Genomic DNA, 144,179 nt, shown 5'->3' on the forward strand with positions numbered 1-144,179 from the left:
ACGACGTAGGGAGGAAGGCAGATCCTTGACGTACACGGCAAGACCTTGTACCGTAGTTAGGCGACCTGTAATCCGGCTAGGACTCTCCATGTAAACCCTAGATCCGTGCGCCTTTATAAGCCGGATCCTGGGAGCCTTAGAGGCACGTTGACAACCACAACTCATTGTAACAACGCGAAAGCGCCCAGATAATTCCAGACAAGCGGCGGTAGGCCTCGTCATCGTGCGGGTGTTCCGAAGCCGGGTAACTCGCGTACCACCGTCCCGTGTGCACTCCGCCCTATGGCCCCTACTTCTTCTCCCCTCGTGAGGATCCCTCCTCCGAGGTACCGTCGATTAGGCAACGACAGTTGGCGCCCGCCGTGGGGCCTGTGGCGTCTGGAGGCCGGAACCGGGAGGGTTCCGCCATGGGAAGCTACGACGACACCATCGCTGTGGGGCGCGTCCTCTACGCCGGAAATCCGCCGATCGTCCCTCCGGATGAGTGTTGGATTCCGGCTAGGGCAAACCCCGTCAAGCTCTCCATCGTCCCAATTGGCGGCATACACATCTTCATCGGGGAAACCGTCGATTCCGACGGAAACGCACTGGTAAGTAATGTAGCTACGACCGCCGCCGAGCAGGACGTAGCTGCAAAGATCCGATCCGTGTCGCTGGAGCTTTCCACGGAAGAATCCGCCTTAGACCTGGAAATTTCAAATTCTGGTTTTGGTAGCCGGATCCGCACCTACGTTTTTGGTAGTCGGATCCGCACCTATGTTTTTGGTTGCCGGATCCGCGCTTACGTTTTTGGTAGTCGGATCCGCACCTATATTTTTGGTTGCCAGATCCGCGCCTACGTTTTTGGTAGTCGGATCTGCACCTATATTTTGGTAGCCGGATCCATACCTATTTTTGGTAGTCGGATCCGCACCTATATTTTTGTAGCCGGGTCCATACCAAAATTTTGGTAGGTGGATCCGCACCTAATTTTTTGAAGGTCGGATCCACACCTAAATTTTGGTAGGTGGATCCGCACCGACAGGACCACTGCGACAATCAATCTCGCACCGGCTCGGCGGAACGCCGAAGAAAAACCGCCACGACCGACGTTGACTCCGCTCCAAACAGCTAAGTCCCTATTTATATTTAATATTTTAAAATTTTATGATCATGAGATTAAGATTGGTTCACTCATATCCTGAGTCTTTTACCGCTGGTCATATCTTTCCCACGATTTGCCTCGCGCTCGTGAAAAACTTTGTACTGTTTTTGCCGCTTAAGGCTCCGAGTCTGTTGCAAAATTTCCGCCTTCGGGCGTTAGCTTGAGTTTTCGGCCTACACGTTTCCTGTTGTTTATATGTGGATTCCTTAGTAGTGACATTTCGGTACTTAAAACCGGCCTCTGTTTACGAGGTTCTTGATTGTTTCGCTATTAAGCGCTATCGCCTCGACGGATGTTCCGTGTTCAAAGTTTGTCGTCTCGCGAAAAGTCAAGCATATAAACCGGAAGAACGGATAAACCGAGCACTTGCTTAAAACATATAAATTACATTAACTGTTCAAGATAGTCGAGTTTTTTCCGCCTTGACAGTTTTATGTTGTTCAACTGCTGCATAGTTTCAGCTTTAAAACATTTGTTCAAAGGCCGTTTTGTTCCGCCTTACATTTGTTCGTTGAACATGATCAAAGAAACGATTTAATACAAATATGTTTTTATGTTTATGTATCGGGTACATGACACTTGGACGTACAACGAGTCCCCGAGGTTAGGCGGATCCATGGCGTGCACAATTGGAAAAGCAACTTGAGTCTTGATTCCGCTATGCTTAGCCGGAACCAACCCTCGGGGGCTGCGATTTGATCTTAGGTGAAAAGTGTGTTTTCTTTCGGGTATCGATCTTTGGAAATTTCCGCCTAGATGCTTGGGATTTGCGCTATTCCTAAGTCACATAAAAAGATAAAGCTACTCTAAGAGCTCCAAGCCGGATTTTCAAGTAAATTCACCTTGGCGCTCGGGGGCTACATCGATGAAGTTCTCTTTGGAGCAACTAACCAAAAAATTTCCACCTTGACGCTTGGGGGCTAAGTTTCTGAGCATCGAGTCTCCTTGGAGCAAGCCGACTCAACGCTCGGGGGCTACATACATATGGCTATGTCAAGAAAATTTTCAAAGATGGCGAAAACCTGGCCAATTAGTCGGATCCGCACCTTATTTTTTGGTAGCCGGATCCGCACCTTAATTTTTGGTAGCCGGATCCGCACCTCATTTTTTGGTAGCCGGATCCGCACCTCATTTTTTGGTAGTCGGATCCGCACCTATATTTTGGGTAGTCGGATCCACACCTATATTTTGGCTAGTCAGATCCGAACCTACATTTGGCTAGTCGGATCCATACCGAAGATTACGTTGGATGGTGTCTCCGAAGAATCGACCATTGGATCATGAAGTTTCCGACCAATACTTGGTTGGAGATACGAAGTTTGGAGTCCTTCAAGATTCTCTATTATTCGTTCCGGCCAAAGGATGAAGATACATGCGCAAGCTGAGTCTGGATGGAAGAACGGTGAATCTTGGAGAACTCCGGGAGCTCTTGTTGTGGATATACTTCATAGGTATACCATCGACATGGTCCGATTCCGGCAAGCCCGGGTGGCCCACGAGATGGTGGTGATGGCTTATGGCCCACCGGGCAGCCCGATTCTCGTTGATCCTAAAGGATGAAGTCCGGCCCGGGATAGGAAGCCGGATCCCAACCGACCATCGGAGGAAGTCGGATCCGTGAAGGTCCATGTGGAACCCGGATCCATGGAGGCCCGGGAGTAACCCGGATCCATGGAGGCCCGGGAGTAACCCGGATCCATGGAGGCCCGGGAGTAACCCGGATCCATGGAGGCCCGGGAGTAACCCGGATCCATGGAGGCCCGGGAGTAACCGGATCCATGGAGGCCCATGTGGAACCCGGATCCGGTACGACGTAGGGAGGAAGGCGGATCCTTGACGTACACGGCAAGACCTTGTACCGTAGTTAGGCGACACGTAATCCGGCTAGGACTCTCCATGTAAACCCTAGATCCGTGCGCCTTTATAAGCCGGATCCCGGGAGCCTTAGAGGCACGTTGACAACCACAACTCATTGTAACAACGCGAAAGCGCCCGGATAATTCCGGACAAGCGGCGGTAGGCCACTGTCATCGTGCGGGTGTTCCGAAGCTGGGTAACTCGCGTACCACCGTCCCGTGTGCACTCCGCCCTATGGCCCCTACTTCTTCTCCCCCTCGTGAGGATCCCTCCTCCGAGGTACCGTCGATTAGGCAACGACAATTAGGTACATGCTTATATGTATAAATGTATCATATAAACGGTAGCAGTATCATATACGAGATCCGATATTGGTACCACAGCTAAATGAAATATCAGGGTAACCTAGCGCATGTTTTTGTTTTCTTTAGTCGTCTATGTGCTTTGTAAATAAAGAGTGGTCAGATCAGAAATTTGGTCTTCATGTCTTTTTTGTTTGAAGGTTGGTAATACATAGACTTATTAGTAACATTTTCATCTCTAAACACGAAAAAATCCCAAAAAAAGCTTAGTCATGGTTGGCTCCTGAGCTATCTTCCAAATAGGAACAGCAAACACTATCTAGTGTGCGGCTGTGCGCTGATGCACAACACAGATGTGCTGATACCAAATCTTCCCAAAACAAGGATTCAGCAATATGCTAGCATACATATACTTAAAATATACTAATATATCTGACCACGGAGAGAGACTGAGCATATAAGGCTGCATCCATGCTGCAAGGAGAGAAGATGAGGGAGGAAGGAGCGTGGCAACGAGGTATCCAATTACTGGCAGTGAAGCTAGGGGTGCCATGTTTGTGTTGGACGTGCAAGATCAGGAGCTGTCTGTTCTGTAGGAATTACATGTGCAAGCAAGGGAGCAATATGACTGGTCTATGTCAGATAATGGAATGGTTACTGTCTTGTATTGGCAGGGATGTATTAATATCCTAAAATGAAATCATTCCCATACTTGCCTATACATATCATAAAGGTTATCAGTATCAACTAAGAGATCCAATATTGGTACAGCAACTAAATGAAATATCAGGGTAACCTAGTGCATGTTTTCTTCAATTGATTATGTGCTTTGGAAAAAATAAGTAATTGATTTTTTTTCTTTTGTTTAAAGGCCCTCTATAACAGTCATTTGTTTATGTGTTAGCATACATTGGTCTTTGAAATGAATCAGGGTGAAATAAGGTCATGTCAACTGGCAATCATTTTGCAATTTTACTTATTTTGAAGAGAGAATGGCTTTGATACTGCCAAATGGAAAAGTCACTCTCTACTGCATTGTTTCTACACAATTATGTAGGGCCTCTGTGGAATGCTTGTTCTAAAAACACAGGAACAGTAAACAGACATGAATAAAAGAATACACAATTTTTTGAATCCAATAGAAAACAAAAACACAAGAATTTGCACATATGGCTCTTTCGATGCTATGCGGACATTATGCAGGAATTCAAAGTGAGTGAGAAGGTACAAACAGGACACAAAATAAAATTTCTATGAGGTCTAAGCTCTTGCTAGTAATCCTATGGAATTTGAGTGGCAAAGCACTGCAAAGAGTTGAGTCACTTCACATGTTGGTATTTCAGTCACATGGAAATTTATACACTCCAAAGAGCCTATAGGAAATTTATATGGATTGGAATCTTAGAGAAAATCCTATGGAAATCCTCCAATCCGAAGGGCCTTAATAAGATAAAATGGCAACAAGATGTACAGATTGCAATTCACTTCACATGTTGGTATTTCAGCCACATCAAAGTTGAGTCACTTCTTAAATCAAGTTTTCATCAGCATGAACATTGGACAAACGAAAACTAGATTGAATCGATAACAAACACTTAAGCCATAAGGTGAGCAATCATATTCACCAAAATAGATATGCTGAGACGGAAACATACCCTTCGAAAAGAATATCGTTGACGAGGAAAACAATGTGCAGCTGCCTCTCCGAATCCTCCAAAGCAAACACCCTCTCCCTAATCGCTTCGGCCAGAGCCGGCGCAAACGGCGCCCTCTGCATAAACCACGTCTTGGCCCCCTTTATCGACTCCTTGGTGCCATTAAGACTGGCAAGCACATCGTGCAGCTCGGCGGCAACATCCGCCGGGAGGGGCCCGGAGAGACCCTTGAACAACGGTTGCGCCGCGGCCGCGGCTTCATACTCCCCGTGCCCGTGAGCGCCAAAGTGCTGGTGCTGGTCGTAGAACGGCGGGTACATCGGCGGCGGGCCGTGCATCATCGGACCCATGGGCGGCGGCATCATGTGCGGGTACGGCGGGGGCCGGCCCGCGGCCCAGAGCATGTACCGGTAGTAGGCGTGGCCGTCCCCGCCGAAGACGAAGGCGTAGTCCGGGTTGTCGTGCTGCTTGTCGCGGATCACGATCTCGAACTCGGGCCCGTTCTTGGCGATGTACTCGACGAGCTTGTCGATGCGCTTCTGGAGGTCCGGGTCGGCGGGCGGAGGGGCGGGCGCGGGGTCGAACTGCGGCTGGTGCATGTAGGCGGGGTGGGAGGGCGCCGGCATGGCGTGGGGCGGCGGCGGGTAGGGGGAGGGCTGCTGGAGGTGCGGGTAGAGCTGCTGGGGCGGCATGGCGCGCGGGTACTGCGGGTACTGGGGGAGTGGGGCGCCGTAGGGCGGCGGCCCGCCGGCGTGCGGGTGGTGCGGGTACTGCGGCTGCGCCTGGGGGTGGAAGCCGTACTGCGGCGGCGGCGGCTGCTGCGATTGCGCCTGAGCTTGCGCGTACGCCATGGCTGCCGCCGCGTAGTCCTGGGCTTGCCGGTCCATGAGTTGAGACGGCGGGATTGGCGAGGAGAGGGGTACTGGGGTAGGGTTGGGCTGGCGGCGCCGGTGAAGACGGCGGCGGAGGAGGGGGAAGAGGCTTCTACCCCTCTCTTGTCTTCTCTTTGGGCGAATATTACAGAAACAACCCTAGGAATTGAAAAAGACCCCCGAGAACTTCTAGATTTCTGTATTTTTCATAACATTTAGAATTTTAGGAATATTAGTTTTCTACAAACGGTCAGGATTTTTTATAGATAAACCACAATATATTAAGCAAACAAACCACCTCATTAAAAATCTTCCAGTTCTCTTAGATACCTCGGTAAGAAAAAGAATGTATCAGAAACTTGCTGCTCCTAGTTCACAAAGAGGTTTACATCAGAAGCTAACAAGGGCCAGACAATCATCCCCAACAGCATTAGCAGCTAGGCAATCCGCTACGAAATTATTTTCCCTAGGACTATGACTGAAAATTACATGGGCAAAACCCCGCGCTAAAAACGCACACTCCCTCATAGACCGATGCAGCTGAACCAACCGAATTGCCCGCCTCTTTTGTAATCTCGATAACTTCCATGCAATCACTATTCACATCCACATGTGTGCATCCAACCTGACCTGCTAGAAGAAGACCATTACGAAGAGCTATTGCCTCCGCCATTACCGCATCCCCAACATGTTGGATTTTACAGCAACAAACGATCAGGATTTCTTTAGCATAACATGGATTATAAAACTAATTATGAACAAGAAAGATGTGCGGTTGTAGCTAGAGATGCTAGGAGATCTCAACCATCTGTTTTGGATGGACGATCCTCCAGATTTTATCCGTACTCTTTTGTTACACGATGTAACCTTGGAATGCAATAAATAAGGTGTGTTTGAGTTGTAAAAAAAAAAAAGGTGGATTCCCGCAAGATATAACTCCACAAATGTTGTATTGTAAAAGATTTCACTATGTGTCTCATATTGTTTGAAATAAAAACACAAGTTCTTAGACGAATGAAGACAAGGTAGAGAGGGAGACACACATGAAAAACAGGATATATACCGTCCAATTCAACCCCTGTCTATGATCCAGATAGTTTTTTAGTGAAAAAGTTCCTAGGAGTAAATTCGTGAGGGCTTGTGCGCAACACACGAGCATATGGTACGGTTCAACTATTTTCAACTTACAAGTTTCTCCAAAAACGATTTAAATAGAGATCTCATTTAAATATATCTACTTACAGAATCAACGGTGAAGAAAGGGGCCCAAGGAATTGCAACCCATCTATTTAAGGTTTGTGTCTTTGAACACTATTGTCTAACTTGTTTAATGAAAGTACATGATGTCCATGATTGTGTACAAATTATTAGGTATTATTTTATTTCATGTTTCCCCTTTTTACGTATTTGTGTCATTTCATACTCTTTTGCCATAAATAGGAGCAAGAATACCTTCTCTAACATCGAAAACTGGTGTCATGGCTTTTTTCCATCCATGATGCCACAAGGGTGATTCTTTCCATGAGGTGAACGTCTTGCTAGAAATCATACAATTCAAAGAGCTTTCATAGGATTTATTTTTTCAAATGGATCAAATTCCTACAAAACTCATGCAAATTTTCAATACACGAAAAAGCCCTTGTTGCATGTTTCCTTCGCCATGCCACCTCTGCCAGACCACCACTGCAGCGTCATCCTCCTGATCTTTTCCTTAAGCGCATCACCCACGAAACCTAACAGCAGCAATACTAAGGATCATGCAGTGTTCTGGCCATACAATCGCTAACTATGATCAAGAAGTTCATAAAAAAAGGTATAGACAACACGTGGCAACCACAAAAGGTATCGATTATGCAATAGTATGATTTAGAGTGCAATCACATGGTAAAAATGTTAAGCCCAATTGTTATGTTCCTAATTTACCAATAAAGTAGGATTCAGATTCTGATGGCCTACTATACAAGTTCAGTAATAAAGAGGCCTAAATGTGTAACCCGCAAACTCGGGGAACAAACTGGCAGACATCCCAAATTTAGTGACATATGGTGCAACTTCACCTACATAGGCACAAACAAGCCTTTAAATAGCAGGCAGCAGTGTAACACGAGGGCTGTCAAAACCTCAACCGATACTAGGAAGGCCTGTCATACACAAGCTCATGTAGTAACTTCAAGAGCTCTGCGATATTAAGACAAAAACTTCACATGAGCACAATCTGTTTCGCAATACTCCACGTCTTCACATAAGTTACTGCTGCAGAAGTTACCAGGGTGCTGAACTTCTACTGCCCGATGTATAAAGAACTGGAGACGATATAACAAGCCCTGGTTTCAAAAGCACCATGTTTTCCTCCATTTCAAGTTACACTTTGCTGTTGAAATCTGTCAACCACCACGGGAATCTACACGTCGACGTGATCCTCCTCCCCATTGCCATTGTACTGCAAGCAAAAACAAAGGGGAAAGAAATGTCAGCACAGCAATCAAGATATTGCAGACAACACAGTACTATGGGGAAGTAGCAAAACCCTTGTGATGCATTCACATATACACATACCAAATTTGGAGAGGGAATGTTGACAGAAAAAGAAAATTTACTAACAAAACTTTGACATTTGGGAATAACTGTAAATACATTCAGCTCATGTGAACTCCTTTGATATTAGAAAAACTTGAATGGCAAAGGACGCAAATGATACAAATAATGATCATAAACTGCAAGAAACAGCTGGCAACAAGAGGGGAGAATATTGCAAAAAAAAAAACCTTGCATATTATCAGGAGCTAAATTATAGCAAAATGCAAGTGCATAGGATTTCAGAGGACATGCCGAACTTAGGCTGATGGGAAAACAGATCAAGATTATAAGACTAACTGCTATAGTACACCAGCCATTGGAAACTAAGGGGTCACTTATATAGATAATAAAGCGTGTTATTGCTTGGAAAATGAACGTGTCATCTTGTAAGCCTTTTGATATCATTGGTGGCGGTGTCATATACAAAATTTTAGTCCAACCCACTGTACCGAAATAGACATCTATTTGTGCACATTAATGTGATCCATCCTGAAAAATTCAATAAGATAATCTACATCGTGAACTAGATCAGTGGCAAGTTATTAGCTCAGACCCTATGTCGATATGCAGATGGTTAACTATAAGCCTAACTAAATGAAATACATCTTGATGAGCTATCAACTAGGCCTGAAGACAAATGGAAACAATAGCTCATTTCATAATCAAGAGTGGCCACTGGAATGAACAAAATTGCAGTAAATGAGAAACAAAGTGCATAAACATAATAGTATAATAAGATAATGGGGCATCAAATGATTATTTCAGCCTAACTTAAACTCATATATGATTAAGAAACAATATGCTGCAAACATTATCTGCTGCGGAAAATGTATCTCACCCTGTCTGTAAAATCATTGTGAGAAGAAATGACATTTCTTTCGTCATTATTGTCACCTTCCCCCAATTTCTTCATAGATAATGATTTTGGTGTATCAGTTCCATTGCTGTTTTTGAAAGACTCTAGAGCATCTTCTGGTATATATTTCCCTGACATATGGATCATATCATCACCATTAACTCTCCTTTTCTTCCCTGAAAAGGTAAACACCACTTAGACATGAAAAACAACATTTACCCCCAGGAAATGCATACATATTCAAGGCAACATATTTTGAAGTACAAATAGGTTCAATATCTAATAAAAATCAATCGAGAATGCCATTTAATTTGACTAACTTGTGGGAACATAAGGAGCTTCAACCATGAACAATGTCATTACAAACTCACAAGACGTGAATCTATACCTAATAATAAAGGAGCTAAGGTTTCCTTGGTTTGGTCCGTTTTGGTTCAACATATTACGCCTTCGTCCGACCGTCTTTACGTCTTCGTCGTAGCACGGCAAAGCTATCCTGACTTCGGAATTTCGGATGCAATCGCGTGCACGTTACGAACTCTACTTGCGCTGCTTTTATCCAATATATACATGAACTACCCTACAATAAAGATTACGATAGGAGTTCCCCGTTCAGCTCTGCTCGTTTGGCAAATTGAAGGCATCCACTGAAACCACAGATCGATTGCAGCTCGACATCGCAGCCAACGGCAACGTCTACCTCCTCTGGCCAGTGGAACAGGACCGCGCGCTGCGTTCAAGAATCCCGACCCCCGAGCCCCAGGCTCTCTCCTACTGTGACAGGAGCTACAACCCCCCGCCTCTGGGTCGTCCTTCTGCTCGTGCTGACCATGTGCGGCGGGGTGGCCGCCGCCATGGGAGGGAAGGGCCGACGGAGCTTGGCGACGGCCTGACGTCGAGCTTGGCCACGGGAGAAGGTGTGTGGCGGCGCATGCGAGACATAGGTGTAGCAGGTCGGAGCAGAGGATGCCACAGTCCATGGAGGTCGAGGTCGACGAGCGGCGTTGGGTGCGACCGACTAGAACGAAGAGAAGAAGGGAGGTCGACGAGCAACGTTGGCCGGGACCGGCTGGAACGATGAGAGGAAGGGCCCCAGCTCCGGGTGGTGCACACGTGGGAGGACTCGTTGGGTATAGCCAGCACCACAAGAAAGGAAAGCGGCACTATGAGCCCAACCTTGAAAGGAATCAGTGCGGCGAGCCGTTTGCCGTGGGAAGCATCCGACCAGTCCGGCGAGCTCGGCGTCATCCTGCCAACACGCCTATGCGTGCAACGAGCAGAGGAAGGAGTGCCGGAGTGGGTTCAAACTTGAAAGCTCTGGGGAGGCGCTGCCTGCGCGCGGCACGGCCCGCTTTGGGGGTGCGAGGATGGACAGGGCAGGCAGGTAAACACATGTGCGTCGAGGTGTGTTGCATCAAGAAACGAGGCATGGTGGTTTCAACCGTGGAATCAACAAACACCCGCACCGCTGATTGGTTTGTAGAAGATATGCATGGTTGCCTAAGTAACCTCTGTATGTTGTATGTGCCATCATCTAATTGAACGCAATGGATTGGGGGTTCTGCTCACAGCCATGGATTAAAGGAACCTCTGCCTCCCACGATCCTGCACGACCGCTCTGTTCCGACTCCGATACAAACACTGATGCAGCCCATGGGTGCACGTATATGAAGAGGACTCGAGCTTCGTCAAGATGGAAATCGAATCGAAACTTAGCTCAATTGGCATCCAATATCGTCGCCCCGCCCGTGCTAAAAGTAGGCCTTGAGTCCCATCTCAATTGGCATGCAATCTCGCCGTGTGCTTCCTGTGCTCGACATTGCCGCTTGTCTCGCTTGCCGATTTCGCCGGAACCGTCTAAAGCATCTAATCTCGTCGTCACACCTGTGCTAATACATTGGCCGCCGTCTCCCCTGCCGATTTAGCCTAAACTTCGTTCGCACATGCTCCACCAAAGGTACACATACACTAACCAGTATTATGTTATTCAAGAGAAGCTTTGTTTAATTAAGTATGATAGATAAATAGGATGAAAGATATTCTCTTTCTTTACCGATGTATGTCATCGTGGTTCGCCTGCTACAAAAGAATATAAGGAGAAGGCTGGTTGGATGTAAAAATGACTAATTGAGAAAATAAAATAAGTCAACGCGTTGTTTCTTCATTACCTTTTTTATGCATTCGTTTCTCCACATGTTTCAATATAAAGTAGAAAAAGTAGAAGTTGTGTTGGATTCATCTTAATTGATATTAACATGTTTCATACTTACATTATACAAACTCTTATGCAGGCAAGGCATTTGGATCGCAATATCAAATCATGGATGCTAAAGAAGAGAGAAGGAAAAGAGATAGAGAGCGGTATGCGCGGATGACGAATGAAGAAAAGCAGGAAAAACTAAAAAAACGTTGTGAAGCCTATCATCAAAAGAAAACAAAAGAGCCAGATCAAAGAACAAAAAGATGCACTGAAGAAGAAAAGGAGAAAATGCTAGAAAAGCGTCGCGAAGCCTATCAACAAAATAAAACAAAAGAGCCAGAGAAAAGGATAAAAAGATGTGCACAAGATAGACAGAGATATGCAAATATGCACCCGGACAAAAATAAAGCTAGAATAGAACAAGTCACAGCTAATCGTGAATTGAAGCGCATCACACCATGCAAAGAATCAATTGCTATGATGAACCCGGCATATATCCCAACAGAACAAGAAGTTTTGCTAGAAAAACAGCGCGAAGCTTATCATCAAAAGAAAATAAAAGAGTAGGAGCAAAGAAGAAAAACATGTGCAGAAGATAGGCAAAGATATACAAATATGCTCTTAGGAAAAAACAAAACTAGAATAGAACAAGTCACATCATCTAACTCAGAATTGAAGCGGACCTTACCATGGGAAGAATCATTTGCGATGGTGAACTCGACATATATCACAAGTGAACGGGAAGTTGGTACGTCTACAATAAATGTGAGACGAAAAAAATCTGTACTAGCGTGTGAAACACAAACGTTGCTACATCGTCAAAATGAAGTATTCCTGACAAAGCAGAGGAATACAGTTTCAAAATTGTTAATATTTGATATCAATTGGAAGATCTAGAAAAATCGTTAGCATGCTTAGATTTTGTGATCACATGAAGATGGGAACAATCTGGGAAATTTCCGGAAGCACCTATGAAGTCGTTTTCTTTTGTAGATTGTCATGATTTATTCATCATTGCATTATTTCTCAATACAATATGTTCACATTGTTATCATTGACACGTTTCAATAATTGAGATTTGACATGCATATGTGTAGGAAAAAAGGACGAATAAAAAAACTTATCATTTTTCGCGGTATGACGACGCGACAAGAAATCGATTCTAATTTTTGGCCGACTTCTTGGTTCTTTTATGAAAAAACTAAATTTCATTATCGAAGATATCTATGGCCCGATAATTATTTAATAAAAATTAACCCGTAGCAACGCACGGGCAAATTTCCTATCATTCCTATACCAATAACGAGTTTGACAACTTAAGATAGGTAGACTAATGCTGTTATACCAAATTAAAAGTTGATGTCACAGAAATTTCCGTCGAGGTGTTACCTGATTTATCTTCTTCGCTCGCTGAAAGTGCAGTCGACCTTTTCCCAGCTGTTAAACCATGCTTCTGTCGCTGATCATATGGGCTCATTTCATAATCATAATATGGGTCATCATTACCAGCATTCACACTGTAACCTTGCTCTTTGGTACCAGACTTCAAGGAATCAGAAGCAAGTGAATCAGCCAATCTCTCGAAACGTCCTTGCGACCTGCAGACAACCAACGTATTGAACGCTATGAAAATCATGTGTCTAAAAAAAGTGCAATTATGTGGTGATCCAAACAAAATAGAAGTTAATAGTTCATAACTTCATATATAAAAACATGCCTTTTTAAATCCTCCTGTGCTTTCACGTAACGCCCATGTGCTTTGATGAGTTTCTTTATTTTGGAGGCCATCCTACACCAAAGAGCAGTACTATCAAGAACTACCTCGAGATCTTCTCTTGTACTGAAGAGCCCACATACTAAACTTTGGATTAAACAGAAGTATGCTCAGATATTGTAGAAATGAAGAACCTTTCGCAATCTTGTTTCTCTTTATTCAACTGCAATTCAAGATCATCTACTTTGGTAGAAAGTATGCCTGCTTCGTCCATCTTCTGGTCCAATATCATCTGTGGAACACAGAACTATTAAACTGTGCGATATGTAGATATAGAAAAACATCTACACCCCAAAGCACAAAATACTAGACGCAAAATATAAAGTGGCAATTCAGAGAAGTTTCAAAAAGGATTTTGCTGTCCACTTATGGTGGGCCAACTGGTCATGTCAATTCAAACAGAGAATGTCCCCATGCCAATATTTTACCAATTATGAACGATTACTCATCAATATTCTGCATCATAATCTAGAGAGAAAAACATTCACAGTACCTTCGGCATGATTGTACAATTATATTTAGTGGAGTGAACCTCGTGCAAACTTAAAAGTTCTAAAATTCTTCATTTTTAAAGTTGCCATAAGGCAGAAACACAATAATAAAATGTTGGAATTATCTATAATAATATATGCAGCTAAACTGCTAAACATAACTTAATAACTGATCTGTGTGTGCCGCTACATGCATATTTACAGCTCCATGACTGACAAGTGAATGCATGCATACCGAGAGCCCGAGATATTGATAACTGACCTGCACTTTAGATTTATCTTCATGTAATGCTTTCATATCCAGTGCAATTTGTTTCAGCTGCAGAGCATACATGATTATGAAAAAGGTCAAGGAATATGGAGACAGCTCCACCTATATGCTAGTTATGGATTGTAGAGTTCAAACCTGTGCTTCAATATCATCTTTCTCATTACCGCTGGAGTGTCTGTCATCTTTTTTTCTATCTTCATTATCAGAGGAGTTCAAACTGCCTGCTGAATCAGATTTTTCATCATCAACTTTCTTCTTATTATGCCTTCTCTCACTGAAAGATCCACATAATCACATGAAAATGTAAGTACAAAAACTACCAAATTGCAAGAATGACATGTGCTTCTATTACATGTTTAATATAAGATAGAACTTAGTCACAAGGTCATATACTATACTACCTCCGTTCCAATGAATAAGGCTTTTTTTGAAAAGTTAAACTGCGTAAACTTTCAAAAAGTTTTTAGAAAAATCATTAACATATACTCCGTCCGTCCTCAAATAAGTGGAGGTCTAGCCTCAAACTTTATCCATAAAAGAGTGCACTTCTACCTTCCCAATGCACTTTAAAATAGCTAAAATTACTTCTCTCTCATCGCACGGAAATCAAACCCAATAATTTTAGCACATGTTATCTTTATTTTCTACATGCTCTTAGCTTATTAGTGGTGAAAAAATTAAAGAGGAGAGAGATGTTGGTTTGCATCTTCCCAAAGCAATTTTCTCTCCACTTGCTAATGTCTTGAAAAACCCGCACGTCCACTTATTTGTGGTCATGAAATAAGTCACTAGATACATCATGAAATATAGTTTGGTCAAAGTTACTAAGCTTGACTTTCCAGAAAAAACATAAGCCTTATTCACTGAAACGGAGGGAGTAGACTGTATAACAATAAATGATAAAAATTAGGCACTACATACATAGGCACAATTTCTGTCAGTTACAAAGATTTTCTCAAAACATATCTAGGATAAAACGAGTGTACAACAATGACTGTATACTCGAGTGAAACACACATAGAGATCCTTCCAACATACCTCTTCCTGATGGGAGATCTTGAGTGGCTGGATCCTGCAAGATTTGAATAGGTACAGCTATGGATTAAATTCTAATTTCCTTTAAAAAAATACATCAAACTTCTTTCAGACAGAAAAAATATGGGAAGCCTGCGCGAGCACACACACAGACGAAAAGAGAGATTACCCCTGTCTCGAGAACTTGGCCTCTGGTCACAAAATAGATTGCCCCTGGTACCTCTGTCAGCGGAATACCTCCGATGGGGTGGGCTTCTTCTCTCAGGCCTTCCTCTAAATTCTCTATGATCAGGTCTCCCTACATGTTAGGAAAGTAGTAGCTTACATAATAATACAAAGGAGAGGAGCACTACACAACTACAAAACAGATTGATGGAACTACATAGAGACAAGGCAGCACACAAAACATTTAAGCTTATGACAACCTTTAGCCATATGGTTATCCAATTAGCATCAGCAATAATGTAAAGAAGCATTAAACAACAAAACTAGATAGAGCTAATGAGACAAGTCAACACACAAAACATTTAAGCTTACCAAAAACTTGAGCCATATGATTATTCAATTAGCAATAAGTAGCAGAGTCCAGGAAAACCTCATATTCCATAAAACAGAAGTGCCAATAAGACTAATGCAAGAGGGATACCAATATATGATTACACATTATGATGCACCACTTAAAACAGATCCAGCACTTTAGTCATCTGAAGTGACATTGATGATTACTCCAAATTTCAATATCATGAAGAAAGATCTTCCACAAGTGCAGTACCACCAAGGAAATCTAACTTCACTTGTCCAGATATTTCCATATTCATTTCAATTATTCTTGTTCAGTGATAACACTTGTACTGGCAGGCAAGGTTAAGGCTGAAGAAGAGAACTTGAAGCAGCATATTCAAAGAGCACTTAGTTGTGAAAGCTGAAAATATGGTTTTAGCACATTGAGCATATCATGCATCTGACTGAGAAGAGGAACCAACTGATAGCCCTGGATAAGATGTCTGATCGCTGGCTGAAATGGCAGGCAATGTAAATAGCATGACCCATCCTCTGGAAGTATTCAATTCTAACAAAGCTGCTCAGGAGAGGGCTAATTTGAACAGAATCAGCAGAATAATCAGCAGGGTTGCCGCGCTGTTCTGCAAGAAGCTCTGGCTTCAGTTCAAGAACTATATCAAAGGGATAGAAGATCGTATAATGATACAACAAGAAATGACAGTGTAATCTGTGATGTCTGCATATGGATAAAAAATAATTCAGTACCCAGTTCTCATAGTATAACTTGACAGTTCGTAATGCAGACTGCAGAGTTTCTTCAGCCACACTGCCACAGCAAGTAATCAGAAATAGGACAAGGATACCCATCTGTATAACCTCCAAGGGTGTTCTTGTCAGTTGGTAAAATGGTGTTATGCTCCCAATTATCTGCCCTCACTGCTAGCTACCACCACAGAAATTCCAGTGCTTTTTGTGGGAAGCATGCCGTTCATATGGCATCGATCTCTCTTGCTCCTTGCTGGGTAACCAGAACCTTACACTGCCGGCCATGTTCCCCACAAACGATGGCAATGATGAAAGCCAATAATCAGAAAAGACGTGAATCTCCTGATAAGAACACTCTTCCTCTGTTGGATCCTTGGTGCTATGCAGGATTGAAACCATCGACATAACCTAATTCGGCCTAGAGATTCTCAGAGCACCATCCTTGTGTACTAACAGCAGATCACTCCCACTTCCATGTACCACACGTACCTTCAACAGCATCAAACCTCGTACCCTCACACGCAGACGAAACCTTCGGTACAATTCGGACACAACACAGCCGCAGAGAAGACAATAAGCCGTCGCAAAATCCCTAACCTGCCGCAAACATAAAAGAAGCAGGGGAGGTGGGGGAAGGGGGGAGATGCTTATTGCGTATACCAGGTAAAGGGCGCGGCGGGAAGGAGGAACCGGGGGGCGGGCTGCGGAGCTCGCCGGGGCCGTGAGCGAAGCCGCAGGAGGGGCCACGGGGGCAGGATCCGCGCCTCCACAGCACGCACAGCTTCGTCTTGAAGGCGGGGCCGCGGCGCGGCGGAGGATCCGCCATTTCTCTCATCTCGCGAGCGCGGCGGCGGTGCGTGGACGGCGACGGCGAGGCGGGCGGCGCCGAGGGGGAATGGAGGAAGGAAGGAGACGAGGGCACGAGTGGCGGCGGCGGACGGATCGACGAACCTTAGAGCCCGGCCCGTCCTGTCTGCGAAACGGCGCGGGCCTGGCTAGGCCCAATGGGCCGGTGCAACATGCGTGCCATTTCTCTGCCCGCGCCAAACTGAAGAAACTCTCGAAAAAGTAACTGAAGAAACTGAACACATAAAAAACCAAAGAAACTCAACATCCATAAAAAAATTCAATAAAAAACTGTGTTAATATCGTGCAGATATCAATTACACTTAGAATCTGCAACGATATCATACTTTGCTAGTAATGTACTAATATGGATGCACACCGCTAACAAAAAAGAAGAAGAAACTAAAAAAGAATCCCACTATAGTGTCCAGTTCAATCACCCCAAGTGTAAGTTCTTCAAAAGTAACAAATCTAAAACATAAACAATATCGTTGCTCGATCAAAGATCTTAGATTTCATCGTGGAAACAGTCATCACTCTCAAACCCATGCCTTTAATAAGGCAATTGTCATGCACAACCAATTAAGATCAGAACTTAGATTTTCACTCAAAAAATAGGACATTGAACTTCTCCAATAATGATGCCCACACACTAGCATCCTGCTTCTATGAAACCCAAAACATCAAGCAAGTTCATCACCGACGCAAAGCCTCGAACCACCAGCACTAGTCCTTAAAACTCGGTTTCTATGCCATTCGTCGCCTCTCACTTCACCATCGAATCAAAATACATGTCCCATGATGGCAACAGAACCGCGCCGCTCCCAAACAGTAAAAAAGCGTCAGAACACATGATCAAATTCCATCAGATCCAGCAATCTCCAGGCATGAGTTGCCCAAGAAAGTTCGCCATGGAGCCATCAGAAACCGCCCAAGGGAGTTCGCCATGGAGCCTTCCGAAACTCGACACTCAAGGAGAACAAATATCTATACCACCATATAATGCACAAGTTTTAACCACTATGAGCCGTCGATTTGTTTCACATGGAAAATCTTAACCACTCATCAATTACCTAGCTACTTGATCAAACGGCTGATGTTCTTTGGATTCGCCATCTACCAATGCGCGCCAAAACGAGGCCACAGCCACGATCTTTCTAGAGCTTTCACGTCCAAACACAGCTGCCTCACGGTAAACTGATTGGAATTTTTTGCTATTTGGATTCTTCTGTGGCTGCTGTGGGAGTAAGACCTCAAGAGTATGGATATAGAAGATTTGACCATGGCGTAACTTTAAAAAATTGTGGCCATGCTATTGGACATGCATAAACTTAGAGGAAGGGGCACTTATTGTCCGTTGCATTGCATGCAAGAGATAAACTAAGGAAACACCTCACTGTAAACAAAATTGTTGTACATAGATCATTCCTACTCCAGCATGTGGCCCAGCTCTTCTTCGCCACCAGTTCGTGCCTAGGCGAGACTCTCCATGGCCGGAATTAGGCCGGATTCCAACGAGTCTATGGGCAGAAGATGTTGGCGCGAGCTGAAATGTCTGTCCCGCTAAAATGCAAGGAGTACAGTTCGCGTTCGGTTTAGCCACGAAGACTAAGTATGTAAAGGTAGGAGGAGGATTTTCTCCGTGCCCTATAAAAAAATTTGATGGATCACGCTTGTTTATGAGATCTGATCTGCGCTGATTTTGCGAAGGAAACTGAGAACTAGTGGTACTTTACAATTTTTATTTTTTCGATAAAGACTTTACAATTTTAATGTGTCTACGGGATCTGCTAGAGATGGTCTCAGCTCGTCAGTTCATTTCCTGCTGTTCAGTCGTGGTGATGTAGCTAGTGTACATGTGTGTGCTTGTCTGTAACCTGCCCACGCTTGGCATTTAGGACCAATGGGGTTATTTCTGTCACCCATTATTTCGTATATCAATGAATGCAGCTCTGCTTGTAAAAAAAAATGTTCAATTGGACCATAGATATTTTTTTCTCGAAATCAACTGGAACGTAGACGGTGGATCTAAGGATAATAGGAGGTTTCTGATCAAAAGTTCAGAAGGCAATTTTTGTCTCATATATAGGTAACTGAGTTTGACACAGAACCACTTCCGCAGAATATTATGACCACTAAATATCATGCAAAACAGAAGAGAGTACAATTGGCCTTGTTGGAAGGCTCTGTTAAAAGCTCATCATCTGTATTTTGTTGGTACGAAAGTCGTTGCAGCTGATGGATGTATTGCCCATTTTTTGTAGGACTCCTGGGTTTGGGATCACACATATATGCTTGTTCCCGTCAGTTTTATGATGATTGTAATGAGAAGAGCTTCCTCGTCAGTTCTGTAAGGCTTTGTAATTGACACTTCTATTAGAAGGTGTTAACCGGTCTTTGGCAGAACCCACTGTATAATATACACTTTGAGGTTATTATCTCGAGCTACAGGATCCTGACAGTTAGATACTTGTATAAACCATCTATCGCACAACACCCGTCTGATTGGTGGATGTGGATATATAATACATCTTCCGTCCACAAAAAGATGTCGGGGATTTGTCTAAATTTTGATGTATCTATACACTAAGGAGTGTCTTGATATATTTAAATCTAGAAAAACTTTCAATATCTTTTTATGGACAAAGGTGGTATCTTCCAACCTCCCCTCATGGCTCGCACCCAACTGAGACTTGAACCCGATACCATGTTAGATACATATGTTTTAATTCATGGAAAAAAAAATAGCGCGCTATTTGGACGCTATACCGTCGCTATAGCATATTTGGAAGATGAGCGCTACGCTATGCATAATTTGCTCGCTATGGCGCCAATCTCGCTATTAGCGGCGCTAAGCGCGCTATTTCTTGTAAAGTTATAGCGTTATAGCGCGTTAAAAAAGTTATGGAACTAGTGGCATCCCACGAGCCCCATATTCCAACCTAACTCAACTCAACCCCAGGTCGGTAACCAACTAGTCGTCACTTTTGAACCCCCACGCGCCGCGGAGGTGGCGGCTACAGAAGCAATGCCACTCTCCTCCAGCTCCGCCCGGCCACCTCTGCATGACATGTCCCGACAAGAATCAACAGGAGGATACACGCCTCGACCAGAGCTCGATCTAACGCCGGTCTTCGCTGTCAGGTCACCACCTCTTGCGCATCACACGACAGTTATATCTAGTTCCATCCTCGCATGTTCTCTTCCAACTTAGCCAGTACCAGAGGTACTTCAGTAGTGGTATCCATAGGCCGTAGATGCCATGGTTTAGCTCTATAGTTCTTATTTCAGTTCGGCTCTGTACTTCTTAGTTAAGTTCAGTTATATAGTTCTTGTCTTCTATGAGAGGAAGGAAAAAAGTGTTGATATAATCCAGTTAAGATTGTTTAATGTATTACTCTGGACAATTTTTTAGCTGATGAAATCCTTGATATACATGTTGTACCTGTCAATTTTCTATTTTTGCGAAACGCTATTTTGAAAAATAGCGTGCTAATAGCACGTTATAACTTGCATAGCGTTTAGAAAAAGACCACGCTATTTTATTTAGCGCGCTATTTTTTCCTTGGTTTTAAACAGTAGGCACAAAGTGCCCAGCTTTAAATTAATAAAGCCCATATGGCTAGATTTGTTACAAGATGTAGAGGAGCAGCTTACAAGCAACATAGACAACAGCAAACAAAGGAGAAACACAAGAAAAACAGCTGGAGTTCTCGATGCCCTTCAAACGAGGGCGAAGCACCAGGGGCGTCGAAGGGAGGTCTCGAAGAAGAAGCGTCGTCAATAGAGTGGCCGTCCTTGCCTGCACCAGGAGAAGCAAGCCATCGCCTGAGCGTTCTCTTCCATGACCGGAGAGGGACCCCTTCCCCCTCGCCCCGGCTCAAAGGGCGCCGCACCGCCGTCATTGGAAAAGCTCACCCTGAGCAGAGAACTGTCCAGGAACCAGACTGTCAGATGGACACGAAAGAGACGAGCTACACATTGCACCGAGCTCGCCTTGAGATGCCTTGCTGCCCGCCATGGATCCACTCATGCTGAACCGAAGCCGCGGGTCTGATCGTTGATGAAGAAGTTGTCTGTAGGATAACGTTGCATAGAAAACAAAAATTTTCCTACCGCGAACACGCAATCCAAGCCAAGATGCAATCTAGAAGACGGTAGCAACGAGGGGGTATCGAGTCTCACCCTTGAAGAGATTCCAAAGCCTACAAGATGAGGCTCTTGTTGCTGCGGTAGACGATCACTTGCCGCTTGCAAAGCGCGTAGAAGATCTTGATCACGATCGGTTCCGGCGCCACGAACGGGCAGCACCTCCGTACTCGGTCACACGTTCGGTTGTTGATGAAGACGACGTCCACCTCCCCGTTCCAGCGGGCAGCGGAAGTAGTAGCTCCTCTTGAATCCGACAGCACGACGGCGTGGTGTCGGTGGTGGTGGAGAAGTCCGGCGGAGCTTCGCTAAAGCTACGCGGGAGTTATGGAGGAGAGGGGGCGGCTAGGGTTTGGGAGGGGGTGGCCGGCCACTCAAGGGGGGCGGCCAGCTTGTGGTCTTGGGGTGGCCGGCCCCCTCCCCTTGGCCCCTCATTATATAGGTGGATCCCCAAGTGTTGGTGTCCAAGTCTTCGAATAAGACCCGAACCAAAAACCTTCCATGAGAGAGGAAACCTAGCCCAACTAGGACTCCCACCAAAAGGTGGGATTTCCACCTCCCATGTGGGGGTGGCCGGCCCCCTAAGGGGAGTCCACTTGGGACTCCTCCCCACCTAGGGTTGGCCGGCCATGGAGGTGGAGTCCCATGTGGACTCCACCTTCCTTGGTGGTTTCTTTCGGACTTTTCTAGAACCTTCTAGAACCTTCCATAGAACCTTCCGCGACATTTTATTTCACATAAAATGACATCCTATATATGAATCTTATTCTCCGGACCATTCCGGAACTCCTCGTGATGTCCGGGATCTCATCCGGGACTCCGAACAAATATTCGAACTCCATTCCATATTCAAGTACTACCATTTCAACATCCAACTTTAAGTGTGTCACCATACGGTTCGTGAACTATGCGGACATGGTTGAGTACTCACTCCGACCAATAACCAATAGCGGGATCTGGAGATCCATAATGGCTCCCACATATTCAACGATGACATTAGTGATCGAATGAACCATTCACATACATTACTAATTCCCTTTGTCTCGCGATATTTTACTTGTCCGAGGTTTGATCTTCGGTATCACTCTATACCTTGTTCAACCTCGTCTCCTGACAAGTACTCTTTACTCGTATCGTGGTATGTGGTCTCTTATGAACTTATTCATATGCTTGCAAGACATAAGACGACATTCCACCGAGAGGGCCCGGAGTATATCTATCCGTCATCGGGATGGACAAATCCCACTCGTTGATCCATATGCTTCAACTCATACTTTCCGAGATACTTAATCCCACTTTTATAGCCACCCATTTACGCAGAGTGGTGTTTGGTGTAATCAAAGTATCTTTCCGGTATAAGTGATTTATATGATCTCATGGTCATAAGGACTAGGTAACTATGTATCGAAAGCTTATAGCAAATAACTTAATGACGAGATCTTATGCTACGCTTAAATGGGTGTGTCCATTACATCATTCATATAATGATATAACCTTGTTATTAATAACATCCAATGTTCATGATTATGAAACTAATCATCCATTAATCAACAAGCTAGTTTAAGAGGCATACTAGGGACTTCTTGTTTGTCTACATATCACACATGTACTAATGTTTCGGTTAATACAATTCTAGCATGATATATAAACATTTATCATAAACATAAAGATATAAATAATAACCACTTTATTATTGCCTCTAGGGCATATCTCCTTCAGTCTCCCACTTGCACTAGAGTCAATAATCTAGATTACATCGTAATATACCTAACACCCATGACATTCTGGTGTTGGTCATGTTTTGCCCTAGGGAGAGCTTTAGTCAACGGATCTGCTACATTCAGATCAGTGTGTACTTTGCAAATCTTTACTTCTCCATCTTTGATGTACTCGCGAATCGAGTGGTAACGCAGCTTGATATGCTTCAGCCTCTTGTGTGACCTTGGCTCTTGTGCATTGGCGATGGCACCCATGTTATCACAATAAATGATTAATGGGTCCAATGCACTAGGAACCACACCGAGCTCTACAATGAACCTTTTCATCCATACCGCTTCGATGAAGCCTCGAAGCCGCTATGTACTCGATTCCGTTGAAGACTTCGCCACCGTGCACCGCTTCGAGCTTGCCCAGCTTACTCGCAACGACCATTCAATATAAACACGTACCCGCATTGTGACTTAGAGTCATCGGGATCGAGTGTTCCAACTTGCATCGGTGTAACTTGTTACAACGAGCTCTTGGTCACCTCCATAACAAAGAAACATATCCTTAGTTCTTTTCAAGTACTTCGGGATATTCTTGACCGCTGTCCAGTGTTCCATTCCCGGATCACTTTGATATCTGCTAGTCAAACTAACGACATGTGCTATATCCGGTCTAGTACATAGCATGGCATACATGATAGATCCTATCTGCCGAGGCATAGGGGATTTTACTCATCCTTTCTCTTTCTTCTCGCCGTAGCCGGTCCTTGAGTCTTACTCAAGACTTTGCCTGGTAACATAGGTAAGAACCCTTTCTTACTTTCGTCCATTCTAAACTTCTTTAGAATCTTGTACGGATATGTACTCTGTGATAGCCCTATTAGGCGTCTTGATCTATCTCTATAAATCTTGATGCCTAATATATACGATGCTTCACCAAGGTCTTTCATTGAAAAACTATTATTCAAATAACCTTTAACATCTGCTTAATAGTTCTATATCATTCCCGATCAATAATATGTCATCTACATATAATATCGGAATGCTACGAAGCTCCCACTCACTTTCTTGTAAATACATGCCTCTCCATGACACTGTATAAACCCGAAGTCTTTGATCACCTTATCAAAACGTCGGTTCCAACTTCTTGATGCTTGCTTCAGTCCATAGATTGAACGCTGAAGTTTGCATACTTTGTTAGCAGTTTTAGGATCGACAAAACCTTTGGGTTGTACCATATACAACTCTTCCTCAATGTCTCCATTAAGGAACGCCGTTTTGACATCCATCTGCCAAATCTCATAATCGAAAAATGCAGCTATTGCTAACAAAATCCTCACAGATTTTAGCTTCGCTACAGGTGAGAAAGTCTCATCGTAGTCAACTCCTTGAATTTGTCGGAAACCCTTTGCGACAAGTCGAGCTTTATAGACGAGTGATATTACCATCGGCATCTGTTTTTCTCTTGAAGATCCATTTATTCTCAACGGCCTTTCGGCTATCAGGTAAGTCTACCAAAGTCCATACTTTGTTATCATACATGGATCCCATTTCGGATTTCATGGCTTCTTGCCATTTGTTGGAATCTGGGCTCATCATCGCTTCTTCATATGTCGCAGGGTCCTCATCATTGTTATCTACAATCATGACATTTAGACAAGGATCATACCAATCAGGAGTGGCACGTTCCCTTGTCGATCTGCGAGGTTCAATAGTTTCCTCGTTCGAAGTTTCATGATCATTATCATTAGCTTCCTCTCGTTGCCGGTGTAGGCGGTACAGGTACAACTTCCGATCTGCGCTATTCGATCAACGAGTATAGATTCATCAATCTCATCGAGTTCTACTTTTCTTCCGAGTCACTTCTTTAGTGAGAAATTCTTTCTCAAGAAAGGTTCCGTTCTTAGCAACAAAGATTTTGCCTTCGGATCTGTGATAGAAAGTGTACCCTATAGTTTCCTTAGGGTATCCTATGAAGACGCATTTCTCCGCTTTGGGTTCTAGCTTGTCCGGTTGTAACTTCTTTACATAGGCTTCGCAACCCCAAACTTTCGGGAACGACGACTTAGGTTTCTTATTAAACCATAATTCATACGGTGTCGTTTCTACGGATTTTGATGGTGCTCTATTTAAAGTGAATGCGGCTGTCTCTAATGCATAACTCCAAAATGATAACGGCAAATCAGTAAGAGACATCATAGAACGAACCATATCTAAGAGAGTTCGATTACGACGTTCGGACACACCATTACGTTGAGGTGTTCCCGGCGGTGTCAATTGTGAAAGTATTCCGCATTTCTTTAAATGCATGCCAAACTCATAACTCGAGATATTCACCTCCACGATCGGATCGTAGAAACTTAATCTTCTTGTTACGTTGATTTTCTACTTCACTTTGAAATTCCTTAAACTTCTCGAAAGTTTCGGATTTATGTTTCATGAAATAGATATACCCATATCTACTCAGATCATCTGTGAAGGTTAGAACATAACGATAACCACCGCGCGACGCTACACTCATTGGTCCGCACACATCGGTATGTATGATTTCCAATAAGTCAGTAGCTCGATCCATCATACCAGAAAATGGAGTCTTTGTCATTTTTCCCATTAGACATGCTTCGCATCTATCAAGTGACTCAAAGTCAAGTGATTCAAGTAATCCATCAGTATGGAGTTTCTTCATGCGTTTCACTCCAATATGACCAAGACGACGATTGCCACATATAAGTAGAATTATCATTCAATTTAATTCGCTTAGCATCAATGTTATGTATATGCGTATCACTACTATCGAGATCTAACAGAAATAAGCCATTCTTTTGTGGTGCTCGACCATAAAAGATATTATTCATAAAAATAGAACAACCATTATTCTCAGACTTGAATGAATAACCATCTTGCATTAAACAAGATCCAGATATAATGTTCATGCTCAACGCAGGTACATAATAACAATTATTTAGGCTTAAAACTAATCCCGAAGGTAGATGTAGAGGAAGTGTGCCGATTGCGATCACATTGACCTTGGATCCGTTTCCAACGCGCATCGTCACTTCATCTTTCAGCAGTTGTCGTTTATTCTTTAGTTCCTGTTTCGAGTTACAAATATGAGCAACCGAACCAGTATCAAATACCCAGGTACTAGAACGAGAACCGGTGAAATGAACATCTATAACATGTATATCAGATATACCTTCTTTCTTCTTCTTGACAAGGCCGCTCTTCAGATCAGCCAGATACTTGGAGCAATTACGCTTTCGGTGTCCCTTCTCCTTGCAGTAATAGCACTCAGCATCAGGCTTAGGGCCGTTCTTAGGTTTCATAGGAGGCGTGGCAGCTTTCTTGCCACCCTTCTTGAATTTTCCCTTAGACTTGCCCTGTTTCTTGAAACTGGTGGTCTTGTTGACCATCAACACTTGGTGCTCTTTCTTGATCTCAATCTCAGCAGCTTTTAGCATGCCAAAGAGTTCAGGTAACTCATTGTTCATGTTCTGCATATTGTAGTTCATCACAAAGTTCTTGTAACTTGGTGGCAGTGATTGAAGGACACGATTAATCCCCGATCCGTTAGGAATCACTATTCCCAAGTCACCGAGTTTCTTCGCATGCCCGATCATGGCGAGCATGTGCTCACTAACGGAGCTGCCTTCTTCCATCATACAGTCTGAAGAAATGTTTCGATGCTTCATAGCATTCCACGGCCGCATGAGTCTCGAATATAGCTTTCAGCTCATTCATCAACTCATGAGGATCATGGTGCTCAAAACGTTTTTGAAGATCGGATTCCGGATCGCACAGGATGGCACACTGAACTTGAGAGTACCGAGTTTTCCGAGTTGCGTAAACAGCTTTTACTTCATCGGTTTCATCTTCTGCAGGAGGGTCACCTAGCGGTGCATCAAGTACAAATTGCAGATTTCCGCCAGAGAGGAAGATCCTCACATGACGGAACCGATCGGTGAAGTTGCTACCGTTGCTCTTAAGTTTCTCTTTCTCTAGGAACCGATTAAAATTGATTGGGGACGCCATCTCTACAACATATATTTGCAATAGTTTAGACTAAGTTTATGACAAATTGAGTTCAAATTTTAATTCAACATAATTAAAAACCTAAGTGAACTCCCACTCAAAACAATATCCCTCGCATTGTCTTAGTGATCACACGAACCAAATCCACCGCACCTAAACCCGATCATCACGAGAAAAGGTGTGATTTCAATGGTGAACACTCAAAGTGTTCATCATATCAACTATATGATTCATGCTCTACCTTTCGGTATCACGTGTTCCGAGACCATGTCTATACATGCTAGGCTCGTCAAGGCCACCTTAGTATCCGCATGTGCAAAACTGTCTTGCACCCGTTGTATGTACTTATTGAATCTATCACACCCGATCATCACGAGATGCTTCGAAACGACAAGACTTGGTAACGGTGCTACTAAGGATGAACACTTTATTATCTTGAGATTTTAGTGAGGGATCATCTTATAATGCTACCGTCGCGATCTAAGCAAAATAAGATGCATAAAAGGATTAACATCACATGCAGTTCATATGTGATATGATATGGCCCTTTTGTCTTTGCGCCTTTGATCTTCATCTCCAAAGCACGAACATGATCTCCATCATCTTTGGGCATGATCTCCATCATCGTCGGCGTAGCGTCAAGGTCAATGGCGCCGTCTTCATGATTGTCCTCCATGTAGCAACTATTACAACTACTTTGAAATACTACTCAACATGAAATTTAAAGACAACCATAAGGCTCCTGCCGGTTGCCACAATACAATAATGATCATCTCATACATATTCATCATCATATTATGGCCATATCACATCACCAAACCCCTGCAAAAACAAGTTAGACGTCTCTAATTTGGTTTGCATATTTTACGTGGTTTAGGGTTTTCGAGAGAGATCTAATCTACCTACGAACATGAACCACAACGTTGATACTAATGTTTTCGATAGAAGAGTAAATTGAATCTTTACTATAGTAGGAGAGACGAGACACCCGCAAAGCCTCTTATGCAATACAAGTTGCATGTCGAACGAGGAACAAGTCTCATGAACGCGGTCATGTAAAGTTAGTCCGAGCCGCTTCATCCCACTATGCCACAAAGATACAAAGTACTCAAACTAAAGATAACAAGAGCATCAACGCCCACAAACCATTGTGTTCTACTCGTGCAACCATCTATGCATAGACACGGCTCGATACCACTCGTAGGATAACGTTGCATAGAAAACAAAAAATTTCCTACCGCGAACACGCAATCCAAGCCAAGATGCAATCTAGAAGACGGTAGCAACGAGGGGTATCGAGTCTCACCCTTGAAGAGATTCCAAAGCCTACAAGATGAGGCTCTTGTTGCTGCGGTAGACGATCACTTGCCGCTTGCAAAAGCGCGTAGAAGATCTTGATCACGATCGGTTCCGGCGCCACGAACGGGCAGCACCTCCGTACTCGGTCACACGTTCGGTTGTTGATGAAGACGACGTCCACCTCCCCGTTCCGGCGGGCAGCGGAAGTAGTATCTCCTCTTGAATCCGACGGCACGACGGCGTGGTGTCGGTGGTGGTGGAGAAGTCCGGCGGAGCTTCGCTAAAGCTACGCGGGAGTTATGGAGGAGAGGGGGCGGCTAGGGTTTGGGAGGGGGTGGCCGGCCACTCAAGGGGGCGGCCAGCTTGTGGTCTTGGGGTGGCCGGCCCCTCCCCTTGGCCCCTCATTATATAGGTGGATCCCCAAGTGTTGGTGTCCAAGTCTTCGAATAAGACCCGAACCAAAAACCTTCCATGAGAGGGAAACCTAGCCCAACTAGGGCTCCCACCAAAAGGTGGGATTTCCACCTCCCATGTGGGGGGTGGCCGGCCCCTAAGGGGGAGTCCACTTGGGACTCCTCCCCACCTAGGGTTGGCCGGCCATGGAGGTGGAGTCCCATGTGGACTCCACCTTCCTTGGTGGTTTCTTCCGGACTTTTCTAGAACCTTCTAGAACCTTCCATAGAACCTTCCGCGACATTTTATTTCACATAAAATGACATCATATATATGAATCTTATTCTCCGGACCATTCCGGAACTCCTCGTGATGTCCGGGATCTCATCCGCGACTCCGAACAAATATTCGAACTCCATTCCATATTCAAGTACTACCATTTCAACATCCAACTTTAAGTGTGTCACCCTACGGTTCGTGAACTATGCGGACATGGTTGAGTACTCACTCCGACCAATAACCAATAGCGGGATCTGGAGATCCATAATGGCTCCCACATATTCAACGATGACATTAGTGATCGAATGAACCATTCACATACATTACTAATTCCCTTTGTCTCGCGATATTTTACTTGTCCGAGGTTTGATCTTCGGTATCACTCTATACCTTGTTCAACCTCGTCTCCTGACAAGTACTCTTTACTCGTATCGTGGTATGTGGTCTCTTATGAACTTATTCATATGCTTGCAAGACATAAGACGACATTCCACCGAGAGGGCCCAGAGTATATATATCCGTCATCGGGATGGACAAATCCCACTGTTGATCCATATGCTTCAACTCATACTTTCCAGATACTTAATCCCACTTTTATAGCCACCCATTTACGCAGTGGTATTTGGTGTAATCAAAGTATCTTTCCGGTATAAGTGATTTATATGATCTCATGGTCATAAGGACTAGGTAACTATGTATCGAAAGCTTATAGCAAATAACTTAATGACGAGATCTTATGCTACGCTTAAATGGGTGTGTCCATTACATCATTCATATAATGATATAACCTTGTTATTAATAACATCCAATGTTCATGATTATGAAACTAATCATCCATTAATCAACAAGCTAGTTTAAGAGGCATACTAGGGACTTCTTGTTTGTCTACATATCACACATGTACTAATGTTTCGGTTAATACAATTCTAGCATGATATATAAACATTTATCATAAACATAAAGATATAAATAATAACCACTTTATTATTGCCTCTAGGGCATATCTCCTTCAGTTGCAGAGGACTAGGAGCTCACCAAGGTACACAAGGAACCAATATGAACCCCGAGCCACACTGCCTCCACCGCCACCACCATCTAACACAAAGCCACACCCACCGCCCCATCGATCCCAAGGCGGCGCCTTCAAGAAGGTAACAACTCTACTAGCGCCGCCGCCGCCCCAACAAAGTTGGGGTTTTCACCCGAGAGACGGAGGAGGAGGGGGAGGGGAGGAGAGAAAGGACGGTACCTTAAGAAGGAAGCACGGCGCCCGCAGGCGCCGTCACCGTCGGACCAGCAAGGCTGACCAGGGATTTCTCCCTCTCTCGCAACCTAAGAGCCCGCATCTAACCCGGCTAGAGATCCGGCGAACGAGGGCCGCCATGGATAGACCAGAGATGCAGGGTAGGCCTAGGACGAAGTGGGGAGGACGGCCTTCAGATCTGGCGCCGGTGTTCGCGAAACCGCCGCCACGCCACGACCAGCGCCCGACAGCACCTCGCCGTCCGCACGGCTGAGGGTGCTGCACCGCATCCATGCGCACTGCTCGCCACCAAGCCAGTGGCGCCTCACCCTGAGACCCCCGCCTCAGCGTCCCGTAGAAGGTGTGTCGTCGCAGTCGTCGCCCGCGAGGAAGGAGACCACGTCGCCGAGCTCCGCCGCCTCGACCTCGAGGAACCGCCTCGCCGCGGCGCGCCGGCCGCCGCACGAGGAGCCGTCGGTTCCTCGCATGGATCTCCACCGCCTGAGGGAGAGGGCCCCGCGCCACCTCGACACGAGCAAGATCCAAGGCCCGCCGCCACCGGCACCGCCCGGGCTTTGCCCGGCGACTGACGCCGACGGCGGGGGGGGGGAGCGGGGAGGAGAGGGCTGGGGCTAGGGTTTGGAATCGCCCGCACGTCGCCTGTGGGGAGCGATAGGTCTGGCCGAAGCGTTTGCCGTTAGATACATATGTCAACAAACTATCTCGGAAGAACGATCCGGTAGAAATTGTAGATATAATTGACAAGGTTTCATGGCAGACTCATAACATCCACTCTATGGAGCAAACAATAAAAATGTAGTAGGGTTTTTCTTTTTTGTAAAAGTGGAAATGAACTGCGGGTGGGGAGGGGCTACGCATGTTTTACCTGACTGGAGGGAGTATGAGACATGAGAATCAATGACCTTACAGAGAAGTACTCCGCCGTTCCAAAATGTAAGGCGTCTAAGGATTAGTCAAAAGTTAACGTTTTTTAAGTTTGATCACATGTAAACACAAAAAATATGAACACTGACAATAGTAAATTGGTATCAATAGATTCACCATGAAGTATATTTTCTTATATGTCCCTTTAAAATTGTAGATGTAAATATTTTTTTCATATATATTTATTTAAAGTTAGTAAGATTTGACTTTTAACCAATCGTTTAGACGTCTCTTACATTTTGAGACGGAGAGAGTACTAATGCATTAAGCAGGGTAGACACCATGCGATGATCACTGGCTTTGGTTCAAACTTTAAAGTTGACGTTACTGCAGGGTGTAGAAGTAGTAATACTAGTTTCAAAGAAGTAGCCAGGGAGGAAATATGAACAACCTAGGAGCATAATTTTCTTCTATAAAAGGGAGAGAGCTACCAAGTGAGGATAATGCAAAGAACCAGTGCGATGAAAACATTCAGTTAATCAATGAAAAGGCTCGTGAAACTGTTGGCGCATTGTAGATGGTAGGCATCGGAGGCATTTGGTAATCAGTTATATCGTGCTCCATTGAGAAGGAAACAATATGATGTTGTCCTAGAGCTAGCTGCACGAGTGCTGCATCCCTGACAACGAATTCGAGTAGCCGTGCTTCGTAGCCATCCAAGTCGAAAAAGATATCTGGATCTTTATCTATTTACATTTTTTTTCGATAAAGAATGCTTTATTACGAAATAACCGGCCCCTGCATAACTAAGATGCACACAACCGTCTCAACATAGTACTAGTTCTCAAAAAAGTAAATACAATAGTTCTGAAATTCAACGAAAGCGAAGCTAATTACACCAACGGTGCCGCAATACTACGATTATGCAGCCAGCCATATAGGGCAATAAATGTTTTGGCCGTATTCTCCAACCATGTAGACACCTCCGTAAAGAGGTTGCGGTCCTCCAAGCGTTGTAGCGATGACCATAAATAGAGCAAAGCCGTACATCGGTAGATAACCTGCATAAGAGAAGACGAATTTTTATCATTAAAAATCTTGTCATTTCTACATAGCCAGAGCGACCATGTTACGACTATCGCTCTCACTCTGATAAGAATCTTATACCGAGAATCCACCTCATTTAGCCAATTGCCAAAAATATTTGCAACGCTACGAGGTGGATATAAGGTAGAACTCATCTGAATGATTGATCATATAGATCTCGCAAACCGACAGTTGAAGAACAGGTGTTTTATTGTCTCCTCTTCGTGACAGAAAATATATTTCGTACAACCATGCCAGTTACGTTTAACAAGGTTGTATTTAGTAAGAATAACACTCCGACGAAGATACCAAGCAAACACATTAGTTTTAAGAGGTATATTCATTCTTCAAATAGATTTATTATTTAATACATGTTGAATGGGTTGTATCAATGGATTATACATGGATGCTACCGAGAATACTCCATTCTTGGTAACTCCGAAAAATATCAGACCCTTGCACCAAATAGATTGAAGCTAATCTCTGTAGCAATTCATTCCAGGAGGCCAATCTCGGTCCCAACAAGATATCGCATAAACGTTATAGAATGAGGGGATGTCTCCATCACCTGAAGCAAGGTGTCTCCTTTATGACGTACAGTATTGTATAAAGTTGTATATTGTTCTCGGAGAGTGGTATTTCCCAACCATTTATCCTCCCAGAACCTTATTTATGATACATCCCTAATGGAGAACGAACCATGTGGGAAGAAAAAAAATTTAGTCGCCATGACTCCAGCCCAAAAATGCGAGTCTCCAGGTTTCTAATGTACCTGCGACACTGCCTTTGAACCGACATACTTTCTCGGCAACAGATTTTGCCACACACCATCCTCGGTCAACAACCTGGCCAGCCATTTTCCTAGCAGGACCTTGTTCTTAACCTCAAGATCATGGACATCAAGTCCACCTTGATCTTTTGAACAACAAACGATGCTCCATTTAGTCAACCGATATTTTTTCTTCTCGCTATCTCCTTGCCAAAAGAATCTAGACCGGAAATAATCCAATCTTTGCAAGACCCCTTTAGGAAGTTGGAAGAAACAAAATCATATACAGTACCATATTTGTCAGTACTAAATTAATGAGAACTAATCTTCCACCTAGAGATAACAATTTTCCTTTCCAACTACTAAGACGTTTTTGTAGTCTTTCCTCGACTATTTTCCATTCTGCCAATGTAAGCCTCCTATAATGAATAGGAACGCCCATGTAGCTTATAGGAAAACTGCCAATCCCACATCCGAATAATTCGGCATAAAGGTTGGCATCATCTTGGGCCGGCCCAAAACAAAACAATTCATTTTTATGGAAGTTAATATTAAGACCCGACAAATGCTCGAAGGCTGAAAGTATCAATTTCAGATTTCTTGCATTTTCCAGATCATGTTCCGTAAATAGAATCGTATCGTCCGCATATTGAAGAATAGTTAGTCCACCATCCACCAGATGGAGAACTACTCCTTCAATCTGACCATCAACCTTAGCACGGTCAACTAAAATTGCTAGCATATCCGCCACTATGTTAAATAACATTGGTGACAAAGGATCGCCTTGCCTCAAGCCTTTCCTTGTTTGGAAGTATTTGCCTACGACATCATTGACTTTAACGGCAACACTTCCTCCACAAATAAAGTTGTTTATTAAAGCACGCCACTCTTCAGAAAAACCTTTCGTTCTGAGCGTTTGTTGAACAAAAAATCATTTAACTGTATAATAGGCTTTTTTAAAGTCGATTTTGAGTGCCATATTTGTCAGTACTAAATTTAGTCTTATAGTCGCAACCTTGGTGAAAATTTTAAAACATATATTGAGTAAGCATATAGGCCTGTATTGTTGAATCCGCTCCGCTTCATTAACCTTTGGTAATAATATTATCTCCCCAAAGTTAATGCGAAATAGTTTCAACTGTTCAACATGAATTCCGTAAACAAATCCATCAGGTCACCTTTGATGGTTTCCCAGAAAGTTTGGTAAAACTCAGCTGGAAAGCCATCGGGACCTAGCACCTTATTATGTTCCATTTGGAAAATCGCTTTCCTGACTTCCTCCTCCGTATACGGATTAGTCAGGATAGAATTTTCTTCTTGGGACACTTGCGGGATATCATGTATCCGGGACTCGTCCATGGATATACCTGGTTCCTCAGGTTCGCCAAACAAGCCTTTATAATATAAGAAGTAATGTAAGATTTGAGATGTCCGTGTCCTTCGATCGTTCCCTCGTCCTGAAGTAGGGAATAGATACGTTTCTTTCTGTGTCGGCCATTGGCGAAACTATGAAAGTATTTCGTATTGGAATCCCCTTCAAGCAGGAACTGAGATTTGGATCGTTGGTACCACTTAAGTTTCTCCTCGCGGAGGAGACCAGCTAACTTTGCATTGTATTGACATTTAAGATCAATTTCATGCGTCGTCATAAGTCATCAATAAAAGTTAACAGGCTGAGCTTCTCTTGTTTCAACTACCCAATCATATGCCGCGCCCACCCCCAAGGTATCTATGCATTGAGCGCAGTTTATTGTTCCACCTTTGAATGGGGGTCGACCCAGCCACCGGTTTCTCCCATACCTTTTTAACCATATCTGAAAAACCATCCTGACATAACCATCCAACTTCAAATTTGAACGGACGCTTCCGCTGTGGATTCGGTGTTCCAGTGGTCAAAAGTATAGGAGCATGATCCGACAAATCCTGAATCCTAGGTAGAACGCGTACAGAAACCATGGGGAATTTTATCTCCCAACTTGAATCCATAAGGGCGGGATCTAGCTTCTCATATGTTGGATCCGGAAGACTGTTTGCCCAAGTAAACTGTCTTCCGACCATCGCAACCTCTCTTAAATCCAGACTGTCAATAACAACATTGAATAAGAAAGACCAGTGGTTGTCGAATCTCCCTTAACTCTTCTCGTGAGGGTATCTAATCAAATTAAAATCATCTCCTATGATAATAGGATGCGGATTATTCTTTGCTGGATTTACCATCTCCCTAAGAAAAGCAGGTTTATGAGCGTCTTGGGTAACCCCATAGACGGAAACCAATCTCCAAATGAAATTATCTGATTTATTTCTAATGTGGAGTTTTATGTGAAAATCACCACTAGAATTATCAACAATTTCCATTGTTGGAGTTCGGGTTCCAACTAAAAGGCCAACAAAGCGTGCATGAGGTGGACGAGATACCCATTCGAAATCTTCCCCACCAGAAAGGCGGTTTAGAAAGCTACTCGAGTAATCTCATTTTCCCGTCTCAGAAATTCCAATAAAATCCAACAAATGGTCCCGAATAGATTCTGCTAAGTGTAGATGTTTAGCCAAGTCTCGTAGACCTCTGCTATTTCTAAACATACCATTCATTTAGAAACAATTGAAGATTTGGAGTTCTTAGCGTTTTTGTTCTTTTTGTTCGGCCAAGCATTCCGCTTCACAAATGAAGATCTAGACTTTCGATCAGATGCTTGTAGTTCATAGCATGAACCAGCAGCGTCTCATCTAGACCTGTCTCTGAAACGTCACCTACCAGATGAGAAAGAAGTTGTTCATCCGAGATGATGTACACTTCATCATCATCATCAATTAAAGAATGACTCGATTTACTCAGCACATTAGGAGAGCATTTTAATCTGTCAAACTCCATATGTTTAGAGCTTTAGTCGAGACCGAAATAGCATCAAAAGAATTGCCTAAGGATACACCAATACTATTCATCTTAGCCGAAATAACTGGTGTAGCAAAAGACTTACATCAACGATCAATCAATATACGCGTACGTATCGTAGGTGGTAGTGACCGCAAAACACACTAGAAAATGTGTGCAACAGAGTTCAACAATACTGATTACTCTAGTCTAGTAAATTTCCGAGGAATCCTAGAACCGCCACCCTTATTCTTTGTTGCGAACTAACCGCCCCCCACGCCGCCATCCGCCGTCCATCGACGATGCATCCACCGAAATAGCAAACGTCATGCGGACCGGTGACATATGAGCAATGTGGTGTCCACTATTGCCACATAGCCATCACCCCAGGACCGACACAGTACGTGCAGCAGCCACGACCCACGCAACCCAGATTGAGCCCGCGTGGCCCAGATCGAGGCACGCTGACCATATTGGGCCCACCGGCTTGTCGCCGGCGATCACCGCGCCACCGCGGTCCAACACTGAGAGCACCACCACCGCGCACCCATCGGAGCTTCACCCCCGATGCACCTCCTAGCCCTCCACCTTTGGTGGCCGGACACCGCCACCACCACCCACGTTGGGTGGCAGCGGCCAAGGGAGCCACCGGAGGGAGGTCTTGTGCTTGGGCTATTGCCCTCCGGAGCTGCCCCCGCGCGGGCGACCTGGGAGGAGGGAGGGGGCAGCTTGAAGGAGAATCTCCTCATCCACAACAAAATGAGAAGCAAGAAAATTGTACTGCTTCAGAAATCTCCGATCTCCAAAGTTGGTCAAGAAGATTTAGCGAGACTGCAAGAGGAAGGGCAGATTTCATTCAGTACAAGGGTAAGAAAGTGCATGAGTATCCCCATGATAGGTACACATCATCCATTCACGACAAGTCCACACCAGAGACACCACAGTACAGAACACAAATTATCGCCTTATTTCTTGCTACTAAGTACCACCACGCTGCCTCAGTTCCAGAACTCAACTCCATCAACACATCGCTTAGGTCTCAGCACAGCATCGGAAAGACTGTCACATCAGGAGGACAGGCCTGAGTCCAACTTATCAGTGCTCAGAAAGGCCGCCGCACCAGGAAGAAGGGCGAGGTGAGAGCAAGGGCCGGCTGCCCCTGCGCGTGTCGAAGCCTCGGAGACGCTCCAGATTCATCACCTCGGAGTGGTCGGCAAAGAGGTTCACCTGCTCCCACAAATCATTTCCAAGGATCAGATTATTAGAACACAGCGAGCAAGATGTTTGCAGTTTCAGGGAAGGTGAGTACCCGTGGGCCATAGCGTTTGACGAACCACTCGGAGGTGTTGGCGTTGGATGTTTCAAACATGGTCTTCTCGAGCCCGAGGCGGCCGATGATCTTCGCGATGATGTCTGCTCTCAGAGAGTCAATGTGCTGGCAAACATCGTCGGCGTCGATCATGATCATATCTGCACCAGCCTCCAGGCATCGCTCGGCCCTCCTAATCAACAGATCAACATCTTCGACTCTTTCTGCACAGGAATGGCACAAAATGCAAGCATGTGTTGCAGATATTATTTTTCGGAAGCAGCATGTGTTGTAAATAAGGGATTGCAATGTAGTTATCTGATGAAGGAAAATAAGTGTTGCTAAGTCTCTCAGAGAAGCAGTCAAAAGAACACAGTAACAACAATATTTTCATGATAACAGAGAACAAGATACCAACATTTATCAATGGCTGACTCATATTGATTTGAGAAATGCACGCAATATTCTCTATGGACTGAAGACTGACATAGCACTGCATTAACATGAGTAGAGACTACAGAGGTAGTGTTTCTAGTTACCTGAGCTCTGCTTCACTGGAGCTATGTAAGCCCCAAACGCTCTATCACCAGATGCAGGAATATCAGAGCTGTCAAACTTCACTGAAAACAGGGGCTTCGCTCGCAAACCACTACTCTTTATCAGGCGGACTAATCTCAGTATAGCCTCTTCAGGGAGCTTGAGAGATCCAGCGTTCAGCTCAATGGTGTCAAATCCCAACTCTTTGCATTCCTGCAATAATATGTTACATGTCATGTATGTGGCTTCAGTCACGTTTGTGCACATCAGCACATATGGAATACGCTTAGACAATGTAATGCCAAAATACCTCTACATATTGCTTGAAAGAAGATGGTCCCCGACGCAGAAGATGCTCTGCCCAATCACCTGTGCTCACATACATCTCATGCTTGTGCGCCAAATCAGTGATCTCTCTGATCAGTTCCTTTCCCATTAGACTATGAGATCCACCAGAGAACTTGAGACCGTCGACAAATGGACCGATAGACTCCAATATTTCCTGAAATAAAATACGGCAGGCTTGAGAATCTGCTGCCAGAAATGGCTAGATAGTGAAAAGATGCAGCATAACTATTGAGAAACATAATCCGTTTAGTAAGTGGGAACCCAAAAAAGATGTTGTGTGTCTTTGTTTTCATAATTCTTGCTGCATCTTCAGATTTTCTTAATAGCATTCAGGATGGTTCATCTTTTTTTGAAAGAATGCGTGCAACGTTTTTCTTCCTTCAAAAGGAAGCAACAGGGAGTCTGAATGTGAATTCACATTCAAAATGAGAAAACTGCATCTGCAGATGGCGAAATGCGACAAACTGTGCACAAAAAATACAGTACGGTCCCATTTCCTCCTTTCGCAACACATCCTCTTTGCAGGTGCACTCTGTCGTATCCATATTCACAGTGACTCCCTTATAGTAGTACATGCCAATCACACTCACACCAAATAAACCTAGATCCTCGCAAATCTGAGTGAAATCATATATACTCTAGTACTGATCAGGCAATCGGGTAAAATAAACTGTAAACCCCAACAGTGATCTATAAACCGATCCGTAAATCCTATGCACCGAGGGACTAACCGCACGACCAATCAAGCACCACACGGGATTTCAGCTTGAATTCTGAAGCAGTAAACTGCTGATTTCGAACGAGACGCGAGCGTGTCAGACAGAACTCAGCGCAGAGGCCCGCCGGAATCGACCTACGCGCGCTTCAAATTCGCCACGATGCAATGCGGCACAAGCAGGGACGGATGGGTGCGTGGAAACGGGGGGTAGGCGGGCTAGGGGCGGCGGGCGGACCTGGAGCGCGAGGTGGGCGGGGCGGAACGAGTAGTCGGGGCTCCTCATCTCCGTCACGCCGTAGCGCCGCGGCTTCTCCGGCCGGTCGTCGTCGCCGTGGCCGTGCCCCTGCAGCGACAGCGCCACCATCTCCTCTCTCCACCCCCTCATCGTCGTCGTCGGCGGCGCCTCGATCTCCCTCTCGGTTCTTGCTGGTCGGCCGATAAAGAGCAATGGAGAAGGGCGTGGAAGCTTGGCGCTGCTTCTGGAATCGCGTCGCGTGATAATGACATCTGGCCTGTGACGGGTCACCGGTGGGACCGGCGGAGGCTGTGCAGTCTTCTGGGCTGTGTTGGGCCAGGCCGATTTATTCGAGAGGCATCCGCTCAGATGGATCGTTTGCATGCGGGTAGGCCCATAGTTTTGTGCAGCTAAACTAACAGCCTTTTAGGCTAAAAAATAGCCCTTTTATTTTGCATCCATAAATACATGATGTTCTTTATCATAAATTTAATTTAATATTTATCATTTAACCAGCAGTATTTTTTATATTTTGTTTGAAAATTTAGAATCTATATGAATTTATCATGAAAAAGTACTATTACCACTGGCGGAGCCAAGTGTAAGGTATTTTGGTCCATTAAATTCATTGAGGGTTGAAATTCTTAGCAATTCTTAGCCAAATAGCTCAGTTTGGCCTAGGCTACTCCATTCGGCCCTCCCTTACGTGGCTTTCACACTCCGCCACTTACTATTACTATGAATAATTAAGGCATCCAAAACGGCGTCATTGAAAACATAAGATTTGAGAATGATTTGCACTATAGTTTGATTGTGCTGTCCACCTGCAATCCCTTCATCCACACTCCTCTCATTTCTCACCTCCACCTCCTCTCCTTCTTCGCCGTTGTCTCCTCTAGCACCTTGTATTTGACGTGCTCCCCTTCGCGCCCCTTGTATTATCCCTCCCTCACACTCCCATTGTTGGCCTAACATCTGACGGCACCTCTAGTGGTGCCAAATTGGGTCGTCGCCCCGTTCAGATAAGTCATGCATGCCCCTAATTATGTATTGTAGTTCATTGCCTATTAGGTGCTCCAAGTGTCGCGCATCATCAGTTTCCTTGTCGTCATACCTTTACTCTTCCTTCGCCCTCTCTTCCTACCATACTCTACAACTCATCTTTTTATTTTCAATGCAGCACCATAGCACCAGATTTCGAAGATATGCTCCATAGAAATATCTTTGATATAGATTCATAACCAGGACTTATTTCATTTTTTTTTCTTACCCATTTGTTCCAAAAGTAAGGAACGTTCTATATTGCAGGGTCGTTTATGCACTACTGGACTTCTAACAGATACCAAAATTAATATACATATTGTGTGTGCATAAATGGTATTGTTGTATTGTGTGTGTGGGGTGGGGGGGAATAGATGCATTTTTTCCTACTAATTTTACAAAATATTATAAGTGAAAAATCATAGTCAAAAGTTGTGTGCCATTGATTAGAAAAAGTCAAGTGCACGTTATATTTCTGGATATGCATGGAGGGATACTTGAAAATGTTTGAATAAGTTTTTCTGATTTCCCTCAAATATGGTCAACTGATATCAAGCCTTCCAAACTCTAACGTACATCATATATGGCAATGGGTCTTGCTGAACCGGTATGTACATGAGGAGGAAAGAGCCGACTTGAGATAAAAACTCATTTAGGGTTCCGTCCCCCTTGCCAGCGGCACTGCTTGTAGTTGCCTCAGGGGTCTTGTAGGCGTGGCAGACCACGACCACTAGCTAGCAGGAGGATTTCAGTTTTCTTGTTTAGATTACTTTTCTGTGTCTTCTTTAAGATGGTAAGGCGGCAACTACATTCTAAAGTCATAAGAAGATCTTCCCGTCCTATCCTCGCTCTGGTGGAGCGTCTAGCACCTGCGCGAGAAGTCATATATCCGTCGAATCTCCTGGGATTTGGATAGTTTTCATGTTGGTGAGAGAAGTCATGTGTCCGTCGAATCTCCTGGGATCCAGTTAGTATTTGTGTTGGTTGATGTGGTTTCAGGTTCGATCAGCTGTTACCATCATTGGCGATGGTTGCTGTTCTAGTGTGTTGATCTTTTTGAGGCCTTGGCACGCTAATTTCCGTTTATCTACTTCAACAAGTTGTACTACAATAATCTTTGTCTGGCTTCGTTGACTAAGGAGTGAGGATGACGTGTCTCTGGCTCGCGCTACTGTTTGTAATCGTTGCTAGGTTGTCCAAACAACTATTTATAATTTTTATTTTCAAGCAATTTGTTATTAATAGATCGGCAGAAATTTGCATAAAGAAACTCAAAGGTACACATGGCATCCCAGTTCCCAGCTGAAGGAGCCATATCCATCTGATGCTAAAACCCCATTAATAGCAGCCGTCGTCGTCAGGCTGCTCCAAGAAGCCATGGTCAACACACTGCGCGACAGTGTCCCTGAAGATATCCTCGACGTCGTGCTGGAACCTGAACCCCAGGTCCAGCAACCTCTTGGACGACACCACGGACGGGCATGGAACCATTGAAATCCTCGCTCAAACTGCATCAAAACTTTCAAGGATCAGATCACAAGAACAGCTGAAAACACGTGAAAAAACGATGGGTACATTAAGCGAGGAGAGGTTTCTATATTTGCCTTTCTGCGGGCTTGAACGGAGGATAGTGCGAGGAGAGGAGCCGGGCGATCTGGGCCATCCCGCGGCTCCCGCCGGCGCACAGGTACCGCCCCTCGGCGGCCGGCGCGTCCATGAGGAAGACGTGCGCGTCGCAGGCGTCCTGGACGTGCGCCAGCGGCACGCACCCGAACCTCGCGTGCACCGACGCCAGCAGCGCGTGCAGCTTCGGGTCTCCTGCAGCCAGCGTCGGAGAAACTATCAGAGATTCAGAGTCGAGTAAAAATGAACTGTATATAGTCTAGAAGATGCATGACGATTCAGTGTCTTCAGTCTGCACGTACGTGTTGCGGGGGACAGGAGGAGCTGGACGCTGGTGGGCACGGCCGGCGTCAAGAACGGGCCGGCGACGGTGGGCAGCACGACGGAGACGAGGTGGATGCCGTTCTCCCGCGCGAACGCGAACGCCGCCTCCTCCGCCAGCCGCTTCGACAGGATGTAGACCTGCGTTGCATAGTGTCAGAGAGAACATCGAGCTGGGTAGTACAGTAGCTCTTGTACGATAGCATATTGCCAGTTTTGCTCGTCGCAGCGCTGTATCAGTGTGACACGTACCCAGCCAATGGGCTTGGTGGCCCAGACGTCGTCGAGGTCTCGGAGGCACGACTCGTCGACGACCGCCTCTGTGCCCGCCGCCGAAGACAAGGTGCTGATGGAGGAGGTGAAGACGACCCGGCGGACGGTCCCGGCGCGGACGCAGGACCGCAGCACGTTGATGGTGCCCCGCGTCGCCGGCTCCAGCACCTGCGACCTCGCCCGCTCCTCTTCATGCAAGGACACATGATCAGTGACCATAGGACACGAAGATCAGTACTTGCGTGAACCATGTGACTATCGATGTGCAGTAAGTACCGTGCTAGCTGTCCGGTACGGTCAAAACTAGATCCGACAAACACGCACACCCTATTAATTCGACCGGTTTATTAGTCCTTCGTGTACGTTCCCTAGGGAGCTCTAGATCGAGATTTAGCTCGGACTATGGATTCTTTCTGCCGTTCTGCGAGAACGTCTACATCAACGACGGATCGAGTGATCAGAAAGTCAGCATGGCGCGGGCGCGGCTTACCGACGTCGAGCTGGTCGGGCGATAGGTGGAGGTCCATGAAGGCGGCGACGTGGAAGAGCGCGGCGCACCCGGCGACGGCGTCGTCGAAGCTCCCTTCCTCTGCCATGTCCGCCCGGAACACCGTCAGCCGCTCCTTCCCCTCCACCGCCGACAGCATCCGCCACGCCTTGGCTGCCACAGTACGAGCGCGCCACCTTATAAGCCATGGCCACTACACCGATCTGGGGCGCGCCTACGCACGTACGTACCTGGATCCCTCGCCGTGGCGTGGACGCGGCGGCCCCGCCGCAGCAGCGTGCGGACCAGCCACGAGCCGACGTAGCCGGTGGCGCCCGTCACGCACACCGGCGCCGCGGCATGCTGGTCATGTTCCGGCGAGCCACCGCCAACGCTGCCCATCCCGACCGCCCTCTCGCGCACGGCGCTTCCTTTGTCTCGACGGTGACGCGAGTGGATCGGAGGAGCTGTCAGTCCACGCTCTTTCTAGACTTGTACTTGCCCGGCTTCGTGTGAGGAAGACAGCTAGGGTACCACTGTTCCACTTACTCGTATGGAAACAAAGCACGAATGCTGTTATTGAGGAGTACCCAACAGTGGCTAGCTCGGTGGCTAGATCGTCGTGTCAGCACCCTGCCGGCCGGTGGCGGTGGTGGCGTCACCGTGCACCGGACCGGAGACGAGAGAGGCCGGAGAGCGCCGCTGGTAAGGTCAAAATGCCTTTCCATGGTGGGTTCCTTCTCCCTGTCGATGTCACACAGATCTCCCTGGGTGCGGGTGCAGTCCACGTGCACCACCACACCCTGCCGGGATCCGCGCGTCTCAAGATGTGCATCGCCTTAATTAATTTTTGGAAAATGATTGTATGCCCCGGGCTGCTCGCCATCGCAACCTCCGGATCCCGCACCGTCCGATTGTGGCCATCGTCTGGCTTCCGATCCACACGCGTCCCTGCGGGCCCACCCACGACGCTTCATCCCCTCGTCCTCATCCAGAGAATTCGGGAGTTGCAGACGGCCGCTCCCCACCTCCCCTTCGATTCCCCATCGTTGACCACCGTGACGCCGCCTTGCTCGTCCACCAGCACGCCCGCCTACAGCTTGCTCCCCCCCGCTCGGCGCCGTGCTGCTCCTCTGCCGTCGTCCCACACCCCGGAGTTGCTCCTCCCGCGCCGTCCCCCGTACTACTCCTCTGCCTGCGGGCGAAACCACACCGCCATGGACCACCTTGATGGGAGATCGGCGCCGGAGATCCTCGTCGCCGCCGGCCGGCCGCCGCCGCGCTTCGTGGCTCACGACGACGCCGGCCGGCGGGGCGCCACCGACGTTTGGGCCGGCCGCCACTGCGCGCCGCGACGGCGTCGCCCGTCTAGCTCGCCGCCGCCGGTCGGGCTCACGACGCGGTAGAGCTCCTCAGTGGCGACAGCTGCGGCGTCCAGCCGAGCTCTCTACGCCTCCTGCTATGATTCCTGAATGACTGCCTTTTGCACCGTCGCGGGGTGAGTCTGACTTTCCTGGATGTCCCAACTATAGTGCTACCATTGGGCAACAAGGGTGCTACCAACGCTGGCCAGGGAAGCTACACATAGTATTCCGAGTTGCTACTGTACTTTGTTTTTTTTTGCTACCTCAAAGTGCTACGAAGCCACGATGCTACAATAGTATATATTTTTTGATACAATTATAAAACTGTTTTGCTACTTTTGGTACAAAATTATGCTACGATTTTCCGACGAGGTTGGGTTTGCTACGATTTTTCCGCGGAGGGTGGATTTTTGCTACCATAGGCATAGGGCGTTGCTACTAGCAGCTTGTGGCGTTGCTGTCCTTGACGAACGGAGTTGCTACAACCTCGGACGGCGTTGCTGCCGGCTGCAGGCGATGTCTCCGTTGATGTTTTAGAGGATTTGCAACATATGAATAAAAAAATTGCTACAATTTATTTTTCGGTTTTGCTACATCTGCGTAATATGTTTGCTACGTGGTCTCCGGCGAGCCCAGCCTTTTTATTTTCTTTTCTGAACGAACTGTTTTTCGCTTCAGTCATTTGCTGCCGGGAGTGATTTTTTGCTGCCGGAGATGTTTTTTTGCTACACGCAAATCTAACTGTCAAAATGGTTGATCCGACGGCTGGGGACCCGGGGGCTGGGGAATCAGATCCCCCGGGGGACGCCCAGCAGTTTCCTTAATTTTTGCACTCACCGCACTGCGGCGACCTCACCGGCGAAACCGACACGACATCGAAATGCTATTATTGGGCACTGGATAACTCGAATTACTCGACATTGGCTGTTCGGAAAATTGGAAATGGTTGTGCAAATATCTGAATCTAGGCAAACATGGAAAGAGCTGTGGTAAATATCCCGGGCAGGATCCATTTTACAAATAGAAATACAAATGTGGAATTGAATTTTGAAACTATGTTAGCTCGCCCAATATGCCATTATCAGAGCATCTCCAGTCGCGTCCCCCAAACCGTCTCCCAAACTGCACCGGATCGAGCGTTTGGGGGACGTGTTTTGTTCGTGCTCCTGTTTGGGGGACGTCGCTCCCCAGTCGCGTCCCCCAAACGTCGTCCCCAATGCGGAATTCAAATAGTTTGTATTCAAAAGAGATTGTTCCTGCCGAAGTCGTCGCGACTGGGCGCGTGATCATATTACATGCCGACGGATGAATTAAAAGAAGGGGTTGGGGTAGGGCGATACCAACGCCGACGCCGACAACGCATCCTGAGTCGACGTAGGCCCGTCGATCACGATGAACTCGTCGTGATCTACCCGGTGTGCATGCTCCGTCGCCGACGTCGAGGCAGAGGCCGACACAGGTGTAGTAGCGGATGCGTCTGCCGGCTCTTGCTCCGGGGTTGGGGCCGCTGCCGCTGCAGCTGCCTGGGCTGCCGCCTCGGACTCCGCCTCGGCCGCCGCCATTTTGGCTTCGATGTCGTCCAGGATCTGGCCTTTGATGAAGTTGTGGGTCGCCCGCGTCCGGGGAGACATTCCTTCTGTCGACGCTCTCAATGTCGTCCCTGCGTTTCTTCAGCTCCATCTTCTCCTCTTGCCTCTTGAGCAGCGTCGACGCCCACTTTTCCTCGGTCTTTTTGTCGCGGGAGAGCAAGGTCTAGGAGACCTCGACGAGGCACTGCGTGAGCGACACCTGCGTCTTCTCGGCCGACGCAACGTCGGCCAAGGCGGCCTTGGCAGCCTTGTTGCCGATAGGGCGCCCTGCCGATGTTGCCAGCGGCGCATCCAGATCAATGACGTCTTTCCCATTCGACAATGAAACGCGCGTCAACCTCCATTTGTGGTTCATCTTGAGCTTGCTATAGCAATGCATCAGCGCGACCGACTTATGCCCATCCGAGCTCTTCCGGTACAAATCCATGGCCTTGTCAAACTAACCAAAGGAAGCGCAATCATTTCATCGAACACATTGTAGGCGCTACAGATTATGTAAGAAAGAGTTGTACCAGTTGGGCGACGTCGGCGCCGCTGTCGCCTCTGATCTCTAAGTCATGATGGTACCCATGGAACATGTTCACCGACGCCTGGATGATGGCCCATTGCGTCGACATTGCCTTTTGGCTCCTCTTCATTGTCACTTTGTTGTAGTCTTTGTTGATGAGCTTGCGCTCATCGAACTCGGCCTTGATCCTCGCCCATTACTTCCCGTATTTTTGGTTGGCGCTGATGATGGAGTCATGGCTCACCGTCACCCACGACTCGCACATACATTGATCCTCCAGAACCGTCCACTTGGGGCCTCTTGTGCCCAACGCCTTCTCTTCTTCTTCACGCGTCGCGCAATCCTCACGCATCCCGGCACCCTCACCGTCCTCTTTGTTGCCGCCCTCTTCGTCCTCGTCGTCCTCCACCCCCTCCTCCACCCCGTCCCCCTCCCCTCCCCTCCCCCTCCTCCTCCTCCTCCTCCTCCATCCTCTCCTCCTCCTCAGCACCGGCGCCGTCGAATTCGAGCGGGCCCCTGCGGCCATTGAACGAGGCGCCCTTCGGACCGCGTCCTGGCTCGTACGTCGGGGAGTAGAACATAGCGTTGGGGTTGAAGACGCCATGAGGCAGCGCATCCTCGTACCACGACGATAAGTTTGGCGTCAAGCACCCGGGAGTGGCGGAGGGGTCGTCGTTGTAGAACCCGGATGTCGACGGGGACAACACTCCCGGAATGTACGGAGGCAACGTCGTACTCCATGGGCTCGCGTTGGTGGCAGCGATACACCGGCCAACACGTGCTGGTGCGCGCGCGCCACCAACGACTTCTTCTCCAGCTGCGCAGCCCTCCATCCTTTCCGCTCCGCTATCGACAACTTCCGGCGCAGACAGTCTTGATGCCACTGATCACTGGTCCAGCCTTTCGGCTTCTTCTTCGGAGCCGGCGCCTTCCGCGGCTTCGCGAAGGGCGCCTTCGCCCCTTTCGTCTCAATGCCCGGCGGCTTCTTGGTCCCTTTTTTGGCCATTCTTTTGGGGGCAGTCGGTGGCGCCATGGATGGGGAGAGGGTGGCGGCGGGAGGAACAATGTAGCGATGGCGGGAGGGAGAAATTAATCGGCGGGCGGGATAGGTCAAATGCGTTGGGATTGCAGAAATGCGCGGCGGGAGAGGAGCGATGTGGCGGGAGAGGCACGATTAGGCGGGAGCGGTGGACGAATTTTCTCTATGCCGCTGACGCGTAGGGCCCGCCTCGCTTCGCCTCGCTTTTCGGTGTGTCCGTCGTCCCCGGAGCGTCCCCTGTGTAGCGGGGACGGGCTCGTGGCGCCGGACACCTTATCGGGCCACGCCGGACAAAATGAGGCTTTGGAGGACGCGGCTGGGAACGTTTTTTTTGTCCGGCCGCAAATCCCTTTTGGGGACGATTTGGGGGACGCGACTGGAGATACTCTTAGTTAATAAAAAAAACTAACAAGATGGTCAAATGTATTTTTCTGTGATCGATTTTCTGTATTTTGTTAGTTATATTTATCCCTATACGACACATAGTCTATTACTTCCTTATCTCTGTATCCTTTTTTAATTGAGAAATCATCTCGTCCACATCCATATTCGAGGAGCTAGCATTCGCTATATATTATTACTCAACAAGATCTGTATTCGCATCGGTATTTGTTTTGAAAATATAAAATAGATATAGAAAAGGCACTATCCGACCCGTTTCCACCCTTGTTATTGCGCCAGTGCATAGTGCAACCCGTGGTCCCATATCAATTGTCGCCTAAAGGATCCTGCTGTGTTCAGTATCTTCTTGGGTTCAGAGTGTATCGTAATGTTTTGTTATTAATGAGTAAAAATCGAGTACACAAATCTCCAGCGTAAAACAACCAAATTCATTGGTACTATCTTACTTATGATACTCCCTCCATCTCAAAATATATGACATATAAATCTATTTAAGCCAAATCTCACTAAGTACTAAATACTGAATGGATACATAATGAAAGTATATCTCTTTTCTGAGGAATTAACACATACTTAACATGGTCTAGAAGACACACAACATAATTGAACTATACTTTTGCCTGATATTATACAAACTAATGGAACGTTGCTCGTGTTGGAAGGAAATATATGTATCAAACATATATGGATAAAATAAATTTTGTTCAAACAAAGTACAAGTATTGAGTGCAAATACCACACATGTAAAACAAGTAGTAGATGATTTCAGCAATCTCATAACCCAAAAGTGTAGCCAACACAGATACACCACTCGTTTGCGTGTAAAACCCTCAACTTTGGAGGGCAAAACACAGAGCAAACCCACATAAATCTTCCTCCACTCTTATTAAATGTGAGATATAACGAGTTCTTCTCTAGTGAGCACTAGTTCCTCTCTACATCAAGAGAGAACATATCTTAGAATACAACATAAAAAATTAGGGCGACACAAGAGATGGACATTTGAATAATCTAACCAAAGATTGTGGAATTACAACTTGAAAAGACGAAGTAGTGGGCATGTACTTAACAACCTTGTGGGGAACACCTGTTGCTCGATCTCTAAGTTCTTCCTTACACTTTCTCGCCTTGTTTTCTCTCTTGTTCTTTTACTAATGGAGGATAAACCAAAATTTTCTCTACTCTACTTAGTGGTGGCTGGATGGAAGCTTAACGTTCCTCTGTCTACATGTGCAAAGCCCAGAATGCCTCTAGATGGGTGGTGCGCTCTAGGCTTCCTAAAAGGCTTCATATTGGCATCTCTTCTCGTAGTCCACATGAGGAGGGTATCCCAACCATTGTGGTGGATATATTGATAATGATTATGTATTGTACACCTTCATATTTCTGTATATATAGTTGGCCAAACTTAGAAAGCATTGCATTTGACTAAATTTCTAAGTCATGTATTTTTGGATAAATGAGTAGAGAGGCATTTTCTCGAGGAACATGCCCATGATCGACGTAGAGATATCAAACCATGCACTATTGTTCTAGAGATAAGATTCATTTAAATAATTATTAGGAGATCAAGATTTTCTAACCTTTTACATTTATGACAATTCTGAAGTCATGTTGGAATATTCTCATGGGCGATTTAGAAAAAAAAAACGTGTGTGAAGTAGCGACCACCGTGGACCGATAATGTTTGTAGAGTAGTGAAAGGGGTCTGTCGAGATGCCATTGCGAAGCACAAATGGGGAGGAGAAAAGCAAGGTCACCTAAGAAGATAGGATTTGGGCTGGGATGTTTTAGGGTTATGATTTCATTGAAGACATTGTCATCTCTAGATTCCACTCAAGGCACTGTCTTTTGGAGGTAGAAATCAAACAACATCTATTCAATTGCTTCCACATAAGAATTCCAAATGCAAGGCCTCACTATGATGACCAACAGTTGATTTGCGGCAAAGATCGCACCATGGTCCAAGACCTTGTCCTAGCTAACCTTTCAAGATAGGGCGCAACTAATAACCTCGCAAAGCGTGGAATCCCCCAACCCGCTACTTAGCTTCTCTGACATTTAGCCTGCGACTACTGACCACATCTTCGTGACTTGGAACTTTGCAAACTTGTTTAGTGATTTGGTGCAGACGACCATGGGCAATCCTTCCGCCCGTGTGCATTTACTTCAAGCTATTCACTCCGAGATCAGATCCACAAACACCTTCTACTTCTTCCGTCTAATGATCTCCCAACACGAAAGTCTGCATGTCACCTCTCATTGTGGATGCTCTAGAAGGAGCGAGACACAAGATTTTTTAATCAAAAATGAAGTACACCTACATAGGTTTTCGATGGGATCATTTGATGAGGCTCACACTTGGCAGTCAGAAGGTATACAAACCATGTCATGACTGTTCCAACTTCCAACCTTCCAAAGTTTGTTCCTCTAAGTTGGGTGTTTAGTCTAGTAACCATCTCCATAATGGTGATTTCATCTCTCTCACCCTAACGTGCCCCGTGTGGCATGTTTTGTGTGTAGCAACTAACTAAAAATGATTCTCCCGGTAGATACACATATTATATCGTCAAAATATAAGGCATCACTTTGTAGATCAAACCTCTCTTGTCTCCATATTTTGCCGCCACACCGGCACCATGGAGCCGAGAGGAGGTATTCTCGTCTTTGTTAGGCCCACGTTATGTTGTATTGGTTTAGTTTTGGTATCCTAGGAGCGACCTTGGGACGTTGATTGTTTTGTTGTCTCGAATAGAAGCTAGATTTAATTGAAAGGAACAATTAAAGGCACTCGTGGTATCGGATGGTTCTTTTTTTTTCCTCAGATCGGAAGGAATTTAGCGCATCAAGTAGAATTAAGCGTGATAGAAAAAGATGTTGTGGCGTCCTTTATTCACATGCATAAGCCTATATAACACAATATGACAATACGTTACAAACCGCGCCGATCAATCTCAAAGACGTCAAACGGATATATTTGACAGACCAAAACTTGCAAGAGAGCGTTCTACAAGAACACTGTACATGGTAACATGGATATGCCCCCACTTTCTTTTTAGCACGTACAGTACTAGTACTACCTGTTAGGTCTATAAACGCATGAGTAGCACAAGATCGCAAAAACAGACACTAGAACACCTAATGATCATAACAGAGATAGTAGATGTGTTGCATTACTGGGCACTGACGATCCCATCGACGCCTGCGTGAGGCAGGCTTGGTGTGGCGGTGTTGATGACGAACTTGTGGTCGATGACGATCGGGAGATCCTCCTGATCCCCTCCGGGCGCCACCTGCACTGCCCTGGCACAGCACGGCGAGGTTCCAGTCTGGTCTTCCCGTTGCTTCGCGCCTCCCTAGATCGGTAGGGCTTTAGGAGTTGTGGGGAAAGCAGCAAGCTGATCGTAAAACTGGCCGTGATCGATAGCAGCCAGGCTCCCCCCCTTTTATATGGCGCAGGCGACAGGGGACCAAACCATCGAGTTGGTTTTGGTGCCCCCGATCAGGGCGCGTGAGATGCGAACGAGGTGGTCACGAACGTTGGTTCGTGGGCCTCCTCCTTAACGTTATTTGACTAGAACGTTTTTGTCAATGTTTATCTCTTAAACCTGACGTTATTTGACTAGAACGTTTTTGTCTCTTAAACCTGACAGGTCAACCAACATTCTCCCCCTTGATCGTTAGGTTTAACATCATTTGCCCATTCTCCATAGGAATAATAAACCAAAGTGAGGTGTTACAACAACCAATGAAATGCTATTGAACCTCAACACTTATGGCATACCCGCCTATCTTGAAATGGATAACATAATACTTATTGGGAGTGGTTCTTATTATGGTCCCTTTATTCCAGAATCATAAGGCTTCCAGTAATCCCATGCCGGCAACATGCTCACGAAAAATTCTGGGTGGTAAGCCTTTCGTTAGCGGATCCGCAAGCATACAAGTCGTACTTATATGCTTAACCTTAGTTGTTTGATCCTGGATCCTATGCATCACAACATGATACTTAATGTCAATGTGTTTGGCAGCATCACTTGACTTGTTGTTATTCGCATAGAAAACTGCGGGTTCATTATCGCAAGTACAATAGAAGTGGTTTTGAAATGCTGTCGACCACTTTAAGTCCGGGAATGAAATTCTTTAGCCATACAGCCTCGCCCGATGGCCTCATAACATGCTATAAACTCTGCTTGCATCGTAGATGAAGCAACTATAGTTTGTTTGGAGCTTTTCCACGATATAGCTCCTCCGGCAAGTGTGAATACATAACCCGACGTGGATTTCTTACTATCCACACAACCGGCATGATCGGAATCTGAATAACCAACAACTTGTAGGTTATCGGACCTTCCGTACGTAAGCATGTACCCTTTTGTCTCTTGCATATAACGCAAGACTTTCTTTGCGGCCTTCCAGTGGTCTAGTCCTGGATTTGATTGGAATCTGCCAAGCATCCCGGTTATAAAAGCCAAGTCAGGGCGTGTACAAACTTGTGCATACATGATGCTTCCGATAACTGAAGCATAAGGAACCGACTTCATCTGATCAGTTTCAATTTGGTTCCTCGGACATTGAAATGTCCCAAACTTATCGCCCTTGACTACTGGGGCAGGTGAGCCGAGCACTTATGCATATTGAATTTCTTTAGTACTCGCTCAAGGTATGCCTTTTGTGATAGTCCCAACACACCTTTAGACCTATCTCGATGAATCTCAATGCCGAGGACATATGAAGCTTCACCGAGATCTTTCATATCAAAATTGGAAGACAGAAAATTCTTGGTCTCGTGCAGCATATCCTTATCACTGCAGGCCAATAATATGTCATCCACATACGGACTAATATTGTGAACCTACTGCCTTTAAACTTAACATAAATGCGGTTGTCCTTAACATTTTCGAGTAAAACCAAAAGTTCTAATAATCTTATCGAACTTGAGGTACCACTGTCTTGAAGCTTGCTTCAAGCCATAGATGGATTTCTTCAGACGACATGCTAAATGTTCCTTTCCTTCCACAACAAAACCTTCCGGCTGAGTCATGTATACGTCTTCATCAAGGTCGCCATTTAGAAATGCCGTCTTAACGTCCATTTGATGCAATTCTAGGTCGAAATGAGCTACCGAGCCATGACGATCCTAAAAGAATCTTTAGATGACACAGGAGAGAAAGTCTCATTATAATCGATTCCTTCTCTCTCGTGTGAAACCTTTTGCCACAAGTCTAGCTTTGAACCTTTCGATGTTCCCTTTGGGGTCGTACTTAGTTTTGTAGATCCATTTGGAGCCTACTCTTTTGGCGTCATTAGGAACTTCTACTAGGTCCCAAACATCATTTGAGCTCATAGATTTCAACTCGTCTTCCATGGCGATTTGCCACTTAGACGAATTCAAACTCTTAATGGCCTCCTTGTATGAGGTTGGATCCTCCACCTTCCCTATATCATCTACATCCTCACTCATGTAGGTGATATAATCATCTCGAGATGGCTTTTCTTCTTTCTCGATGTGATCTTCTCACGGGCGATGGTGGTGGAGGGGCATTATTATTATGAGGATCTTCTTCATTATCCGACTGGTGATTTTCTTCACCTTCTGGATTTGCGTTATCATTAGTTTCAGGATCACCATCAGGTTGAGGACCAGAACTGTGAGGTTCGGTCTCAACATTAGAAGTGATTCTCCTCTGCATTGGTAGAACGACCTTTTGGATAATCGGGGATGGAGCACACACCCGCTTTTCCTCAAGATCAATCTTCCTTATTTCATTAACTTCATTATCCTCAAAAAATACCGCTTGCCGGGTCTCCACGTACTTAGTGGTATGACCGGGGCAATAGAAACGATATCCCTTTCCCCTGTGCGGGTATCCGACGAAGAAACAACTAACCGTTTTTGGGTCTAACTTCTTAAGTTGTGGATTGAAAATTCTAGCTTCAGTAGGACAGCCCCACACACGTAAATAGTTCAAGCTCGGTTTCTTTCCCGTCCACATCTCGTGAGGTGTGTTCGGTGCTGACTTAGTGGGAGCAAGATTTAAAATATGTGCAGCCGTCTTCAATGCCTCCATCCATAGGCTTACCGGCAAACTTGCATGACTGAGCATGCTACGCACCATATCCAAAAGCGTGCGATTGCGGCGCTCAACCACACCATTTTGTTGAGGTTCACCAGGCATTGAATAATGGGCAACAATCCCATTCTCAGCTAGGAACTTAGCAAAAGGTCCTGGAATTTGCCCATAAGGAGCGTGCCTACCGTAATACTCTCCCCCGCGATCAGATCGTACAACTTCAATTTTTGCATTCAGTTGGTTCTCAACTTCGGCTTTGAACACTTTAAATTTGTCCAAAGCTTCCGATCGATCACGTATAGGGTAAATGTACCCATAACGGGAAAAGTCGTCTCGTGAAGGTGATGAACGAATCAAAACCATCTATAGACTTAACATTAAGAGGTCCGCATATGTCAGTATGTATGAGTTCGAGGACACTCGTGGCTCTTACCGCTCCTTTCTTAATTGTTTTTGCATATTTACCTTTGATGCAATCAACACATTTGTCCGCATCGGAGAAGTCTAATGGGAGGAGTACATCATTTTTAATAAGTCTTTCCATTCTCCCCCTCGAAATGTGGCCTAAACGACAGTGCCACAATTTCGAAGAAGTGCTAGTTGAAAGGATCGTATGCCGCACCTAGAGGGGGGGGTGAATAGGTGCTAACCAATTTTTAGTTCTTTTTCAATTTAGGCTTGACGCAAAGGTAAATTCTCTAGATATGCAACTAAGCAAGGTATAGCAACACAATAGTAGATAGAGTGGGATAGAGGTAACCGAGAGTGAAGCACGCGATGACACGGAGATGATTCCCGTAGTTCCCTTCCTTTGCAAGAAGGTACGTCTACGTTTGGAGGAGTGTGGTTGCTACGCAAGCCAAACCAACAGCCACGAAGGCTTCACTCAGATCTCCTGTGAGCAATGCCACAAAGGCCTAGCCCACTTCCACTAAGGGATTTCCTCGAGGCGGAAACCGGGCCTTTACAAAGTTCTTGGGGCACACATCCACAACCAAATTGGAGGCTCCCAAATCTGTAACAACACAACAAATCAACAAGCATACATCAACAACAACAACTAGGGATCCAAAGAGGAACACTAGCAAGGGGGCCCTCAAGCATAAGAGGGGAAATGAAGAACGCTTCGGTGAGGATGTAGATCGGGGTCTTCTCCTTCGATTCTCCAAAGCACAAGTGATTTGGTTGGTTGAGGGAGGAGATCTGGCGATTTTGGTGTTCTTGGTGGCTCAGCAATGGAGGATGAAGTTCTTAGGGTTTGAGCAACCTTCCAAGGTAAGTGAAGGGGGTATTTATACCCCACCTACTTTACCGCCCGTTGGAGGAGAAACTCCGGCGAGTGCCGGCCTTGAGACGCCGGCGGTGCCGGCCACTTTTCGAAACAGCAGACCGACGAGATAGGCCGGCAGTGCCGGGCCAAAGATGCCGGCAGTGCCGGGGTGTGCACACCGGCGATCGTCGGCCCGGAGTTGCCGGCGGTGCCGGCCACGGCCGAGAGACGACTTCATCCTTCTTTTCTTTTCTTCCTTTTTGAGTGGGTCGAGATTTTCCGTGGTATCTTTTCCCTAACTGTAAACCACGTAACACACGGTTAAATTGTCACCGGTGTTGTTAACAAACACACAAAACTCAGAGATCATGAAATGTTCTTTCAATCTCCCCCTTTTTGGTGTTTGATGACAATACCGGGATTTTGCAAAGAATAGAGCAAGAATATCTATATGTTTGGCAGCGAGAGAGAAACTCCCCCTAGATGTGTGCATGCGAGAAATTTAGTGCAAGAATATATATATGCACACATTAGGTATAGAGCAACTTCAACTACCAAGATAGAAAGCACAATGCTCATAAGACATAAAGCATAAAATGTATGGGAAAAGATAGAAGATGACAAGTTAAGATCATACCTTTTCATATTGACATCCTTAACATTTCAAGACAATAGCCTCAATATCATGAACAAGAATCCCATAATCACATCAAGTATCAATTTGAGATAGATCCATAGACAATATGAGATATAAGATGATCATACCAATCCATGACAATACTCTCAACCATATAGAATACCGACAAACATAGCAATAGTTCACCACACATAGTTCACCACACATAGGACACATAAGACATAAGATAAGGTTCAACATAATATAGAAGATAAAAGGAGGACACAAGCTTTAACGGAATGATAAAAAGCAAATGCTTGTGCCCTCAAACCTCCCTAGCAAATCCCGTGCAAGTCCTACTAGACCTTCTTCTCCCCTTTGGCATCAACACACCAAAAAGGAGAAAAGAAGCGATGCTACAACGTCCCATGAGAGCTCACTCACTCTCCGTCTCTTCATCGTCCTCCGACTCTTCATCTTCTTCAGACTCGGCGGGCTCAACATCATCACTAGGAGGGGGCCGACGGCGAGAGGGACCGGGAAGACCAATCTGTTCAAACTCAGTCACATTGCCATGCTTGGAGAGCCATTCTTCTTCAGGAGTGATGACCTCCTCAGATCCACTTTCAACAGGAATATCCAACTTGCGCATGATGAGCTTTGTGTTCCTCCTGTCCATTTTACGCTCCCTATGAGCCTGATACTGACGCCTGTTGATGTCAGACTTGAGGCAGAACATCTTGGCCAACTTGGCCTCTATGCAAGCAAACCAGCCATTGTCAGCAGGAGGTGCCAACTCAAAATCAGAGTCTTCTTCTTCTTCAGCAGAATCCTCATCATTGGGAAGACGAGGAGGATTGTCGTGAGTCTTGACCTTGAGATCCTTAGCCTTGTGAGGTAGAAGGTTAACCTCATCAGTGAGCCTGCCATATCCAGCATTGTCCCAACGAGAGCATATGAAGAACATGAAGTAGGGAGCAAACACAGGGGCCTTGCGAGCCATTATGCAAGCCCAAAACTCATTCCACAGAAAATCCATCACATCAAGCTGCATACCGGTGTCACGGTGCTGGTGAGAAAGGAGCAACAAGTTCCCAAGGTATCCATAGATCTGATCAACGCAGCCAACCTTGGGATTAAGGACCTCTCGGTAAATGCGGAGAAGAATGTCATACACCGGGCGGAGGAATTTCTGAGAACCATATACCACTTCTCCTTCAAGATAAAGATCAGCAAGGAGAGCCTTCTCAACGGGCTTGGGAGTGTTGTGGGCTCTAAAGTATCCATCTTCATTGCCAGTGAGCACCGGATAACCAAGACAAGCTGCAAATTGGTCCCAAGTGCCATGCAACATGCGACCTTCGTCATCCAAGTCATAGTCTTGGCATCATCATTGTCAACATAAACCGTGGCAAAGAATTGCCCAATCACCTCCACACGAGTAAGGATGCTCGAAACTTCATCAGAGGAACAAGACCAAACTGCGCACAAATATCTCGAGCTTCAGCAAAGTAGTTGGCGTGTTTATCCATGTGAGCAAAGTTGATGTGATGCATAGGAGCAACTTTATAAGTGGCATTTGCATAGAGATCATCATAGGTCTTCTCTTGATACTTAGTCCGGAACGAGAGCAGAGCAATTGGTGCCCTTGGGAGAGGTGTAAGCGTTGGACTGACGCAACCGAGCATACTCATTATCTGGCCACTTCCCAATGGGCATGCCTCTCAATCTCCGGAGAAGGTTAGCACGAGGTTCAGCCGGAGCGGAGTTCCTCTCCCGACGAGATGACTTCTTCAGAGATGGAATTTCGGCGTCAAAGTCACTAGGTATAGCCCGTTTGCCCGAGCTAGAGCGATGAGAACCACCTGCACCTGTGAGAGCAAAGGATAGGAATAGCATATGATAAGATACACTAAAACAAGGCAATCTTGATAAGCAAGGCATGATGAATGATATGTTCAAGATACAACAAGAAAAAGGCTAAAGAAGATGCGGGCACAGCTTGGCCGGCGGTGCCGGGAGGTACGGGCGGCGATGCCGGCCCGGCCGGCGATCTGCGGTGAGTCGGGGCGGCAGTGCCGGCCCAACCGGCAGTGCCGGTGGTGAGGGGGCGGCAGTGCCGGTCGACAGGGAAAAACGCCAGATCTGCTCTAGACTCAAACATTGTTCCTCAAACTTTCACACAACCATGCACTAGGTTATCCACCTCTATGGCAAAACTTACGGCGAGAATCGTCCACCCATCTTTCTTCTAGAGAGGTCAACCCAATCTAGAGAGGGAGAGAGAGGAGGGAGACTAACCGGAGGAGGAAGCCATGGAGGGGAGGAGGGCCCTGCCCGGATCAACCGACCAGAGGAGGAAGGAGAGCCCGGGACGGCGGCTGGAGGAGCAGGGGCGACGGCGGCGGCGGCTGGGGTCGAGTGGGAGGAGAGGGCACGCGCTGGGGAAGAAAGGAGCAGTTGCCCTAACTCCCCCGCGGGCCCTCAACTTAACCCACGCCCGCAGCGGCAGTGCCGCCGAGCCGAGGCCGGCAGTGCCGGTGGGAAAGCGCCGGCAGTGCCGCCAACCCTGCCCTCAGCACAAAAGCCCTCAAAAAGACTGCGGAGTTTTAGAGAATGGAGATAGATATGGTTTATTTAGGAAAGGTGAGGCTTAGGATAGATACGCCAAACTGTGAGATGGTACATGATCACTCATTTTTGCAAATAAATCAAATGAAGGCCAAAAATGAGTGATTTCCCATAAACAAGGAGATGTCAAAAAGGTCCAATGAAAATCCAAACAACTCCAACTCTTCACGAAGAAGAGTGTGGTGGCCTAGGCCACCATATATGAGTGTTATGGTATGGCACCGCGAAGATATATCTAGGGCCCAAACCAATACTCATCATTTAAGCTCACATATCAACATATGATATAACGAGAATGAAATCATTAATGTTGGCATTATGGGGGGAGGGATAGCTCAATAATTTAAACCGCACTCCCCCTATTTCCATGCCCACATCTAAACCAAATAAAGTTTTGAGACGTAAGTGTGTTTGCAAGATGGTCAAGCTATACTCCTTGAATCAATGATATTTAGCTCATTCCTCAAATAAGAGAACCTTGCTTCATCAAGAGGCTTCGTGAATATATCGGCAAGTTGATCTTTGGTAGGAACATAGATAAGCTCAATATCACCCCGGGCAACATGATCCCTAATGAAATGATTCCGGATCTCAATATGCTTCGTTCTTGAATGTTGCACCGGATTATAGGCAATCTTGATGGCACTTTCATTGTCACATAATAGAGGCACTTTGTCACAAATGACACCGTATTCCTTTAAAGTTTGCCTCATCCATAACAATTGAGTGCATCCACTTGCGGCGGCAACATATTCGGCTTCGGCGGTGGAGAGAGATATACAATTTTGCTTCTTAGAAGACCAACACACCAAGGACCTACCAAGGAATTGGCAAGCCCCGGAAGTTGATTTCCTATCATCCTTATCACCCGCCCAATCCGCATCGGTATAACCATTGAGAATAAAACTTGAGCCTTTGGGGTACCAAATACCATATCTTGGGGTATCAACCAAATATCGAAAGATTCTTTTGAGAGCCATCATGTGGCTCTCTTTAGGAGAAGCTTGATACCTTGCACACACACCAACACTCAACACTATGTCCGGTCTAGATGCACAAAGGTAAAGCAAGGATCCAATCATGGAGCGATATACCTTTTGATCCACCTCTTTACCATTGGGATCTAGTGCAAGATGACATTTGGTAACCATAGGAGTGGCCACACCCTTCATCTCGGTCATCTTGAACCTCTTGAGCATGTCTTGGAGATATTTTGCTTGGTTGATGAAGGTTCCTTCCCTCAATTGCTTGATCTCAAAACCAAGGAAGAACTTCATCTCTCCCATCATAGACATCTCAAACCTATCGGTCATAAGCTTTGAAAATTCATCATTGAAAGCTTTGTTAGTAGATCCAAATATAATATCATCAACATATAATTGGCAAACGAAAAGCTCCCCATTGACCCTCTTAGTAAAAAGAGTGGGGTCGATTAGCCCAACATCAAACCCACGGTCTACCAACAATTCCTTAAGGTGCTCGTACCAAGCTCTAGGAGCTTGTTTGAGACCATAAAGTGCTTTATCAAGCTTGTAGACATGGTTAGGAAAGTTGAGATCCTCGAACCCCAGGGGTTGCTTAACATAAACCTCTTCATGCAAAGGACCATTAAGAAAAGCACTTTTCACATCCATTTGTTGTAACTTAAAGTTATGATGCGAAGCATAAGCAAGAAGGATACGGATGGACTCAAGGCGAGCCACGGGAGCATAGGTTTCTCCAAAGTCAATACCCTCAACTTGAGAGAACCCTTGAGCCACCAATCTTGCCTTGTTCCTCACAACATTTCCAAACTCATCTTGCTTGTTCTTGAAAATCCATTTAGTGCCTATAACGTTGCGGCACTCCTTAGGCTTCTTTACTAAAGTCCACACTTTGTTGCGCTTGAAGTTGTTGAGTTCTTCATGCATAGCTTCCAACCAATCCGAATCTTCAAGGGCTTCAAATACTTTCTTGGGTTCCACTAAGGAGATATAAGCATGATGATGGCTAAAGTTCGCCAATTGCCTTCTTGTGGAAACCTTTGCCCTAACATCACCAAGAACCTTGTCATGAGTGTGTCCACGTAGCTCGAGGTTCCTATCTCTTCTTGCTAGACGACGGGCCTCGATCTCCTCCTTGGTCTTTCTAGGCCTTGGAGGTGTCACTTGATCAACTTGATCATTTGGGTCCCCGTCTTGACCTTGAACTTGAGCTTCCTCAATTGCTTGGGGTTGCTCAATCTCATGTGCTTGATCTTGAACAATGTTCGGAGAAGGGCAAGAGTTGATTGGTTCCTCATTGGAGGCATTGTGAGTGATAGGTTGATCTTGACCTTGATCTTGTCCTTGATCTTGCACATAAGAGGGAGAGTCTTGTTCTTGTTCTTGGGTTGGTGCATCATTTGCTTCACTAGGTAAGGTTTGTTGATGTTGAGAAGATGAGGGCTCCACCGTGGTAGAGCATAGTTCTTCCCGAGACGCCACACCGTGTCCCTCAATGGGGCGGAAAAATCCCACACCCATTCTTACTATGGCATCTTGAGGTATTTCATCACTTGCACAAACATCAACTTGCCCCACTTGGGAGCCATCATTTTCTTCGAACTTCACACTACAAGATTCAATGATAATCCCGGAGGATACATCAAAGATTCTATAAGTGTGAGATTCGGCACCGTAACCAACAAATATACCCTCCAAAGCTTTAGGAGCGAATTTAGATAAACGAACTCCTTTGATTTTGTAGAAACACTTACACCCGAACACCTTGAAGTATGAGATATTAGGCTTGTTCCCGGTGAGTATTTCATATGGAGTCTTGTTCAAGCCCTTGCGGAGATAGAGCCGGTTGGAGGAGTGACAAGCGGTGGAGATGGCTTCGGCCCAAAAGTTATAGCGGGATTTATACTCCGCCATCATAGACCTTGCCATATCCATAAGAGTCCGGTTCTTCCTCTCCGCAACACCATTTTGTTGAGGGGTGTAAGCAGCGGAATATTGATGACGAATCCCCTCATCACTAAGAAAATCATTGAGTGTGTAGTTCTTGAACTCGGAGCCGTTGTCACTTCTTATTGCCATAATGAGGAGGTTGTGTTGGCGTTGCACCTCGGTAGCAAAGTCAATGAATATTTGTTGAGTCTCATCTTTCGTCTTGAGAAAGTAGACCCAAGTGTATCTTGAGTAGTCATCGACAATCACCAAGCAATGTTTCTTCGCACCAAGACTTGCATGAGTAACGGGACCAAAGAGATCCACATGAAGGAGCTCCAAGATCCTCTTGGAAGAGATAATGGTCTTGCTTGGATGCGGAGAGTCATGCATTTTGCCTTCAACACAAGCCCTACAAACACGATCTTTGGCAAAAGACACATTTTCCATTAGTCCCACAATATGGTTCCCCTTGTGAAGACTTTGCAAAGTTCTCATGTTGACATGGGCTAGGCAGCGATGCCACAACCAACCCACGTCCGCCTTTCCGAATAGGCACATCGCACTTGACGTGGTGGTCCCCGAAAAGTCCACCACATACAAGTTGTGTTCGCGATACCCAACGAATGCGACTTTTAGAGTCTTGCTCCACAAGAGGACCACAATATCATTATCAATAAAGACGGCGAAACCCATCTTGCCAAGGGCGGAAACGGAAAGCAAATTGTAACCAAGGGTTTTGACAAGCATGACATCCACAAGAGTAATGTTGTGTGCAACCACAACCTTGCCAAAACCCAATACCTCGGATGTAGAATTATCGCCAAAGGAGACGGTGATATCATTAATGTTAGGCCTCAACTCCTTGACGAGGTTCTTGCCGCCGGTCATATGACTTGTACATCCACTATCAAGTACCCATTTTGAACCTCCGGCGGCATAGTCCTACATGAGATCAATTCTTGGATTTAGGTACCCATTTTGCAATGGGTCCTCTTTTGTTAGCAACAAGGGTCTTTGGGACCCAAATAGACCAAGCAATATAACCATCATATGGGCCAACATATTTAGCATAAACATCACCATAATAATCTTTAAATAAAACATAGTGAGGGTTAGCAATTCCCGCATCATCATCATTCATGGTGTTGCCCTTGGAGGCTTCACCATTAGTGACTTCTTTCTTCTTTTCTTGTGCGGGCTTGGCCATTTGCTTGTTTGCCTTCTTTGGCTTGGCTTTAAAACCAAGGCCCTCCTTCCCATTGTTTGATCTTTTCTTACTCAAAAGATCATCCAAAGAAAGTTTACTTTGGGGAGAGGAGGCCTTAGCAAGTTCATCCTTCAACCTAGCATTTTCCTCAACAATGTTTGCATGATCACATAGAGGAGTAGAGGAACTAGGCACATCATATGAAGCAAGCCTAATTTGAAGTTGCTCAAACGACTTGGATAGGAGAGTGTATTCACTCTTCAAAGCTTTGTGAGCTTTGTCTAGTTCATCTAGATCCTTCACAAGTTTCTCATGATCAACCCCAAATTGGGCCTTTTCCTTTGTAAACACTTTATTCTTAGCCCTAGCAAGATCTCTAGCTTTAGTGAGCTTGTTAATTTTATCTTGAGGCTCTTCAATATTTTCTAACCTCTCTTCAAGAGAAGCTATGGTTTCTTGACATTCCTCAAGAGCATTTTTAAGAGCATGGATTTCGAGAGAGTCTTCTCTCTCTATTTGACCCTTTTTCTCAAGCATAGCACTTTGTTGAGCTAAACGAATCATGAGGTTTGAAACATGCTTTTTAGTGTTACCTTGTAGGTTGAGAATGAAATCATCAAAATCTAGCATTTCTTGTTTCACTTTTAGACTAGCATCATCAACCCCTAGTTCACTAGGTATGTTAGGAATAGAGGGGTTAGGAGATGATACCTCGGAGGATTTAGCCATGAGGCAACTTTCTTCCTCCACAAGGATGACCTCATTGGGGGATTCACTTGGAGATGAAGAGTTAGTGGAGAGGGAGGCAAGAGCAACCAATCCATTGGTGGAGGCATCTTCTTCATCATCAACATCATCATCTCCGGAGGTATACTCTTCTTGAGTTGATAGCACGATAGATGTGTCCAAGGAGGACCTTGCCATGAAGCAATGTGCATTCTTGATAGGAGGGTTCTCATTGGGAGATTCAAAGAGAGATGAAGAGGGTATGTTGGTGGTGACAATGGCGGCCAATTCCTTTGAGCTTTCTTCATCTTCATCACCACTAGAACTTTCAACTTCATCGGAAGAATATTCTTCCCTTGTTACTAGCACAACTCTTGAGGGCCTCTTGCCCTTCTTGGTCTTGTTGTTGTAGAAATTCTTGTTGGGGGCTTTTGAATACTTGCCCTTGGTATCCTTGCTCTTGTCCTTGGGAATGAGCCTTCCATTATGAAGCTCTCTATTTTCATAGGGGCATTCGGCAATGAAGTGGCGCTTGTCATCACAATTGTAGCAAGATCTTGTCTTTGGACCAAAGCTAGTGAAACCACTTTTGTTGTTCCTCTTGATGTTGTCTTCCTTGGCCTTGGAGGGATCAACCCAAAAGGATTTTGCATGGAAGGCCATGTGATCATGGTAGTGGCATTGCAAATCTTCCGGATAGGACATGCTCCAAGATGCCCTATAAGATTCTTGAGGAGTCACTTCATCGACGGAGTTGACCACCAAGGCAAGGTTGGAACCTTTTGCCATCCCAAGAGCACGATTGCAAGAATCATGAGAGGCTTCCTCAAGCACCTTGAGAGCTTGCATCTCGTGCACGACTTGTTGAGAGGAGAGAGAGGAATAGCATTCCCTCCCCACAAGAGTCTTGACATCGATGGGTACAAATGGCATCATGCATTCAATGTACTTCTCCTTGATCCAAGAGTCATTTATGTGGGTGGCACCAATAAGCCGGAAGGCATTGGCAACGGTGAGAAGTCTTCCATACATATCTTCATGATCTTCATCCGGTAGCCTCAAGAACCCTTCGGCTTTATTCTTGAGAGCATTATACTTGTTCCTCCTTGTGCTCTCACTTCCAATGCAACTCGCGGTCAAACCATCCCAAGCTTCCTTGGCGGTGGTGTAGTTCCGAACACGATGCAATTCCTTTGTCCCCACACTTGATTGAATCATGTGCAAGGCGGTGTTGTTGAGTTGACTATCAATGGCTTCTCTTCTAGTCAAATTGTCGGGGTTGTATGGCTTGAAGCCCACCTTGATGATTCTCCATAATTCATTGGAGGCACTACAAGCATGAGAGCGGAACTCAAATTGCCAAGTATCGAAATCCTCAATAGAAAACTTAGGTGGGTCGCCCCTAATGTTCAAATGAGGCATGGGAACCGGTATATCGGGTGATTGGAAAGGTGGAGGTACTCGATTGTAGCTCTCACTTTCACTAGTTCCCTTGGGAGATGCACTTGTAGCTTTGATAGTGTTTAAGTTGTCACCTTCCACGGGTTTGGTAGATGAGGGTAAGTCCGAAGCCTCTCCATCATCTAACGCACCCGTGTCTTTACCTCTACACTAGGTGCCTTGGGTAGGGCCGGAGCCAATAGCTCGGCAATCATCTTTTTCATGCTTTCCATTTGGGCTTCCATGGAGGACTTCAATGAATTGAAGTCTTCCACGGAGACCGCTCAGGCGGCCCCTACCGAGGGCACCTCGTCCGGCATACTCTTAGGCGGTTAAGCCCGAAATAAGAGCCGAGGCTCGATACCAATTGAAAGGATCGTATGCCGCACCTAGAGGGGGGTGAATAGGTGCTAACCAATTTTTAGTTCTTTTTCAATTTAGGCTTGACGCAAAGGTAAATTCTCTAGATATGCAACTAAGCAAGGTATAGCAACACAATAGTAGATAGAGTGGGATAGAGGTAACCGAGAGTGAAGCACGCGATAACACGGAGATGATTCCCGTAGTTCCCTTCCTTTGCAAGAAGGTACGTCTACGTTTGGAGGAGTGTGGTTGCTACGCAAGCCAAACCAACAGCCACGAAGGCTTCACTCAGATCTCCTGTGAGCAACGCCACAAAGGCCTAGCCCACTTCCACTAAGGGATTTCCTCGAGGCGGAAACCGGGCCTTTACAAAGTTCTTGGGGCACACATCCACAACCAAATTGGAGGCTCCCAAATCTGTAACAACACAACAAATCAACAAGCATACATCAACAACAACAACTAGGGATCCAAAGAGGAACACTAGCAAGGGGGCCCTCAAGCATAAGAGGGGAAATGAAGAACGCTTCGGTGAGGATGTAGATCGGGGTCTTCTCCTTCGATTCTCCAAAGCACAAGTGATTTGGTTGGTTGAGGAGGAGATCCGGCGATTTTGGTGTTCTTGGTGGCTCAGCAATGGAGGATGAAGTTCTTAGGGTTTGAGCAACCTTCCAAGGTAAGTGAAGGGGGGTATTTATACCCCACCTACTTTTCTGCCCGTTGGAGGAGAAACTCCGGCAGTGCCGGCCTTGAGACGCCGGCAGTGCCGGCCACTTTTCAGAAACAGCAGACCGACAGATAGGCCGACAGTGCCGGGCCAAAGATGCCGGCAGTGCCGGGGTGTGCACACCGGCAGTGCCGGCCCGGAGTTGCCGGCGGCAGCCGCCACGGCCAGAGACAGCTTCATCCTTCTTTTCTTTTCTTCCTTTTTGAGTGGGTCGAGATTTTCCGTGGTATCATTTCCCTAACTGTAAACCACTTAGCACACGGTTAAATTGTCACCGGTGTTGTTAACAAACACACAAAACTCAGAGATCATGAAATGTTCTTTCACTAGTACCCTTCCATTTCTTCTCAACATTTGAAACAATACTCACATGCAAAACATAATCATTCATAGATAACATATATAGTTTGCCTCGTCTGACACCGAGGCCAACATCTTTATTACAATAATTTAAAACAAATTGTTTGTTACCAAACTTGCACTCAAACATGTTATCATCGAGACAAGAAACTGAAATCAAATTCCTACTTAAAGTAGGTACATAAAGAACATTATTTAAATGAAGGTGAAAGCCGGTGTGGAGCTCCAAGGTGAGTGACCCAACAGCTTCAACATCAACTTCAACTTCATTTGCAACTTTAAGTCGTCTTGCCCCGCTTGTTACGGTTTGGATCATATTTAATCCCTGCATAGAATTAGCAACGTGAGCAGTTGCACCTGAATCAATCCACCATGATGTACAAGAGAAATCAGTATATAACATTTCATCAACAAAAGTGATTTCATCTCGTACCTTTCTTCATCATCCACTTGAGGTATTCATGACGAGTCCTTTACGTAATGGCCTTCCTTCTTACAAAAGAAACACACATTATCAGTGGGCTCGAAGACCGTCCATTATCCTTTTCCTTTTCCTTTCCTTTAAACTTTGGCATTTCCTTCTTGAAGGTTTTCTTTGGCGACTTTGAAGGGCCCGACCCGTCATGCTTTCTCTTTGAGGATGCAACATGAAAAGCCTGATCCTTGTTCTCGCCTCATCATTCTTTCTTCTTCCCGGACAATACGAGGGGATATCTCGGCAAGTGTCCACTTCTCCTTCATGGAATTGTAGTTGATCTTGAACTGATCGAACTCTTCAGGGAGGGACTCCAAGATCATGATGATAAGGAGGTTGTCACTGAGCTCACACTTTAGGTGCTTCAGTTTATTTGAAGCATTTATCATTCTCAGTATATGTCCCCTAACATCACCATCATTTTTATACTTGCCAAGTAGCTTGTGAAAAAGCTCATGAGCATAAACCTTTTCAGAGCCTTTGAATTGCTCCTCCAAGGCTTCCATAAATTCCTTAGCAAGTATCTTTCTTGGGGAGAGCCCCAATAATCTCAGGTGAAATGGAAGAATTCATCACGAGCATTGCAACGTGATTGGATTTGTCCCACTTCTCCATCTTGGAGTCATAAGTTTTCTTTAGTTCATCATACCCCGTGGCACCAGCAACTGGCGCCACGGGCTTATCCTCCCTTAAGGCATAATCAAACTCGTTGAAAGCCAAGCATAGCTCAATGGAGTTCTTCCAACGAGGAAAGTTGCTGCCGGTCAACTGCTCGACAGCATCATAACGCATCGCAGCGGAAGCTGAAATTTGACATGGACATTCATTAGTAAAATTGCATGCATATAAAATAATCATGCCATAAATTTCTTATTCTATGTCAAACACCGTTGGGCAGAAATGACATGAATTAGAACAACATTAGGGAGTTGACTTGCAGAAATAATACAACGTTGGTCAGAATTATTTTTGCAGTCATGACATTCTCAAAATAAACATCAACTTTAAATCATTTAAGGAACAACATATGTGATGCTTAAATGATAATTCAACATTAAAAACATACTAAATACTCTCAACAAAAAATCTCGTTGGTTCATTTCTGTACAGAGCAAATAGCATGTTTGCTGATCATATTATTTTAGACAATTTAATTTCTGTCCAAAACAGTGCAAAAACATTAAAAACATAAACTTAATAATCATTTATATGCACTGAAAAAACAGAAACAGTGACAGAAAAACGTTCAGCAGCCCAAACTCCATGGGCTGTCGACAGCCTGGGCCGAAGCCCACTCTCAGATGCAGCCCAAAAAGGACCCCCGGCCTGGCTGCTGCTCCGCCTCGATCTCGGCCGTCCGATCCACTGGACGGTCCAGATCATTCAAGGCCGGATCAAAAGGGGCAGCCGGAGCCCTAACCCTAAAAATCCTCCTTTCTCCCCGATATTTCCGCGTCTGAGGCAGAGGGCCGACGCCGGCGGCGGCGCCCTCCTCCCCTTGCTCCATGCCGGCGCGGTGGCGGTGCTCGCCGGAGAAGCGTGCGCTGGACCAAGTCCCGCGCGCTCCTCCGTCGAGCATGGCTGCCGGCGCCGTCTTCCATGCGGGGCGCGTGGAGGAAACCCTCCCGTCAAGGCAAGCGGCCACGAGCCGACGACGGCGACGGCTGGCACGGCGGCCAGCGCGCGCGTCCGATTCTCGTCCTTCCGCGCGTCCGTTCCTCGTCCATCCGCGCGGTAGGCGGCGGGGTGGAGGGATCCCGTCGGCGAGCCGGCGGGCGTTCGAAGGTGCTGACCAGCAGCATCCGTTCGGTGACGGCGGCGTCGGGTGGCACGACGGCCAGCGACGCAGGGGACCATTCCGCGCCTTACGGCGCGTCCGTCCGCGCGCTGCTCCGTCGGGAGGCAACGGCGGCGCGGGATCACTGCCCTCGCCGGAGCAGCGACTGCTCCGACGGCCCCCGGAGGGATAGGCGGCGACCCGGCGGCGTCAGGTGAGGTTGTCATCCTCAGACTCGTGCCAAATTGCATATTTAGGGTTCATAATTGCTTGCAGATGGTTCTAATTCGATACAAAATAAACCGATCTGAGAGCTAGACATTCATAACAGGGGCTAATCCAAGACTAAACATTAACATAATTGCCTAAAACATGATCTTAATACAAAATTGTGATCTCAGATCACCACTAGGGTTCTAGTGCTAGCAGTACTAGGCGTCTGATACCATTGTTAGGTCTATAAACGCATGAGTAGCACAAGATCGCAAAAACAGACACTAGAACACCTAATGATCATAACAGAGATAGTAGATGTGTTGCATTACTGGGCACTGACGATCCCATCGACGCCTGCGTGAGGCGAGGCTTGGTGTGGCGGTGTTGATGACGAACTTGTGGTCGATGACGATCGGGAGATCCTCCCGATCCCTCCGGCGCCACCCGCATCGCCTCGGCACAGGCACGGCGAGGTTCCGGTCCGGTCTTCCCGTCGTTCCGCGCCTCCCTAGATCGGTAGGGCTTTAGGAGTTGTGGGGAAAGCAGCGAGCTGATCGTAAAACTGGCCGTGATCGATAGCAGCCAGGCTCCCCCCCTTTTATATGGCGCAGACGACAGGGGACCAAACCATCGAGTTGGTTTTGGTGCCCCGATCGAGGGCGCGTGAGATGCGAACGAGGTGGTCACGAACGTTGGTTCGTGGGCCTCCTCCTTAACATTATTTGACTAGAACGTTTTTGTCAATGTTTATCTCTTAAACCTGACGTTATTTGACTAGAACGTTTTTGTCTCTTAAACCTGACAGGTCAACCAACACTACCACCCCCGTTTCATATTATAAGCCTTTTAGCAATCTATTTTAATCTGCTAAAACGGTTTATATGGAACAGAGCGATACTATTATTAATCAAGCTAAACCATAATTAACCCCGAGTAGTGCTTACAACACGTCCGTATGAAGGGCAACATCACTGCCTGCTGCATCACAACGTCTGGTGCTCGATCAGTTGTGGACCTCCACCGCCGGCCGGTACATGGGCTCCGGGATCTCGTCGGCGTTAGCGCAGCAGCGGATGCAGCGACCGTCCCTTGTCCTGCAGCAGCCCTTCCGGCATCCGCTGCCGTGAGCGTCGGCGCCGCTGACGCCGCCATGGTGATAGAAGCCCCGTGGCACGCCGGCTTCGGCCTCCTCCTCCTTGGCCTCTGCATCAACATAAAGCCAGAAGCGTGCATGTATGTAAGCAGCAGCTAGCAGGAGTCATTAGAAATTAATTAAGCAGTACGCGCGCGCTCACGAGTTCGGCCAGCTGCGCCGCCGGCGACGAGGAAAGCGGCCGCGAGCAGGAGAGTAAGTACGACGAGGAGGAGACCCTTCGTGTTCGTGGACGCCATGACTGCTCCTCTCGACCGTTGCTGTCTAAGGTTGAAGCTAGCTACAAGTAGAAGCGGCTCGTGTGAATTTATAGACAGACAAATGGATCATTGGATTAGGTTTAGCTCAGAGGAGCACTGAGCAGGTTGAGAGGCTGCGGGCTGGCTCTGATCCACGGGATGCCGATGGCGAATTCCACGTGCTTGTATGTACGTGGACGCAGGCCCCAGGGGTACGTGAGTCCTGACTGAGTCGTGACTGGGACGTGAGTCGTCGACTGGGAAATGCATGGACGAGATGCAGTAACGGTCTTTATCCCTGCTCGCAAGTTGCAAAGCTCCAGCACTATTATCTGCTGGTGTATGTACAAATATCTAGCGAGCGCAATATCTTGAATATCAGCACGAGAAAAGCAACCCGTGCATGTATAAACCGATCAAGACATGGCATTTTTAATCCAGATTCAATCCACACCAAGAGAAAAAAAAAAGAGAGCTATGTCAGTGCCAACGGCTCAATTTACACCAATTTGAATCTATTTTTCTCGATACAAGAAGGATACTCTCCGCGCTGCAGCGGGGATTGTCTTCGGAACTTTGTTATGTAAACTCAAGTGTATAGAACACATTTTTTTTTAGAAATGAAGTGTATAGAACACATGAAGCTAGCGGACATGAATATGCAAGATTCGATTGGAGTCCCAAATTCAATCGACGTGAAATAGTTATGTATTTAACAGAAAATGGACAATTGGGTGGTCGAAAGACTGAATGATGTCATAGCTTGCATTAATAGATAGAATAATAGATGACACTTTTTTTTTTAGGGAATAATAGATGACACTTAGCTTCCATATATAGTGGTTGTTCACAACAAATGGCGTTGCCTAGTACATACTACACAATGGCATCTGTTGTGGCAACCCAAATTTTCGGGACTCCCTTGAGTTTGCCCAAGTTATGTGTTTTGGTTGACCGGTGAGGTTTGGTCCAAAGAGATGCTGCTTGTTTGTGGAGCTCTACGTTATGCCTGGGAGTCAAAAGTGTTTGTCTCTAGCGCCTTTCCTGAAATATGCTCCCTAAATTTTATTTGTGGTTTACAACCATACAAATACAATTACATACTTCATGCCTCTATAAATCTAATGCAGCGATTAAATCGTGACTAGGATAACAATATCACCAAATACATATTGTAGGCATATTTCCTTCTCAAATGTGACTCCATGCAAGGATAAGAAGGGATGAACAGGACGCGGCGGCTGCCTAGTGGCTCTACTTGCTACTACTGTGTCTTGCTCTTTGTATCGTTTCGTCTAGGACCAGATTTGTTATGTGCTATGATGCTGAACTTTCAGTTCTAGAGGGTGTGTGTGTGGTGTGACTCAAGGTTGGAAAAACCGGTAGGCGTAAGCGAGGCGATTTCCATTCGCCTAGTGCCTAGGCGATGCTTAAGCGGCCTAGGCGCAGCCTAGGCGGACATAGTTTATGCCATCAAGTGTGTATATGGATTATTATATGCGAACAAAAATTAATTTAGAGGATGTAAATGTGCAAATTTCTAATAACTACCTTGAAAATAATGCCCATCTAACTCGATCGTGAAGTATTGCATGATTTCTTATTGCGGAAGACAATTTCTTGGTTACACTGCCTAGACTTCCGCTTATGCCCTAGGCGAGGCGTTTGTCCATCGCCTAGTGCCTAAGCGTGCTTAAGCGGTGCCTAAGCGTCGTCTTGTCCAACAGAGGGTGTGAGGCATCAGACTGTTTCGTTATCATTTTATCTGCCTTGAGGGCTTTATATATAAAGCCGAGCCATGAGGCCTTCTGTTTTTTTTTTTAAATCTTTTGATCATCTTCATCTCAACCTCAATGCATTGGCTTTGATCTTGTGTTTGTGTATAATATCAGCCCAATATAGCTCCATTTGCATTTTACCTTATTGTCTTCTTCAATTGCCTTCTTTTGTTCCTTTACCTTCGTCATTGGTTCCACCATCACTCTTTTTTTTTTCCTCGTGTAGCTTCTCTTCGGCCTTCCACATTTCCTCCTTAGCTCTCTTCTTCTCACCGATTCTCAATTTCAGATCTTCGAGTATGAGCAATTTTCCTTCTATACAATGGTGAAGCCCGACTTTCAAACCTCTAATACCGCATCCACACATAAAATTCTACGATTTTTGCAAATAAAATTCAATCTTCACATGAGCAAACCCTAGAAATGCATCTCGTTAGAGTCAGAGGTGTTCTCGACGACATTGAGGGGGTCGCTGTCCTTGTTCGTGGACCACGAGGCCATGGAGCCAAAGCCGAGCTTAATGAAACGACGTGTGATGGCAGGACAAACTCTGCATGCCTCTTTGGTGGTTGGAGCATTGGATGGAAACTCGGGAATGAAGGAGTGGTCGGGACACTACGAGTAGGGTAGTGATCAGGACGCGTAGCCTCAAGAAAAGCTGGCCAAACTCTGCATGCCTCTTTGGTGGTTGGAGCTTCCACGTGGCTAGATAATGAGGGAGTTGATATTTAAAGTGCCATTATATAAGGATGGGTGTTTTTAGTCCCTTCCCAAAGAAATTAGGGCTCCTTTGATTTAAAGGATAGGAAAAGCATAGGAATAGGAAAGGTATAGGATTAGAATGGCATGTCTACTAGAAACCTATAGGAAGATGAAGTTTGTTTGATTGTAGCAAAGGAATTTTTCCATGAGGTATGAGCTAATGTTTTTTTCCTATAGGAATTACACTACAAGATTCCTATAGGAATTTTTCCTATAGGATAGGTTCCTATGAATCAAACAACATGTATAGGAATTTTTCCCATAGGAACCAAATCCTACACAATTCCTATGCAAATCCTTTGAATCAAAGGAGCCCTTAGGGTTTGAGAAGTGTTTTGGGACTCGGTTGGAGCACCGTTTCAGCTTGTTTTGCTAGAGCATAAACTAGGATATATAGCTTGCGTGAGTGCTCGTGTGGTGGAGTTCAGCTCTGTCTCACGATCATAGGTAGTATCATGCATGCCATGTAGGCAAAAGTCTTATGTGGCACATCAATTAATGAGGAGAGATGTGAGAGTAGTATCATAGGTAGATACGGTATCATAGCACGTAAAACTATAAATTTTAGTGGCAAACACATCATGTACACATATTTGCATTGAGATTCTACAAAACATTAAATAGGATGAAACTATGATACTAATTCATGATATGATACTATGCATTGTAGGTGTTGTATCATAAACTAGTATCATATGTATGATACTAGTCTATGATACTTCCCATTGTGACTAGTCTAAGGCTGATGATGTTTCTCTTATAACTTTGTAACTCGGGTCTCTTCCCCTAAACTTAATACAAAACACGCTAATCTCTTACGGGTACTCGAAAAAGAAAATGGGATTGGGAACGACTACTGGGACTCTCCTGGAGATGCTATCGGAAGCCTCAGCGTTTCGGCTCTGGGAGTACCTCCTCTGTTTGTGTTGCTTCCGTAAGGCCTTTTCTGTTCTGATATCTGTACTGCCAAGTCAGACCATACTGGCAGTGGTTAATTTAAAGAGTAAATCACATATATCCAGTACTACAACCTACCTGCGGCGTCAGCTTATCAGGCAGAAAATGTGTCACAAAGTTCAGCCCGAACAATATCCTCCAAACACGGCAAGCTTCTGTGGCTATCATAGACCATCTCGTCAGATTACCAGAGCACTAGTGCTGCATTTCCAGTCGATGACTAGCAAAACTGGTGAATGATCACATACGAGGTATACTTCTGGACAAACATTAGGATTCATGCAAACGACTGAAACGAAACAGAGCCATTTCAGCTGGTAAAAGGGCCGCATGTCATGTGTTGCAAAAATGGTGACAACCGTGTAGTAATTTACAAGAAAGACTCTGAAGCTAAAAAATAAACACAAGCAGAGTTCAGAGCATGCGCAGTGCTTCTGTGCTACGATGGCTACTCCGAATCTCCTTCCTTGAACACCTTCGCCCAGTTCTCGACGCTGTCGATTACTTCGCCGGTCTTCTTCAGGTAGCGAACCTTGGTGCCGTCCTCGAGGAGTTTGTGCCCAACTCTACTCGTCACGTTCTTTTCCTTTGAGAAGAGCATCATGTTCGAGCTGTGAATGGGGCCTTCAATCTGACCAAAGGGAAATTACAAGTCTCTGTCAGGAGATAATACTTGTGACACTGAAACTAGGTTCTTGCCATGGATATATGCAACTTCGCAAGGCAGAAGACATGAACAGAAGTTTCAATAGAAATATTTACTGACCATGACAATTTCACCCGGTTCATCATCTGTTCCTTTCTTGTGCTTTGACTTCATGTTCAGGTCCTTCACTATCACAGTGCTGTTGTGCTTGTAAAGCCGTACGACTTCCCCAACCTTACCTTTCTCACGGCCTGCAATGACCTGTACTGTGTCGCCAACCCTAACATGCATCTTGTGCAGCATAGGAAGACTGTTTGGTTTGCACTTCTTCCGTTCCCATCGCTTAAGCTGCAGCGGGAAAAGATTGTTCGTCACTCAGCAGTAGCTAATAAAGTGTTAGATGTTAAACCCAGTTTAGTACTCACCCTCATTTCAATTGGGCTAGTCTTCACCATAAACCTGACCTGCATATCAAATTTATGTACATCTTGTTAGAGTTTCATATGAAAAAACATAATGATCCACTTCAAGGAAAATAAAAAAGGAAACATAAATCAGTTAAGCCGCTAAACTCACACAGAGGTCACGGAGGTCCATTTAAACTATAGGGCCATGCCTTACTTTTTAGTACGGGTTTATTTGTTTCCTTACGGCATAAGTACCAAAGCTCAGTCGGTATAACTTCATTTAGCAAGAATTATTGTGGTCTCACCATTTTCTTATCACCCTTTTGTGGTACCTATATTCAGTAGGATTTATACCCTCCTTTTTGTAGAATCAGCTATGAGTGAAATAATCTGAAAGTAGGCTATTTTAAACAGGCAAGACACACTGAAGAGGACATAGCAGTGACAACATGCGCAGCACAATCAGTGCCAATTTGGGTAAAAAAGTATAGTCAGTGCTATGCTTATAATATAGGAATCCCTACAATATACAGGAGTGTGGAAATTATTTGCTACAAGATATCGCCTGAGTGAACTGAGCTAGATGTTAATTTAATTTCTACCATTTGTGATTGACAGAATGAACACAAAATTTCAGTATGTTTCCAGCAGCCAGCAGGTCATAATAAAAAGTCAAAAAACCTGTTTTCAGTCAGCACAAGAGAATACATACTCCCAATTTAGACACTAAATGGAGTCTAGAGACAGATAGATTTAAACAAATCTCAGACATCTATTTATGAACAGAGGTAGTAGAAGAAATGAACATGAAGGTCGATTGCCCAATAAAAAATCTAGTGACGTTCTTGTTCATGGACGTCAGTAAATTGGATGCTCACCATTTATGGTGCACTCGGCACATTTGGCAAAAGACAGAATTTGCAGGTCTAAACTGAAACCTATTCTGCAGTACATGGGTGAAAGCAGAATGTGCCCAATTTACATACATAAAGCAAAATTTTCCCAATTGACATGCAATTAAATTTAGGAATTCAAACTCTGTCAATTCCTATATAATCCGTCCCCGTATAAATCTTGACGGAAGACGTGGAAACCTTGAACGAGACAACGAGCAACGCAGATATAACATTGCCGTTTCCATGCTAATCTAGTATCAAGCTCTAGGACTCTAAACCTCAATGCAATGCAAGGTATCATCTCCAGCTACAGGGAGAGGGAACTTATTAAGAGAGGAGCGCGCGGGGAGGAGGCATGAATTTGATTAATTACCCCGGACGGCGCGGCGGAGTAGGTGGCGAGCGGGTTTCCCCAGAAGGCGCTGGTGCTCGCCGTGGCGCCGGGCGCCGAGATGGAGAGCGCCCCCATGGCCCCCTGCAGCGCCGCCATTCCAGCCATCCTCTTCCTCACTCACTCGCTCGCTCAGAGAAGACGCAGCAGCCGCAGCGGATAACGAAACGCTCAGTTCAGGATAACGGAATCGTTCCGATGCTAGTTATATATGGGCTTCAGAACTTAACAGGCCGGGCCTCCGGAATTAAGATTCAGATGGGCCTAGATGGTACTGCCGCAATCTAGCCCGGCCCATTGTCCACTCCTCTTCCTCCTTCCCTGAAAAAAAAAACAAACTCCTCTTCCTCCTCGTGGCGTCAGCCGTCGGCGTCACCGGAAGGACGCGGGCTCTGCTCTGCTCCACCTGGCGACGCCACACGCCACGCGGCACGCGAGATGCCCGCTTGCTTCCCGGAGACGGCGGAGAGCCGCCGTCGCCGTCGCCGACGCGCGTAAGCCAAGCGACGTTTGCCGTACAGGCAAGCACCAAACCGCCACCGCCCCCCTCCATTTCCTTTTTCTTAAGTATCGCCGGAAAAAATTCTCCCTTTCCGGGGTGGTGTAGATATCGCGTCACGGTGATTATTCGCCTGGGCGGTGGCGGTGGGCGGTGGCGGTGGGTGGGCGGATAGGTGTCGCCGATTTGTATCAGCCTCGTGCCTTTTGCAATATTCAGCCCCAATCTACGGGGATGAGAACGGCGACGTGCCACCTCCAAGGAAAAAAATAGCGCGCTATAACAAAATAGCGTGGGTCTAAAAATACGCTATTAGCATGCTATAGCGTGCTATTAACGCGAATAGCGCGCTATAGCGCCGAAATAGCGTAGCGTCGGCTCTCCAAATATGCTATAGCGTGCTAATAGCGTTGGAATAGCGCGCTATTTTTTTCCATGGCCACCTCCGATATTCTCTAATCATGGCGTCGCGCGAAGCATTTCAGCGAACGTTCGGAGTCTCCCCATGTTCCCCCCAACGGCCGCGTTTCTCTTGCTCCGCATTACTCTGCGACGAGCCATATCCCGTAGGATATGCATCAGCCAAGCAACGGCCGCGTTTCTCTGCGTTCCGCATTATTCTCTGATATAACATGTTACATGTGCACCTTGCCTCCATTCTCTTGCAGCTGGGCTAGTCTGGATCGCTATCGCCGAATCCTGAATCCATGCTGTCCCTCTCACGTAGCTACCACCGGATTTATCAAACTGTTTCCCTGAATTGTTCCTGCCGTGCAAGCAAGCCACTCCGTCCCCCATGGGACAAGTCTGTCTGACCGCGACTGCACAGGTGGCACATTGACAGGTTGGGTCCCCTAATCTCTCGGAAGATTCTTGCCTCGTCGCATTTCTATAACAACAATCCCGTCCATTATTGAAACGCATTGTGATCAGCATGTAAGCGGCCACCACTTGTTTTGTCCGTACACAGCGATGCTGCCTAACTAATTTTTTGTTTTTGCGAATTATGCTGCCTAACTAAATGGATAGCAAAAGGTTTGACTATTCTATATTTGGATAATCGCTGTAGCTTCCTTCTCATCGTTATCACTTGACACCATGGCAATGATAAGGCATGTGCAATATCTTGCGGGGATCATGATCTTTCTCTGCAAGTAGTAGTAAATGATGTGTCATTCTCTCCAGGTGGGTCAGTTACTGGTCAGTTATGCAAGAACTCTGCACGATTCTAAAAACTGGAGTAGATTGCAGAGAGTCCCAGGCTTAGCTCGGCAGTTATGATCCACGAAATCTGGAGTGCAGGGGAACCTCCAATCAGCCTGAAACTCTTGCGCGCAAGCAAGGCTTGCTTTTGCTTCACTCATGTGGCACTTCGAACTGGACATGTCAAAGCAGTTCCCCCCTTCTCTTGCTGATCACAGGTGCTGTTGACAGAGATATCGCAGCCTGTGGCCTCCGGAAGAGTTACTTAGCAGAGACGCACGTTGGGGACTAGTGAAGCTCATCCTTCAGTTGCCTCCCACGCTCACCAACTCACCAAGGTTTATATATATATCTCTAGCTTGTGCTCCTGTCTGGTACTCACTCATGGAATAAAGGCATTAGTGGGTAGTGCTTCCAACTCAAGGGAACTCCATGGGTTTCTTACCACTGGTTCTGGTTCATATCCTTGTCAGCTTTGCCGCTTGTGCTGAGGCCATAAGGAGAGCAGACTTCCCTCCCGGGTTTACCTTCGGCACAGCTTCTTCCGCTTACCAGGTCTAGTATGGGGAAGCATTTTTCTCTCTGATTCCAGTTTTCTTTTAGTTAGTTTTGTCTGATACTAGTTTCTGGTCAATATGTTACCAGTACGAGGGCGCTGTCAATGAGGGTCAGCGCGGGCCTACAATATGGGATACTCTCGCGAAACGACCTGGTGCAGTAACGATGATCTGCTGCAAAAAGTACTCTAGCCTGATAGTGGCAGCTGTATCCAAATTATGACTGAATGCCGTCTTCTCTGCAGGGCGGGTGATAGATTTCAGCAATGCAGATGTTGCTGTTGACCACTACCATCGTTACAAGGCGAGTTAATCAACGTATCTTTACTTAATTAGTTTATGTGATTTTGTTTCATTCGTTTGGTATGTTATGTAAGCTCGAGTTTCAACTCTACCTTAATCACTGATGATAGGTTTGCAAATTCCTGTGGGATCCAATCTTTTAGATAATGTCTTGTTCATTCAGTGACACTTTTAATGATGGCAAGCTTATTAGAGATTATATGCTATCAACATGTAAGAGAGTCCATTGATACCTGCATTGCTGACAGCTGATGAATTTTTTTGCACGCCTCTCATTTAATCAACTTCTGGTAATTTATACAAGCTGAAAGGACTTCTGTATTTTCAGTTAGTTTCATGTTTTTAATCATCAATGTATTATCTAATTAGCATCATTTTGCTAATTTCGTCTTGTCCTCTCCATTTAAATTCTTTAGACAGTTGAGACAGTTAGCTTACTATCCCAAATCGCAAATCCACCTATGAAGCATGGTTTTTCCAATATTAAGTCAACAGGATACTACTTATAATGTTGTTCCGAATGTGATGCCATTTTGGATCGTCAATAAGGCTATCTGAAATAGAGTATTTCTTCTAAGACTAGGTTGACAATGAAATATGAAGATCAGCCACACCAATAGATTATCTACAGCTGACAAACCTAACTCTGACTGGCAGGAAGATGTGGACTTGATGAAGGACATTGGCGTGGATGCATACCGGTTCTCTATCTCATGGGCACGCATCTTCCCGAGTATGTATGGAATAAATCACGCTCAATTGTATTTATAATCTTAACTCTCCTCGCTAAATGTATAGATGATTTGCTTGCCAGATGGAACGGGCAAACCTAATGAAGAAGGATTGAGTTACTATAACAGCCTCATAGATGTTCTATTAGCTAAAGGTATTCTGTTTTCTACATTTCAGTATCTGCACTTTGCAAAGTTGCCAACTCCCATTTTTATGATTGCCCTACTTCAGTGTTCATATATTTGTCAATCAGGTATCCAACCATATGCAACACTCTTCCACTGGGATCTTCCGCAAGCACTGGAAGACAAATACGGTGGCTGGTTAAACTCGCAAATTGTGTATGGAAGACTCAAATGATCTATGTAGTATATAAATTACTTATTTTAATAAAACTGGTTTCATTGATCCTGAGAGCTAAATTTTGCAGGGAGGATTTTGTTCACTATGCATCGACTTGCTTCCAGGAATTTGGAGATAGAGTGAAGCACTGGATAACTGTTAATGAGCCCCATAACTTTGCAATAGATGGTTACGATTTTGGCATCCAAGCACCTGGGAGGTGCTCCATTTTGTCTCATTTGTTCTGTAAGGATGGTAAATCATCAACCGAACCGTATCTTGTAGCCCACAACATACTCTTGGCTCATGCGGGTGTTTTTCATACTTACAAGCAATATTTTAAGGTAATCTATTTGTAAACACATCTTGAAGTAATTTTTCTCTTAGAGGATGATAAGCAACAAATAAAATAAATGCATACCTTTATGTGCGAATTGCAGAAAGAACAAGGAGGCCTCATTGGAATTGCACTTGATTCCAAGTGGTATGAACCATTGTCAGATGTTGATGAAGACAGAGAAGCGGCAGCACGGGCAATGGACTTTGAGCTTGGATGGTGAGAATTAAGTACCAACTTGTTATGACACATATGTTTTTTTTTCCTATGTAATTGAAGTAGATAAACATTTTTCCTGCGTTTGAATACAGGTTCTTGGAACCCTTAATGTTTGGCCACTACCCTGCCTCCATGCAGAAACTTGTAGGCAACAGGCTGCCTAAGTTTTCAAATCAGGAGTCACAATTAGTATCTGGCTCACTAGATTTTGTAGGCATAAACCACTACACAACATTATATGCTAGGAACGACAGGATGCGGATCAGGAAACTTGTAATGAATGATGCTTCAACCGATTCTGCTATCATCTCAACTGGTCAGTCTTGATAAATGAAGATATCATGAACTTCCCAATCCATTGTCAGTATTACTGATATCCTCTCTGCATGCACTATGCAGCTTACAGGAGTGGAAAGAAGATAGGAGAAACGGTAATATTTGCACAACTATTTCTTGTGTTGCATCAAATTTAGTCTCTACATTTGTTTGACATCTATTTAATTATATGTTTATTTAAAATAAATATTTATTTATTGACTTTCAGGCAGCATCAAGTTGGCTGCACATAGTTCCCTGGGGCATGTTCAATCTGATGAAACATGTTAAAGAGAAGTACGGAAATCCACCTGTGTTCATTACCGAGAATGGTAGGTAACTGAGATTGTACAGTTCAGTGTTCACATGCTATTAGATTATTTGCCTTAAGAGAGTTGATGGTGTTTGACAAGTTGTTTATGGCAGGCATGGATGATGCAAACAACCTGTTTTCCAGACTAGAAACTGTCCTGCAAGATGATAAAAGGATACAGTACCACAACGACTATATGTCTAGCCTCCTAGATGCTATAAGGTGAGGTTTCATTTCTTTGCGGATATTACTAGAACTGAATCACCAACACCACACATGGTCCATGGTACCAAGTATGCTTTTCTAGCTTGGCGCTTAAGTACTCTGCAACCTGAATTACTGCAGGAAGGAAGGTTGCAATGTCCAAGGTTACTTTGTATGGTCGCTGCTTGATAACTGGGAGTGGAACTCAGGGTACACTGTGCGGTTCGGCCTTTACTATATTGACTACAACAACAACTTGACAAGGATACCCAAAGCGTCAGTCGAGTGGTTCAGTCAGGTTCTAGCCCAGAAGACTGAGGTCATGTAGATAACAGTACACTGTTTCCCCACTGTCCATTAAGTGTGCAACTTTGCATATTTGACATTTACACACATATCTTAGGTGCAAAAAATGTAACTCCCGGGTTCCCGACACAATCGTCAACCTTGCTGTTGAACGGAGTCACTGTTGTTGTACTTGTACATTGATCTTACAGAAATAGAAGAGAATTACAGCTTTTGAAAACCCCATTTCCATCCAATTTTTCTGATGTATGTTTGATGCTTCTGTTTTGTCCCCAAATATGAATTGACAGTGATATGCTCAAAAAGTCTATTGAAATTTGAGCTATATGGACCATGATGATGCCCAGAACAAGTGAATAAGATGTGGCTTTGAACAGGACCGCTGGGGACGGTGTTGGGCTGTTGGCTCTGGCAGGTCAGCATATTCACTTCCCCTTGAAATTTCCAAAATAATTTCATGCTTTACCAAACGGGGCTTTGGATAGGCAATCTTGGGTGAAGTTAAACCAGTCTTATGAAAAAAATGAGAGTATCATGCAAACCAGTCATCTGATCATTCTCTGAGAACCACCGAGGCCTTCCCGTCCTGAACCTTATCATCTGACCACGAAGTGCCACAGACACACACTTGACACACAAACTATGCACGTGTTTGCGCCTACCCAACATCCTGTTCTTGCCTTTTGGCATTTATAATTCAGTCTCTTAATCAACTTGGGCTATAATTGGGCTTTGAGCTGAGTATATTACATTTTGTTTTTTCATCAATTATGGATGCAACTTGCCTCAGCGCACGCTCCACCCCCATGCTCTTTCCAGAGGCATTTCACAACTCGTTTTTAAATCAACTTCATCAGCGGTAGAGCTTGGACCCAAGTTTTTAAATTCTTGCTTTAACCAACTTGGGGTGGCAACTGATATTTGACCAAAGTATTTTCCTTACCTAAAGTATCCTGCAATATCCTGTCTGGTACTTGTTTACTGAATAAATACATTAGTAGTTTGAGCTTCAAAGTTCAAACTGCAGCAAAACACCATGGTTGTTGGCACTGGTTCTTCATATCCTTGTTGCTGCATGTGCTGAAGCCGTAACAAGGGCAGGTTTCTTCCTGGTTTTACATTTGGAACAGCTTCTTCAGCTTACCAGGTCCAGAGTTGCAAAAACATTCGTCTCTCTGATTTCAGCTGACGCGGTTTGAGTTAGTTGTCTGATAGTTGTTTCTGGTCATTATGTTTACCAGTATGAGGGTGCTGTAAACGAGGGTCTACCTGGACCTACAATATGGGATACCCTCACGAGGCAACCTGGTGACAATTTCTTGCAAAAAAACTACTCCAATCTGATGTTTTGTCCAAGTTATGAATGGATGCCATCTTTCCTACAGGGCGGGTGGTAGATTTCAGCAATGCAGATGTTGCTGTTGATCACTACCATCGCTACAAGGTGTAATCGATGGATCTCTATTTTTTTATGTCATTTTGTTCATTCACCGGGCTCGTTATGCCATATAAGCTAGAATTTGGACCTCCCGCCTTAGTCATTGATTCTGTTTTTTTTACAGTACTGTAGATGGTTGGTTTGTAACATGTTCTTGATCCAAATTTGGAAATGCCTGGTGTCTCGAAAAAAATTTCTAAGAAAATGCAAAAACCTTGTGTCTCGATGCATTGATGGAGGAGAGTTAAGTTCTTCTGTTTTCTACATTTCAACCTTTTACGATTACCCTTCCTTAGTGTTTCTACATTTGTGCATCAGGTATACAACCACTGGGACCTTCCCTAGGCACGGAAGACAAATATGGTGGCTGTTTAAACTTGCAAATAATGTATGGAAGATTACTGCATGAACTTATTTTAATTGACGCTGTCGTTACATGATCTATGTCTATGTAGCATATATTTTTTATTTCCAAGAGAAGATTTCAGTGTTCCTGGGATCTAATTTGCGCAGGGAGGATTTTGTTCACTATGCCTCTACTTGCTTCAAGGAATTCGGAGATAGAGTGAAGCACTGGCTCACTGTTAATGATCCCGGTAGCTTTGTAATTTATGGTTATGCTTATGTGGCATTAAAGCACCTGGAAAGTGTTCACTTATGTCTCGTTTGTTCTGTAAGGACAATAAATCATCAGCCGAGCAATAAATTGTAGCTCACAACTTACTCTTAGCTCATGCTTGTACTTTTCATACTTACAAGCAACATTTCAAGGTAATCCATTGCAAACACATCCTAACATAATATTTTTATAAATTAATACGGATGCCTGGATGTACTTTGCAGAAAGAACAAGGAGGTTTCACTGGAATCACACTTGACTCCAAATGGTATGAACCACTGTCAGATTTCGATGAAGACAGAAAAGCAGCAGCATGAGCAATGGACTTTGAGCTAGGATGGTGAGAAATTAAGAACCTACTTGATATGTCAACATAAGTTAAATTCTTATGTAATTGCAGTAGATAGCCATTTTCTTCTGTATTAATTGTGAAATTTTGCAAATGGGAATACATGTTCTTGGGTCCCTTAATGTTTGGGCACTACCCCGGTTCTATGCAGAAACTTGTGTGGGCAAGAGGCTGCCTCAGTTTTTAAATCAGGAATCACAGTCGGTATTTGGGTCACTAGATTTTGTGGGAATAAACCACAACACAACATTATATGGTAGGAACTACAGGATGTGGGTCAGGAAACTTGTAGTGAATGATGTTTGCCAGATGCTGATGTCATCCCAACTGGCGAGTCTTGATAAATGAAGATATTATAAACCACCTAATCCATTGTCAGTATTACTGATTTCCTTACTGCATGCACTATGCAGCTTACAAGCATGGAAAGAAAATCGGAGAAACGGTAATATTAGCACAACTATTTCTCCCATTGCTTCAGACTTGCTCTGTTCTTTCGCTTTGTATCTACTTAATTATCATGTTTGATTGAAAACAAATAAATTTACTTATCATCTCTCAGGCAGCGTCGAGTTGGCTACACATAGTTCCCTGTGGCATGTTCAAGCTGATGAAACGTATTAAAGAGAAGTATGGAAATCCACCTGTGTTGATAACAGAGAATGGTAGGTAGCTGAGATTTTGTTAGACATCTGTTGGTGTATCTGTTGGGCTATCTTCTTGTTCTCTGTTGTGGCCCATTTGGCCCAGCCCAGTCCTGACCTATATAAGGTGCTTCTATCTCTGTAACCCTAAGCTGAGAGAGTTCCTCCCTGCAGCCTCCTACCTCAGGTTAGGCCCTCACCTCTGTTCACATGGTATCAGAGCAAGGGGCAGTGAGGGCAACAACGGGAAGGACTGCCGATCTGGAAGCCTAGTCTGCTGTGGCAGCTAGGAGGAAGAGGAAGAGGAAGGGAGTAGGCTGCTGCGGTGGCTGGGAGGAAGAGGAAGGGAGCAGGCTGCTGCGGCGGCAAGGAGGGGAAGGCTGTGACAAGTAAGGAGACGAAGAGGCATCCTGCGGGTAAGTCCTTTGGTGGTTCTGAGAGGTTAGTTTGGTGTCAAGCATGGGGGACAACGGAGATTTGGCCAAGGCTCGGAGAAGCTGGCAGAACTTATCACTACCAAAGGAGATGGAGGAGGATCTGCTGGAGGGGAGCAATCGTTCCCCATACCATCATCGGTCAGAAACTTGAGCTGCCGGCGAATGAAATCAAGTTGGAAGGAGTGGCCAACTATCTCCGGTGGTCAAGGAGGGCGCTGTTGATTTTGAACTCGAAAGGGCTGGATGAACGTGTGAGTGGTGAAGCTGCAAAACCAGCGAGACAAGACCAGTCCGGAATGGAAACGAGTGGAATGCCATAAATTCTGCGATTGTGGCATGGTTGCTTAACTCTTTGGTTCCTAACATTGCTGCTTCTGTAGAGGCACTCACAAAAGCTTCGGAGGTATGGGACACCCTATCAAATCTTTATTCCGGAAAGGGGAACATTATGTTGATTGCTGAGATTGAGGATAAAGTGCATGACTTGCAACAAGGAAACAAAACTGTGATGGCATATGTGGCTGAGTTGCAGCATCTTTGGGGAGATTTAGATCATGTTGATCCTCCGGAACTTGCCCATGGGGAATGTGTGAGTCTGCTCGCAAGCTGGATTGAACGTCGGCGAGTCATGAAGTTCTTGAAGGGTCTTAATCAAGATTTTGAGGGAGAAGGGCTGCTTTACTGCATCAAACCACTACCCCTTCTCTCAAAGAAGCCATTGCAGCTATGTCCGGAGAGGAAGTGCGTACGAATATGACGAAGGGAAGCGATTACTGTCCCTCATCCAACCTTCTACACTAACGAGAGACAAGAGATGAGAGACTGCTATACTTGTGGGCAGAAGGGACACTTGAAGCATCGGTGTACCTCGTTTGCTACATCCGAGTAGGGGAGAGGAGGATACACACATGGCGAGAGGAAGCTACGAGAGGAAGAGGTGATGGCGAGAGGTAGTGGACAGCCATACGGACAACACCATGGAAGAGGTGGTGGACAGCACTATGGCGAGAGGTAGTGGACAGCCATATGGATATCGGTATGGCGGGGGTGTAGGACAGCGAGCACGCTATATCACCCAAGGCACATATGGCGGCAGCTTCGAGTCAACTACCGGTACCTCTCGGGGACAATCAAAGGAAGAAGGACAAAATGAAGCAACCTTTGGGAACTTTGCTCACTATGTCTACAAAGATGAAGGTAATATTGATAGAGTTTCTATAGCCACTCATAATGCTAATTCAGATTGGATTCTTGATTCCGGAGCATCCAAACATGTTACTTGGAAATATTAGTGAGTTTGACTCTTATACTCAGTATCCTCCCACACATAGAGGCACTATCCAAACAGCAGATGGCACAACACAATCTATAAAAGGGGAGGGTCGGTGCAATGTACACCCAACATAAAATTGTCATCAGTTCTACATGTTCCTGCTTTTCCAATAAATCTGCTATCTCTAAGTGCCTTGATTGATCAGCAGGACTACCGTATAATAGTTGATAGATATATGTGTTTAATTCAGGAAAGGGAGAGCAGCAAGAAGATTGGGACTGCAACCAGGCATAGAGGTCTTTGGCACATAGATCGTGACAAGATGGGGCATGATGCTAGTTACGTAGCTTGCTGCGATTGTTGGAGGAAAGGAGAGTATGGCACTAGTTCATCATTGTCGAATGGGTCACATGGCGTTTGATAAAATGTTTCGAGTTTTTCCTGATGTAATGAATGGAGTGGACAAAACCAAATTATGTTGTGATGCCTGCGAATATGCTAAGCATACGAGAACCTCTTATGTTAGTAGAGGGATCAGAAGTGTATCCCCATTTGTGTTAGTGCACTCTGATGTATGGACGTGTCCTGTCAGTAAGTGGCATGAAGTACTTTGTGACTTTTATTGACTGCTATTCCAGAATGACTTGGATCTATCTTATGCGTCACAAAGATGAAGTGTTCACTTGTTTCCAGAGTTTTTGTGCCTATGTGAAAAACCAATTCAATGTTCAGGTGCAAGTGATCAGAACTGATAATGGTACTGAATATATCAACAAACCTTTTGCTTGCTTTCTTATCTTCGCAAGGTATCCTGCACCGGACTTCATGTCCCGACACTCCTCCCAGAATGGAGTTGCTTGAGCGGAAGAATAGGCACATTCTTGAAGTGGCTCGATCTCTTATGTTTACCATGAATGTTCCAAAATTCTTATGGAGTGAGGCAGTTATGACTGCTACATATTTGATCAACAGAATGCCTTCAAAGATTCTAGGTATGCAGTCTCCTTGCCAACTCCTTCTAAATAACAATGACTTTGTTGTACCACCCAAACTCTTTGGCTGTACATGTTTTGTAAGGGATCACAGGCCATCTGTTGGCAAGCTAGATCATCGGGCTATCAAATGTATCTTTATTGGCTATTCCTCCAGACAGAAGGGTTACAAGTGTTGGAGTCCCACTGACAGGAGGACATTTGTAAGCATGGATGTTACGTTTCGCGAGTCAGAACCATTTTATGACGGTGAGAGTGATCTTAGTGGCTTGTTCCAGGGGCTTGACCATCTTGGTGATGCTCAAGAGGGGGAGCAACAGCAAGGTGCTGATCAAGAGCAGCAAGATGGTGACCAACACCAACAACAACATCAACAATTTCCTATTGTTGCGGAGATTCGTGCAATTCCTGGTACACCTACACCACCTAAACCTGTACCACCACAAAGATGGCTGCAGAATCCACTTGTGTACTCTAGAAGACAAGTACAAAGGGAACAAGTAGATGCACCGGAGGAGCAACAAGACCAGGGGCAGGGGGAGCAACCCATTGGACCAGAAAATCAAGGAAGTACAAGTGTAGATTCTGCAGAAGAGAATCAATCTCAGACTGAGTCCAATAATAGCCTAGACTTGCCAATTGCAATAAGGAAAGGGATAAGAAATGTAGGGCCCCCAAAGCGACTGAGTTATGATGACTATGACATAGGAAATTATATTTCTTACGAGGCATTGTCACCCACTTTTCGGGCTTTTGTTGCTTCATTCGCAAGCTCATATCTCGTTCCTAAGGATTGGAAGGCAGCCGGAGTTGGACCCGAGATGGTGCAATGCTATGATGGAAGAGTTAGAGGCCTTGAAGAAAAATAAAACATGGGAGTTAACAGATCTCCCTAAAGGAAAGAATACAGTAGGCTGTAAGTGGATCTATCTGTAAAACAAAATGCAGAAGGATAAGGCAAGACTTGTGGCAAGAGGATATAGTCAGACTTATGGCATTGACTATGATGAGACATTTGCACCAGTGGCAAAAATGAGCACTGTCAGAATTTTGATCTCTTGTGCAGCAAATTTCGGATGGCCCTTGCATCAACTTGATGTCAAAAATGCATTTCGCATGGTGATCTTCAAGAGGAGGTGTATATGGAGATGCCACCAGGATTTGTCGGACACTGAAACTAAAGGGAAGGTATGTAGGCTGAAGAAATCTCTATATGGTCTCAAACAATCTCCACGGGCCTGGTTTGACGAGGTTCGGACAAGTGGTGTGTGGCATGGGTTATGGTCAATGCAATGGAGACCATACCTTATTTTACGAACATTCGGAGCGAGAAAATCACTATCCTTGCTTGTGTATGTTGATGATATTATCATCACGGGAGATGATGTTGTGGAAATCGCAAAAGCTGAAAGGATGCTTGAGTCGGGCCTTTGAGGTGAAAGATTTGGGAAAACTTAGATACTTCCTTGGAAAAGAAGTTGCAAGATCGTCAAAAGGGATATCACTATCTCAAAGAAAGTATACATTGGATCTCTTAGATGATATGGGCATGCTGGGGTGCCGAGTGGCTTCAACACCTATTGACCAGAACACTAAAATCACAGCAAAGTCTGGAGAACCCATAAACAAGGAGAAATATCAAAGACTTGTTGGGAGACTAATATACTTATGCCACACAAGACCAGATATATCATTTGCAGTAAGTGTAGTGAGTCGCTATATGCATGATCCGAGGGATGGACACACGAAGCAGCTCAAAGAATCTTGAGATACTTGAAGGGCACTCCGGGAAAAGGAGTGTTGTTTAAAAGTAATGGACACCTAAATGTAGATGGATATTGTGATGCGGATTGGGCTAGCTGCTTAGATGATCGAAGATCCACCTCAGGGTATTGTGTTTTTGTTGGAGGAAATTTGGTGTCATGGAGAAGTAAGAAACAATCTGTTGTCTCGAAATCAACAGCCGAAGCTGAGTACAGAGCTATGTCACAGGGCCTGGGTGAAATGTTGTGGGTACGAAACCTTCTAAGAGAGCTGAAAATTTTAAGGCAAGGAAGCTTGAAAGTGTGGTGTGATAATATGTCTGCCATAAACATAGCAAATAACCCTGTCCAGCATGAGCGAACTAAACATGTGGAGATAGACAGATTCTTTATTAAAGAAAAGATTGATGCAGAGATTATCTCATTGGCTTATGTGAGATCAGGACAACAAGTGGCAGACTGTTTAACAAAGGGACTGGGCTCAAAGGAGTGTAATCTTGCCTGTGCCAAGATGGGGATGATTGACATTTATCACCCATCTTGAGGGGAGTGTTAGACATCTGTTGGTGTATCTCATTGGGCCATCTTCTTGTTCCCTGTTGTGGCCCATTTGGCCCAGCCCAGTCCTGACCTATATAAGGTGCTTCTATCTCTGTAACCCTAAGCTGAGAGAGTTCCTCCCTGCAGCCTCCTACCTCAGGTTAGGCCCTCACCTCTGTCCACAGATTTGCATTGTTGGCAGGCAGTAAGATTTTTCTTTTCCTTAAAACTAGTCAATAAGAATTAAAGAAGTGGCTTATGGCAGGTGTGGATGATGCAAACAACCGGTTTTCAAGGTTAGAAAATGCCCTACAAGATGATAAGAGGATACAGTACCACACCGACTGCATGTCCAGCCTCGTAGATGCTATAAGGTGAGGTCTCTTTCCTTTGTGTATATAGCAAAACTGAACCACCGGCATCAAAGCATAATCCATGTTTACCACTATGAACATCTTTCATCTTGGTACTTGAGTGCTCGTCAACCTGAATTTCTGCCGGTATGAAGGCTGCAACGTCCGTTACTTTGTATGGTCGCTGCTCGATAACTGGGAGTGGAACTCGGGGTACACAGTGAGGATTGTAGTGCCTCGACTGCAACAACAACCTGACAAGGATACCAAAAGCATCCGCCAAATAGTTCAGTCAGGTTCTGGCCCAGAAGGCCGCTGTCTTGTAGATATAAGAGTGCAGTGGTTATTCAGTCACCATTTCGGTTGCGCATTTACAAGTACTTGCATATCCTTCAGAGTAAAATTTAACTCGAGAATCTACTCCAACGGTCATCCACGTTGTTGAATGTTTCGCCTTTTTGCTGTACATTGATGTTCACGGAAATCAACAAAGAGCATTGTAGTAGCGTAGATAACAGCGCAGTGATTGTTTGGCTACCGTGTCAATTGTGCACAGGCACCGTTAACACATACGAAATTATCCGAGGAGCAAAATGTGACTCGAGAATCTCCTACGATGGCCAGCCACACTGTCGGATGTGTGGCTGTCGTGCTTGTACATTGTAAGATGTTACAGATATCAACAAGAGAATTATACAGTTCTTGAACACCCCATCCCTTTTATTCTAGTGTACGCTGAAGCTTCTTTTTTTCCCCTCTCTTTCGGAAGTTGTACTGACTGTGAGATGCTCCTACTCCAAGAACACGTTGTAATCAGATCAAAAAAAAAAAAGAACACGTTGTAATCTGAGCTACACGGCATGATGATGTCCAGAACAGATGAAGACAGATCCTGAAAAGAAGACGTGTGGCTTTTGGAACGAGAAGGCTTCGGTTGGCCCGGGCAACTTCAGGTCAGCAAGCATGGTCCCACTCCCCCCTACGAAATTTCCATCTCCTGACCTCTCACCCTGCAAATTCCCCCCTCCGAGCTTTGCACCTGCGGATTGTGTCCATGCGCCACAATGGAACATCCTACCTTTTTCATTCTAGTTTTCTAGTGTATGTGTATGCTTCTTTCTTTGGTATCTCCAAAGTGGAACTGGCAGCGAGATGCTCCATGAACATGTGGTGATTTGAGGAGCTAGATAGCAGGATGATGTGTAGATCAGATGAAAACAAAGCATGAAAAGAAGCTGTGGCTTTCAGAACAAGAATGCTCTTGTTTGGGGGTGTCCCCAGCAACATCGGGTCAGCGTGGTCCCCTTTTGATCTCCCCCACTGAAATGTCCACCTATTCCTCCCATCTCCACCCTGTAATTTCCAACTCCAAGCTTTGTGCCTGCGAGTAAAATGCCGTGGTGCCTCGAGATGATGGTCTCGATGCAATTTCTCAGTAAGCTTTGCATGCCTGACTTCCAAACCTGTATGAAATCCCTGCATTGCTTTCCAGTGCCACACAGAAGCCACACATTTTCCTAGGTTCTCTCGGAAACCAAACAGTTTTCCACCGGAATTCCTGATCGAGATATCCCTCCTGATTTCCCCAACTGGTCCTTGACATTATTAGAGCATCTCCAGCCGCGTTCCACAAAGCGTCCCCCAAAGGGATTTGGGGCGCGCCGGACAAAAAAACCGTTCCAGCCGCGTCCCCCAAAACTCATTTTTGTTCGGCGCGCCGCGATACGGTGTCCGGCGCCCCGAGCCTGTCCCCGTCCCACAGGGGACGCACCGGGGACGCCGGACACAACGAAAAGCGAGGCGGGGAGTGGCGGGGCCGACTCGTCAGCGGCATAATAAATTTTGAACCTAACCGTCGCCTACCTCGCGACGGAAGTTATTGGCGGTGCAGTTCCCGCAGCGACGGTGCAGTTCCCGCAGCGACGCAGCCGACGGTGCAGCTTCCGCAGCGACGCAGCCGACGCGTCCCGTCGCGCCTAGCTCGCGTGCCGGCGTTAATGCGCGCCACCGCTCCTCCGCCTCCCTCCGGCCTATAAAAGGGCCGCCTCTCATCGTCCCTCTCACACACAAACCCTAGCGCCTCTCTCCTAAACCCTAGCCGCCACCATCTCAACAAGACTCGACGCTATGTCTGGTAGAGGCGGAGGCCGACCTCGCGGCCGTGGTCGTGGTCGTGGTCGTGGCCGCGGTAGAGCTGAACGCTCGCCGTCGCCTCCCACGCCGTCGGCTTCATCGTCGGAGATGGACGTGGAGCCGGACGTGTGGTTCGAGTTCGTCCTCGTCCTCAAGGGCGACCCGCGCGGCATCCTGAGGCTGCCGGACTCCTTCGTCGACTACGTCGCCGGCGACGATCGCCCGCGCACGATGCATCTGCGGGAGACTGCGTGCGGCTACTACCGGTGGATCGTCGACGTGATCTACCACGCGCGCGGCAAGATGTACCTCAACATCGGCTGGGAGAAGTTCGCGCGGCACCACAGCCTCGAAGCCAGCTTCAGCCTCCTGTTCTCCTACTTCGGCGACAGGGACATGAGCGTCAAGGTCTTCGACGAGACGCGGTGCCGTCGGGACTACCACGGCGACAACACCGACGAGGAGGACGACTGAGTGTTCTTTCTTCGCAGCGAACACGTACACGGAGGTTTCTAGATGTTCGCCTCATCGGTAGAACCAACAAGGGCACCATGCATCCTCCCGCTGGATTTTCCAGTTTAGGTAACTGGGTGTGCCCTCGAGTATTCTTTCTTAGCAGCGAACACAGGAAACCTTCGATGCACGGCCTAGTTAGGTTTAGTTTCTTTGCAAAATTTTATATTTGTGTCCACGACGGTTCAAACTATGTATTAGTTTGTGGAAAACCATATGCCTAACTGTGTTTTCGTGTAAACCACGTTCCAAATTATGTATTAGTTTGTGGAAATTGAAATAAAAAAGCCAAAAAAAAGTATTTTAAATGTTTGGGGGAGGCGTTTGGGGGACGCGGCTGGGGAGCGACGTCCCCCAAAGGCGGCACGAACAAAACACGTCCGCCAAACGCTCAATCCGACGCGGTTTGAAGGACGCTTTGGGGGACGCGGCTGGAGATGCTCTTACGTTCTTTCCATTGCAACAACATGGAAAGTTGGCAACGTGCCCTGTAAAAAAAACACGACAACATGCCACCTTGTGCTGATATATCTAGTTTTAGTGCCTGGGAAGGGACCCAAATGGAAAAGGAAATCGGATATTTGGCGTAGAAGAAAAAATCACACATGGAAAATGTGGAGACAGGGATGTGAAAGGACAAACAACCATGGCAGTTAGGAGTGAAATGTGCGTGCACTCGTGCTCTGTGTGTGTGTGCAGGGGCAAAGAGGAGCAGCGAAAGCCAGGGAACCAACAAAGGGAAAACGATTCGTAGGGGAGATTCTCCCAAAGTTCGTGGTGGAATTCTTTGGAGGGTCGCATCGGTTGCGGATCATCAGCGTTTTCGTCGATCCGGTTTTGTCGACATTGTTTTCTTTTTTTCTTCTTCTTCTATTTTTTTTGGGTTTTGGTGTGCTGTTTTCCTCAGCGGTGATCTCCATCTTGTAACGGTTGGTTGCTATATTAATATAGCGGGGTGAAAGCCTATTTCGAGAAGGTTAGTTGGATTATCATGGTGTTTTGTATAGTAATAGTGTAACAGTACCAGAAATCAATGAATACGTGAACGTGAGCATAATAAAATTCCCGGAGTAAGGGATTTTTGGCTACTGCTGGCTGGCTGATACTCTCTGTCCATTCATGAATTCTAGGTGGTCGTCTATTTAGATTTGATGTTATCAGCATCTCAACATCCATAAAGACACAGATAGGGGATCCAAATATGTATTCATTTGATATAACCAGTACTATTCACACACCAAGTTTGAATAGTTGTTGGTTGGTTGATGAATTATTAATATGAAGTTAGTTGACCATTTTGTGCGTCGTAGGCTCCCTCTCGTTCAATCAAAACTGGCCTATATAAAAATGCTTCAGTTTGCCTTTTCTTATAGAAATGCATGGGAGATTGACGGGAGACAGTCATATGCAGCATTGTTAATGTTGCAGAGTGTCATATTAACCGTGATAGATAGTCGAAATGGAAGTTGTTGGGAATTATGATCGTACATCATCAAGATCACGAAGTAGACTTCATACACCAGACAATTTTCTGTGATATTTAAGTTGCTAGCAGTCGTGCATGATCATGCAATTGCACCCTTCTACACTAGGTTAGAGTCTAGTCAGATGTTTTGATGTATAGACTTTTTGGATGTAAAAATGCATTTTTAAAGTTAGAGCACACGATAACTCTCGTGTAAAAGGAAGTTTCCATAATTTGAAAGGGGACGGATGGTGTACCTCGAAAGCAGCGAAGGCGCTGAAATTTGATGTAAGCAGTTGATGATGAAGACTTTGGGTAAAACCGAGACTTAGTCCTATCATTAAGGAGTTGCTTATTGCAGGTGTGGATGATGGGAACAACTGGCTATCAAGAATAGAAAATGCAGACAATAAAATGACACGGTACCACTATGATTTTTCTAATGGAGGCTATGCCCCAGCCATAGATGCATTCAGCTTTCTTTATTATTTTATTCAACAAAATCTGATCAAGATCATTCATAAAAAATCTTGAAACCATCACACAACAACTACATACCGGATAATGAGTAAAAGTCATGCTAACGAGATCTTGTGCTCTGAAAACGCAAAACCCCCTCATCCACTAGGAACCAGAAATATTGCATACCCAATGACTACATGTCTAACCCCCTGGATGCTATAATAGGTTCCATTTCATTGCACATAAACCGAAAGTGATGCCACGAACATTGTGTACTATGGATGTGTCCCAGTATAGGACGTGTTTGCTTCACATTTTTGTAGCGTAACTTGGTTAAGGTGGTAACGGATACCTTTAAAATGTGTCTGGTTGAGTTTAGCAGTAAACAGCCCATCGGTAACAGATCGTTACAGAGCGGGTTCCTCGCTCGGTCGTGCTGGATCTCTCGACCTCACCTTGTCTCCTCTTTCTGCCCCCACTTTCAATGAGTCATGCCACAGGCGACAGCGCGGGGAGTGGTACCCACCAGCGAAACGTCCCTTAACGTTCTCTACTACATCGGCAGCAGTGGCAAGTGAGGAGAGGTGGCGGTGTGGGAGGAGCTGCAGCGACGGCATGGGAGGAGTAGCGAGGAGTGGCGGCGGCTGCGTCCACCGATCCCCAATCTTGATGGGAAACGGTTGCCATTACACCCGTGAGCCAAACAAAGTTGACATTTTTTCCATTACGTTTACGTTACCACCTGTTTACCGATACTAATTACGTTTACGTAAGCAAAGTTGAAACATACACGTCCATAATCACTTCCCTGGCCGGCTTCGTACCTAAGTACTCTTCGACCTGAATTACTGCAGGAAGGAATGTTGCGACATCGCTGCGACTTCCGCGGTTATTTCGCATGGTCTCTGCTCGATAAATGTGAGCGGAACTCAGGGTACAGGGTGCGGTTCGGCCTGTACTATGTCGACTACAGCAACAACCGGACAAGGATACCCAAAGCATCCGCTAAATGGTTCAGTCAGGTTCTCGCCCACAAAGCTGCAGTGTTCTAGATGTAGATAATAGAACAGTGATACTTCAGTCACCATTTCGGTTGTGCATATTGCATATGCATATTCTTCTGAGCAAAAATGTAACTGAGAATCTCCTACGACGGCCAACCACATTGTGTCGCCTTTGCGCCTGTACATTGATGTTACGGAAATCAACAAAGAACGGTACGTGTCATGTAGATAACAGTACGCTGTACTGGTCACCGTTTCAGCTCTGCATATTACAGGTACTTACATGATTAGTAAAATGTCAGTTTTTTTTTTCGAAATGGGGATTCCCCAGCCTCTGCATCAATTGATGCATACGGCTTCCTTTATTAAAAAAATAGTAAAATGTCAGTTGACAATCTCCTACACGACGATCGACTGTGCCGTGGAATGTGTTGCCGTCCTGCTTGTACATTGATGTTCCAGAAATGAACAAGAGAATTATGCTGTTTAAATTCTCATCCGTTTTTATTCCAGATAGAGAGCATGCTGTGGTTTAAGATAGAGACCATGATGATGTGTATAACAGATGAAGACAAATCCTGAAAAAGAAGCTATGGCTTTTAGAATGAGAGGGCTTTGTTTGGGGTTGTCCCCAGCAACTTCAGGTCAGCATGGTCTGAAGTTTCCACCTACTCATCCCCTCTTCACCCTTTAGCTTTTACCTCCAAACTTTGTGCCTCGAGACGATATTGATCCAAATTCACAGTAAGCTTTGCCTGCCTGACTGACTTGTTTTCCTTTATGCTTCCAGAATCCTCAGCGTTACTTTTGAGTGACACACTGCAGTCTACAGGTACGTATTTTCCTAGATTGTCTCAAAAACCGAACTGTTTTCCAATAGAACTAGCAGTGTGGCCCTCGCAAATGCGAGGGCAACATCGATCTGAAGATGTCTTCTTTTTTGATTGTGGAACCGTAGGGGAAGCCCCTACGGTATGTTTTCATTGATATAGATAAACATGGAACCAATACAACATTGATTGAAAGATGTCACGTTGGGAAATCCTATTGTAGTAGAAATAATGTACTTACATAAATTTCAATATTCATAATAATTTTGTGGACTACTTAGCACACAATAGTGTTAATTACACATTCTTTTTGATATTCATGATGAATTTTTCATCTATTATATTACCGGTAACTACGGTTGGTATGTGTATAATATTTCTACAAAAAAAAGTGCAATGTATATTAAAAAATCTATATCTTATAAAAGATTGAGAAGTCCTTTTTTAGTAGCAGTAAAATAGTTAGGTCAATTTCAATATTCACATTGCCGTTGTGTGTTCAATTAACACTAAAATTGATGACATCAGAACTGTACGTTGGTAACAAAGATGATTTTGCAAACACAAAAGCTTATTCTGTTAAAATCACCGTGAAAATATGAATGAAGGGGGAATTATATTTTTTTACGGAGAAGTAGAACTATAATTTCTATATGAGTACTTCATACTTACGGGTGTAGTTACAGTGATGTCTCATAAATCACCATACAAAAATTTATATGAAACTTTATCGGGTTGAGTATGTTCATATACTATATTAAGATACTTCAATTTAAGTTACGTGAAAATTTTGCAAGTGATCTAATAGTTTGCACTATCTTCGAAACACCTTCATAACCTTCTGGAATTGTTACATACTCCCTCCGTTTCAGAGAATAACATGTGCTACTAATGAAGCTTCCATAATGGTAAAATAAGGTTTCTATCAAATAAAAAGTTTATTTAATTATTCTCAACATTGGTCATCAATGAGGTGCATGACTCCCATGGACCTAGCCTAATCGGCGGAGCTTGACTCCCAATACATGATCCCCTGATGAGCTCTTAATTTTTTTTGCATACTCCGTACCTCACTTAATTAACTTCTCATATAGGTCACGTTTTACTATCCTGGTCTTCACACAAGGAGAAGTGAAGAAAGTGTACGAACTTTTGATGTAGGACATGGAAAAAACTGGCGGAGTAATACACGTACGTACCTTTGTTAGTCTAATGGTTTTGGACTTTGGAGCATAATTTCCGGCCTGTGCCAGGCGTGCCACTGCAGTGGCACTGCATACTTGCAGTAGGGGAATATCTGAGTAACCTTGTGTACAGATACATGCGTTGTGAACTGAGTACCGAGCAACCCAACATCCTCTCAGATCACCAAAGTCGCACGGAACGGGAGCAGGGGTATCTGCAGCGATAGGTTGTAGGAAGTAGAGTCGACACTTCCGGCCGGAAGGACATGACGTGACGGTGAAGAGATAGATTGCGCCGCCGGGTGGCCAAAAGGTACTGCTTAGGGTTGCGGCTCTGATATTGCCAGGCACCGATTTTTTCTTTAGAACTCAGCGGCGTAGAAGATCAATGAATGACCCAGCATGGTGCATCTGGTTCGGTTTTACCAACAAATGGTGGAGCTAGTCTGTCACGTTTGTGCTTGTGGACGGGACATCTTTTGTACGTATATATTTTTAAATCTCCACCGTTAATATCTATGCTTAACGAATAATTAATGGATAAGATTATTTGGCACATGTGGAATCACGTAATGCATCTATTTTAGACTCTTATTTTGCTTTTAATATATAAAATAGATAGATTCCAACTTTGTGCCCGAGAGTAAAAGGCCTGCCCAGGTGCCTCGAGATGACCTGGATGCAATTTCACAGCAAACTTTGCCCGTCTGCCTGTGTGCTACCGGAATCCATGCATTGCTTTTGACCCGCACTGTATTTTCCTTGATTCTACAAACCAAACTGTTTTCCAGCAGAATTCTTGATTGAGATATATCGTTCCTGATTTCCCCGATGGGTCCTCTTGGAAATTTTTATTTTATTTTATTTTGTTTTGTGCCAGCGTGGCAACGTGTGCCACCTTGTGCTGATCTCAGGTGGGAGGTCCTGGGAAAGGGACAGCCCGACCTGAAATGGTAATGTGAGATTTGTCACGGAAGAAGAAATTACAAATGAAAAGAATGGAGACGAGCTGTGAAAGGACAAACAAGAGGGCAACTGTCATCATGCTGTTTGTATGTGTGTGCGTGGGCAGGCAGAGGAAAAGGTTGTCCGCACGCAATGAAAGCCCGGTCGTCTGACCAGGGGGAATCAAGGAAAGAACACAAAGGGAGAGATTTCCGTGTCCGAGTATGAACTCGCAGCTTTGCTCGAAAGTTTCACTATACCGACAAAGACGAGCCAGGGGCTTAGGGTATCTCCAACCGCGCGACCCAACCGGACGCGTTGGGCCGTCCGTTTTGGGCCGTTTGCGTGGCCGAACGGACACCCGGACAGCGGCCCGCGTCCGCGTGTCCGTTTGGGTCGCACGTCGCGCCTGACGCGCGGACGCAGCGCATTGGTAATAAAATAAAACAAAAATGAAAATAAAAAAGGAAAAGAACAAAACATAAATTTAAACTAGTTGGTCATTAAACTTAGCCCTATTTTGGGCAAATTTTACACAAAAGAAAGCCATATATGGCTTTAAACTAAAAAAGCAAACCCTAGCCGGGGTTTGCGAGCTCGCGGTGGCCGCCGGCGAGTACTACCCCCAGTAGTACTCGTCATCGTCGGCGTCGATGACGACGACGCCGCCCGGCGGCGACGCGCGCTGCTCGGCTCGACACGCCGGAGGGCACCGGGACTCCGGCCGGGGGTCCCAGCTGCGCCCTTTCCCGGGCGGAGTGCGCGTTCGGCGGGCTCGCCGGCCTGCGCAGCCGTGCCCTCCGCGCGGACTCCTCGTCGGAGCTGCTCCTCCGCTCGCGTGGCCGGGCGCTCCTCCTCCGCCGGGCGCGCGGCCCGGCGCTCCTCCTCCCGGAGCGCCGCCGACGCGTAGCGGCCTCCTCCGACGGCGCGCCGGCTGGAGGAAGGCCCACGCGTCCGCCCGGGCGTCCTCCGGGCCTTCTCGGCCGCCTCCTCCGGGCGCGGAGGTGCGCGGCGTCTCGGCGAGGAGCGGCCATTTGGCCGGCTCGTCGAGGTCCTGCGCTGCTCGCGGGACGCCGCGAGCGCCGCCCGCGGCTCCGGGTCGTTCTCCTCCTCCCGGGGCTGCGGCTGCGGGCTGCGGCTGGGGCGCGGGCTCGTTGATGTAGAGGCCGCCGGGCGGCGGCCAGCCCGCCTAGCGGCTGTGCCCGGCGCGCGCGAGGCCGCGCCGTCGCGGATGTGAAGCACGTGCGCCGCCGCGCATCGTGCTCCACCTCGAACCACAAGTCCCGGTTGGGACTTGCGTCGCCGTCACGCGGGGTCCTGCCGGAGGTCCGCCGGCAGCTGAGCGCGGCGCCTCCGGATCTCGGCGTAGCGGGCGCGGCTCGACGCCGGGATGGGCGGCACCGGAACCCGATGCGGGCTCGGGTGCCGGCCGTGGGGAGGTGCACGTCCCCCACGGCATTGGGACGCCGGCGTCCCGGAACATCTGCGCCACCGCTACGGTGACGTAGATCCGGTCGCGTCCGGGCGTCGCCGGCGGCCCCATGGCGAACGGCGCCGGCGCGGCCGGCGGCTGCTGCCGGCCTCGTGGTCGTTGGCGGATGGCGAGAACTCGCGCTTCGGGGCCATGGCGGCGCGGAAGCTCGAGCTCGCGCGTGCGGCCGGAGTGGAAAGTGGGGACCGGATAGGGGCAGGTCCAGCCCCCGATCCACATTTAATAGGGCCGGGGCACCGACGAGTGGGCCAGCCACGCGGACGGGCGGACACGCGAGGACGCCGCGTGCCATCCGCGGCCACGCAAACCCGGCCCAGGTTGGGCCGGGTTTTGCGCTCGTTCGAACGCCGCGGCCGTCCGCTTTTGCGGTGCGTCCCCGCGTTGGGCCGGGTTTTTGTCCGGCTGGACCCATCCGGACGCGCGGGCGCGGGATGGGTCGCCCCGTTGGAGATGCCCTTATCCGGCTCTGGTGTGCCGAGATTTCCGTGTGTATTTCCGTTTGGTTTCCGAGTTCTGACCAAAGGTACAACGGAAATTTTGCGTAAAAAGTTGGTGGCATTTGTGGGCTAACACCAACCTAGGAAACTTATTTGCGGATTAACATGTTTGTTTGGTATAGTAACACCCCCACCTCATGAAACATATCTTATATTTATCAAAACTTTAACAAATATAAGACACTACCAGAAGTTAGTAGAGAATATTTGAAGGTGAGTACCATACACTATGCACAAAGTAATGGATTGCTTCAGCGAAAATGGTGAATGGACACTATCTGTCCAATCATGAATTCTACGTGGTGGTCTATTTAAGGTTCATGTTGAGAGCATCTCACCATCCATAAATAGGGACGCAGATGTGTGTTCATTTGATATAGCGAGTACTGCTTACACACCAAGCTTGAATAGTTGTTGGTTGGTTGATGAATTATTAATATGGAGTTTAGTCGGATGCTCCCTTCCCGTTCAGTCAAAACTAGCCTATATATGTGCCTTAGTTTGCCTTTCCTTGTAGATCTGCAATTGGTATTGCCGTGAGAGGGCATGCGATTAGGAGATGACATCTGAGAGCAGTATTTTCTCTATTGTCGTAGAGAATCATAGTAATCATGATAGGTATTCGGAATGAAAGTTACTGGGAATAATGCCTGCACTTCCTTGAGGATCAATTGTTGAAATCATATGCCCTTCTTTTGCTTGTGCTACTCAGGCCGCTAGCTATCGCGCATGATCAGGCAATCGGACCCTTATAAACACTAGGCCATGTTGTGCCCACATGTTTTGATGCAGCGAGATGCTCCAAGAACATGTTGTGATTTGAGATAGAAAGCATGAAGATGTGCCGAACAGGGGAAGATAAATCCTGAAAAGAAGCTATAGCTTATGGAATGAGATTGCTTTGGTGGCCTTTGGGGTTTTGGCCCCAGAAGCTGCTATTCAGAATGGCCCCGCTTCACCACCTGACGTTTCCACGTATTCATCCCCATCTCCACTCTGTAACTTCCACCTCCAAACTTTGCGCCTCGAGAGATGATATTGATGCAAATTCACAGCAAGCTTTGCATGCATGCCTAACTGACTTTTTTTCATGTATGCTACCGGAATCCATGCACTGCTTTTGAGTGCCACATTGCAGCCCCCTATTTTTCTAGATTCTCTCGGAAACCGAACTGTTTTCCAATAGAAATCCAAACTTTGCGCCCTGAGAGTAAAACGCGCAGGTGCCTGGAGTTGATCTCGATGGAAAGCTTTGCCCGCACCGCACTGCATGTGTGCTACCAGAATCCCTGCATATGTTTTTGAGCGCCACACTGTAGCCACCTACATTTCCTACGGTATATTCTATCGGAATTCGGAAACAAAACAGTTTTCCAGCAGAATTCTTGGTTGATATATATCTCTTCTGATTCCCCCAACTGTTCCTCTTGGCCATTTTTTCGTTCTTTTATTTGTACCAACATGGCAACGTGAGCCCTTTTTTTCCATCTTTTATTTCTAGTGGAAGGGTCTGGGAAAGGGACAGCCCAAGCAGCAAAGATAGTCAGAGATTTGTCGCGGAAGAAGAAATTACACATGGAAAATGTGGAGACGAGATGTGAAAGGACAGGCAGGTACGAGTGAAGTGTCGTCATGCTCTCTGTATGTGTGTGCGTGGGCAGAGATCAGAGAGGAGGGAAACCCACCCAGGCCAAGGGAAAAAAGAGCTGTCCTCGTCGAAGGCCATGTAGTCTGACCGTACAACAAGGAGAGATTCCCGAGTGTATGAACTCGCAGCTTTGCTCGACGGTTTCACTGTACCGTGAAAGGTTTTATCTGGTTCCACCGTGGCGACATTTCCGTGTGGATTTCGGTTGTTGGTTCCCGTGTTCTAAGTTCTGACCCAAGCTACAACGGAAAATTCTTTGAGGACTATCACGTTTGTTTGGTATAGTAATACCAGAAATCCGTAGAGAATACGTGAACGTGAGTACGATACATTACGCACAAAGTAAGGGATTTTTGGCGTCAGGTTTTACCGATACTCTCTGTCCAATCATGAATTCTAGGTGGTGGTCTATTTAGGGTTCCATATCAACATTCATAAACACGGGGAAGGAGATCTAAATGTGTGCTCATTTGATATAACCACTACTATTCGCACACCAAGCTTGAATAGTTGTCGGTTGGTCGATGAATTATTAATATGGTGTTAACTCGTAGTTGCCTGACTCGGAGGCTCCCTCTTCCCGTTAAGTTAAAACTGGGCTATATATGTGCTTTAGTTTGCATTTTCTTATAGAAATGCAATGGGTGTTCCCGTGAGAGGGCCAGGGATCAGGACACGACATGTGAGAGCAGTGTTTTCTCTAGTGTCGTGGAGCGCCATAGTAATCATGATAGGTATTCGGAACGGAAGTTGCTGGGAATTATGGTCGTACTTCTTCAAAACTGACTTGTAGAATCCTAAGCCCTTATGTTGCTTGTGATACTCAGCTCGCTAGCAATCGTGCATGATCATGCCATCGGACCCTTCTATACTAGGTCTCCATAAGAGCGAATTGTTCTGTTTTGGCGAGGTTCAAGATGAGACAAACCACTATGCTGAGCTCTTTACCTGTGGGATTAGCTAATTTCCAATTAGCTATTTAGGTATCCCGATTTATTTTCGTAGGCTTACAATTGCTGAATGGAAGCACGTCGAGAAAAGACTTCAGAATTGCGACTTCAGAAGCGCCTTAGTAGCTGGAAAGGAAAAATTACTTTCTCTGGGTGAAAGATTGGTCCTCTTTAATTCAATATTAACAAATATGGTATTACGTATGATATCTTTCTTTCAGTTGCCTAAATGAGTCTTGCATCGGTTAGACCATTACCGGTCAAGATTTTTTTTGGTAAGGAGACAGTGAGAAGAAGAAATAATGTCTTATTAAATGGAGTGTTGTTTGTCATCCAAAAGAGCGAAAAGGGCTTGGTGTTCATGACCTTGAGGTTAAGAACACAACTCTATTGGGTAAATGGCTGACCAAGTTGCTGACCGAAGTTGGCTTTTGGAAGACAATACTAAGGAGAAAGTATGTTGGCTCACATGCGCTCTCTCAAGTTTATTGGAAACCTGGAGATTCACACTTTTGGATTGGCCTTATGGCCACGAAAAAAAACTTCTTCCCATTTGGATCTTTCTCTATTAAAGATTAATCTGAAATTAGGTTATGGGAGGACAAATGGCTAGATAACGCCACTCTCCGGGAAAAATATCCTTCTCTGTATAATATCGTGCGTCACAAAAGGTGAAACCTTAGCTAAGGTTATGAAATCTTCCCCACGGAGTATGACATTCAGAAGAGATCTCGTCCCATTCTCGCAAGGGTTAGATGAGTTCCGTTGGAAGCTAAATGAGAATGGTAATTTTTTAGTGGATTCAATGTATAGAGCATTGATTCAGCCTTTACAGCCAGTAGTAAATAATAAGAAAATTTGAAACATGAAGATACCATTGAAGACGAAGGTTTTCGCATGGTATCTTTCTCGAGGGGTCATCCTTACTAAGCAACAACTGGCGAAACACAATTAGCAGGGAAGTAAGAAGTGTGTTTTTTGTCATCAAGATGAGACTATAAAATACTTATTCTTCCAATGCCATTTTTCAAGATCTATATGGTCAATCATTCCAATAAATTCTACCTTATACCCTCTACATAGCGTTGCCAATATTTTTGGTAACTAGCTAAATAGAGTGGATCAAAGGTTTACAAAACTTATTAGGGTGGGAGAAATTGCCGTTATTTGGCCGCTATGGCTATGTACAAATAATTTTTATATTTAATGACAAGAAATTCTCTTATGCAAGTTATCTGTTGGTGCAATACTAATTTGCTCCGTTCATGGTCGTCTCTTCAGCGTATGGATCGCGACCTCTTTTTTTTTATGGCGAAACAATACTTGCATTACTCAAGGAATGTCAGAGATTACAAAATCTGGGCAAGTGTCTGGTAATCCTTCTGGATCGGAGATATGCCACAATTTCGTATGCCTATTTAACCTAGCATAATTGGCCATAAAATGACTACTAATATTCTGAACTCCCTTAATATGAGTAAAGAAAATATGACGAACCTTCAACAAAGATTTAATATCTTCAACCAGAGTCGTGTAGAGTGACTGGTCTATATCTTTATTTCGTACCATTTTGACTATCTCCAAACAATCCATCTCCAAGATTAGGGGTTGGTTACACCACTGCATCCCCAAGGATAGACCCTCCCTTACAACACATAGTTCCGCTTCAAGTGCATCTCTACAGTTAGGTAGTTGTTGACAAGCGAACAAGATGATGCTACCATTGTGATCACGAACAACCATCCCCGCACTTGCATCTCCAGCAGTTCCGAAGGAACCATCAGTATTTAGTTTGTACTGGCCAACGGGTGGTGCAATCCACTACGAGACCGTGTCCCCTGCCTTGTGATTAATAGTATGAACATCATCAGCATTCAGAATGAATTTACCTTTCACCATATCTTTGCGGAGCATGATATTTGATTTGTAGCAATGAATCCATGTAACACAACAAGAATTGCCTAGAGACTTCCATTGGGGGAGGCTCTTTTCCATGTACAATTTCATTACGGATGTGCCAGATACGCCATAGAGTCACAAGAACTCTACATGTGCTCCCTTTTTGCAAGATCCCAAGGAGTATAAGCAGCCAATCAGTTCCAATATGTTGTAACTTAGGGAGCGACCACTTCTTTGCCATGAATACCCAGAACTGCTTTGCCAGCGTACAACGGATAAAAGGGTGAAAGTTATCCTCAGTTTCCACAACACACACAAGGAACTGGCTTGTATTTTCAAGAGTACAAGTTTGTGCTTATTCAGCCAAGTTGGCAATGAATCAGTGATGAGACACCAGGAAAAGTGCTGAACTTTTGGCGGCACATCAAACATCCATATTAAATCACATATCCGCCTATTACCATCAGGGGCCGAGCTGGTTGACTGCGTCAAAGCACTTCAGTTCTCATTCAGTGCAAAACAGTAAGCACTCTTAATCGTAAAAAGGCCATCTTTCTCTGGTGCCCAAGCGAGGTGGTCGGCCATTAGACGTGTGTAGGGCTTGATCTTTAAGATTTCTTTCTGATACGGGCATGGAAGCCTATGTGGAGTCCAGATTCAGGACTCCACCAGCTTAATTATCTTAGTTTAGGTAATGGTCATATGTGGGCCAATTAGGATTTTTAATAAGTTGAGTCAGCTTTGGTTTGGGCCTGTCCAAACCAAGTTAGGGAGGCACACTAGGGCTGGCCGGACACCCCCTCATATAAGGGTGGGACGGTCAGGGTTTTAGAGACAGACAAGTTTAGACTAAAGTTTAGGGTTTACCCCATTGCGTGTGTTCACGTGTATCATCCCTCCGGGGGTATGGCGCTGCCGATTATCTATTATATCCGCTGCGAAGGTTCTTGTGTTTATCAAGGATTATCTAGCATCAAGGTTTGAGGCGTATCGTTCATCGATCCGTTGCTTGCTGGATTCGTTCCCTCTTCTCCAGGCTGCGTTCATTGTTGGGAGATTTTATCTACCCGGGTTCTCATTGTGAAAGATCGGGCAACACCCGAGGAGGATCTAGTGGGATCCCCCTTATCATGTGGTATCAGATTTCTGGGTTGCTCACGGCGAGGTTTTGTTGATCGATCGCATCTAGATCGGTTTGCATCAGAGAATATTGGCTCTAGGTCGGAGGAATTGGTCTCTAGGTTGAAGGAGGTTGGTTGGAGGAAGTTTGGAGTTGTTTTGGTGCAGTTTCGCTATCATCCATGGCTGTTCCAGGTGTCAAAATCACGAAATTTCGAGTTTGGGATCGGGAAGAAGAAGATTCGCGACCCGTTTCGGTCCCACGGCCGGCCGACCGGCTGCAGGACCGGCCGTGCCGGTCCAAGACCCGGCCAAACCGGGCCCCAGGCCGGACATACCAGTCCAGACCGGGCCTCAGGCCGGTGCCAGCTAGGCCAAGTACAGAGGCATCCGCTGGTCCAGCCGGCGTCCAGGCCGGTCAGACCGGGCCCTGGGCCGAACCAACTGGCGCCCAGGCCGGTCCAACCGGGCCCTGGACCGGTTCAACCGGCGCCCAGGCCGGTCCAACCGGGTGCTGGGCCGGGAAAGCTGATGATGCTGATGTTTCGTTTTCGGCGATGTTCGCTGATACTGCTGCTTTGTTTTCGGGCGATGTGTTGGGCATGCGTTGTTCTCGTCAGAAGATATCAAGTGTAGTTTTCAATGATTACCTTGACATACGGAAGGGAGTACAGCGTCACGTGTCCAAACTGTTGTCGTATTTACACCATTACGCATCAGTGAGGAATATGAACATTGGGAAAAGAACATGGAATTGGGTTTCAATCGCTGTCGCACATACAATAAGGAGTTCAGTGGATATGATGCATATATTCTCGCTCACCGGCGTGTGGATGAGGAGTTGGAAAATTATTGGTGTGATGCAGTTGATAGAGGCGACTTTGCTTGTACTTGGGCGGATGATGTCTACGGGTGCTTCTATTCTTGTAGACAGTGTTGGGCCTCCAAGAGCAGAGGTTTGTAGAACAGCAGCAAGTTTCCCTTAAGTGGATCACCCAAGGTTTATCGAACTCAGAGAGGAAGAGGTCAAAGATATCCCTCTCATGCAACCCTGCAACCACAAAGCAAGAAGTCTCTTGTGTCCCCAACATACCTAATAGGTGCACTAGTTCGGCGAAGAGATAGTGAAATACAGGTGGTATGAATAAATATAAGCAGTAACAACGACACCAGAAAAGTGCTTTGCTGTCCAGGACTGGTGTGTGGTTGATGGTAATAATATTGCAGGAAGTATAGATGCAGTAAAACAGTAAACAAACAGCGATAGCAGTATTTAGGAACAAGGCCTAGGGATCATACTTTCACTAGTGGACACTCTCAACATTGATCACATAACAGAATAAATAGATAGATGCTAGACTCTACACCCTCTTGTTGGATGATGAACACCACTAATTGTGTAGGATTACACGAACCCGCAATGCCGGAGTTAACAAGCTCCACAATATTCGATATTCATGTTTAAATAACCTTAGAGTGCATGACAGATCAACATAACCAAACCAAGTACTAACATAGCATGCACACTTGTCACCTTCACACTACGAAAGGAGGCATAGATCACATCAATACCATCATAGCAATAGTTAACTTCATAATCTACAAGAGATAACAATCATAGCCTACACCAAGTACTACACGATGCACACACTTGTCACCATTACACCGTGCAGGAGGAATAAACTACTTTAATAACATCACTAGAGTAGCACACGGATAAATTGTGATACAAAACACATTGCAATCATAAAGACATATAAATAAGCACTTCACTATGCCATTCATAACGAGTGAATAAGTATTCCGTGAAATATAGCCTAAGAGACCCACACGGTGCACACACCTGTCACCTTTACACACGTGGGACAAGGAGTCTCCGGAGATCACATAAGTAAAACCCACTTGACTAGCATAATGACATCTAGATTACAAGCATCATCATATGAATCTCAATCATGTAAGGCAGCTCATGAGATTATTGTATTGAAGTACATAGGAGAGAGATGAACCACATAGCTACCGGTACAGCCCCGAGCCTCGATGGAGAACTACTCCCTCCTCATGGGAGACAGCAGCGTTGATGAAGATGGCGGTGGTGTCGATGGAGGAGCCTTCCGGGGGCACTTCCCCGTCCCGGCGGCGTGCCGGAACAGTCCTGTCCCCCAGATCTTGGCTTCGCGATGGCGGCGGCTCTGGAAGATTTTCTCTGGTTTCGTCCAACGTAATAGGGTTTTCGCGACGGAGACCTTAAGTAGGCGGAAGGGCAGCCTCGGAGGGGTCCTGGTGGGCCCACACACTAGGGGGGCGCGGCCCCCCTCTGGCCGCGCCAGGGTGTTGTGTGGGGCCCCCGAGGCTCCCCTCCGGCGGCTCTCGGGTGTTCTGGAAGCTTCGTCCAATTATAAGACTCTGGGCGTTGATTTCGTCCAATTCCGAGAATATTTCCTTACTAGGATTTCTGAAACCAAAAACAGCAGAAAACAGCAACTGGCCCTTCGGCATCTCGGCAATAGGTTAGTTCCGGAAAACGCATAAATATGACATAAAGTATCTATAAAACATGTAGATATCATCAATAATGTGGCATGGAACATAAGAAATTATCGATACGTTGGAGACGTATCAGCATCCCCAAGCTTAGTTTCTGCTCGTCCCGAGCAGGTAAACAATAACAAAGATAATTTCTGGAGTGACATGCCATCATAACCTTGATCATACTATTGTAAGCATATGTAATGAATGCAGCGATCAAAACAATGGTAAATGACATGAGTAAACAAATGAATCATAAAGCAAAGACTTTTCATGAATAGTACTTTCAAGACAAGCATCAATAAGTTTTGCATAAGAGTTAACTCATAAAGCAATAAATTCATAGTAAAGGTATTGAAGCAACACAATGGAAGATTAAGTTTCAGCGGATGCTTTCAACTTATAACATGTATATCTCAATGATAGTTTGTCAATGCAAAGCAATATAACAAGTGCAATATGCAAGTATGTAGGAATCAATGCACAGTTCACACAAGTGTTTGCTTCTTGAGGTGGAGAGAGATAGGTGAACTGAATCAACATAAAAGTAAAAGAAGGGCCCTTCGCAGAGGGAAGCATTGATTGCTATATTTGTGCTAGAGCTTTGGTTTTGAAAACAAGAAACAATTTTGTCAACGGTAGTAATAAAGCATATGTGTTATGTAAATTATATCTTACAAGTTGCAAGCCTCACGCATAGTATACTAATAGTGCCCGCACCTTGTCCTAATTAGCTTGGATTACCGGGATTTTCATCGCAATACACATGTTTTAACCAAGTGTCACAAAGGGGTACCTCTATGCCGCCTCGTACAAAGGTCTAAGGAGAAAGCTCGCATTGGATTTCTCGCTTTTGATTATTCTCAACTTAGACATCCATACCGGGACAACATAGACAACAGATAATGGACTTCTCTTTAATGCATAAGCATGTAGCAACAATTAATGTTCTCATATGAGATTGAGGATATTTGTCCAAAACTGAAACTTCCACCATGAATCATGGCTTTAGTTAGCGGCCCAATGTTCTTCTCTAACATTATGCATGCTTTAACCATTAAATAAGTGGTAAATCTCCCTTACTTCAGACAAGACGGACATGCATAGCAACTCACATGATATTCAACAAAGAGATTTGATGGCGTCCCCAGGAACATGGTTATCGCACAACAAGCAACTTAATAAGAAATAAAGTGCATAAGTACATATTCAATACCACAATAGTTTTTAGGCTATTTGTCCCATGAGCTATATATTGTAAAGGTAGAGGATAGAAATTTAAAGGTAGCACTCAAGCAATTTACTTTGGAATGGCGAAGAAATACCATGTAGTAGGTAGGTATGGTGGACACAAATGGCATAGTGGTTGGCTCAAGGATTTTGGATGCATGAGAAGTATTCCCTCTCGATACAAGGTTTAGGCTAGCAAGGTTATTTGAAACAAACACAAGGATGAACCGGTGCAGCAAAACTCACATAAAAGACATATTGTAAACATTATAAGACTCTACACCGTCTTCCTTGTTGTTCAAACTCTTTACTAGAAATTATCTAGACCTTAGAGAGACCAATTATGCAAACCAAATTTTAGCAAGCTCTATGTATTTCTTCATTAATAGGTGCAAAGTATATGATGCAAGAGCTTAAACATGATCACAACAATTGCCAAGTATCAAATTATTCAAGACATTCTACCAATTACTACATGTAGCATTTTCCGTTTCCAACCATATAACAATTAACGAAGCAGTTTCAACCTTCGCCATGAACATTAAAAGCTAAGAACACATGTGCTCATATGAACCAGCGGAGCGTGTCTCTCTCCCACACAAGCATGATGGATCATATTTTATTCAAACAAAAACAAAAACAAACAGACGCTCCAAGTAAAGTACATAAGATGTGACCGAATAAAAATATAGTTTCAAGAAAAGAAACCCGATAAGTTGTCGATGAAGAAGGGGATGCCTTGGGCATCCCCAAGCTTAGATGCTTGAGTCTTCTTGAAATATGCAGGGATGAACCACGGGGGCATCCCCAAGCTTAGACTCTTCACTCTTCTTGATCATAGTATATCATCCTCCTCTCTTGACCCTTGAAAACTTCCTCCACACCAAACTCAAAACAAACTCATTAGAGGGTTAGTGCATAATGAAAAATTCACATGTTCAGAGGTGACACAATCATTCTTAACACTTCTGGACATTGCACAAAGCTACTGGAAGGTAATGGAACAAAGAAATCCATCCAACACAGCAAAAGAGGCAATGCGAAATAAAAGGCAGAATCTGTCAAAACAGAACAGTCCGTAAAGACGAATTTTAAAAAGGCACCAGACTTGCTCAGATGAAAATGCTCAAATTGAATGAAAGTTGCGTACATATCTGAGGATCACTCACGTAAATTGGCATAATTTTCTGAGTTATCTACAGAGAATTAGGCCCAGATTCGTGACAGCAAAGAAATCTGTTTCTGCGTAGTAATCCAAATCTAGTATGAACCTTACTATCAAAGACTTTACTTGGCACAACAATGCGATAAAAATAAGATAAGGAGAGGTTGCTACAGTAGTAACAACTTCCAAGACTCAAATACAAAATAAAAGTACTGTAGCAAAATAAACACATGGGTTATCTCCCAAGAAGTTCTTTCTTTATAGCCATTAAGATGGGCTCGAGCAGTTTTAATGATGCACTCGCAAGAGATAGTATTTGAAGCAAAAGAGAGCATCAAGAGGCAAATTCAAAACACATTTAAGCCTAACATGCTTCCTATGAAAAGGAATCTTGTAAATAAACAAGTTCATGAGGAGCAAAGTAACAAGCATAGGAAGATAAAACTAGTGTAACTTCAAAAATTTCAGCATATAGAGAGGTGTTTTAGTAACATGAAAATTTCTACAACCATATTTTTCTCTCTCATAATAACTTTCAGTAGTATCATGAGCAAACTCAACAATATAACTATCACATAAAGCATTCTTATCATGAGTCTCATGCATAAAATTATTACTCTCCACATAGGCATAGTCAATTTTATTAGTAATAGTGGGAGCAAATTCAACAAAGTAGCTATCATTATTATTCTCATCATCAAATATAGGAGGCATATTGTAATCATAATCAAATTTATCCTCCATAACAAGCGGTACTAAAAGACTACTATCATTATAATCATCATAAATAGGAGGCAAAGTATCATCAAAGTAAATTTTCTCCTCAATGCTTGGGGGACTAAAAAGATCATGCTCATCAAAACCAGCTTCCCCAAGCTTAGAATTTTCCATATCATTAGCAACAATGGTATTCAAAGTATTCATACTAATATGTTCCATGGGTTTTTTAATTTTCGCATCAAACCATCCATGTCTTAAATCAGGAAATAGAATAAGAAGCTCATTGTTGTCCATTATGCCAAACTAGTGTAAACAAGAAACAAAAAGATGCAATTGCAGGATCTAAAGGAAATAGCTTCGAATACTCACACAATGGTGCCAGAAAAGTACTTTTACCTGGGACCGGAGTATGAGTGCCTTTTACCTTTCCTCCCCGACAACGGCGCCGAGAAAAGTGCTTGATGTCTACGGGTGCTTCTATTCTTGTAGACAGTGTTGGGCCTCCAAGAGCAGAGGTTTGTAGAACGGCGAGCAAGTTTCCCTTAAGTGGATCACCCAAGGTTTATCGAACTCAGGGAGGAAGAGGTCAAAGATATCCCTCTCATGCAACCCTGCAACCACAAAGCAAGAAGTCTCTTGTGTCCCCAACACACCTAATAGGTGCACTAGTTCGGTGAAGAGATAGTGAAATACAGGTGGTGTGAATAAATATAAGCAGTAACAACGGCACCAGAAAAGTGCTTTGCTGTCCAGGACTGGTGTGTGGTTGATGGTAATAATATTGCAGGAAGTATCGATGCAGTAAAACAGTAAACAAACAGCGATAGCAGTATTTAGGAACAAGGCCTAGGGATCATACTTTCACTAGTGGACACTCTCAACATTGATCACATAACAGAATAAATAGATAGATGCTAGACTCTACACCCTCTTGTTGGATGATGAACACCACTAATCGTGTAGGATTACACGAACCCTCAATGCCGGAGTTAACAAGCTCCACAATATTCGATATTCATGTTTAAATAACCTTAGAGTGCATGACAGATCAACATAATCAAACCAAGTACTAACATAGCATGCACACTGTCACCTTCACACTACGAAAGGAGGCATAGATCACATCAATACCATCATAGCAATAGTTAACTTCATAATCTACAAGAGATCACAATCATAGCCTACACCAAGTACTACACGATGCACACACTCGTCACCATTACACCGTGCGAGGAGGAATAAACTACTTTAATAACATCACTAGAGTAGCACACGGATAAATTGTGATACAAAACACATTGCAATCATAAAGAGATATAAATAAGCACTTCACTATGCCATTCATAATAGTGAATAAGTATTCTGTGAAATATAGCCTAAGAGACCCACACGGTGCACACACTATCACCTTTACACACGTGGGACAAGGAGTCTCCTGGAGATCACATAAGTAAAACCCACTTGACTAGCATAATGACATCTAGATTACAAGCATCATCATATGAATCTCAATCATGTAAGGCAGCTCATGAGATTATTGTATTGAAGTACATAGGAGAGAGATGAACCACATAGCTACCGGTACAGCCCCGAGCCTCGATGGAGAACTACTCCCTCCTCATGGGAGACAAGCAGCGTTGATGAAGATGGCGGTGGTGTCGATGGAGGAGCCTTCCGGGGCACTTCCCCGTCCCGGCGGCGTGCCGGAACGAGACTCCTGTCGCCCAGATCTTGGCTTCGCGATGGCGGCGGCTCTGGAAGGTTTTCTCTGGTTTCGTCCAACGTAATAGGGTTTTCGCGACGGAGACCTTAAGTAGGCGGAAGGGCAGCCTCGGAGGGGTCCTGGTGGCCACACACTAGGGGGGCGCGGCCCCCCCTCTGGCCGCGCCAGGGTGTTGTGTGGGGCCCCTAGGGCTCCCCTCTGGCGGCTCTCGGGTGTTCTGGAAGCTTCGTCCAATTATAAGACTCTGGGCGTTGATTTCGTCCAATTCCGAGAATATTTCCTTACTAGGATTTCTGAAACCAAAAACAGCAGAAAACACGAACTGGCCCTTCGGCATCTCGTCAATAGGTTAGTTCCGGAAAACGCATAAATATGACATAAAGTATGTATAAAACATGTAGATATCATCAATAATGTGGCATGGAACATAAGAAATTATCGATACGTCGGAGACGTATCAGCGGACTTCAAAACTTTTCTTCGTGGTTGTTTATGGTTACCGTTGGAGGAACGTGAGCAGCCGTCCAGAGTTGTACATGCAATCGAGGAAGTGGGCAAGTGCATAGTTCCTATTCAGGAGATTGTTCCACTACCAACAGTCACTAAGGGCGAGCTGCTATCTTCAGAGGAGAGGAAACCTGGCTCTGATACCAAGGGCACTACTGTGACTGTTGAGGAGGATGTGCCATTGAGCGGGCTGAATATGCAACTCAAGAAGGTGCAAGATGAGGCTTGCAAGACAGTTGACAAGGTTCAGCGGTGGAGTTTGTTTCAGACTCATTGCATTATCAAGGGCAAGACTTGCAAGTTGATGATTGATGGTGGTAGCTGTACTAATGGCATTAGCAAGGCGATGGTGGCAGCATTGGGATTGTCTACATGGCTTCTTCCTGAACCTAAACGTCTTGAGTGGTTGAATAGCTGTGGTATGCTGAAGATTACTCACAAGGTGCCTGTGCCATTTACAATTGATGAGTATGTTGATGAGATAGAGTGCGATGTGTTGCCATTGGAGGTGTGCGGATTGCTACTTGGGCGTCCATGGCAGTATGAACGTAATGTGACACATGCTGGGAGAGCAAATACATATTCTTTTATGCATGGTGGCAAACAACGGACTTTGAAGCCTATGGGTGATGATCATATCAAGTCTGATGTGGAGTTAGTGGTGCGTAAGGAGAAGTTGTATAAGCCTAACGTGCAGCAAGAGGTGCATGATGTTCCGAGCATTGATGTTGGTGATGTTTCAGCCAAGCATGTAGATGACAAGCCAGTTCTTGTTGGTGACAAGCCGGATGAAGCTACACTTGTTGTTGATGTGGATGTTACATCATGTGCTACAGTTCCAGTTTGTGTTGATGCCAGTATATTGACTGATGATGTTTGTGCTGATGGTGTTTCAGTACATATGGCGCAGATGCGCGTGGGAGGAGTGGGAGGCGAGCGTGTCAGTGGAGACAGTGGGCGGTGGCACTACCGTGCTAGGAGTACTACAGTCCAGTTTTCCGCGACACCGCGGATGCATCGAGACACGGATGGACGTGTGAGACATCTATGTGGCCCAGGAATTACACATCTTGTGCAGGGTCATGTGCAGCGACACAAGGGTCCATCAAAACCTCGCAAGAAGAAGGTATTGGCGCCGAAGTCCAAGCTCATGTGGAGAAGAAAGGAGGCGCCAAGTGTTGTATCAAGTCAAGCGGGCCGCGAGGGAGGATGTGGTGTGGAAGGTAAGCAAGACTTGAGGACGGCGAGGACGTGTCATGTTCATATCACGTCACCTTTTACAGAAGACCCTCACGCATTGGGGACAATGCTTCTTGAAGGGGGGAGGATGATACGGGCATGGAGGCCTATGTGGAGCCTAGATTCAGAACTTCACCAGCTTAATTATCTTAGTTTAGGTAATGGTCATATGTGGGCCAATTAGGGTTTTTAATAAGTTGAGTCAGTTTTGGTTTGGGCATGTACAAACCAAGTTAGGGAGGCCCACTAGGGCTGGCCGGCCACCCCCTCATATAAGGGTGGGACGGTTAGGGTTTTAGAGACAGACAAGTTTAGACTAAAGTTTAGGGTTTACCCCATTGCGTGTGTTCACTTGTATCATCCCTCCGGGGGTACGGCGCTGCCGTTTATCTATTATATCCGCTGCGAAGGTTCTTGTGTTCATCAAGGATTATCTAGCATCAAGGTTTGAGGCGTATCGTTCATTGATCCGTTGCTTGCTGGATTCGTTCCCTCTTCTCCAGGCTGCGTTCATCGCATTGTTGGGAGATTCTATCTACCCGGGTTCTCGCTGTGAAAGATCGGGCAACACCCGAGGATGATCTAGTGGGATCCCCCTTATCACTTTCACATCGAGCCGTACAAAGTATTGGTTAAGTAAATCCCTTTTTCAATCTCCACCTTGATCTACTAACTCTGACACAAAACGGAGCCTACATATTCTCTTCTTAGAGATATGTTTATAAGTTGATGGTTTTAGGATCCATGAGTCTCTCCAGATTCTGATACTCTAACCATTACCTACACACGCCACATGAGCCATTTCTTCAGCAGTTCGAGCCCATGTGCGATAGCTTGCCAAGTTGATGAGGCATTCCCAGTGAACCCCGTGTCCTCAAGCATCCCATTTGGATAATACTTAGTTTTCAGAACACGAGCACAAAACTCTCAGGTTTAACAAAATCTCCATGCCTGATGGGCAAGCGACGCTTGGTTAAAGACACGAAAGTCTCTGAACCCAAGACGGCCTTGCTTTCTTGGTCTTTGTAGTTTTTCCCATGCACGACAATTGGTTTTTCTCTTACCATCTTTTTCTCCCCAATAAAAATTCCTGACCAACCTAGTTAAAATCATCACATAACGAGAAAGAGAGTATAAGAACACCCATCATATAGATAGGCAAGGCTTGAGCTACGGATTTAATAAAGACATCCCTTCCAGCTTGAGCCAGGTGGCCATCGCCCCACATCAACAACCTTTTGGTCAATTGGGCTTGTAGATTTTGTAACTTCCCTCTCGACATGCGACCATCCGGAGATGGTAAACCCAAATACATTTCTTCAAAAATCAAAGAAGTAACCCCAAGTTTAGATTGAATAATATCCTTAACTTCCTTCTGGCATGATTATCCAAATAACAAGGAGCATTTAGCTAGGTTTATAGCTGCCCGGTAGATGTAGCATATGTATCCAATACTTGCTTCACATTCGCAGCTTGTTCTTGTGATGATTTAAAAAATAGCAGTGTGGCGTCGGCAAACAATAAGTGTGAGATAACAGGAGCACGATGACATAGTTTAATTGGAGATATCATATTATCATTATTTCCCTTGTTCAAAAGAGCTGAAAGACCGTCATCAGCGAAAGGAATAAAAATGGAGATAATGGATCACCTTGTCGTAGCCCACATGACAGTTCAAATGAATCCAAGAAGGTTCCATTAAATTTTACTGCATACCTCATTGACGTAACACACACCATTATCCAATCAACAAACAGGTGAGGAAAACCCATCTTTTGCATCACTTGCCTCAAGAAAATACAGTCAACCCTGTCATATGCCTTTGACAAATCCAATTTATATGCACATAAACTTTTTGTTGGATCTTATTCTTGCTTAATATGATGAATGTACTAAGGCCGGAAGTGCTTTATCGGTGATCATACAACCAGGGACGAAGGCACTTTGAGACGGAGAAATAATATCATCAAGGAGTGGCCTCATTCTATTCACCAAGAACTTTGATACCACTTTATAGAAAACATTGCACAAACTGATTGGACAGTACTCAGATATTTTACTTGGATTTGAAAACTTTGGAATAAGGACAATAGAAGTTGTGTTGGCTCCCCCTGGCATAATCCCTCTCCTAAAAAATTTCTTCACCACGCCAATATTTTTTTCTTTTAAGGTACCCTAGTTACGCTGAAAAAATCTTGCCGAAAATCCATGGCAACTTTAGGGGCCCAATTTGAAATAGAGCGTCAGAAATTTCCTTCTCTGAAAAATCTGCACATAGCACATCATTCGTCTCTTCAGAAAGCATTGAATAATTTTGAAAATATTCGGTGGCCATATGTTGCATGGTTGAGGCATCCTCGTGTTAGACACCATCATCATCAACCAGATTCCGTATTCTATTCTTCCTCTCCCGCCATACCGTTACTATGGAAATACTTAGTATTTCTATCACCTTCCCTTAACCATGTCAACCGTGATCTTTGTAGCCACATCATCTCCTCCCGATAGAAAAGTTCATTCATACAGTCAGCGATCCTTCTTATCTCCTGCCTATCCGCATTCATATGCATAAGTTCCTCTAGTTGAGTTCTGGACTTTTCTAGCACATCATTGACATTACCAAACTTAGTCTTACTCCAATCATATAATTTTGATATTGTTTTCCCAAGAGAATTTTCCACGCCTCCCAAGTCCTTGATATCACCAACCATGGACCATGCATGTTGGATTACCTCTAGTAAAGCATGTTCACGTTCCCACATAATTTCAAACGGTCTACGCTTTCTTCTCCAATCTGGGGTTCTTCAACTCCGCCCTTGATCAGCAGCGCCACATGATCCGAACATGGTGTAACAATATGCTGCCATGAATTATAAGGATATAAATAGCGCCAAGTATTAGATGCAATATCTCGGTCCATACGAACCTTAACATTTACCGCTCCCACCCGTTTATTATCATATGTGCGGGGTATGCCAGAAAAACCAAGATTTACTAGTTCACAGAGTTCCAAAGCATCTCTGAACCCTGCCATTTGAGCCTCTGACCGGGGAGTAACAAAGAAATGTTCAAAGGAACACATGCACTCGTTGAAATCGTCTGCCACTAACCATGGCAGATCATACATCGGCCTAAGATCACACAAGTCCGTCCACATTAAATGACGATTCTCTACTCTAGGTTCTCCATATACGCATGTGAGCGTCCATTGGGGGCCATCGTCCGAACTCCTGAATAGGACGTCAATAAACCTTTTATTAGCCTCCTTGACATCAAATTTTAAGCATTCATGCTAGTAGAGTGCTAGTCCACCGCTCATACCTTCACTGTCCACTGCCTCAAAACCTCTCAACCCGAAACGTCATCTGAAACTCTTCATATTCTCTTTTTTCTGCCTAGTTTCACACAAGCAGACTAGTTTGGGGGAATGTGGTCGTATTAAAGACGATACATCATGAACTGTACGAAGGTTCCCCCCTCGACAGTTTAAGCTGAGGATATTCATTGTCCTGGGCAATGCCCCTCATTGGATCCCACCAAATTTAGATCAATTGATTTATCATCCTCCTCCTTCTCGTCAGCTTTCCTAACTCTCTTAGGATCTCTTTTCGAAGGTAGGCTAGAGGTGGCACTGATGGAACTCCATTGATTCACAAGTACACCAGCATTTTGGGAAGCTGTGTTTGTTAAAGCTAGCTTATTCCCTTCCACAGGTGGGTCCCCAATTGACAAACCACGCTTTTTGTTCTGATCAGTATCCATAGTTTTGCCTCCGTTAAAATCATACATTATGTTTTTTTCCTCAACATACTCCTTTGCTCCTCTTCCCTGACCACGGCCTGGGTCGAAACCCCTTCCACGGCCTCTACCACGACCAGGTGATCGCATACTCCATGCTGCCTTTAAATCCTTGAAAACTAAAGACGATGGTGGATGGATACCATCCCCATCTTAGTGTACAAGTGCCATATCATACCGCAGAAGGTGCACCAATCCTGAAGATGCTCATACTTAACAAGGAAGATCTGCCGTTTATTCACCCTGATAATAGACACATGATTCTTCAAAGGTTTTTGGACATCAAGCCAAATTTTGACTCTAAAGAAATTCCCAGAAAAATATCATGAAACCGGATCATTACTTACATACTCTCCCACTTTGCCAGCAAGAACCTCAATCATCAGCTTAAAACCATCAGGCAAATCATGGATTTGAATCCATATTTTAAATCTGTCTAGAGAGATCTCATAAGGTTTAGTAAAACCATCATAAGGAGCTGAAATTACCGGATGTCCATAAAACGTCCATGGTCCTCCTTCCATTACCTTATCGCAATCCCCAAGGCACAATAATTTCATCGTGTAAAGATTATTATCCAAGGCTCGGATCTTCACCTCTTGAGCTAGATCACATGTTGTACGCATGTTTTTGTAGAATCAAAAATCATTGTACTCATGGTCCATATGAACTTTTGCTATTGCCAACCATCTAGTAGCCTCAGTGGTTGGCGGCGGAGTTTTTTCCTCGAAGACAACGTCGTCAAGATCCTCTTCCCGCAGTCATAGCTTCATCATCATCTCACCAAGACCATCTCCTACCGATGCTGCAGAACTAGACGCTCCATGATCCATCTCCTGAGAGTTCTACTAGAAACCAAAAACTTAGGGAAATCCCAAGCCACTGCTTCCCTAGCAACGAGAGGTTGCCCCTGGATCAACCTGACCGAAAGATACAGGGGGAGGAGTGGGCCGGCCCACTTGCTTTATGATGGACCCCACTTACTAAATGGGTCGGTCCGATAACAGGAAAGTGGACCCCTCATTCTTAGTGGGCCGGCCCGTTTGCCTGTTGACCGGTCAAACGAAGGAATTCGGCCCGGCCCACGTGCTTAGTGGGCCGGCCCATTTATGTTTTGACCAGTCAACCTTAGAGGTTAGGCCCAGCCCACGTACCTAATAGACCAGCCCAGTTATATAGTTGACCCGTCAAACTAAGTCAGCTGGCCCAGCCCGCAAACTAAATGGGCTAGCCCGCTTAAGGCGTGGCAGGCCTTGTGTGGGCCTACCATCTACCACGGGGTTTCAGCCGGTTAACGGCGTTAACTGACAATTAACGGCGTATGCCACGTGTCAGTTTGCATGACGTCAGCAGTCAACGGCCTCCCGAAAACACTTCTGCAACGGTCCGATTTTCTGTGGCGGAAGGGCGCCCAAACGCGACGAACCAAAAAAACGTGGTAGGTCTTTGCCAGATGCAGTTTGGACCACAAAACCCATATCATCGGGTTAGGCCCATAGGCGACGAAAAAGGGGCCATAGTTGACGAAAATTGGACGTTGAGTATCAGAACTTTTCTTGTAGTGATTACCGCCACGTAGACCCCTCAACAAAGAGTGTAGAGTTTTATCAGAAAGAAGGGCTCCCCGGACATTTCACTATCGGCTTGCCGGCTGTTGATGACATGGTCATAGACAATGAACAATAAGATGCGTGCATGGAGGAAGACAATGTAGAAGATGAAGCTGAAGATGTTTGTGACAATGAAGACCTGAGTTTGCTCGAGGCGTTCAAATAAGGCATTGACCTCGATGCAAATGGACCACCTCCAGGTTTCATTGATGATTATAGGTTCGCCGTGCCTGATGGGGGTGATAAAACATGTGGTCCAATTACGGATGTCGACACAGGCTAATGATCTATGTAGTAGTAATTGTGAGGCTAGCCTATTTGTAATAACTTATCTAGCTAGTCTATTTGTAACAACTCCGTGCTATGTTTGTGAGAACTCTATGCTATTTGTTATTTTTTTTTACTAATGTTCATGTATTTGCATTATTGTTGCTTTCAGTAATATTCATGTACTTATATCTTTATTGCTTTCACTAATATTCTACTTTTTACATTGCGTACTAATAAACCACTCTCTTCATTGTGTTTGTAGGTGATCGAAACATGCCAAGAAAAAAGGGAGGCGGTCTTCGAAAGAAGCTCAAGGACTTGACTGAGGTTGTACGTTCGGGTTGTTCGAGGCGGGCACATCCTAGCCCCCTTCCCAGTGGCGTGGATCACGTAGGAAGAATGCGACGCGGGCAACTCCTAGCCCTCCCGTAGCCGAGGATGATGATGAGGTGGAGAATCGGAGTGAGGAGCATGGGGGTGGGGAGGACGAGGAGAACGAGGAGGAGGAGGGTGTGGGGGGACTAGGAGGACCTCTTGGACGATGAGGGTTTGGGGGGCTTACCGTTCGAGCCTGACCCAAGCCTAGATTGGGAACCGCCAGAGGAGGAGGAGGAGTACGTTGCAGCTGGGGAGAAGCTACAACCACGTGATAGGAAGCCGTATCAGCGTGGGAAAACACATCTCCCCAAGCTAAGAACGTGGCCCAGTAGCGCTGTTGTTCTAGTGCCCACTCGAAAGAGGTACATGCTAATTTTGGCATTTCGTTATCACAATTGTATCATTATTGAATTTTTTATCACATACATACTGATTTTGGTTCATTGTGCAGTTCGATCACGTATGGCGACCCGACGAGGAAGCCGAGACGTGGCTACACGAACATCCTTGGAGGCCTACTTAGAAAGTATTTCCCTGGAATTGTCAATCTCCCTACTGGTGGTCGCGACGTAGCTTGAAAGTGGGCGCACTACAACTATGCGCTAGATCCTCATGGCAAGTATGACAACATGCAGTAGGTGGTTCTACACACTTTCTAGGTACGTGACTTTTGACTTCTTAGCATTCAAACACTCCTTAGTTGACAATAGTTGCACTAATGCCTCTTGTTTTACCTATGTGCATGGTTGCAGCAATACTTCACGAGGGCTGGAAATATATGGAAGCTGGTGGTTAACCACTAACGGGCTCGCAATGGTGTGCCTCTCTCAGGGGCCTCGTACTAGTCACCCTCCCTCGTCCGCAGGGTGAAACTCCGGCGAGCGTGGCAGCAGCAACATGGCGACCATTTACTCAGAAACTTTGAGATGGATATGACGTCATCGTTCCCCCAAACGGACTAGAAAATGGGCAACCTGACGGCAAGTATCGTTTGAGCACTTTGTGAGAGTTTGAGACAAGAGGTTAAGAAAAAATGAGGAAAAGTTTTGCGCGTGGGAAAAAGTTAGTAATACTAAGGAACCAAGGGCACCAAAAAAAGAAATCCCATAATATTATTTTTATAAAAAAAATTATTCAATTATTGGCATGAGTATACTGATACATTACATGCCCAGGACATCATTCCTCTGAATTATTGAATTTCATATGTTGAGAATCTCCGCCGCTCTCATTATTTTAGCATATAAGTTGGTGGTGGTGGTGTTATTGGATGTTCGGTAGTACAACAACACATATTTGGACCAGGAGACAACCTCATACAATACCTACGAAAAGGTTTTGTATAGCCTCTTGTTAAGCAGTCAACTTCGCACACCCAGGGACCGCAGTGATGTAAATTTCTACACCACTCTTCAGGAACTACAATCAATATATCACAAAAAAATAATTTAGTAATATAGTCCAAAGAAAAAATAGATAGTACTTTGAACATTTGAAAATTGCTAGTGAAATAGAAAACATTGTTGCCTACTTGCTTGGCAGGATGGCAATGTTGAACACATGATTGCCGTGAGCATGAAAGAAATAAAAGCCAAATTGAGCAACTTTGGGTTGGTTTTGACGAGCGCCATGGGGAAAATATATGACTTTATCTCGGTGTATCATTGTGTGTGTTTATATAGACACACAATGCAGTGTTAGATACAGTTGGTTATTCTCGTGAAATATATATCTATTGCTCCCAATTAATATTAGGATATCCTGCGAGTTTCGCATAAACGCCACAACATTTATTTTGCAATGAAATCATGTATCTCATCATTATGGCCTGGTGTTTGATATTGGTGATTATACATAGAGCCATAATAAAATCTTTAGATATCAGCAGTGAATTTATATATGTATCTCTCCCAATTAATATTAGGATATCCTGCGAGTTTTGCATCAATGCCATATCTTTTATTTTGCAATGAAATCATGCATCTCATCATTATGGCCTGGCGTTTGATATTGGTGATTATACATAGAGCCATAATAAAATCTTTAGATATCAGCAGTGAATTTATATATGTATCTCTCACAATTAATATTAGGATATCCTGCTAGTTCTGCATAAACACCACAACTTTTATTTTGCAATTAAATTATGCATCTCATCATTATGGTCTGGTGTTCAATATTGGTGATCATACATATATAGTCATAATAAAGGCAACTTTTATGAGGTATGAAATAAACAGACGGTTTAGATTTAGTGGTGAAGATTAGGCCCAACAGGCCCAAAAGGCGGTAAGTATATGGAAAAAAACTGTGGAGGTCCACACGCCTGAGCCGTGGCCATGCCTCGGAGGCTCCCAGGAACGCCGCCTCCGCCTTGATGCGGCCCCGCCTCCAATCTCAAACCGCCTAGCACGCCTCCGACACCTCGGCACGTCGCCGCCGCGTCCACCTAACCCGCGGCCACTGCCTAACGCCCCTGCCGTCTCCTTGCAGGTGGATGCCTTCCCTGCCGATCCGTTCAAGGGTAACCCTGTAGCGGTATACCTCCTCGAAGAAGAGGGCATCGCAGCCATCGTGGACAAGTTGGTGGTTGTAGTCCGTTCCACCGAGTTCAACCTCTCGGAGACCGCCTTCCTCATCCGCGACTCCATCCGCGCCGCCCGCGGTTCCACCTCTGACGGTTCACTCTGCTCAATGACGTATCCAAGCTCCCAATCCATATTCCCTCGCAAATATGAGAGACTCCCCTTTTGACTAGTATCAACAGCCATATATAGTATTGATTCTATTGAACCCTGCTCGTCGATTTGTATAGTTTCATGCCCTAGATTCATATGTGTTAATTGTCGAATTATATGGTCTCCACCTATCCCCATTAGCTTGAGCATTTGGTGCATGTAGTTCAGTATTAATTCCACACATGTGTCGTTCTTTTCAGATCAACCTACGCGGGCATGCGACGTTGGCCTCCACGCACTTCCTCTTCAGGGTTGTTCTTGCCGAGCATGGCATGGTGGATTTCATGACAAGGTCTATGATTAAACTGCTGAACACTAGATTCAAAGGAGAGCAGGGGACGATGTTCATTGAGTTAGATTTCTCCATGGACCATTTTGTGGGTTGTGACCAAGGTTCAAGAAAGCGTTATGCGTAATCGGTGCGGTGGCCTTCCGGTTAGCGCTTCAGCGTGCATAAGCGGCACTTTTCCCCTCTTTTTTCTGCTTTTTTCTGCTTAAGCGCTTATGCAATCGATGCGGAAGGCCTCCGCATTGCGCTTTAGCGCGCATAAGCGACGCTTTTTTCCGCTTTCCCGAACCTTGGTTGTGACACCGCAACAATGTCCCTTTGATCCCCGAGACGCTAAAACTCGCATCAGTTGTCAGTGTTCACAAACCGACAGCCCACGGTGACCTCATTGTACTCTTAGTCTCCCTTTTTTTTGTTTGCACAATTACTTTTGATAATCACTGACTCACTGTTATCATTGTTATCATTCTCTTAAGCAGAGCAACTGTGTCTCTTGGTTCCTTGTTATGAAATATTGCTCACTTAGGCCACTTTTATTTTAGAAACATTAATTGCAAATTCAAAAGAGATTGTCGATATCCTTCCTAACATCGACGAAATTAAGAAATTGGATAGCAGGGGTCTTGTGGTTATGACTTTTTCACATGTTTCTTCTACCCAAAATTTTGGATATATGATGTGATGTCCTTTCTTAATCCAAAGTTGTATATAGAGAATTCGATGCAGGTGTAACTTACCACATCATTTACCATTTTTGTACCAGAACATGTAGATAACTAGAAGAAAGTCGTGTCTGATTACCTCTCCAAAGTCCCAGTAGCTAATTCTTCTAATGTCTCACATATGTTGCATCTTTTGGTCTGGAACTCTGGATACCGTAGTCTTGTAGAATTGTCCACTTCCAGCATGTTTAGTTCTAAACCTTTTATCGTCCTAGGCATAGATTAATATCATCTTGAGTTATTTTGTTTTGTTAGAACTTAGAACCAATCTACCTTGTTCATATCTCAACTAGATTATAAGGAGCTGACCTTCTTTGAGAACCAAAGTGAGTCTCTACCCCCTGTCCCAAACACATCTGTGCAAGTTCATATATATAGTGTTAACTAGTACTAGGTAGCTGTAATCGTTACCTTGCAACTCTAAAAGATTTCTTGTATTACATAGGAGTAGTTGAAAACTAAGTGTATAAGAAACCCCATTAATTTGACATCCATCTTTAAGCATATGTTGGCTATCAATATTCTCAATGTAATACATCTCCATGTTCCATAACTCATAACCTCCTGATCAATATATTTTGATAGGACCCTGTTACAGGTAGTATACATTGTGTTTTGGCGCCCTATTGGGACAGAATCAATGGAAACGGGGGATCATGCTGCTGGACTTGTTGATAACAACGAGATGAGGAGGAAGAGATGGACATGGAGACTAGGGATGAGGAGGAAGAACAAGCTCGTGAAGATCAGCAAGAACTGAAGCAGTGATAATGGACTCACAAGGAGTGGTGATGGTAACGGAGATTGAGGACAAAGGAGTGGTGACGGTTTAACATAGATTGAGATCTCTCATTTTGTGTACTTGACCACTATTATTGTACAACTGAAGAATATAAAGCAATGCTATGTTTAAACTTTATCAAGTTGTGTGTGGTCCATGGGATGAACACCCTCTTCATTGTATCTATATTTTTCTGCCAATTTTATTTCTGATATAATATGCATATTATTTATTGTCACCTCTTCTTTATACTAGGAACCTTAGGCGCGGCGGCACACCGCACCCGTTGCGTTAATTTTTTTGATAATTATATCATGTCGTTAGGCGTTAACCATGGTTGAAGCACTTTGATGCTGTGAGGTGGTAATGATGGTTGAAATGCATGCACTGCAATACTAAGAACTAATTGTTTGATGGTATTGGAACAGGGTAAAGCGGCCAGTAGAGTTGCATATGACATGCCTAGATACAATGTCTGATATTGATTTTACTGACACAGTGACAGGTTCTCATATTTCTCTTGTATTGGTACTCTACTTCTTCAAATAGGCACATTACATAAAACATGATATGATCTGAAGGGAGGAAAAATGAGTTGTAGCGATAGAGCATTGAATCAACAACACATTACAGGAAGTAAACAATACATCAGCTTAACACTTATGTAGTACACAGGGACATGATATGGTCTGAAGAAAACAAAGATTACATACTATGATGTAGGACGAAAGCGACAGCTACCACATAGCAGGCAGGAACTAAATACCATGTGGCCTAAAAATTAAGGACTACATTCTCTAATCTGGGCGTTCCACAGTTGGAGGTGCACTTGTCTGTATAGATATGTCAAGTGATGGGGCACTCGCAGCCACCATCCGTGGAGATCTGATTTAGATATGTGAGATGCAACGACAGTATTTTGACTTACAGGCTAGTGCCATCATACAATGCATATGTAAGTACTGATAACTTTGCCAAGGTCCGATTTAGTGTCATCTGTCATTGTATCATGTGTCTTCACCAATGCAAAAGGCCCCAATATATACACAACCACTGATAGTGAATTCAGGTTGCAGGGTGAGCCACTTATTTGGAGTAGAGGTCCCATTTAGTGTCATCTGTTGTATCACATGTCTTCACCAATGCAAAAGGCCCCAATATGTATACAATCACTGATAGTGAGTTCAGGTTGCAGGGGTAAGCCACTTATTTGGAGGCTTGGTGCTGAGCAATCCGAGTAACTGGAATATCTGAATGATCATGAAACCTACCATTTGTATGCCATTTCCAGAAGATAATGCCTTGAGATATCTGCAAGCGTGCAAGCAGAAGCTAATATTAATATTTATGGGTGTGCAATGATTATGAGCAGGAGGCCCACATTAATAGTATTTCACATATAGAAGCATATGGAGAATTTTGACAGTTGATGCAAGTTAAATGAAGTTGTACATAAGTTTTTTACATGGTTGCTCATTTCAAAGTTTAAATCTTCATGAAAAACTAATTTCAAGGTTTTACTTCTAGTTACTGGAATGTAAGAAGTGTCTGTTGATCATAAGGGGATATCACATTTTATCTAAAATATAAGAAGACTCCGGTAAGGACATCTAGGTGTATCAGTAATCATCCACAAAGGCTAGTTCAGCTCAATAAGCCTTGATGTGAAATCAAAGCAACACATATAGCTAAATGTATGCATACATACATGAATAATTTCCTGTCAGGTCACCTCAACGAAGATCTAGTGTTGAGAAGAGCATAGTAAGTTACGTGTAAGACATGAAGTGTTGCGTAAATTGTTTCAAGCCTACAAAATTTTGCAAGGTGGCATCAGTTAGTAAATCCATGGAGGGGAGATTAAAATTAACTCATCCTACTTAGCATTTTCCCTTAACTAAAACAACTAACAAAGTATATAACCTTTTGCTGAAAAGACAAAGATTCAGTAATCCTACCTCCGAACCTAAACAAAAGCTCACAAAACCAAATGTGCTAAGGTGTCTGAAAAAATGACTGAATTCAGCAAACTAACTGGCCAAAAACTAAGCAACACAAGAGCTGCCGGACACGGCCACGGCCGCACGGATAGCCCAACCTATGCCGCTCACACTCCCACGACCCACCCGCCCACCTGGAAAATTATTGCTAAATATTCCTAAATTCAACGTAGTGCAGGCAAACTACACAGCAACATTTTACAGGTCACAACCATAATATGAAGTCATCTGGATTGTAAAGAAACTGAAGAGACTTGTAAACTACTAAGCAATCCATGTAATAATTTTCTGATTGACTAGTCATTTGACCCCCACGTGATAGGCTCGCGCTCGTTTTCCCGGACGGAACACTTCTGTTACTGGAAAGAAGCAGATGAAACCAACATGATGGTATGCAAGACGGGAAGGCTTTGGGGTCCTTGGGGATCGGCCCAGCAACTTGAGGTCTGCAAATTCCCCGTCTAATTGCTTTGCACTCGTGAGTAAAACGCCCAGGTGTCTGGGGATCATCGGGTCCATCCATCAGCAATTTCACCTAAGCTTTACATGCTTCTTTTCTCGCACGGAGTAGTCTAAAGAAGATCCCTACACTGCATTTGAGCACCATGTGCCACGCTGCACTATCGCAGATTCGCAGTCGCAAACCCTATATTTTGCAACGAAAAATAATTTCCTACACTTCTTTTTGTGTGTGGCGAAAACAGGACCCTTTTTCCCAACAAAAATCATTGTTTACTGGGTGAGCTTGCTGCTTGTACATCATTTTTTTTGTTCTGTTTCGTTGGAAGTTTGGACATACAGGCTACCAACATGGCAACATGCCACCTTGTGCTGATCATTGGTGGGACTTGGAAAGGGGCAGCATTAGCAGAAACGATAGTTAGAGATCTGGAGAGGAAGAACACATGGAAAATGTGGATGTGGAAGGACAGACAATGGAATGAGAGGGCAGGTACGAGTGAACTGTCGTCACGCATGCGCTCATGCTGTGTGTCTGTGTGGCAAAGAAGATGGAAACCCCAGCCAGAGACAAACAGGTCTGCGTACAACTAAAAGCCATCTCGTCTGATCTTTGAACTGGGGAGCGAAGCGACGAACCGCACACGATCAGATTCCCACATCCAAGTATGAATTCACAGCTTTGGTCGACGATTTCACTGTATCGCGAAAGCTGAGCCCGTGGAGGAAATTTCCGTGTGGATATATTTCTGTGTGTTTTCAAGTTCTGACTGAAGCTACCGCGAGGAAACTTTGCATAAAAAGTAAGTGGTATTTCTTGGCATCACCAAGGTGACCCGCAAAATAAGATGTTGTAGAAAACTGTGAGGATAATGTAACTCTGGTGGGAACAGCGTAGGTAGCAAGAGATGCACGATCAATGTTTCTTTTGTACGACACAAAAACCAATGTTGTTTGTGAGGGTGGTGCAGCATTCTCCACTAACAACCTAAGCTATGCTATCTCCGTTCCTCTTTTATATTGTATTACTATTTTAGAAGATAGATTTGTGCTAAATTGTTAGGCACAGTTTGGAGAAGATTTTCCATGGATCTTCTCCAAGTTTTTCCCACCCAAACACTTCAAGGCCACTCCGGGCAACATGACCAATTATTTGATATAACCAATACCATTCGCACACCAAGCTTGAATAGTTGTTAGTTGGTTGATGAATTATTAATATGGAGTTAATTGACCATTGCATGAGTCGGAGGCTTCTTCCCCGTTCAATCAAGCTGGCCTATATGTATGTTTTAGTTTGCCTTTCCTTATAGAAGTACAAGGGGGGTTGCAGGGAGGCCAGCGATCCGGAGATAACATCGGAGATCAGTGTTTCCTCTAGTGTTGCGGAGAGTCATAGTAATCAAGATAGCTATTCGGAATGGAAGTTGTTGGGAATTATTCTCATACACCGACAAGGATTTGCAGTAGACTTTCTATGGAATTGAGTTGCATATCATCTCGAGGTCGCTAGCAAATTAAACGTACATAATTATGTAATCTGACCCTTATACAATAGGTCATACTCGGCCCATGGGTCTTGATGTATAGATTTTTCGGAGCCAAAGCTGCATTCTTAGAGTTAGAGTACACGGTAATTCTCGGAAGACAGGGGGTTTGTGTGAAAATGGGCGATTGGTATATCCGGTAAGCAACAATGTCGCTGAATTTGAGTGCAAGCAGTCATTCAGACAAAACTTGGATGGAACCAAGACTTGGGTCTATTATTTTAAATCATCCATGGCCATATTCACAATAAGCATACAATTACGGTTTTGCTATTTTTTAGAGGACAAAGAATTTCTAAGTTGATGCCCTCGATCATCCTAGGTAGACAACGAATTTCTTGTAAATACTAAATACTAGGCGTTTTCTTAAAAAAAATGGGGGCTGCACAATAGATCCACACCGTCAACTTTATTACATAACCCTAATCGTATGCGAAAATTTAGGGAGCAGACTAATCGCAGCTCGGCACGTGGCTGAAAAAATCAAAATTGCCTGTCGACCATCGATGAAGAAATATAACGGTTGACGCTCCGGAGCCGTTGTTAAAAGTATGGAAAATGAAGCCTCTTTTCGAGGCTTACCGTACTTGTCAATTCTTGATACAAGACTGTCTTGATGTATTGCCTATCAGGAATAATATGTGCCTGAGGATGTTTGGTACATTGTTCAGCATGTCAGACAACACTAAAGATGGCCCGAGGGACGGAGTGAGGGACAATACTTGATACAAATGGGTATTAGGAAAGAGCTCCACGGACCTTGCCAGTCGGAGGAGATATATGACACACGCAAAAATATCAAAACCAAAGATCATTATTGGCGACGCTTCAATCTAAATAAGACGAAGCTCGATCATGTTTTCACGTGCCCCGCACTGCCGCCCGTTCCGTCTTCGCCTTTATCCTAGGGCGGCGTATCATCCTCGCGCTACCCCCGACTTGCCGCCATGCGAGCCAGAGGCCATCCGGCCCGCTGGCCGCTGGTCATCGACCTCTGTTCCTGCAACGACACCGACGATTCGGTGAAGTGGCTATTATACATCTCATTATTTGTGACGTAGTGGCTTTATTATTCGGGTGTGACCCTCGCCGGCGTACGTACGTGGAACGACCCGAGCTTGCGGGACAGGCGGCTCTGCAGTGGCCATGACCGGTGCGGGGACAATATGTCTAAAGAATCTTCACGTGGCAAGAGACTGCCAGGAAGGATCAATGGGACGTTGACGCAGCTAGCTCGTGTGGTATACGAATTGTACAGCTCAATGCCACTCACCCATGTTCAATATACTGTACTACTAATGGTCTGAACGGCTGACAGGGATGAGTGTGGTGCTGCAAATGGCGAGGAGGCGTGCAGCACAGTCCCATCCCCAGAGCGTCCCCAAAACACGTCTGATTGAGTGTTTGAGGATGTGTTTTGTTCGTGCAGCGTTTGGGGACATCGATCTCCAGCCGCGTCCGCCAAACGTCACCCCCAAATAAATATTGGTACACGAAAATAAAGGTTTCATTCAGATTTGATTATATATTACAAAGTTTGAATGAAAACGGCTAGATTTCATTTAAACCTAGACTACTGACCGCCCGACGGTGCGTTCGACGGCCCCGCCCCGTCGTCGCCTCCCCACCAGCGCAGCTCCTCCTGTGCGCGCCTCCTTTCCTTGCGTTGGGCGGTGGCCAGACGCCGCCGCTCCAGATGCGCGTCCTCATCCGCCCTCCCCTGCTGCGCCGCCTGGAGGGAGAGCTCGCGGCGCGACGAATCTGCGCCTCTTCGCGGGCACGAGCGTCGTCCTGGAGCTTTTTCTCCGACCCGAAGGACTCGACGAGCACGCGTTGCTGATCGGCCGTCTCGTCCGGGTGCGGCCCGTCGTCGTCGGACCACTAGAACTCGTCGTCGTCGTCGTCCTCCACCTCGGCCTCCTCCTCCTCCGCCTCGGCCTCCTCCTCTTCCTCCACATCTGTTGGCGCCTCCATCATCGCCACCGCCAACGCGTCGGCCTCCGCCGCCAACGCATCCGCCCGCCTCCCCCAGATCGCCGCCAGCGCCGCCTCCCGCTGTCGACGCTCCTCTGCCGCCAGCTGCTGCTGGCGCTCGACCGACTCCCGCCGCCGGCTCGATCGCCTCCCGCCATTCACGGTACAGCGCCTCCCGCTCATCGCGCTGGCGGCGGCGCTCATCAACCCACCGCCGGCTCATCTCCTCCATCCGGCGCCGCCGCGCCTCTTCTGCCGTCGAGGCGTCAAACGCAGCAACGGTGTCCGCCAGCGCCTCCTCTTGCCACGCTGCTTGATAAGGGGTGGCCCGATCTTCTCAGTAAGAAACGGTGGTGATGATGATCACGGGATGAACACAATGGAGGTAACTTGATGAAGTGGATAATAACTTGTATGACGCAACGAGATCTCTCGATTGGTCTCTGTCGCCAATGCAACAACTCTCAACCCTGCAAGATATTCGCAACTCCACACACTTACGCACGTAGCCGCCGACCACGAAGCGGTAAGTTGCAACCTTCTAATTCCCAATGGAACAGAAGATCACACAAGACTTTCAGGATTACACCAAATCAATGCAATATGGTGTAGGGATTCAATAGAGTTGCAAAGCAATCAACTATGAACTAGGGTTTATCTTAAACGTCGTCTCCAGCAACTTTGGGGGCGTCCTGGGCACTTATATAGGCGTCCGGGACGACCTCAGGTCGAAAAAGTACAAAAATAACCGACCCAGAATAGATCTGGTCAAGACAGACTCGGACACGGCCGGTCTGGGGGGCGGTCGACCGGGCCTGGGACCGGCCGGTCCGGTTTGGACCGGGCCAGGGACCGGGTGACGACCGGATGCGGGACGTGTGGCTCAGTACCCCGCCCGGATGGCATCAGCGGAGCGCCCGGTTGGCGCCGGGCTGGATCCGGCGGGCCTCCCGGTCGGACCGGGCCAGGGACAGGGCGTGGCGGCCCGTCTGACCGAGTGCTGGGCCGGCCTGGACTGTGACGTCTCCTCTCGCGCATGCCTCCCGCTCCTCCCTCGCGCGTCCATGGAATGTCTTCATGTCCAGCTCCATGTCCAGCTTCACGTCCATCTTCACATCCATCTGCTCCTCTCCTCCTCGTGCGATGTTTGCTCCCTCCTCATACCTGATCATACATAAATAATAGGACTTAGGCAGTATAAAGTTCTCATCAATCAAAGTATCGTTTAGGAACAAGTTCACATGTTGTTTAAGTAGCTTCACACGAGCCCTTGTCATAGGTCCAATCCTAACTTCATTGGACTTGAGCTTCACAGCAGGAACATCTTCATCTTTTAATGACAGAGGTAGTTGTGTGGTAGGGATGTCCTCATCACTGTTGCCGCCGCGGCCTCGTGAGCTGCGGGTACAGGGGCATCGAACGCTGCTACATCCGCCGCGTGCACCGCCTCACGCTGCTGGCGGGCATGCTGCTCGAGTGACTCCCGCTGCTGCCGACGATGTGCACGCCAGTCCTCCATCCCTCGCCGTCGCCGCTCTTCCCGGGCGGCGACGTTGATGCCGAACTGCGAGTCCGGGAGTGGACCTGGAGGAGACGACGGTGGAGGGAACTGGCCAGCGCCTGGGCGGTTTGCCATTGCCACTGGTGGTGGAGGAGACGGTGGAGCAACGAGGGATGTGTTTGTTGCTGGCGGCTGTGGTTGCTACTAGTGAGCCGGGAGACCTTTTATAGACGCCGACGTCGGGAAGAAAATGCGGGAAGAGGCGAGAAGAGGCGGGAAGATCGCGCGGGAACGGGCGGTGGCGTGCGAACACCGGCGACGCGTGGAGGCTGCGCATCACCGAAGAGACGTCTTGCCTGCCCCTTCGTCGCCATTAAGGCAAAGATGTCGCCGTGTGTCACTGCGCGCGAATAACTTCCGCCGCGAGGTAGGCGACGGTTAGGTTAAAATTTATTGTGCCGCTGACGCGTCGGCCCCGCCACTCCTCGCATCGCTTTTCGTTGTGTCTGGCGTGCCCGGAGCGTCCCCTGTGGGACGGGGAAGGAATCGGGGCGCCGGACACCGTATCGGGGCGCGTCGGACAAAATTGGGCTTTGGGGGACGGGGCTGGAACTGTTTTTTGGTCCGACGCGCCCCAAATTTCTTTGGGGGACGCTTTGGGGATGCGACTGGAGATGCTCTAAGGGCATCTCCAGCGACGCGACACAAACGGTCGTTGGGCGACCGTTTTCGTTCGCTGTGATCGAAAATGCGTCTGGCATCACCCCAGCGGGGCGACGCAAAGTGACCGGGCAGTCCGCGGAGACGCAAACCTGGCCCAAATATGCGCCTCAGATGCGTCTCTACGGACGCGCAAAGTGTTCGATCGTGTCTGGCGGACGTTTCGTCGGGCCCGCCTGGCAGCGACCCTGCGTCGATGCGTCTGCTCAAACGCGCCTGCGACTGCGCCGCTGCGTCGCTTCGGCAGCCTGCGCCATGGCGATGCCTCGGCTGCCGAGCGGCCGCAGCCCACCTCCGCCAACCACGTTAATGGCGACGCCACGCGTCCCACGGCCACCGCATGACTCCGTCCTTTATAAAGGGGGCGCGCGTTCTTCTTCCTCATCCACTCCTCCAAAGAAACCCCAGCAGCCACAAAGCTCGACCGTAGCGCCACCTAGGTGTTCCTGCGACGCAGCCAGGTGCGCGAGGAAGTCGATGGCCGGTCCTGGTGGCCGGCGAGGCGGTCGAGGCCGCGGCCCTGGGCGCCCTCGTGGCCGGGGCAGGGGCCGCCATGGTGGAGCAGCTACGGCCACACGCTCGCCGTCGCCTGCGCCGTCCTCGTCTTCACAGGAGGACCGCTGCTTCGAGTTCCTCCTCCGCATCGACGACGACCCACTCGGCATCAAGCGGCTCCCGGACAAGTTCGCTGAGTTCGTCGATGGCGTCGAGCCGGCACATTTGCAGTTACGGGAGGCCAGCTGCAAATTCTTCCGCTGGATCGTGGAGGTCTTGTTCTACGAGCAGGGCAAGATGTACCTGCACACGGGGTGGGACAAGTTCGCCCGCGACCTCGAGATCGAGCGTGGCTGCCAGCTCACCTTCCTCTACGAGGGTGATGGCGAGATGATTGTCAAGGTGTTCCACGACACGGTGTGCCGCATGCACTACCACACCGACGAATCCGGCTCGGATACCGATAGCTAGAACTTAGAGTGTTCTTTCTTTGCAGCGAATCTGGTTACGGGCCAGACGAAGCCAGTAGTGGAGGATTCTGGATGTTTGTCCTCGGTAGAACCAACAAGGGCACTATCTCCCGCTGGATTTTCCAGTTTGGGTGACTGAGTGTGCCCTTGAATGTTTTTTCTTGGCAACAAACATAGGGAAATCAACACAACTGGTTTCCTCATTTTGCAATGTTTTATTTGTGGGTTCAAACTATGTATTAGTTTGTGTAAACCATATTCCAATTATATACGCACCCGGGAGCCGAATTGAGTTTTTGTTTGTGTAAAACCATGTTTCAATATAAAATATTTGGAACTATGTTTAAATGGAGTAGAGGAAAAAAATAAGAAACAAATAAATGCTTCGCTCCGCTAGAGCAACCCCCAGACGCAAACGGACGCGCGAACAAAAATGATCATTTTATCGTCTCCAACGCGACGCAAACAGATACTCGCAGACATTAAAATACGTCGCGTTTCGCTGGAGATGCCCTAAGGCATTATCTGCATCTCGGTCGTGTTGAATATATAAGCAAATATCCATATGAAATAATCCGTACAAGTAAATGATAAATCATGACTACGAAAATAACAAATAAACTAATCATGCAGACTAGTAAGGTAGATGAACGGATCACATCTAAACAAGATAAACTGATCGCATCTACCACACAAACTAGAAGAAGAAACTCTAACGAAACCGAAAGAGAGACGACAAGATCACATACTTTGCAGCAGCGTCGTTGTCGCCCATGTTGAGGTTGCCGAAGAAGTCGCCGAGGTCCGGGAAGAAGTTGTCGGTGTGGAGGAACTCGTCGTCCGATGACGACGTCGTGATGCCGATGAGTCGCGCCGGAGCGCTCCCCAAAAACCTGATTGCCCCTCACCCGTACAGATTCACGAGAGGCAGGGTTTCGGAGGCCTCATCGTCCCGGCAGTCGGTGCACGCCGACGGACGGGATGAGGAAGACGAAGGCGGCGACGCAATGAACTGGAAACAGGTAGTAGCGTATGCGTCTGGTACAGACTAGGGTTGGAGTCTGCGCTTATATAGTGCGGTTCGGGAAGATCGTGGGGCGCAACCCACGTCCGAGTCGGCACAGCCACGATCTAGAAAAACCGAAAGGCAAAACGGCTGAGTAACGCGTCCGTTAATGACTCGAAATTGATTACACAATTAATTTCCCAAACAGCAAAAATATAAGCTCAGCTCGGCGAGATTCCCGCAACCCGCGGCGCGTCGTGACGTGTCGTGACGAGGCGAGGCGGGCGGCGGAGGAGGAGGAGTGCGCGAGGGCTCTCTCTCTTCTCACTCACTTACTAGGACTAGAACAGCCCACCTTATATACCACTCCAACTCTCTCCCAACTAGCAACGTGGGACTAAACTTTAGCTCCCACTAGTGCTGCCACTGATTATTGGAATGGGCCATGTGAGTTTTAGAATTTGATAATGGGCCATGGGCCAAAGGCCAAATGCCCCAAATTCCAGCAATCCTCCACAAACTCTCATTGGCGCATCTCATCAATAAGTTTCCAGAACATTGTTTTATATACCGGTATGTCGTGGAGACTGTTAAGTTGAACTTCCACTTAAAGCTTCATATTACACTAGATTGCAACTTGGATAGTGGACTATGCCTTGAACTACAAGTTTTTTGCGCACTAGCTTCATACAAATCCTAGACCGATACTAGGCTGCCGCGAGGCTTCCTCGCGGTTTGGAGCTTATACGTCATACTCCAGGGCCTTTCATGAGTTTACTAGAGAGCACCCAACTCTCATAGATTGCGACGTTTAACAATCAGACTCATATAGGTGTGTTCTTCAAAAGATGTTCTGCAGGACAACATCTTTGCTAAAATAAGCCACTTGGAACACATTAAGATAATTATCAACCTGCCATGCAGATTAGGAGAGTATTGCATCTTACAGAGTGGTAAAATTGCTATAGGCATATATACTCTCCTCTCAGCTGACCAACAGCTTGTCTCCCAGCTCTAATTCACGGGATCTCCGATCACATAGAGTGGGTTACCACCGTGGGCAGCTCATACTGTGGGTCTCATACCATCTCCCTCGATGCATTTTCTATCACATTTCGTGATAGTCCCTTTGTGAAGGGGTCTGCCGAGTTTCTAGACGTATGGATATAATCCAACGCTATAACTCCGGAGTTTCTCATTTTCCCGACAGTTTTCAGTCTCCTCTTCACATGCCTTGATGACTTCATATTATCCTTAGAACTGTTTACTTTGACGATCACGGCTTGATTATCACAGTTCATAGGAGTAGCGGGTATTGGTTTCTCAACCACAGGTAAGTCCATCAAGAGCTCACGAAGCCACTCGCTTCAACGAGTGGTTGTGTCTAATGCTCGTGAGTTCTGCTTCCATAGTTGATCTCGTAATGATGGTCTCGCTTGCAAGACTTCCGAGAAACAGCGCCACCTCCAAGTGTAAACAAATAACCACTTGTGGCCTTAGTCTCATCAGCGTCGGATATTCAATTTGCATCACTATAACCCTCAAGTACCCTTGGATACCCGAGTATAGTGAATGCCATAACTCGCAGTGCCTTTCAAATAGCGCAAAACTCTCTCAAGAGCATGCCAATGAACATCTCCAGGTCTAGACACAAAACGGCTGAGTTTACTTACCGCAAAGGAGATGTCAGGCCTCGTGGCGCTGGCTAAATACATAAGCGAGCCAATGATCTGCGAGTATCGCAATTGATCTCTAGCAATTCTTTTATTCTTACGAATTATCACACTAGGATCATAAGGCGTTGGAGAAGATTTACAGTCGCTATACCCGAAGCGACTTAGGATCTTTTCCACATAGTGGGACCTGAAGCAATGTAATCCCACCATCGTCATCCTTCAGCAGCTTGATGTTTAAGATCACATCGGCTACTCCCAAGTCCTTCATCTCAAAACAACGAGATAGGAACTCCTTGACCTCCTTAATCACAGTAAGGTTGGTCCCGAATATCAATATGTCATCGACATAGAGACAAAGAATAACTCCTTCGCCCCCACCATGGCGATAGTATACACACTTGTCAGCTTCGTTTACAACAAAACCTTCAGCGGTTAAAGTTCTTTCAAACTTCTCGTGCCACTTCTTAGGCGTCTGCTTAAGCCCATACAAAGATTTCAGTAATTTACACACCTTTCGTTCTTGACCATCTACTACAAATCCATCAGGCTGCTCCATATAAATTTCCTCTTCAAGCTCTCCATTTAGGAAAGCGGTCTTAACATCCATTTGATGAACGAGAAGACCATGTGAGGCAGCCAAGGATAGTAGCACTCGAATGGTGGTCAATCTGGCAACAGGTGAGTATGTATCAAAGAAATCTTCACTTTCTTTCTGGGTATAACCCTTGGCCACAAGACGTGCCTTGTACTTTTCAATAGTACCATCGGGCCTAAGTTTTTTCTTGAACACCCACTTGCATCCTACAGGTTTGCACCCATAAGGACGATCAGTAACCTCCCAAGTAGGGATGTAAATGGTACGGATAATTTCTGCTTCGAATCCGCATCCGTATCCATTTTTGAGGATATGGTATGCATTTTTAGAAATCCGCCGGATATGGATACGGATGCGGATAGTGATCAAGCGGATATCCGACAGATACGATAGAGGATATGGTATTGATACTATCCGACGGATACGGATTATCCGCCATTTTTTGTGGATTATCCGAGGTCCACAAAGAGGATAATCCAAAAAAACTAGCCCAACCCTAAATATTTAGATAATATATTTAGTTCATCGGCCAAACTATGTATTCTATTAGCACGTAATTTGCTTTGTTGTACGAACAAGTGTGTACATTTAGCTATAGTCTATAATTACAAACATATTTTACATAAAAAATATACTTCTATTTTTTATATCTATATTTTCTTAATAATCCGCATCCGATCCGAGTCCGGTCCGAATCCGCTCCATATCCGTAATCCTATATAATCCGCATCCGAATCCGCATCCGACCATTATCCGCTCCGATCCGAATCTGTTACAAAAATATGGTAAAGGATATGGTAAGAGCAATATACGATCCGATCCGATCCGTTTACATCCCTACTCCCAAGTTCCATTAGCTAAGATGGAATCCATCTCGCTACGGACAGCTTCCTTCCAGTCACTAGTAGGAAAAGCCTCATCAGTGGCGCACGAAAATAGGCTTCTGTGGCGCACGGGAGGTGCACCACAGAAACGTCGCCACAAAAATAAGATTTCTGTGGCGCATCTGGCGGTGCGCCACGGAATTAGAGTTTACGTGGCGCACTGGGTCCTGTGCGCCACAGAAATAAGTAGTTCTGTGGCGCATGAGATGTAGCTGCGCCACAGAAATAGGTGCACCACAGAACTATGTTTTGGTGCGCCACAGAACAATCTACAGGTATACTCGATTTTGTGCTCCCTGGTGTATTATACAGGTTTTATACTGGTTTTATACACCGTATATAGGTTATATACTGATATAATATAGACAGATATAATATGGACATATATAATCATCACATCATCATCACATTACTTAGAGCCCGATCGAGTTATACATATAGCTCCATACAATTCATAATCCATGCAAATTAAGAAAGTTCTCATCATCTCTAGATACAAACGAAGTGACACCGGCCGCCGCCTACACTAGGATGAAATAGAGTACCGCCACGACGATGGTGAGCAAGAGCGAGAGCACAAGGAAGGTCTTCATCTTGCTCTTGTTCGCTTGGTGCGCCCTCCACTTGGCAACCGCCTCGTGTCTAGTCGGGTACCCTTTGTAGCAGTTGCCGCTGAACTTGTGCACCTGTTTCTTGCACTCCTCCCACTCCTCGTACACTCCCGGAACCCGCCCCTCGAACACGACGTAGTACGTCATCTCTATGGACACAAGGCATATTAGTATATAACGCAATGGAAAGAGTTAGAGGGTTCACATGCATACATATTCACAAGAATTAAAGCAAGGAAATAATAATAAACCTAAAAGACATATAGCATCGGTATCACATAAGTAATATGGTTCAACGATAACGACTACAATAGTAATTGAAGTCCAACAACGACGACCACCATTTCGAGCAAATTAAGCAAGTTTAGTTTACAACACGGTACAAATTGTCCATCGATTCAAAGTAATGCTAGGCACACCGGCCTCGGTCAATGAGACGTCTTCTTGAGCGGCTCCGGGAACGGCTTGTACAAGTCCTTCGTCGTCCACGTCCTTCCATCACCCTGCCTATGTAGGCGTTCTTCGATATCCCTCTTACACAACCCTCTGAGTTGGTGTAAGAGCCCCGATGCGTTGGATACATCTTGTAAGATAATTTCCGAGAGCTTTACTTGGATGCGATGGAAGTCTTCTCTAAGATCATCATCATTGATTTGCCTCGACATTTTAATGGGGTCTCGCTTACTAGGTGGCAAAGACATCATCTCTGCATCCTCGACAAACCCTTTAAGGTGATGGAGGACATAGAAGGCCTCCTTAATGCTGCCAGCTGGCTGCTTGACACAAGGGAAGTCGATCACGTGCTTGAACCCGGGCTTTTTAGTGTCCGGCCTGATATGTTGCCCATTCTTGTCGAAGGTGCCTCCATTTTTGGAGTAGCCAAGGATAGCCTCATCGAGAACACCCCTTATTCTCTTGTAGTATTTCTTCGTCGTCGTACTCGACGAGTCGAAATACTGGGCTAGTGACCACTTCGGATCTAGGATGATGACTGTGCAGTATTTGTCCCTGCTCAACACATGCAATTGAAATGGAATGTTGGAAATGATCGGCAATCACTACACCACAGCAGAACAACCTCGACAGCTAAGTTGGTCGGTAATACGGCCTTCGCCGACCGAAAGTCGGCCGGGGATGAGTTTCGCCGACCAACACTGTCGGTCACCGTAAGTCCGGTCGGCAAAGGCCTTTCCCGACCGACATTACTTTGCCGACCGACAGTTCGACAGCAGTTGCAAACATTCCCGACCGACTTTTTCTTTACCGACCGACGTATGTTTACCGACCGACATTGCTTTACCGACCGATACGCAGTTGGAGAAAGTTTTGCCGACCAACTTACCCATTGCCTCGTGACGCAAATGGTTCCTTCTGACATTGTTAGTTTTGCCGACCAACACTTGGGTATTTTAGATATTTGAATTTAAAAAATTCAAATACATTCTCATAATTCCACACAATCATACGTTCATATCAGAAAAGAATAGCAGACATGACACACTAATATGCATAAAAATCTTACAATACTGACTGTTCATATTATCTCAACACTGATCACAACATAGTCAAGTTCACAAAATAATAGATTCCTTGTCACCCCATAAGTAGGTTTTACAAAATAAAAGTCCAACTACTAGCATCTAAACAGGATTACAAAATGGAAGCCATGACTACCATATGACCAAGTTTCACAATTCATCTTTGAAGGGAAACATCCAGCTACTTGGTTTCGCATGTTTGAAGGGACACCTGCAAAACCAGTACAGAGGGTCAACTGAGGTCCAATTTTTTAACCAGAATAATATACCCAAAAGATCACTTGCAAGGAATCGCTACCATCAGGAACATCTCAATTAGTACTACGCTCAATTGTACCCAGGCAGAAGCAATATGAGTTCGGTGGCTACAACTAACTCAGGCTAAATCAGTACGTACTAATCTAGTGTTGATTCACTTGTATGGGCAAACATGCATGGCTTTCTAGCAGAAACTGGACGCACTGCTAGAGGAGAAATAGTCTTTGGAGAATGTCCTCCGAAGGTTGACAGAAAACAACAGTACTGCTAAATTTTGGATGCTAGTTTGATAGTGAGTTGAAATTTGAGTAGTGTATAAATAATTGTACACATTACAATTTATCCACTAGTTTTAGTTATTACTCCAGAAATGACTGCAGTACCCCGGGCTTTGTTAACTAGGTACCTCAGTTTGTGATGCATGTCTTGCTATTTATACTACAGGTGCATGAACATAAGATACTTCACAAGTGTCGAAGTTATACTCACATCAACTGAAATTATCACCGGCGAGATGAGGTAGAGGCCGCTGGTTTGTAGGGCTTTATCTACCAAAATTATCACAAGTCAGCATAGCAAATCAACAATATCTAGCATATCTATAAAACACACAGGCATGCATGGTGATTACCTTGCTAGATGGCCATGCAATGGACCTTGTGACAGCATCCCTAATATATAGTAAATCCTCACACTGATATGGAAGAATAGTATCCCTTTTAATGGCAACATTCACAATAACCTCATAAGTACCAGGTCCAAGAGGCTCCCCACCCACAATTGTGTCTGGATCGACCGAGAGAACTGTTGCCTTAGCAACAGGAGTTTCAGGACCAGTCCATGCATAAAGAAGCACATCCATCCCAATCTGAAAAGAATGATATAATGATATATGCAACAAGGACGCGTGAGAAAATTATATAAACATGGAAGCAAAAAAATTTAAGTATGCAGTAAAGATGCATTAGAAGCTTACAAGGCTTTCATCTTGCTGGGTTGAAGAGTTTCTTGGATTTGCAACAATTTTTCTTCTCTGAACATTGCCATCTTCGCTGTCCTCTTCATCGCCGTCTTCGCCATCAATTTCTTCCTCAATTTCAGCTCTTGAGTTCTGCCAAAAATAAAATGTAACTTACTGGATGCATGATGAATATTTAATGCAATGATCACATTAGGTATGTGCAAAACAGTTTATTACTTGTCGAGAATTAGAACCATTTTGCGAGCTAGGAGCCTCCAAATTATGCCCTCCTTGTGACATCATTTCTTGCATTTTGTTCATTCGTTGCTCCATTTGTTGCATCTGCTCCTCCAAAGTGCTCATGCGGTGTTCAGCTTCTCGACGTGCTACCATTTCAGCTAGAACCCTTGTGCTCACTTTACCCCGTGTACCCGGTGTGCCCACATCTTGAGGTGTTGGCCCTAGACCTAACACACGGACACGACCCCTTGGCTCTTTCAATCCAACAACTCGTGCAAACAGATCGCCTTCTTTCAAACTCTTTTCCTTCCAGTCAGGGTGGTTATTAGCTGCCCGTAGGAGGTCACTCTGCACAATGAATTGCATTTACTATAATATAGTTTCTAAATGATAAAAAATACAGAAGGCAAAAGAGACATACAATAACTGAAGCTGCCTCTGGCACGTGTTGTCCTTTGTTTGGTCCTTTCTTCAGCGTATGTGTTCTGATGAACACTTCGTCTCTCCGAGGGGCATACCCAAGTTCGTCAGCCTACAAACATTTGTTGTTTCCCACTAAGTATTAGTTCTAGAAACACAACGTGACCTTCTTTTCTAATTGCAATTGGGACAATATTCTTACCATTTCTTGGGTAACACGGGCATGACTCTTGCTGCCAGCTGTATGAGGGACGGTAGACTTGGCACGATTCTCTTTGGCTGTAGAACTGCGAGCCTGCAATAATTTGCATTTGCAATCACAGTGTACACCTATTTGCATTTATATTAGAGCCTGCAAGAAAACGGGAAGCTTAACTTACTTCGAATTCAGGAGATCTCCAGTATTTAAGAAGCTCCTTCCAATCAGCTTCACTAATTCTGTCATCACGTTCATGCATAAGCTCTTCGTCAGTCAATTCAGGATCAAACTTTGTCTTCTTTAAATCTGCCTTCCATTCCTTCCATTTTCTCTGTGAAGTGTTAATGACATATCTCAGAGCAATTGAGTCCAGCTCATAAAATCCCTGTTCAAATGAAGTTATAATGACATGTTTCAGATGACACTCAGCTAGATGGCTTAAGTAGAACACACAAGTTGTGAATTACGTAATACCTGTAAGTAATCCCACACTAGCAACTTCTTTTCTTCATCAACATCTCTCCAATCTATAGTTTTGGGTGGTATATGCTTCCTGACCAGAGTACCAATGAAATTGGCAAATTCAGTTGCATCTGGCCCAATTGGTTGGCCATGCTCATTAAATGGAATTTTGATTTTAGGCTTGTTCATCCTTGCATATATGTTAGCCTTTTTAGTTATCGTTCGGCCACCTTTCTTACCATCAACAAGCTTGGTAGTGATCTCTGCACATCAAGCAAATTAACGGAGATTAAAGAGCATGAGTACTTGTACCCATTTTATTTACACTCCAAAATGGTATTAGCTAACATCTTAGGCAGCATTTAGTTTAGATCTAAAATATGTACAACTGATACACTGAAAACAGAGACACAACAACCAGCTTCAAACAATAAGCTAAACTTGCTGAATTTCAAATTAACATGATTCAGGCTGGCAAATATATGCACAGAGAAATTAAGCCATCACGGGAACTGTATGACCTATGATATAATCTGAAACAATTATAACCTACTATACCTTTGGAAGGTTGGTCTGTAGGATTTGCATTATCACATCCGTTTGCTCCCCTAGACCTCAAAACACGTCTTTCAGCTGTATTTTCAGGTGCTGAGGAGGGTGCCTGCATAGATATGTCGCAATTATAAGCTACATTTGAAAGAAAAGGACTAGCACAGTAAAAAAATGAACTGCATAGATATGTCACAATTATACCTTTCTTTTTCTCTGTTTTGCGGGTTGGCTTGCTTCGTAGGCCTCACTAACTGCAGCACGTTTCTCTAGTATGTGTGCCACCCTTTTCGCATTTTCTTCAATGTTTCTGTTTCTAGCTAGTTCATACTCAACTTGTGCTAGTTGTTCATCTGTGAC

The 144,179-nt window shown here is 45.5% G+C and overlaps 6 protein-coding genes and 3 pseudogenes across 10 annotated transcripts in view; 2 read left to right on the forward strand and 7 right to left on the reverse strand.

Annotated features, from left to right (window-relative positions):
* Positions 1-5,845, reverse strand: part of LOC124684211 (calcium homeostasis endoplasmic reticulum protein-like) — an 8,947-nt gene extending 3,102 nt beyond the window's left edge. Inside the window, exon 1 of the mRNA XM_047218579.1 lies at positions 4,959-5,845. Within this exon, the coding sequence (XP_047074535.1) occupies positions 4,959-5,845 (887 nt within the window). The remainder of the gene's footprint in view (positions 1-4,958) is intronic.
* Positions 5,846-7,685: 1,840 nt separating this feature from the next.
* On the reverse strand, positions 7,686-17,171 carry LOC124698069 (zinc finger CCCH domain-containing protein 13-like). Of its 2 annotated transcripts, none has more exons than XM_047230595.1 (10): positions 16,961-17,171; positions 15,204-15,332; positions 15,038-15,071; positions 14,135-14,273; positions 13,991-14,047; positions 13,372-13,469; positions 13,181-13,252; positions 12,853-13,061; positions 9,246-9,439; positions 7,686-8,270 (listed from the first exon to the last, which is right to left on the reverse strand). In XM_047230595.1, the coding sequence occupies exons 1-10, from the start codon at positions 17,133-17,135 to the stop codon at positions 8,232-8,234; spliced, it is 1,146 nt and encodes a 381-aa protein (XP_047086551.1). In that variant the 5' UTR covers positions 17,136-17,171; the 3' UTR covers positions 7,686-8,231. The 2 variants fall into 2 exon arrangements, with proteins under 2 accessions (XP_047086551.1, XP_047086559.1); XM_047230603.1 differs by lacking the exon at positions 16,961-17,171 and adding an exon at positions 15,572-16,949.
* A 19,535-nt stretch (positions 17,172-36,706) lies between these two features.
* LOC124684212 lies at positions 36,707-39,153 on the reverse strand (annotated as a pseudogene).
* Positions 39,154-41,382: 2,229 nt separating this feature from the next.
* On the reverse strand, positions 41,383-43,264 carry LOC124661728 (annotated as a pseudogene).
* A 7,336-nt stretch (positions 43,265-50,600) lies between these two features.
* LOC124684213 (CYC02 protein-like) lies at positions 50,601-69,973 on the reverse strand. Of its 2 annotated transcripts, XR_006996947.1 has the most exons (3): positions 69,743-69,943; positions 69,268-69,650; positions 50,601-50,730 (listed from the first exon to the last, which is right to left on the reverse strand). XR_006996947.1 is itself a non-coding variant. In XM_047218580.1 (2 exons), the coding sequence occupies exons 1-2, from the start codon at positions 69,837-69,839 to the stop codon at positions 69,451-69,453; spliced, it is 297 nt and encodes a 98-aa protein (XP_047074536.1). In that variant the 5' UTR covers positions 69,840-69,973; the 3' UTR covers positions 69,263-69,450. The 2 variants fall into 2 exon arrangements, 1 of the variants encoding a protein (XP_047074536.1); XM_047218580.1 differs by lacking the exon at positions 50,601-50,730 and having other exon boundaries at positions 69,263-69,650; positions 69,743-69,973.
* Positions 69,974-73,626: 3,653 nt separating this feature from the next.
* Positions 73,627-75,799, reverse strand: LOC124698088 (50S ribosomal protein L24, chloroplastic-like). Its single transcript, XM_047230613.1, has 4 exons — positions 75,659-75,799; positions 74,408-74,446; positions 74,103-74,330; positions 73,627-73,967 (listed from the first exon to the last, which is right to left on the reverse strand). Exons 1-4 carry the CDS (start codon positions 75,782-75,784, stop codon positions 73,785-73,787), a joined length of 576 nt encoding a protein of 191 aa, XP_047086569.1. The 5' UTR covers positions 75,785-75,799; the 3' UTR covers positions 73,627-73,784.
* Positions 75,800-77,546: 1,747 nt separating this feature from the next.
* LOC124684214 (beta-glucosidase 25-like) lies at positions 77,547-81,229 on the forward strand. Of its 2 annotated transcripts, XM_047218582.1 has the most exons (14): positions 77,635-77,716; positions 77,852-77,933; positions 78,024-78,090; positions 78,181-78,239; positions 78,896-78,971; positions 79,053-79,124; positions 79,224-79,311; positions 79,401-79,656; positions 79,753-79,868; positions 79,961-80,184; positions 80,268-80,299; positions 80,413-80,515; positions 80,610-80,718; positions 80,842-81,229. In XM_047218582.1, the coding sequence occupies exons 5-14, from the start codon at positions 78,911-78,913 to the stop codon at positions 81,026-81,028; spliced, it is 1,248 nt and encodes a 415-aa protein (XP_047074538.1). In that variant the 5' UTR covers positions 77,635-77,716; positions 77,852-77,933; positions 78,024-78,090; positions 78,181-78,239; positions 78,896-78,910; the 3' UTR covers positions 81,029-81,229. The 2 variants fall into 2 exon arrangements, with proteins under 2 accessions (XP_047074537.1, XP_047074538.1); XM_047218581.1 differs by having other exon boundaries at positions 77,547-77,933.
* Positions 81,230-81,812: 583 nt separating this feature from the next.
* LOC124661738 lies at positions 81,813-95,039 on the forward strand (annotated as a pseudogene).
* A 45,688-nt stretch (positions 95,040-140,727) lies between these two features.
* Positions 140,728-144,179, reverse strand: part of LOC124698111 — a 7,699-nt gene continuing 4,247 nt past the window's right edge. For both annotated transcript variants that reach the window (XM_047230634.1, XM_047230640.1), the window contains 11 exons: positions 144,024-144,179; positions 143,829-143,931; positions 143,283-143,533; positions 142,990-143,193; positions 142,812-142,904; positions 142,611-142,721; positions 142,187-142,537; positions 141,965-142,099; positions 141,620-141,856; positions 141,478-141,536; positions 140,728-140,941 (listed from right to left, as the gene is read on the reverse strand). The exon at positions 144,024-144,179 is cut by the window's right edge and continues 41 nt beyond it. In XM_047230634.1, the coding sequence (XP_047086590.1) occupies positions 141,492-141,536; positions 141,620-141,856; positions 141,965-142,099; positions 142,187-142,537; positions 142,611-142,721; positions 142,812-142,904; positions 142,990-143,193; positions 143,283-143,533; positions 143,829-143,931; positions 144,024-144,179 (1,686 nt within the window). In that variant the 3' untranslated portion in view covers positions 140,728-140,941; positions 141,478-141,491. The remainder of the gene's footprint in view (positions 140,942-141,477; positions 141,537-141,619; positions 141,857-141,964; positions 142,100-142,186; positions 142,538-142,610; positions 142,722-142,811; positions 142,905-142,989; positions 143,194-143,282; positions 143,534-143,828; positions 143,932-144,023) is intronic.

This window comes from Lolium rigidum, chromosome 1 (genome assembly GCF_022539505.1).
Source record: "Lolium rigidum isolate FL_2022 chromosome 1, APGP_CSIRO_Lrig_0.1, whole genome shotgun sequence".
In the NCBI taxonomy this organism is placed as follows: Eukaryota; Viridiplantae; Streptophyta; class Magnoliopsida; order Poales; family Poaceae; genus Lolium; species Lolium rigidum.

Excerpts from the sequence above, each read along its gene's own strand:
- LOC124698069 (XM_047230595.1), bottom strand. The coding sequence starts at position 17,135 with ATGAGAGAAATGGCGGATCCTCCGCCGCGCCGCGGCCCCGCCTTCAAG. Across the intron at positions 14,048-14,134 it reads AAGATGATATTGAAGCACAG|CTGAAACAAATTGCACTGGA; the intron begins GTTTGAACTCTA and ends TATGCTCTGCAG. Across the intron at positions 13,253-13,371 it reads GAGAAACAAGATTGCGAAAG|GATGGCCTCCAAAATAAAGA; the intron begins GTTCTTCATTTC and ends TCTTTGGTGTAG.
- LOC124684213 (XM_047218580.1), bottom strand. The coding sequence starts at position 69,839 with ATGGCGTCCACGAACACGAAGGGTCTCCTCCTCGTCGTACTTACTCTC. Across the intron at positions 69,651-69,742 it reads CGGCGCAGCTGGCCGAACTC|AGGCCAAGGAGGAGGAGGCC; the intron begins GTGAGCGCGCGC and ends ATGTTGATGCAG.
- LOC124698088 (XM_047230613.1), bottom strand. The coding sequence starts at position 75,784 with ATGGCTGGAATGGCGGCGCTGCAGGGGGCCATGGGGGCGCTCTCCATC. Across the intron at positions 74,331-74,407 it reads CTAGCCCAATTGAAATGAGG|CTTAAGCGATGGGAACGGAA; the intron begins GTGAGTACTAAA and ends TTCCCGCTGCAG. Across the intron at positions 73,968-74,102 it reads AACCGGGTGAAATTGTCATG|ATTGAAGGCCCCATTCACAG; the intron begins GTCAGTAAATAT and ends CCCTTTGGTCAG.
- LOC124684214 (XM_047218581.1), top strand. The coding sequence starts at position 77,811 with ATGGGTTTCTTACCACTGGTTCTGGTTCATATCCTTGTCAGCTTTGCC. Across the intron at positions 78,972-79,052 it reads ATGGGCACGCATCTTCCCGA|ATGGAACGGGCAAACCTAAT; the intron begins GTATGTATGGAA and ends TTTGCTTGCCAG. Across the intron at positions 80,300-80,412 it reads GAAAGAAGATAGGAGAAACG|GCAGCATCAAGTTGGCTGCA; the intron begins GTAATATTTGCA and ends ATTGACTTTCAG.